Source organism: Ischnura elegans, chromosome 4 (genome assembly GCF_921293095.1).
Source record: "Ischnura elegans chromosome 4, ioIscEleg1.1, whole genome shotgun sequence".
NCBI classification, from domain to species: Eukaryota; Metazoa; Arthropoda; class Insecta; order Odonata; family Coenagrionidae; genus Ischnura; species Ischnura elegans.
Window position 1 is genome coordinate 47,409,094 of NC_060249.1, and position 144,179 is coordinate 47,553,272.

General features: G+C 38.6%; 1 non-coding gene across 1 annotated transcript; it reads right to left on the minus strand.

Moving 5' to 3' along the window:
- Window positions 1-9,413: 9,413 nt before the first annotated feature.
- On the minus strand, window positions 9,414-9,487 carry Trnat-agu. The gene has a single exon. It is a non-coding gene; the product is annotated as a tRNA-Thr (tRNA).
- Window positions 9,488-144,179: the final 134,692 nt, after the last annotated feature.

The window sequence follows — 144,179 nt, forward strand, 5'->3', positions numbered from 1 at the left end:
CCTGCAGGGCTCCTAAACTTAGGCTGCGTAAATATAACACTGCATCAAAGTCCACTTTCTTTAAAAAGGCAGCGACCCTTTACAATCTGCTCCTCAGTGGTTGTATTGAAATATGAGTTTAAAAATAAAGGCAAACGAACTCGTAATAGCAGAAATTGAACACCTAACTAAATTTAATTAAACTGCCACATGTGGTAATTTTATTTTTTCCGCATAATACTCCTACATATTTTTAAAAACTACATATTGTTTCATACGCATAAGAGACGTTTCTAATCTGTTATAAAGCATGTATAAATACGAGAGGAATAAATTAGCGCCTCTTAATGCTTACCGCGTCCTAAGGCAACAAAGTCGTGCATTTTCAAACCCGCGAGCAAAGTCTGGATTCCATCTGATCAGTTAGCGGCTTTGAAGCAGTATAAAGTAATTAGCCCCTAAGGATAGTTATTGCTCCATTTTTTTATTGAAAAATAAAAATTTAATTTAAATTAGTCATTGTGTTGGAGTAATGTACAGGAACTTTGATAAAATAAGCGTCTAAGGTTTCCCATAAATGGAGTGACGCCTATTATCGACTCAAATGGAATTTTAATTTCTCCTTAATTGCATGTTATTCGTAGTCACGCCTTGAAAACCGAAATAATTTACAACACCTACTGTATTGATGCTATGACTCCGCTGGAAGCTTTTTTTCCTAGAATGTAAGAGAGGCAAAGAGAGAGATTAAAATCCCTTAGCTATAATACGTTTTCTTATGGCAACCAATGCGATCAAAAGTAAAGGCGTCGTCTACGAAGGTGGATTTTCCGAATAAAAAGTAAGCAAATGCATTTTTAATCATAATACCTCGATGCATATGAATAAGAGACATCAATGGAGGAAGTGAAATTTCTTCCAATAGAGTGACAGTGGCGCCTCTCCATTAGTTGCGAAACTTTTTTTTAGGCCCATAATGTCTAAAACTATCCTTCGTCTAATTTGCTTCGACTAATTTTAATGAGCTTACTTTAACTGGGAAAGAATGGAGTTAAACCGAGCCTAGGAACATAATACACGAAAAACAGGTCTAGGCAGCCTAGTAACCGATAAGAAATAAGGATTACCCGTCTCAAAATTGGGATTGCAAAGCGACACTATCGAAGATAGTACATATAAGAGAATTATCTGAATTAAATGCTCAAGTCAATGAGACCACCTCATTTAAGCATGACATGGTGATGTAAGAAAAAATCTTGGCCTTGTTCCACACCCTGAACATACCAAGGGCTTGGGTCGTTTCTGGTAGCAATGGCTGAAATAAAATAAACAATATTTCTCTTTTATCATCCCCTTCGAATACGGTAATTATGTTGAAAATATAGAGTGGAAAATATTTAATTGTAATTTTCATCACCAGGTAGGTTTATATTCTACTGGGTTTATATTCACTCAGTCATTCTGATTCAACATGACGATGGGTTTGAATGGGAGTAAGCCATTCGGTATTTCCTTCGTATCTCCAAACGCTGACTACTATTTTTGGGCTATAAAATACGAGTATTTTATAAGATAAGCACGAAAGAATGTCGGAATCTGAAAAATTCAGGAAAATATGTTAATCTTACGCATGAATTTATCGATTATTTGGAGAAAATCTTGTTTTTCTTAGTGGATGTAAGTCGTATGGTATCACAGGAGTTATGCAGGATCGACTCTATTTCAATGTATATTATTAATTGGTGATGTTGTAATAATGTGTTTTATCTCGACGTCCGAGATTTAAAATGATATCTTTTTACATATCTTCTTATTTATTTTAGCCATTGTTTCGGTTTTTATTCATACCATTTTCAAGGCTTCAGCATTTTTTTCGCCCCTTCGATAGAACTAGATTAACTTTTTTATTATTACAAATGTGCTGATGGAAGTGAAGTTAAGTGAAATTATTTTTTAATTGAATTCGCTCTATGGTGGTTAATGATTCATCTTTTGATTGAAAATTTCCACTACGTTCTGTTAAGTTCATTGGTGGTCTTGTCGCATTCAGCGCTTGTAACTTGTGACTTGATGTCACCAAAGGCTGCTTCCAATTAAGCTGTCGAGTGTTTAGTCACCCCCTTCTAGCCATCACCTCGGAGAGAATTTATATCGCTGTTCTTTGTGCTCGCCGCTGCTCGTTACGAGTTGCCGCAGTCTTACGTAAAGAGACACGCGGTTTCACATATAGTGGTGGGTTTACGACTAAAACTCGGTTCCAGCGCTGCTGCTTATATTCCTATCACGGCTGTAAAATCCCGTGAGACTTCTGAAGAGGAATTTTACGGCATTTTGCTTTTAACTCTCCGAAATGACCATGAAATATTCCCTTTTTTTCTTTATCTCTTGTTATTTTTTATGCCTTAAGCCTTTTTCACACGATACCTTCTCGATCGGGTTCCGGGATAAGGATGTTCGCTAGCGTGTTTTTTTTTCATAATCACGCTTTACTTAACCAGCATTCTTGTTTTCTAACTTAATAGTTGCAATGAAATCACTGCTTTTGGATGTCGTACTCGTCGTGCAATTACTACTTGACAACTTAATCGTCGAGCAATCATACTACCTCAGTGGTCACACGAGAGAGACTCATTTGCTTTAATGTGTGTCGCACTCCTAAAAGCGTTTAATTGTGATGAATTGTATTACTCTGATAATGACTATAGGGTAATCGAAACCGGGGAAGTTATCATAAATGGTCATAAATGTCTCACCCACGGGCGGATCTAGGGGGTGGGATCACAAGGGTCATGTCCTCCCTCAAAATTTACTAATTTTTTAAAATTTTTTGTTAGTTTTATTGTTTTCCTATCATTAAACGTCTAAAATTATTCAATTTCATCATTTCTTGAGAATGAATTTTGTATTTAAGGCACCAAAATGCGTAAAATAGGTATTTAAAATATTTTACATCGGAGAACTCCCTCTCTTCCGGGGGGGAGGGGGAGAGAGGGGGCGTACTTCCCGGACCCAGTTCATGTCATCTCTTACACAACCACCCCAAAGTTGATGCTAAATCATCACCTGGTATAACCATCATCTAATGTAGAATCTTAATCACTCATCGACTCTTAGAGGCACTGATCATGCCTCTAAGAGTCGATGGTAAATAAAACAGTTCAAAGTCAACTTTTTTTACGGAGAGATATAGTGGAAAAGTATATGAAAGGATGCACAAAGATATCGTACTCTCCAATTAATTTTAATTTCACAACTCTAATACGTGTATATCGATTGATTGATGGTTACCCCCATTTCATCTCCATCGGAAGAAAACGGGTATTGTTGGTGTGTTCTATGTGAGCCCTCCTACATCGAGCTACAGATTGTCTGCAATATTATTAATTAAAATGAAAGTATTTTAAATAGTACCTGTCGAAGGAAGTTGGCTAGGAGGAGGTTCGATTGAACGAAACAGTTTTTATGTTAATAATTATATACTTGAGAGGAACCACCAAGAGGATAAGGCAGGAAAGGAATGAGGAAGGTAAAACTAGAGGTCTTTATCTGGGTCAGGATGCAGGCCTCTGACTGCCGTGGCGTACCTGGAAGTAGCAAATACGGGCGGTAGTCACAAAATGCGATTTGTATCAATTGCAAGGATTGAGCGAACTGATCTAGACCTTTTTTATTGTATGTTATGAGCTAATATTAAAATTCTTAGCGTGGTCCTAGCAAATATTTACCAGCATACCGATCCAGGGTGGAGTAGATTAGCGGAGGTGGACTGATGAGAAAAGGAATAACGAAGTGCTAGACATGGATTGAGGTGAGGGAACTTCTACATGAGATACGGAGGAGATATGGAGTTTGGATGGAGCGAGTAGGTTTCTGTTAAACGGGGAAACGGTAATGAAAACCGTGTTCAAAGGAATGGTTACTAGGAAGCGGGGATGGTGTAGGAAGGGAATAGGATGTATAGACAGTTCGAAAGGGAACAGGCCATGTGGAATTGTGAAAGGAAGTTCAATTTGGGGCGGGAAAGTTGCTGGTTTATTCTTAAAATTCCTTATATAAGTCTAACTGAAGTCCAAATCGGTAGGGGAGATAGGCCGCAGTGTTTCACAGAATTTTCAATGTAAACCTATCGTAAGCCATATTACTTAAACAAATAGATCAGTTAATGTTATCCTTTCCCGATTGGTTTAATGTATTTAATTGTTTTCCTGTCCTGAACTGTGTCTGATGATAATTGCACGTCAATCAAAACACGTGTATTAGAGATGAGAAATTAAAATTAATTGGAGAGTACGATATCTTCGTGCATCCTTTATTATACTCTTCCTCGATATCTCTCCGGAAAAAAGTTGACTTTGAACTGTTTTATTTAATGGCACATTGATATTGAATCAGCCCTGATCAGTGGCTTAACTAGGCGTATGCTTTGGGGGTTGGGGGATGGGATGACTTGGAGTGGCGACTCCCCCTCCCCAGGTAACAGGGGATCCGGGAAATTGTTTTAAAAACGACATGCCTGGAAATACATTTACATCATTTTAGCGCTTAAAATTTAACTTTAGGCAGATTCAGTTATTACACGTCAAAACGAGACAATAGTTTCAAATTATTTTTTTATTTGTCTGAGGCTTTGAGAGAGATCTATCCCCTCACCCCCCCCCCCATAGTTACGCCACTTCCGCTGATATTACCTATTTTCTAGAATCCCGGATTGAAGTTGTGAAGTAAGACTGAAAGGTATACAGGAGGGATAGAATGTTTTGGGATGGAAGATGGAAGTCCCTGGGTAATGGGATAAAATTGTCTGCCGTAGTGTGAGGGGATAATTAATTTCCTCAACGCTCGGTTACTCTTGTCTTGATAAAGGGACGTCGTTTGCCTCGTGTTATGAGGCTTTTATCTTCCCTCGTTTCTTTTGACTACATTACAGCCCTCCTTTTCCTCGTCGAAGCGGGGAACTAAAACCTACCCCCTACCCCCACCTTCCACCCATTGTGATGATGTTGGTTTTTCGCCATTCTGTTTTTTTCGTCAAAATTGCTCCCTTTGCAATAAAATCCCCGCTATCTTGTGTTTTTCGTGTTTCGCTTGGTATTCTATTTATTTTTCGAGAAGCACTTACAAAAATAAAAAACCACCCTGTTTTTCGTACGAAGTTGCATTATTGAAGAATTATTATAACCAACGAATAATTACTTTTTTGTGAACCAAAAAAAACTTAAATTAATATCTAATGTAGTAACTTCATATTTTGTTTTATCATAAACTGCTACAAAATTCTTAAATTTACGTCGGAGCTTTTTGCTAGCAACACCAAATATCGGTGGCACTAAGGGGGTTAAGACAGGCTGGTGATAATGCCTTGCTTATTGCCTAAATTACATCGTATTCCATGTGTATGCATGACCTCATTTGAGTGAGGATGAGGGTATATATCGAATGCATTTATTTATGCTGTTTCCTGATCTCTTTCAGGTAAGTTCACCTTGAGCTGCTGTCATGATGTGGTGTGGTGGGAGTTGTCTCTCATCTTGATGCGGAGAGGTAAAGTAGCTTAATCAGTGGCGCTGCCAGGGGGGTCCAGGGGGTCCGGACTCCCCCGAAATTTAAAAACACTATTATTTTCCTTCATAAAAGAAAACAAAATATTAAAAAAATATGAATTTACAAAATATTTCCTTAACAAATGAAGTTTTTTCGATCATGGAAAGTGTTAAAATTAGTTTAAAACCCATTACTCACTACCCTGGTTTTGGACCCCCCCGAACGAAATTCCTGGCTACGCCACTCGTAGTTGGTTTAGATTTTATTTCTCAATTTTTCTTCACGTCTTCGAACTATCTAAGTTACTGCTCTTTGAAGTATTTCAATGACACACAGTTGAACTTGAAACTCCTGAAGCGCATTCACTTTCAGTGCAAGGAAGAGATATGCATAAGGTCTCATGTATTTATGGTTTCAACGTTGCCGTTTTATCTTTTAATTACATCCTATTAAGGCTGCGTACCGTATCTAATGAGATGGAGCACATGATCCCAATAGAGATGAAACTTGGCAATAATGAGCCTTAGAAGACGATGTTCACAAAACATGATTTGGAAAGTTAGTGGGGCCCGCTTTAACCCTCTTAGTGCTATCCTTCTTCCTGGGGTACTAGAGAGAAGTGCGGAGGGTGTTTTCATAAAATATAGCAACTAGGAAAAAAAACAGTAAAAAACTATTTTATTGCATATCCATGAGCGGTTTTTTATATATCGAGGTTAAAATGGTTAATATTGACAAAATGTTTTTACGTTTACCAGCATAAAATATATCACTATAATAATTTATAGCAAATTAAATAATGCTCTGCGTAAGAGCCGATATATCGGCCCGCCGCACTGGAAGGATTAAAGCTGTTGATTCCCCCCTAATGGACTTGGTGAGGGTTTTCTCAGCTCCTTATATCGGAGTGACAAATATTTTGAGGAAAAGTCATTGAGCATGTACCTTAAACATCCCATTTTGTTGAAGGATGTGGAGTGTGTAATCATGTGGCAAGTAATACTAACAGGGCGATCATCATAAAATGCCGCACTGTTGCTACCACGCCATTGCGAAGTCCTATGTTTTTAGGTGATTTCTTCTCGGGTCTTTCGCTGACGACGTTTCAATGGCTAACTCCGCCATCGTGCTCTGGGCGTCTTTATACAGGTTGGAGAATCATTGTGTCGGAAAATTTTAACCCGGAATAGCAGATGCCAGTAGGAACAAAAAATTACCAATGATGTTTAGGTCGAAAACACACAATTTTTAAACAACAGAAACTTTAAACCAATGCGCTCCGATTGGCCGCGAGTTAGCCCCGTTGCCGAATGCATCGCGATATCCGGCAGGAAAGGCATTCGGTGTCGTGAGTTGTCAAGATCATCCGAAAAACTCTCAAAACACATTTTTTGAAATGCAGAAAAAAATCCCCGAGGATGGATGCCGTTATCATAGTAGGCAGTGATGCTGATCCAAGATCGAAGTTGAAAAAAGGAGTTTGGATCGAAAATCGAATATCAAGGCTCGATGTCGATTTCCTCGATCTTCAGTATTCAAAACTCGATTTCTATCTGAACCGAAATCGATTATTCCATATAGGAGCTTAGCTCTACCTCTAGTCTTCTGGCTTCCCTTTCCTCCCCGTCCACTTCACCCTCTCATGTCTATCCCAAACCTACATTTATTTATACACACCTATATTTCCCCGAAAACGGCACACATTGGCCTTTTGCATCGGGGGTTTTCAACAATTCAACCATTATACCTGCACGAACAACCGTGCCCTGGGTAGAGACAACCTACCCATGCGGGACTCGAACCCGCGACCTCTTGTTTGACAGGTGAGGGCTTTATGTCGCCGCCACCGAGGCTGGCATCAGGGCGCTCCCAGTCTTTTCTCGTCCACTTTCCTCAGCGTCTAAATTTCCGCTCACACGCACTCTCTCTCTCCTAAATCTTTAATATTTCCTGAAAACTCTGCCTTAACGATCATTACATAAGCTCTCTCCTAAACATTAAAGCCTCTTCAGCTAACGCAATTCTCTTCCTGATATCCTAACCCCTGTATCCGTTTTCCTCTGATATTCTGAGAAAATAGTTCAACTGCGCTGCCGTAATCGCTTTAAATTTTCCCTACGATATTCTCTTGTGTTGGGTGAGTATGAATGGATATAACTACGGGAAGAAAATCTTTTTAAAATGGATTAAGCGAGGTGGTTGTTTTCGGGTACGGATTAGGGCGTTGACCCGAAATAGTGGCCGCTAGCGGCTGATTCGATTGGCTGCTGTTTTGCTGGCCATAGGAAAAAAGGAAATCCGATCGGGGTGGAAGGTGAGTGTGTATAGATGAGCTAATCCGTCGCCTGTTAAATTCAAGCGAACGAGAATTGAAGCCCCCTAGGGTACGAGGGATCAGTGGAGAGATATTCTGCTTCACCTATGGTCCCTTGAACCTGTAGAAAATCAATTAAACCCCAGAGGAAACTAATCGAATGAGATAATTGGGCGCGGATCTGTGAGATTTTTATTAATGATAGGCGATCTATCTATTGTCTACCCTAGATATGCATGTTTGTTTTTTCATTCCGTATACCAACTCGTAAATTAATTCTTTGCATGATCACGATTTTCTTCGGGAAAGGTTTTTTGTGTAAATGAATTGGCTATTACGTATTCATTTTTTTATTTTTACATCCATTTGAAAATTGTGATCCGCAAAAATCTCTAGTATCGAAATTGCATCAATAAAACCATGTTATTTTCTGTGGAATGAATATCGATTTGTTCCATACGCTTGGCACATACTTATGGCTTCAAGTCGAGGAAAATGTTTATGTCCCCAAAATATGTCCCGATTTCCGACCATTATGTAGTTGTAACTTTGCATTTATTCATGGTCTGTAATGGTAAAGGAATTTTTAGTTCCTTACAGGATGCCATTGAATACAAATATTGAGTGAGACAGAGATGAAAGATTTTTCGCGGGCAGAGGATTTTTTATCTAAAAAATTGTTAAATTATTATTGGAACTTGTAGTTGTAAGTAACTTGTGTAGCATCAAAAAACCATTCATAACTATTTTCACTAAAATGTGGGTATTACTTGTAGTGTATAGTTCATGGGAGTACGGAAGGATGAAGCTTGAATATTTCGTGGACTGAATGCGTTCCAGTCAATGCTATCATTCCAGTGGATCCCTGACGCGCTGTATCGTTTATTAGTCGAGTGGACTTGAATCTGAGGATGGTGCTGCTGTTGTCAGTGGTGGGAAAGCTCTTTGGTGACCCGTAACATTCGATATCGCCTGAGACTAGTTCGCGGTGGCAGTGACCTGAAGTCGAGGATGTGTCTAGACGGCGCTCTTGCCATGCCGTCACAGTCGGTGCTGAGGATACAGAGATGAACGACAATGATTTGTGGTTTGCAGCGTCATCATTGAGTTGCGAGTAGTACGGAGCGGTTTAGAGATTTTCAATGGCTTTAAAAATTATCGAATCACCATAGTTTATTCTCGAATCAGTTGGCGGTTGAGACGTACCTAATTAATAATGCTCCTCGGTTGAAAGATAGTTTTCGAGCATCATCAAGGTTTTGAAATACCTTTGTCCCAGTCAAGTGATCAAGAGTCGTATAAATTCTTTTTCAAATCAATTTTCGTTCAAAATGTTGAAGTTTTAATGTTTTCATGTAATTTAAGGCGAATGTCAAATGCAGTATAATAAGTATGATTGAAGATTGAAGTGCTGGAGCCTTCATATTTGAACATAGACTTATTTATCAAGAGATCATTCACGAAGGGTATTCAAACATTGTTATGATAAAAAAAATGAGATTTGGTGGTGTTATCGATTTTATCAGTAAATGAAAGAATTGGGGTTGCTTAACCGGCTAACTGTAAGAGAAAAAAACGTAGGCACCGGCGAGATTCGAACTCACGATCTCCTGTTTACTAGACAGGCGCTTTAACCAACTAAGCCACGGCGCCGTGTTCAGGCTTGGGAAGGAACGTGGAAATATTCCAACGACATTGGGGATGCACCAGCAGATGTTACGTTTGGCACTTCCCTCAAATGCTCTCCCTGAAGGAGCACATGCACCGGAACTCGAATGACGTCACGAACTGATGAAAAGTTGGCGGCAGCTTTCACTTTGTCTCACTTTAAATTTATGAGAGAATGGATGAGTGGAGAAAATATTAATTAATTATTTATATTAATTAAATAATAATAAAAATTGATTTTCCTCGAATATGATGTTTCCCGTAAAATGAAATGCGATTTTGGACCTCATTGAACATAACATAACGTTGAAAGTGAACGTAACGTTGTTGCTGTGTAGAAATGTGTGTTATGTGTAATGTGGAGCTGGGAAGTTGAGGTAATAAGGGGCTCCTTTTGTTTTAGTAGTTAAGAGAATTTTCCCCCGTGTTGGATCCGGGTTCAAATCCCGTCGATGTCGGAGATTTTTCAGAGGTTGCACGATTCCTGCTTGAGAGTTTTGTTGAGGACACTTCAAGTGCTGCACTCCATCCGTCCGATGAGACGTGGTTCTCCTGACGCCTGTCTTCAAGAGCAGGCTAATGCCTAACCAGGTAATGTGCAAGCCACCAAGCCATGGGTGTGCGGCACGGGGTGATTTCACTCCAAGTATTCAGTAGTCGTCCAAGCCTTATTCAGAAATGCGCTCATTTGTCGGGTACTAGCCAAGCACTCAGGACAACGACTCGTGGTCAGACCAAAAACTAGGAAAGAGCTAAGAACACGAACATACTAGCATGCAAAGAAAGCCATTACTTAGTTATAGAAAAACAAAATCAATCTGTATTCGGAAGCTGGGGATTTTTTGGGGTAGATGGATTTAAGATGACTTTCTATACCGCAACAAAGTAAATTAATTGACTACATCGGAGTTTTATGGAATCTAGCAAATGGTAGCGGTATTTTTTTTCTGACGACAGGTTGTGAATACGCTTTAGAAGAAAACCATGAGGATAAAAATATCGTCGGTCGTCTCCTCATAACATTATATCATAATAGGCAGAGTCGGAGTGTTCCTTTCTGTATATTTCAAAATATATTTGCGCTATATATTACTAGTCCCAATAGAAAATAAAGATATTTTTTTTTTGAAAAAAGGATACTTGTTTACAGGATACTTTCTGTTCATAAATTCCATCTAAATTATATGTTGAGGTTAGGATTTCACAGTTCTGCAGGGAGGGGATTTATACGACTCGGAAAAAAATTTCAAGGACTGGTAGTGAATACGCTATAAAAGAAGAAGTTGAGGATAAAGATATCGCCGGTCGTCTCCTCATAACATTATAACACACGAGGGAGAATCGGTGTGTTTTTTTCTGTATATTTCTCCCTCCCTCTCGCAAGAGGGCTGAGTTTCTCCCTTCCCCGGCCATCCTGCGGCCTCGATAACGAAGTTCATTACGGCGATGAGATGGGAGGTGTTGTGCTTGAAGAAGTTGCGTTCGTCTCTCTCTCTCTCTTTTTCCTCATAAGGGTGGAAGGAGGAGCAAGAGCATTTCGTAGGAACCCGAGGAGGATGATGGGCCTCAGGGCTCACTTCCTCCCATCTTCCTTCCGGTCCAAAGCGCCGACGACCCTTGCGACCGACGCACGGGCGAAGGCACTGCCCCACACCCCTCTCTCGTCAGTCCACAATCGGCCCTCGTCAATTTTCGCCTGGTCCGGATCCTCTTGCGCGATGGTTTTTATTTTTCGACCGATATTTCCGATCTGGGTGCGAGCCAATGCGAGTTTTTATTCATATCCTTTTTTTTGTAAATAACCTGACATTTATAAGTTTGCACACAGATTCGAGATATCACATTTAAATGGCACATGTGTCGAAAAAAAATTAAGAATAAAAGAGAACTATTTAATACCTAAATTGAGAAGCGCAGCAACTACCCCAGACTGTAACGAAGTCAAGGTTCAGCCATGTTGCGAATCGCCGTCTTGAAGTCATGAGGTTAAAAGGAAATTTTAAAGATATCGAGCAACAGCTATCCATCAAAAGCCAGCTATTTTTGGTTTTTATTATTATTCCAATATTTAGCTCTCCTATTTTTGTTCTCCCAAAGTTTCTCAAAATATTTAGTGTCACGTTATTGTTCTTGGATTTTTTTTATGAATTTGATGTTTTAAATCTAACATAAATGTTATGCTTGAAATATGCCACTTTGTAGTATAATTGGAACCTTCTTTAACAAGCCTCATGGCTTAGAAGGGCCGCGTTGCATATGCAAATAAAGGCAATTATTGTGAATTGTTATTATTTTTATTATTATTATTATTATTATTATCGGTCGATTTATGATTTGTGTGGCCATATAAATACGTTGAAATCCGCCTTAATCCAAAGATTTTCAATCGTGATACTGGTTTTCCTCAGACCAATACGTGAAAACCTATTACAATTTGCTAATAACACGTAGGATAAGACCTGAAAATAATTCAAAAGGAAATACGAACATCAGCTAATCAGACGACAATTGAATTAAATTCTTGAGCCCATCCAATGGTCAATTATATTTATTGTGAATTCTGACTCAGTGAGAAAAAACGCCTTTATAATGGGAAGCAAGTCGTTTTCCCCTAACCTTCGGCGGAATGGAACTGAAGCCACTAACGTGGTGCAGAGCCTGAGAAGAAATCCCCTATGCTTTGAAAATTTAAAATGAGTGGCATTTCATATCATTTAATGGAGGTTCTCTTACGCCTTATAGAGGCTCTCTGATAGCACTATATTAATAAGTTTAAATCCAACTCTCCTGTTATGCATTTTCCGTATCTGCACTTTAATATAACCATGTAAAAAAATATATTCAACGCACCTTTATATTCTATACTATTGAAAGAGATGGTTTCAGCAAAAATAAGGACAACTGGCTCCATACTGTTGATACTTTTACTTTAAGTTCCCATTTGTGACAATGATTTCAAATGGTAGTGTAGGGTTATGCGTACGCATCTCTCGTGTGTTTGCGAAAAAAGAAACAATCAAATTTCAAATATCAAAGGTTAATAAATGCAGGATAATATCAAAAGTTAAAATAACATAGATACTTATACTTTTCTATACTTCTTCCGTACCATTGGTTGCAGGAGAACTATTTACACAGGGAACGTCCTTATTTTATGTGCGTGGTAACTTGATCAAATTAAATTTAAGATGCGTACTTTGTAGATTTTAATGTATAAAATGAGATGTATTCAACCGTGTTTGGCGAGATGTTGTGGAAAATATTAATGATAATTGAAAATTAAAACTTTGTGTGTGTCCTCAGTATTTTTTATTGTACTGCGCGTTTCAGCGAATCATCATCGCCATCATCAGGTACAAATTTTTACCCCCGCTAAAACGCGCGGTACAATAATAAATACTGTGGACATACACAAAGTTTTACTTTTCAATTATCATTCTAAAATGAGATATTAAAAGAGTTCAAGTGCTTGAGGACTGACTATGATAGCAACATTCGATCAAGCAGTCACTAAAAGCAGTAAACTTGAGGAAAAGTTAAAATCGACCTCTAGCGACTCCATGGAGAATCATTTCGTTATTTCTCCTAACTTTGATCGCTATCGAACAATGGCGCGCTACTCCAACAAGTTAGCCCGCGGCTATGCTAGAGCGTGCAAATTCAGTTTACAAAGCCCCGATACTGTTTGTGTTCACCCATGATTAAAAGTCTCGGTGTTTTGGCGTGCGATAGCGATTCATTGAGTAAAGTCGGCTGCCTTATCCTTAGGGCTGAAATGCAACCCCTGATAAGCAATTTATTCCCTCGCCTGAGGTTGATGAAACGTCATTAATATCCTTTGACTTTTAGGTGCGAGTTAGGAGCTATAAAGTGATTAATCACTGACGGGCAACTTAGCCGCGAACGGTGTCTCATATGCCCTCTTAAACGCGTTATATTGCCTCCGGGTTGTCTTTTTAATCAGCTTACGTTACGTGCCATGTTTTGGTGCGAATAAGTCTATTGTCTGCAGCTGTTTCAATGTGTCTGTCTCATGTTATGAGTATTACATTTGTTTTTAAGTCTAATTAATTCGTCGTACATGCTAAAAAATGTGTTGATAAAATCTATATAGTGTAACTGTTAATAATTTTTATAGAGTGTCATCATCATTATCTCTTGTCAAGAATCTTATGATTGATTTCACTCAACTGCAGCTGTTTCACTGTGTCTGTCGCATGTATTGAGTACTAAATTTGTTGTTAAGTTTAATTAGTTCGTCGTACATGCTACACAATGTGTTGATAAAATGTATATAGTGTTACTGTTAATACTTTTTATAGAGTGTCATCACCATTATCTCTTGTCAAGAATCTTATGATTGATTTCACTCAACTGCAGCTGTTTCACTGTGTCTGTCGCATGTATTGAGTACTAAATTTGTTGTTAAGTTTAATTAGTTCGTCGTACATGCTACACAATGTGTTGATAAAATGTATATAGTGTTACTGTTAATACTTTTTATAGAGTGTCATCACCATTATCTCTTGTCAAGAATCTTATGATTGATTTCACTCAATCTTTCTCCGATCAGTTTATCTTTTCACACCTACGCATTTACTATCTTTCACATCCTTTATTACGTGTTCCATATCTTTTATCAGAGGTATCTTTTTCCGCGCTTGCCATCCACTTTTTCCTTCCTTTCAAGTTTGTCTTCATCAGGACGTCATGCCTCATATACCCGATTATGGTGTTCCGCCTTCTTATTAGGATTTTCATAAGGCTTCTCTTCAATCCTACTCTTCTTTGGAAATACCCTATGCTCACTCGTTCGATTCATTCGATTTTAATTATTCTTCTGTAGTGTCGCGTTTCGACTACCTCCACCCTCGATTTCTACGCTGCTGTTGTTCTCTATGCCTCAATGTCGTAGGGAAGCATAGCGTGTCAAATTACTTGGTCGGTATTACTTGATGGCGTGTCGGATGCCTGTACTCCGTCAACCCCCTAAGGGCGCCTAAGAAGCTTTTAAATGTGAATGGCTATATTTATGCAAAAATTGTTAGCATAATTGAAATAAATACGTTTATATATAGGAATAGTTCGACAAAATGTACGTTTGCTAACTTCCTCAAGCCTGTCGGCTGATCCCCTCCCCGCAGAAATGAGAAATCTAAACCTCAGCATTTAATTTAGATGGAATTTATACACAGAAAATATCCTGGAAACAAGTATCCTATTTTTCCATAAAAATATCTTTATTTTCTAGTGGGACTAGTAAGCTATCAGGCAAATATATTTTGACTAATTACCGTGATATTTCCAGGACATTACTAGCGGGTTTCTCTCTACGTCTTACTTCTCCGCTATTATATGCGTAGCTTCCATCGTGGCACCCTCCTTAAATATCTGATATTTTCGTTTCCAGAAGAGCAGTTTTCTCTAGCTCTACGTACTCTAGCTGACGAATCTTGCCGCATATGTTTCTTTATGAAAAGTCGGATTCTGTGTGTAAGGTGTTCAGAAGAAATGGGGTTCTGTTGTGTTCCGTCGGTGGTGATAGGATGCAGGCTGCTTTCCGGTGTCTGGGAGATAAGCCGGGAAGTGTTGGAGGAGAGGAAGGAGGATAATGTGCTTCTTGACTTATCTCTTCCATCCAAAGCATCCTCAAGATCATTGTTCGCCTCTTTTGCCTCTCGTGGGAGAGATCGAAAAGAAAGTATCCACTTGAGACCTATTCAGGATGTTTACCCAAAATAGTTGACTTTTGATGGATAGCTGTTGCTCGATATCTTTAAAATTTCCTTTTAACCTCATGACTTCAAGACGGCGATTCGCAACATGGCTGGACCTTGACTTCCGTTACAGTCTGGGGTAGTTGCTGCGCTTCTCAATTTAGGTATTAAATAGTTCTCTTTTATTCTTAATTTTTTTTCGGTACTTGTGCCATTTACGTGTGATATCTCGAGTGTGTGTGCAAACTTTCGCTGAATAGATGTCTGAGTGGATACTTGCGTTAAACCTATCTAAGGATTATTTGCGGTTGATAATGATATGTAGTTTACTTTATACTAATGGAAAAATTGTAATCGGGGATTTAATTGAATAAATAAAGAAATATACTTCAGAAACAAAATATTGTAAATCATTATAGAAAAGGCGTCAATCAGTCAAAACATTTGCAAGCCAATTTGTTGGCTGAGGCTGTATGGGGAACGCAGTAAATGTTATTTTCGTTTTTATTTCAAAATATGCCCTTATACTACGAACTATATCGTCTTTCTTGCCACCTAATCGGTCTCTACATGCAGTGTTTTTTTTTAGGCATAGCTATTTAGGGCCGTATTTATAGTCCGCTTCTGGGTGCCTTCTATCGATAGAACGCTTCCACATGTCTTCCAAGTACGAAATCGGTATTTATAGACGCATAGTAACCTTCTGGAATACACCCATTGTCACAACAAGCTGGGTGAGGATTCGAGCTTGCCCTGCGACATATTCGCGAAGCGGTGGAAGCGGTAACTATCCGATATTATTATGTTTTGATGGTTAGTGTTCGCAGTAGCGTCGACTCAGACATTTGAATTCTATTATTTCTGAAGTCCGTGGTGCTCTCGTGCTCTTTTCTTGTAATGTATGCCTCAGTTATACCTTTTTAACGTTATATTTTTGTTGTTTTTTTGTTATTAAAGTTTTGATGTTACTGTTACGCATTATTTTAATGACAGTTCTTTTCGTAGTCACTCTAGTTGTAATTATTTCCAAATGCTGAAATTTATCCTTGTGTGACTATTCCGTAATTAATTGATGCTTGATTTAACTAACTTGATACTCTAGTAACTCTTGTTACCCTTCATTGACATTTCTTATCGGGGATTCACATTTTGTGACAACTTTGTAGTGATATCTAGATATTACACAATAGCCACGAACACCACAATCGAGTATATCTGAAATACTTTACCACAATAGAAGAATACTTTCAATCATAGTGTCCTTTCATTACTGAAAGGAGTGGGGTTTAAGTATATGCAGCTATTACTGAACAGAAATCTCCAGTTGAATTTGTGAAGCGTGAGTTGTTTACATAATTGTGATGTGATTCATAATAAATACTTTCGGTGTAGCTCGTGTTATCCTTCGCAAGTTTAAGAAATCAACGAGATTATTTGCTGGTGTCGCCTATAGCCTAAAGAATTCAGCGTATTTTATTTATAAATGATGAATTTAGTCCGCGGTAGAATCAGTGGCGGATACAGAAAAAACTCAAGGGAGGTGGGGGGGGGGGGCGCAACATATCTTGAGTTGTCTTTAATTTTATCGTAATAAAAGATGATCAAGTCACAGGCAAAGTATATGAAAATTTCATTTAAAGTGATTATAAACATGTGAAAGACAATGCCATATTATGATGAAAAAAATTACAATTGTAGTTTCGCAATGTTCGGCAATACATGCGGATCCGCAATGGGGGGGGGGGGGGGCGCGCCCCCATCTGTATCCGCCACTGGGTAGAATCTACTGTTTTAATAGAATAATTTCCTTTATCAAAGAAAGCGAAGGGCATTGATTGAGGTTCGTTTATCACTATTATAATCATTGACCCGTAATAATCTTGAAATACGTGGGTACTCCAGGAGTATTAATCTTTCGATCTAGGCAATAAAAAAAGAGGAAATCACCCTATTTTTATCTCTCTTTAGTTGGAAAAACTTGCTACTAGATGGACAATTTTGAGGCATTTGTTCGCCGTGCTGAGAGAAGGGCAAACCAAAATGAAAGAGTACAGAAAAGGTACATTCGAGATGCCCAAAACCCCTTGGAATTTTACAGGAACAAAGAATTTTTAAAAAGATATAGATTTCCCAAGGAAATAGTAAGTGGACCTTTGCTGGACATTGTGCGCCCACACTTTATTAACGATTCAAATAGAGGGTTACCTATCCCACCAATTTTGAAGCTGCTTACAGCATTAAGATTTTATGCTACTAGCTGCTATCAGGTAAATATTTTTGGTACCTTTGACTACACTACTCAATGAAATATTTTTAGACTTCCAGGCAACTATTCACTTGAAGATCCTTTCCCTATGAATATTATTCTGCCATTATTTTAAGGTCGTTGGTGGTGATTTGCATGGGATTAGTCAGGCAAGTGTCTCAGTGATAGTAAGAGATGTATCACGACTACTTGCCGAAAGATTACCTGATTACGTAAAGGTACCAACTACAGAGGCTGAAATGGCTCATAATTCGAGACAATTTTATGACGTGGCAGGATTCCCAGGCCTACTAGGTGCTGTTGATGGGACGCATGTTATGATAAAAAATCCTGGCGGTGACCATGCTGAGGTATACCGTAATAGGAAAGGATATTTTTCGATTAATGTGCAGGTACATATGTTATTGTTTGCCAGTTAATAATAGTTCATTTTGTTACATAATTATAATCATTTACCCATAATCCTGAGATGGTGGCAATTTCAAGGTCCTGATATTACATTCATTATGCCCTCAATTTTGGCCTCTTTTGATCTAATCTTGGTGCACTTTACCATGTATTCTCAATTACCTTTCAATATTCATTTGATGCACAAAAAATATAGCATAGATATTTTGGATTGTTGGTATTGCTTCCAAATTTTTAAAGGAATATTAGTAAATAGAAGATGATAGATAAAAAAAGATATTATCTGCCTGGTCGATGAAGGGATTATTTCTCTACAGTGGCTTCCAATCTCAATCCAAAAACCACTTCCAATGTTAAGCATAACTTTTTAACTCCCTTGTTTCAAAGTGTACAGGAGATATTAATACCTTAAAATGTCATAGTTTATTAGTGATGAACTATAGGTGAACAAAACTCTTAAGTCATCAGTGAAATCCTTCCCAATATACGGTACTTTGGGGTAAAATACATTTTTTCCCAAGTATAATTGGTAATTACTTGAAAATATATTCATTTATACATAATAATATGAGTCATATATAAATTTAATTTTTTTAAATCCATAAGATATCTAAGGACATTTTTTCTACTGCCACATCCTGGCAACATCTATAAAATTTAGGAAGTGGGAAATATCCATCTATGGTTGCAACCTTATTTGGGTATTGACTAAATATGCGTGCTATTTGGGTAGTTTCCTGTATATTTATAATCGCAACCACTCAGTTTTATATGCATTATTTTCCCTATCATTTTCAGGTCGTAGTAAATCATTCCATGCAATTTATAGATTTAGTTGTACGAAGACCTGGATCCTGCCATGATGCAAGAGTCTTTGATAATTCAAGTTTAAGAGCTAGATTAGAAGAAGGTTTAGTTAAAGGAATTATAATAGGAGACTCTGGCTATCCATGTCGTGAGTATCTCCTGACACCAATTTTACGACCAGCAAATGTAGCCGAAGAAAGGTATAACCGAAGCCATATAAGAACCAGAAACATTGTGGAAAGGGCCATCGGTGTTTGGAAGCAACGTTTCCCCTGCCTAAGGAGAGGTCTAGGAAATTCCCTAGAAAATGTGTGTGCCATTATTTGTGCAGTAGGTGTTCTCCACAATATAGCCATTCAATTAAGGCTGCCATTTGAAGAGGATATAGAATTAGAGGAGGATGAGTTTGGCAATGGTTTTCCTCATGCTCCTAATGCCAATGGGCTAAATGCTAGGAGATTATTTATAGCACGGCATTTTTCTTAAAGGTTATTTAATATTTGGGTCTTTCCATGTTAGTTCATCCAGGCATGACACCCATTGACTCTGATTTTTATGAAAGTTGGCAATTTTCATCCTTCCATGTAATGAAAGAGTTTATAATATTTTTTGTCTATCTCCACAATTTTTTTTAACTACCATACAAAAATTTAATTGGTGTGAACATCAAGGTTTTTTTCCAACTATTTTTCAGTTTCCAGTTTCATTCCTACATGGAAAGATGAAAATTGCCAACTTTCATCAAAATCAGATATTAAAATAGTTCTCGGAGTTTCGGTTAATGTATGTTATGCAAAAAGGTTTAAGCCAACGTTTCCGTTTATTTTAAACCATCATCAGGGCTTAGCTTTGGACATATATATATCAAAATTAGAGTTGGTGGGTGTCATGCCTGGATGAACTGACATGGAATGACGCATTTACTCATTACTATAAAACAATGTTTGTTGATAATTGCTTTATGGGTTGATGCCATGTAACTTAATCACAATGAAAGAGTTCCGTTTCATATGAAACATAGAAATTATTTGGAGAACTGACAACAAAATTACCATAAAAATTAATACCTACATGTCTAGCATTCAATCAATGAATATCAAGTATCCTTCAATTGAACCCTACCATAATGTAAAGGTCAAGTACCTATTTTGCAACAGTTAAAAACCAAGATATTGAATGCAATATATAATTTATTCAATAAAAACTTTAATGAAATGACCTAAAAAATGTTATTAACAATAAAAAAAATTTATATGAAAAATTATTTTTCTTTCCCATTTTCTTCTTCAAATTTTTTTAATTGGGCTTCAGACAGCTTACGGGCAGCTCTTGCCTGTTTAAGGTTTTCTTCCGTTATTTTATCTTTTTCGTGAGATCTACGGATCTTCATCTTAAGAATAGTCCTGATATACCCCATTTCCTCCTCCATCATTGCCAGCCTGGCCTTCAACTCCTTTCCTGTTTGTTGCAGATGACTTTTCACTGTAAATAAATGGACAATCATTTTAAATTAATTACAATCCCAAAATTTTCCACAATAGTCTGCTCCTAATATTATTTGTTACCAAATTTCAGAAAGTGACAATATCTAATCAATTTGTTTCATCCTCGCCTCTACCATAGGAGTATATTCATCACATTCAAGCCTAACAATGTATCAATTCTTTGAGATGGGAATACTATAGGCTTCATATTCCAATATGAAAGGTCATTCACACATACTACCCAAACATCGGACTATTCAATTCACAATGAATGTTACATATAACCTTGCCAATAAGTGGTTAAAAGTACATTGAACAAACTCATCATGCACCAATGAGAGTATCCCTACTGAGCTGTTTTCTTGAATATTAAGTACTATAAGCTCAGCTTTTGAGAGCCCACCTTTTTTGCCAGGTCGGCGCACCTTGTAGGAGGGGGGGGTATCAGGAGAAGGTCGCTTATCATTGCTTTTCAATGTAGAGCAGGGTTGATCTGCAGGCACAGGACTGGAGAGGAAGTAGGACCGTGAAGGTGATAGGCTGCCGTCGGAAGAGGGATATACTAGGTTCAATTCCTGATTATGAGGAGCTTCGAATGATGACAATGTGGTTTGGAAACAGCTAGAGGTGGAGGGTAATGTTATGGCTATTTCACCAGTGCTACAGGAAGGAATTGCTTGAGATGAATTGATTGGAGGGGAGGTGAGTGAGGGTTCAGGGGGGTTATTAAAGGCATTCCTGGAATTTGAGGTGAAGGTAGAGGTGGATGCAGTGTTATTAGTACTAGGTGTTTGAATTAAATTTGGGGATGGCAAGGGTTCCTTTGATTGCGAAGGCTTGTTCAGGTGGTGGAAATCGCTGTCATAAGTTTCAGTGATTGTGATGTCCAAGTGGGGTACTATGGCCTCCACTTGGTCAATGATCGGGTCATAATCTACGTTAAGTGGTGGTCCACCTCCAGTCCCCATCCTGTACCGCATCTCATCTGTCTTCCTTTTCTTGGCCATCCACTTCATTTTTTCCCAGCATCTGGTACCAAGAAAATAATACATACAGGTAATACTTGTTGCCATAAATTATTTCACTTTTCCACTATGTAAAAGGCTATGTATGTAAGTTCCTCAAATACATTCCCATGCACTTAATTAGTCAGAAAGCAAAGCATTTTTGTGCCATGTACTATTTTAATAATAAATGCATAACATCTCACTAGAATGTTTTACTTATATTTCTTACTCAGAAAAATAATCAAAAGTGAATCTACAATGAAGATTTAATAGTGAAAAAGTCATATGTCATAACAGTGTCAATCACATTTTTGGCAAATTTAAATCCTGAATAAAATGTAGCGATTAAATCAAAAATAAAAAATAATGCAGATTTCCATTTTACATGATAGTACCTGACACCAAAATTTGATTAACATACAAGAACTGCTGCCACCTGTGAGACTTGCTTCATCAGTCTTTTGGAATAATAGTGGAATAACATTCAAGAGAAGTTCATCACCATATCATAATACTTACAAGTTACTGATTTGTGAATGAAAAACTTTGCTGTTTCATTCACAAATCAGTAAGATGGATTTCTACAACGTGAAGGCCTCTACTATTCAGTGCATCACTTACAAGTTACTTCTCAGCTTGAACCAAATTTATATATACCACCTTGTTACCTAGTGCCCATATTTCTCAAGGTATCGTTTACACATTCATGCACAACATTCACTGAATGAACATAACAAATGTAAGCTTCCAACTGTTACATCTGTTAATATCATTAAAAATGGATTAACACATATTATCCTCCCTACTGAAATTGAGCAAGCATTGATTTTGTTAATATCGATATATTCATAATGATACTTAATAATAATCTCTTTCCTTATTTGTACCAATTGTAAGTGTGCATAATAAGTAACTCAAGATACCTTGAGATATGTGGGCACTATGTAAAACGACAGCAGATTGCAATTAGTTTAAACTAAGTATTATGACGTGGTGAATTTCTTTTGAATGTTATTCCAATAAGTTATTAACAGAGTGCAGAGATCAACAGAAATAATTTTCCATTGATTAATGCCATGCATCGTGAACCACCACCACAGGTCTTGCCACCCAACATTAACAGTGCTAAAGTACCCACACAAAGGCAAAGACAAGCATTACAAAAGGAAACGGCACTAAAGCAAACGCAGCTGCTCCAACAGAAAGAAAAGGCGCAAAGTTGTGCTTAATTTATTAGATGAAAAACACCATATAGCATTAAAAAACCGTTCCCCGTGCTTTACAGACAAATAAGAACAAGCCAGAATGTAAATTTCCAAATCGAAAGCCGACCCTGATCACATACCGTATACTGAATATGCTTTAACATTAGCATATAATTTCTTCCTGTTGAACTTCAGTATTCAGCCCCACATGGCGTTGACTCTTCACATTATCACTCCGTACAGAATATATATTCCAATGTTGTTGTTTTCCCTTGTACTTTCATGTTATTTAACTCAAATTCTTAATTAAATCGAAGTAAATATAAACTTATACCAATACATTTTACCTACCTTTGGATCATAGTGAATTTACCTTTTCAACTGCTTCTCGTCTCTTCTCACAACATCCCTGTGACTGTTATACAAGTCCCTTATCTCAATCCATTTTCTTTTTTTCGCGTCGCATGACGTCGCGTCGGTTTTCTTGTTCTCTATTACTTTGCGGTTGCTTCCAATAAGCTCGCAAAGTATGCGCTTTTCTTCAAAACTAAACGATGCCGTTTTATTTCTGGCAGTCATCTTCCAATATACGCTTCCAATTCCGCTTCAATTCACGTATGATGCTGTGATGTCCTCTTGTATGTGCGAGTTATGTAAACAAACAACCGTAACACCGTAACTAGGTAAACAATTGACAAACGAAAAACAAATCTCAAGACGTGGTTGCCAAGTCTAATACCAACAAGCCACCCGGTGGGAAGTCTTCCAAAAGAGGTTTATAAATACCGATGTCGAGAAGTCGTCTGGAAGCCATCCGGATGGAAGACTTGTGGAAGTCTTCCATGGAAACGACTATAAATACGGCCCTAAGAATCCGCATTTTAGAATGCCCAACTATGAATTTCCATCGCTTTGCACGGAAGAATGTCGGCAGGTAGAATGTTTAGTTTTTTGTTGGTAAAAAGTCTGAGAAATATTTAAATTTTTATTCATTCATCATTTTTCTTGCGAAGTAAATTGTTACTCTACGCTTCTATTTTCATTTTTCGTGCGTTGTAAGTTTTTCATTCGCGACTGAATACCTTTCTTTTTTCACGTGGAGCGTATTTCTGTGGCGATTTTCTACGACTTCTTTTTTGCTGCTTTAACGACCTCCTAAAATATTTCATGGCCCAGCATACATACGTATTCATACGCTCTAAACCACGTGGCTTTTTATGGGCACGCCTAAGCAAAAAGGAAAGCAACGTAACAGGGTCCAATTAAGCCAGACCTTTTTCTTTGTTTTTTGGATTTTAGTGGTGGCGTAATTTTTTCATTCGGGGGGAATCAGTCCTTATTCAGAAATCAGTGATGACAGCTTAATTAAATTGAATGGGCTTTTCGACGGGCTATCGTCAGTATAAATGGAGACGGCTGAAATGAACAATAAAAATGAACATTTTCGAAATACACGCTATCAATTGACCCTAGGGTCCCTTTTGAATCTCCCTATTGAATTGGTTCTGCTCAGTCGTATAGCACTCGTATGATTGAAACAAATAATAATATCACTCAGTCATTGCTTTGCATATATTCATGTGGGATGTTAATTGTTAAAATTGCTCGTCAAAAGAGACTAATTGATGAAAGACTTTTATTATTATACTTCGAAAATCCCCTCCAGTGAAACAATTTTTAAACCGTAATAAGTTTTGTTAGAACATAGGTTTCCGCGGCGATGGTTTGATCTCTGCATTTCTTCAGGGTTTCCTTCCGCGTCAGCTTCGTCATTCCTCAAGAACTGTACGAGGTGCCTTGCTCCTGCGGGAAATCCTACATAGGGGAAACTTGCCGCTCCATGCATGTGAGGATCAAAGAACATCAATGGGCGACCAAGAACAAACAATTTCAGCTCTCTGCCATCGCCGAACATGCATGGTCGGAACCTGGCCACGACATCAAATTTGAAGAAAAGAAACTTTTAGCTAAGGAGTGCCGATACTTCCCAAGACAAATCAGGGAAGCAATAGAAATTCAAAAAACACCATTGAATTTCAATAGAGAAGACGGATACTTCCTTCACAGCGCGTGGAAAAGAGTAATCAAAGAGAGAGCCAATCAGAGAGAAGCGCCCAGTCAAACAGCCAATCACAGTGCAGCTCCCATCCAGCCTACGATATATAAGCGAGGCAGAAACCGACAGCCGACACCTTCGACCTGAAGACGCTGGCAGGATAGCCAGCGAAAGTGTTGTCCACAAACAAGCTGACGTGGAAGGAAACCCTGAAGAAATGCAGAGATCGTAATAAGTTTTGACGTTGATAACAGAAACTGTTAATTGAAGCTGCCTGTCTACCTATTCATAAGTTTTTTAATTTTGTTGTATTTTAACGGGTTTTAGATAGTAAGATTAACCTCAAGCGTCTCGCGGTCTGGTGATGTATTCTTATACCTATTCCTATGTTTGTTTCATCTGAATTCCGATTCACTATCACTCTACCTCTAAATGAAATAATACAATTTGGGAAAAAATCAATGAATGATCAATGAGAGAATAATAAAAATCATCTTAGAGGGAAGAGTATTAGTTCAATGGGATTTGGGAAGAAAGATGAAAGGATTAATTGGTCTAATGAAAGGGAATAAGCCGTACTGAGCATTAAAGACATAAGGTTTTTATGACGAAGAGAGACAAGGGGGATTGTTCATAAAATCCTCCGTGTTAACCTTCTTATACGATAGAATCTACCGTAAAATACCTATGATTAACTGTTCTTTGCTATTTTCATCGTATGAATTGTTATTGTTATGGAATTTGAAGGAGGCGACCGACAGCTGAGGTCATTTGCACCATGAGGAAAGGGTATGGAAGGAAGGGTTGAGAGAAACCCGGCGTCGGTATTGGCCTGCTCTCAACGAAAGGCGCCAAGGGGACCACGGCTTAACGTCCCATCCGACGGACGGAGTGTTGACCTTGAAATTTCCTCCACACTATATTCAAGCAAAGTCTCTGAAAATTCTCTGCCACCACCGGGATTTGAACCCGGGCCCACGGGGTGGGAAGCAAACACTCTAGCCTCCACACCAACCCGATCCCCATGCATATATTATTCCTAAGAAAGTTTTTATGGTATGGTATGTGGAGGTAGCTACCGGCAGCCGAGGTGAAATGCGGCATGACGAAATAGTGAAGAAAAACCCGGTGCCGAGATTATGCTGTTCTTAACGAAAGGCGCCAAGAGGAACACGCATTAACGTCTTATCCGGCGACGGAGTGCTTTACTAGAAGTTCCTTCCACGGAGAACTCAAGCAGGGATCTACCACTGCTGGGATTTGAACTTAGACTCTTTTGGGCGAGAGGCCAACGCTCTAGTTATCTCACCAACCCGATCTCCAGAAAGACTCCACGAGGCTACTATTAGCCTCTAGTCGTATCCTTGGGAGAATAGCTCTGGATTTCTCAAGGTTCATTCTGTAAAGAAAACTAATCTGTGCGGTACCCGAAATGAACTCTCCTTGAATTGGTATTGAGGGACACAGCCTATTCTTAGACCCTATGTCATCATCACTTGTTGGAATTCCGGAAATGAGTTCGGCGTTTCCTTTGAGCTTTGTTCTTTTTTTGTGTTCTTCCGGTTTTAAAAAGGGCGTTTCACTGAAAAAAAAACGATGCAAATATCACCCCCATAGCAAGTTTAAAATACGCTCTCGAGTACAAACCTACTATAGACTTCGGTAAACACTTGGCATGTTATGCTCCAGCATTATGTGGTATATTTATTCACTTGGAACTTTTCCTCTCTTAAGTTTTATTCAATCTCTAAAACCGGTCTGAACATGTAAGTTGCGGTCTGTCTTGCTTCAGTTAATATTCGAATTCACATGCAAAAATGTTTATTCACAAAGTATCATGTGGCGATGATTTTTATACGTATAAAAATAACCTCCAGAAATGAATGTGGGGTTAGAAGTGACCTGGCGTTGAGGATAAAGATATCTTTTGGAGATGTCTGCAAATTAATATCGAAACTCTTGTAAAATAAGTCAGGACAATTTAGCATTAAATTATCCAAACAATGGTTATTTAACTGCCGTAAAAAGGTGTTGATTGAAATTTAAATTCACTAACTAATCTGTTTGCAATTCATTTTAAATTTTAATCGTTGAGTGAAGGATGTTGTCAAAGTAAGATTTTTGTTTTGAGGAATACTTGAGAAGAGCTGAACTTAAGTGTTTGTTTTGAACTTTGTAGTTGCAGCGGAACTTCTTTAAGAAGCATTGTACCTGGTTGTCGTAGATGCAGTCGTGGTAGTGAATACGTACCATTACCACTGCGTTCGACGCGTCTCGTAGACTTCCGGCGTGAAGGAATAAGGAGTGCTAACCTGAAGGGCCCTTTGAATAGGAATTCTGGGGAGTGGAGGGGATAGAATCATCTTCCAACATGTCGGAATTTTTTCTTCCCTTTCTGATGATTTCCTTTCGCGTCGAGAAGTAATATAGACTCGATTGACGCAGCTTTTGCGAATGGCGCTTTGCTGTTTTTTTGTACAACCTGTGTGACCTCCCTTGTCGTTTTTGAAACTGCAAAGCCTTCCGGATTCGCGCGAACTCGTCGTCGTCGTCGCTGGCTTTTTCGTGCCTCCATTCCTTTTTTCCTTTCCCTCATCTCGCTTTTCTATTCCGGCCGCCATGCCTCGTCCTTTCTCATCATCCCTGATTACTTTTTTTCGGCACCTGAGTCTTCTCTTTTTTTTACCATTCTCGACCGCTTTGTGGGACATTTTTGGAGGAACCTCGCCCGCGGGCACTTGACCTTTGACCTCGCTGCTTTCGTTGAACCCGACGCTCTCTGCGAGGTCAAGTGGAAAAGTGTCGAATGATTCTTTTGCTCAAAATTTAAAAAAATGTATCGGTATAGATTTAGTTATCTATCAGGTATTTCCTGTTGATTTTTTTTGTGGATATCAAAAGAAATTTTGATGATGAGTGCAATTATATTTTAACTCTTAGGCCCTTCATTGATTTTGTGTCTGTTTCTATAGTTCTGGTACTACTAGTGATTTAGCTTTAGGCGCAGCATTGTCATAAAACCTTTGTCGTGTTATTATTTTTCTCTTCCTTACTTACCTAGTTTATAATGCCATGAATGCGCTGCAAATAAAACATTGACGCTGGTTTATTTTGGTGCCAAAGCTGCGAAATTTCTAGCAATTAACAGTTAACTCATTCTATCAATTTACAAGCAGTGCTACTACGTGTTCAGTACTATGGGTACTATTGAAAATTAGATGCTCATTTAAAAAAAAGCTCTTCTATGACCGCTAGATGTCTCGTCCGTCGGAGGTAGTTCGTAAATTGTCGCATGATATCGATGTCCTACGTGATCAATTGAACTCGGATGCAAGTTAACTTGGGTATTGGGGCTTACGAAAACGCGCTTTAGGGTGTAGCATCAATAAGTCGGTGCAAATACAATCTTACGATCCTCAAATGCATGCGTAATTTACCCTCTTTTCGAATCCATCGTACATACGCCTCTCAATGCATTGTGGGGATATCGTTGTCCCATTAGATCCGTACACATTCGTAACCGAGATGAGATCCATTTCTAGCCTAATGCACTCTTAACTCCATGTTATCAAACATCCAGCGGTAGCTAATGATACCTACTTAGTAAGAGACACGTAATTAGCAATGAAATGCGGTCTCTCCATTGCTAAATTAAATGAATTTCACATGGTTTCCTCCGAGGTACGAACTACTTGTATACCTGGTTAAAAAATGGGACATTTCAATACAATTTTATCGCACCGTCTGGGCATTTTCAGTATTAATTTCTCGTTTTCTACTTTTCGATATACAGGCAACAAGTTTTTGATGTTGCAATCTCTTTCAATCCTTTAAACTTCACATCATTGGCCGTGTGATACTCTTAGAGCAAATGTGTACAAGATTATGCTTAGAAAAATATTCGTCGTACTTTTCCAAAATAAATTTTATTTTCCCGAACGGTTCTAGCACTTCTGCGCCATTTTCTAGGATATCAAGGACATTTATCTCTGATAAAACCGTGCATGATGTCTACACAGTTAACAAATTTCGGGGACAATATTGAAACTCCAACTTTCATATTATTATTATTTATATATTTTATTTATTTATTTATTTATATATTTAATATTCAAGGTATTGTACCGATCAAGGTAGGTTTTCCTGGAGTATTTACGAAGTGTTCTGGAAGTTCGCCTGCCTTCATGGACTTCCTCTTCAATTCATATTAAGGCTTATTCCTTTCATCCTATCTAAAAATCCTATTCTCTTCCTTCTCCTCCATGGCTTACTCAACATTCTTCCCTCTAACATTGTTTCCAACATCCCCTTCCCGCTAATTCCCGCTAATTACTAGCTCCACCTAAACCCCCTGTCTCCTTCGTATCTCATCAAGGGGCTCTCTCTCCTCACCCACCATGTCCTGCACTTCGTTGTTTCTCCTCCTCACCGTCCACCTCACCTTCTCCATTCTACTTCTTAGCTACATCTCGAACGCCTCCAGTTTTTTCTCGTGCTCCTTCTAAAATGTCCATGTTTCCGCACCGTAAAGAACTATACTCCAGATCAGACACTTCGGGAAACGGAAAAAGAGAGAAAAGTTAATACTTCAAGTACAGCGATTCGCAATGTGAATGTCCTCACAACTATCATCAATTATAGATGTATAAGAGAGGAGGAAAGACGGAGCCTCTTATAGAATAAAAACCGCTCTACGATGTGTTCGACTTTTGATGGATTCGGCATACAATTCTAGCTTATTTTTCGCATGCTTTTAAAAATTTCGAATTTCTCCGATTTTGTTTCCAATTGACGATTTCATCAGATATGAAATTCTACGCCTACTTTGTTAACGAAACAAGTTTGACGACTTATCGACATTCACATACGCCGATGATCTTTATGGCGATCCGTCATCCGGAAATAATCGCGATTAAACATGCGATGAAATTCGCTTTATGATCGTTGTTCCAGAAGGGATAATTTATCTTAAAGCGATGGTCTACTGTACCGTTCTTTTCTACTTCGTTAGTCGTGGGAGAAAATCACTGGTACGACCCTCACAGTCGCCGGAAACTCTATATGTCGCCGTGCGACGCAGGAACAGTTAAATCCGGACGCCTTGTGATCCGGATTCTAGCTCCGTCGCAGGCCCTCAGAACCCCTCGGTTACCGAGTGCTACTTATGGGAGGACACTTAAGCTTAGGACTGAGGTCAAGCGTTGTTAAGTCGGACGGGAGCTCCCAAATTACGCGACTAGTGGAGGTAATCTTCCCATCCTGTGCGTAGCGCCCGCTAATGTCGACTGTTTCTCTCCTTCTCGCTATTCCAAAAGCACGACGACCTCCTTGTCCTTCCACCGGCGAGTCCTAATTACCAGCCCAATCTCCGCGAATTATCCCCGAGTCCTTAGGCATTACCTGGTCCCAAAACGAAAAGTAGGTTTCCTGAACTTGATGGGAGACAGCCATGGGGACGAAAACCCGTCTCATTTTAGAAATGGTGATGAGGATTGCATCAAAAGGGATTGAACTACATTTCAGTGTCAATGAACCGATGTGATGTCATCGTTTCCATTAAGGATAATAAATAATAAATTTTTCTAAAATAAAATAAAAAAGTTCATTAATATATTTGAAAAAGCATGACCCGGATTTCATGATGTAGTTATATAGTCAGGAATATGTTATGATGCTTTTCCAAATATATTAGTGAACCTAAAAAAGTTAGTTCTTTCATTTTTCATAATGGAAAGGTTTCACACAATTAAGCCTGAAATCATCGATTACATAATTTCTTTGTTCGTTATTCTCTGTATCACTATGTTATTCGATACACTTATTATTTTTGATTGTATTTAAATTTTTACATGTATAATTAGCATTGACGATTTCTAGGTATTTAGTATTCGTTCAGCGGTGAGGTATTAAGTGACGTGAATAAGGGAATTTTTAATATAAATGTCTCCCTATTTATGGTCATTGCTGTTATTATTAATATCATCATCATCATTGCTGTTATTATTAATATCATCATAATGTTTTCTTTGGGTTTTTTAGTTTTATTAATGTAAAGAGTACGAGTTTGCTCCGAAGTAACACTTTGGTGTTCACCATCATGTGGTGTTCATCGCTCGTTGTGTTATTTGCGTAAGATTGATAGAAAGACTTTCCTTAAGCAAACATTGCTAAGGTTTGATCAGATGAAAGCTTAGGCTTTTTGTTTTGTCTCCCCTACGGCATATGCAGCTAAGCATATTGGCCGTATATCAACAAGACTCACTTTCTTCCGACGTGTTTCTCGAGCCTCTCCTTGTGTCTCCTATTTTACTTTCGTTCAGGTGACGGGCCAATGCGGGTCTTTCGCATTTCGACTCAGACAAGTCAGTTCAGGAGATATCGCCCGCATCCTGTGAAACAGGTCATCCTCGATGCGTGTCTACTCTTTGCTCGCACCTAACGTGGGCTTGTACCTCTTTTTGAACGGAATTAAATGGGACTAATGGAGACTTAAACATGTCAGTCATTGTTGGTGATACCGATGTAGGCCGGGATGGGAAATCCATGACAAGCATCCCTAAAGTAGAAATTGGAGCAATAATTTCGGCACGCAGGGTCAGAATATCAGATCATATAAATAAAAGAAGAGAGATAGACTGTAGAACAGACAGATTCAGAATGTCATATTTTTCCACGATCAACAAGAGATTATAAGGGCAGCGTTAGAACTCACAAATGAATTAGATGACTTGTAGTGTAGCCTACTAACTTATATATAACTTAATGCAAGTTTCTGCATTTTAATATTATTCTAACAGCATGTGGTAGTATAATTTGTTAGTATGCGTGACATTTTTTGAACCGTGTGGTGTGCAGTCCAATTTCATGCTGCATGCTGGTGATTGATCACCCCCTGCTAAACACCTTAGAGATAGCTCGCAGTGTATTATGTAGATGTAGATGTTTCGTAGAGTATTAAGATTTCAAGGACGAAATAGCAGCTAAAATTCATTCGAATTTCAGTTTAAATGAATAAATTATAGTGTGGTGGTCAAGGAGTTTCCCACGTAATTAAGTCACCTCTGACGTCATCATAATTGCTAAAGTAATTTACCGGTTAAGGTAGATATGCAGGGAGTATTTTACAGAGAACCTTGGAATTTCTAATTCCCTCAACTTGAAATCTCCTCTTCAATTCACAATAAGGTCTACTCCCTTTCGTATTCTATAGTCTTATTCTCTTCCTACCCCTCATTCGCTTACATAGCCTTCTTCCTTCCCGCATTGTTTATCGCATCTCAAGCCTGCTCGGTACTTTGTCCATCTAAACTCTCTCTGTATCTCATCTTGAATCTTCATCTCCTCACCCAACATTTCCATCACTTCTTAGTTCATCTCCGTTCTCTACACCTCATTCACTCTTTTCCTCTCCAGAAATTCGTACGCCTCCAGTATTTTCTCTATCTCTTTCTCTCTTTAATGTTTCGGCGCAATAATCTGCCGTCATTTTTACCTGAAATTTAAGTTGGAGTCACTAAAACACTAGAAAAAAATGGATCGCATTGCACTCGTCACCGCGCCGCGGACATTTTTGAAAACCGATTAAAATGGCGAAGTGGCGACAGAAATCAGACTTGTATGGGATGAAATGGGGTCTCCTCTATGCAGTCTCCTTGATTGGAACCGTCAAAAACGCTCTACCCATAATATAAATCTTATGCCTCTGTTTTCAGTATCCAAGATCGATATTTTTACTTCACGTAAGCTTTTAGATTAGCCTTTTCATTTTCACTTTTTCCTTAGATTTTAAACGGGGGAAAAATCGTAGCTCTCTGTAGTTGATATTGGAAACGCGTACCCACCCTACCGGGAAATGTGTGCACATCAGGGCAACTTCTGGAAAAAAACGTCTTCACAATGTCCGTTTTCTTGTGGCTGCTTCAATTTTTTTGAGGTTTCTCCGCACACATCAGCGCTGCATGTGGCAGAGTAGCCCCGAAGGCTTCCGCTCCTTTTGAAGCAAGGTACATAAAGGAAGGCAGTTGATACGAGGTGGGTGTTGGGTTAGGGGGTGGAGAAACTGTTGAAATATATCGGATCACCCGGTAAAGGGATGTTACCTCTGTGGATGTCCGTCATTGACAGGGCGCAGAATCATCCACCTGTGCGTAAATCGTATCACCATTGACATCCTAGGAGACGATAGCGGTTTCCAGTCATGCGGCAAATCTCGATTCTTACCTGTCATCGCCGCATTTGCGGCAGGTATACCGTTACGAGGACTTTATATCTTAGACCAACCATTCTCCACTGCTAGGCGATTCAAAAAGATTTAAAGAGGTTTGCGGTTATCGGTTATACTGAGATAATGTCCAGAAGACGGCGGTTTTCTTTTGAAATACATCTTATCTTGACCACACACTTCTGTTCTCATTTAAAAAAGAACTGCTTGCATGAAAATGAGGAAGTAAGTTGGGTGAAGTTAAAGTTGACGGTGGTGCTAAATATTCTACTGTCCTAGGAATGCCCAGTGTAGGTATTCTCATGTACCAATCGACTCAGAAAAGGGGTTAATGATGCTTAGCTCAGATGTTCGGGGTCTTCATATCTCAGAGGCAGTCACAGCAACGAAGTACACACCCATTCTTTAGTAAAATCCATTTAATTCATATAAGTGAAATACATATTAAAGATTTTTGGCTTACTCGTTGAGAGCGACTGACTGTTGGAAAAAGAATATTGTATTTGGTTAACTAGTCGGATCACGACAATATCTCTAGTTCAGGGTATTCGGTTTGGGGTATTTTCTATTAATCCATCTTAAGGTATTCTGTTATATTTCTTTCTTTCTGGATGGCCTTAGCAATTACTTGTCTTTTCATTGAAGTGGGAGAATTTTAAGGTGACCCGGTCACCAGCATTCAAGAGGATTTCTACATGCACACCACTCGGTCTTTAAAAATGTTACGTTTACTAACAAATTATTGCTAACAAATGCTTCCACATTCAAGCAAAGGAAAAACTTGCCAACTTCTTATGAAGACAATCTGCCTATGAAGATGGAACATGCAAAACATGCTGTAAAAGCCGTTTTACACGGGATAATCTGATATGTGTACGAAGGCGAAGTCAAAATTGCATCGCGTAAAGCGGTGAATTGCTAGAACGCCTGTGGGAATGCATGGACGAGAGATGAAAAAATAGCCCCTGTTCTAACGCCGTTCGTGCATTCGCGTAATTGCGCGCAATAATGAGGATTGAATGAAGTTCTAACCTTCGCAATAACGTGCCACGTGTAAAACGGCCTTTAGAAATACTAAAAATATTTAGAAACATGCATTAAGAATTACATAAGTTAGTCTAACATATATGAAAGCACTAACGCTGCAGTTATAGTCTCTTATCGATCGCTGGAAAAATCGGAAATCTCTAAAATCTGAAATAAAAAATAATTGAATCTCTCCGTCTCTCTCTCTTATTTTATTTTTATGATCTGATATACCGTAATTGGGCATTCGTAAGATATGGCCGCTACATCGCAGCAGAAGGAACTTCGTACACGGTTCAACGTGATGGGTCTAATTCTCTGACTTCTTTGAGTTTCTTTCTTCACTCTAATTATGTTTCGATTTGAAATTTTTCCCATTAAAATTAATGCTAGAGGGAAAGTAAAAATATCAGAAATTTAACGGAATCAATTTTTAATTATTTAACGTACTCTATCCATTACCCATGGTAATGCTAAACTTAGAAGAAGTTCAAATGCTGAGTTCAGCTGTTGGCTGCTGTGCTGCCACCTTGGGTGTTCTTTCATATATTTACCCTGACAATGAGAGATGGGCCAACAGGGTTGTCCGGGAAACAAAAAATGCCGACCTTGTGAGTAAGCATTGGAGGAACACTCAGTCAATTGGTCGATTTAAGGACCGCACAATTGATTGGCTGTACAGATGAGTAAAAAACATGAAAAATTGTTGATGAATCACCTTGGGATAAAATTAGTAGATGCACGGACTATTTTTTTCCTGTTTGTAAAAGTAATAGTTTCCTTTGGAAGCATGTTTCTAGCAAGACTGGCAATTATTTGGACGGCGTATTTAGTTTTTTCTTATCGCTAATCAAATTATTGATTGATATAGGGTTTTAATTAGTAGATAGACTATTATGTTCTCTGCATAAAAGTGGATAATTTCTTTAGGATACATGTGCCTAGAAGGATTGTTTCCGAGGGGGATCGGGTTGGTGTGGTGGTTAGAGTGTTGGCTTCCCATCCGTTGGGCCCGGGTTCAAATCCCGGCAGCGGCAGAGAATTTTCAGAGACTGTCCGATCCCTGCTTGAATGTTGCGTGGAGGACATTTCAAGCGCAAACCTTCGTCCGTGGGATGGGACGTTAAGCCGTGGTCACCTTGGCGCCTTTCGTTAAGAGCAGGCTAATGCCGACGCCGGGTTTCTCTCCACCCTTCCTTACCTACCCTTCCCTACCTACCCTTCCCTCATAGCTCAAATGACCTCAGCTGTCCTGTCAACTCCTCCAAATACAATACCATACCACCGGGATTGTTTCCGCTGACTGGGATTTGAACGACGTATTCTGTTTTTTTTCTCATCAGGAATCAAATGATTGATTGATAATATATTTGTTACTATCAATAGTCCTCTCTCAGTCACCTCTCTGACTTTGGGATCGGACGTCGCTTATATATATATATTTTAGACGCTTCATTGTGGCCTAAACTGACATGTAGGCAAACTTTTCAAACCGAGCTGGAATCCCGAGACGACCGTTGCGTAGGCCGGGTTTTCTTTTAATTTTTTTCGTCTTCCCACGCGTTGAATTCTCCCAGCCTCCTTCCCGACGTCCGAAGCAGGTAGTTTCCGCCAAAGGTCTCCTCCCTCAATCGCTCGAAAATGTTTTGTTCGTCTCGTTGGGTCCATCGACTCCCCCACTTCGCTTTTCCACACTTTTTTTTTTACGCGGCTTCTTTTTTTCTTCTCTTCAGCTCTGCGATCATCCAAGGCTGGATCCGTTACTGGGCGAAATTCCCAGTCACACTGTCACACCCATTTCACGGGGTAGTCGGCAGCTCATGCCACTCATATTCTTGTCTACTTATACATGTTGGAATTTGAGTGTTGATTGTTTGATCATATTTGAGTGTTGAAGGCTACCAAAGCTCAATAATCATCGTTTCTTAAAGGGAAAGTAGGGTAAAAGAAAACTCAGCCGCGAAGGATAAATATTTTTACATGTCCTCTGATTTGGAGTAAAATGAACTCGCTCATAAATTTTTACTGATATATTTTTTGTTGATCTGCCATAGCTCCTTTTGAAACATATATTCCTGCACAAGTTTATTTAAAAACGTCTTACAGTTATCTTTGTTTGCCGCTTGCGATGCATCCGTAGTCACTAACTCCTGCTGAGTTCAAATTTGAAAAAATAGAAATATTTAGGCTTACATTTCGAATTTCTTTGAGACGATGTGCGTGGTCGAGGAGCAGTGGAGAAGCGGTGACCCGCTCGGTTAGAGTTCGTGTCGTCATCAACTAATCTGAGAACGGGTTTAGGAGGTCCGTCGATTTTTCGCCGCGCATAGCTCGCGACTTAGGTGGTAGTTGGAGAAACGGAAAAAGTGAGTCTATTTATGTATAAACCCTATCATAATTACTTCGACGTTTTCGGGTTTCCAGACATTACTCCCTCATTAACGTCTGGAAACCCGTATTGCATAGAATCCGATTGGCTAATACCAAGGACCAATCAGAGGGAACCTGATAACCCGGCACCGCTATATAAGACGAACAATTTCCGAGAAACGACATTCAGCCCTGAAGATGGAGTACGACTCGTACCCCGAAACGTCGGCAGCCATGAAGGAGATTACCCGGTGGAGCATCCTTCAACAGCCTTCACTACCTATCATAATTAGTATGTGAACGAGCCATTTATTCCCCGAAGGCTAATCACTATACCATAATTTTACTAATTATTACTAGCCTTTGGGCAATAATAATTAGTAAATTATTATTGCCCAAACCCGAACCCGATTTTTCGAAAAATTGAAATTATATGTATTTTAGTGCAAAACTTGTATTAATATTTTTATTTTATTTTCAAAACTTATTATTTTATATCGAGAATAAAAAATTCTCATCTCGATCTTCGTGTCCCCAAAGAGCAGGTGCAGCAAGGCGGTTTAATTCGACTTCTTAGAATGCGTCTGACGCAGACACTCTAAAGTCCTTAAAGGAAGAGCCGTGGACTATGGCTTGCGTGCACACGCACGCAATTACTTGTCACTCTGTATGCTCCGTGACAACATCCACTTTCCTCAAGGCCTCACTTTTGACTCGCTGCTGTAGCAGGCGGAGGGGTATCTTAATTGGTCAAAGCACTCAAGAGCGAAGTCGGAAGACTCTATGAAATCGTCATTTACTGTCATACTACTACTTTCTACACCGCAAGCATGGCTGGAACGGAATCTTCATAACCGGGAGTCTCTGAAGGAAGCCGCAAAAAAGCTTCGCAAAAATGCACATCACTTGGGGTAACGAGGCAGGCTTAGAGAGTAAACTGTAGAGCACTTCGTTGGACTTATTCGTTAAATGAGCCACTGAACGATAGGCTTATATTATGTTGAAATGAGACGAAAATACCTAATAATCGTTGACAAAAAACTAGGAATTCCCTATTATTATTATTGTTATTACTATAGTCCTTAGGTTAATGAGAACGTATTTTAAGATTTCACCCTTATTAATGTACATAAATTTCATATTGAGGAAGCATTTTTAACCCCCAAAATTAAGAGCAGTGTTTTCGCATCAATGGAAATAAACAGTGGAGTAGATTTATTAGTTTTCACAATAATTAGTTTAGAATTTTATATGCACAGTGATTGCAAAAACTAGAAAAACGATATTTTTGGGCAAAAATCAACGAAAATTTGCCTAAAATTAAAGGTAAAGAAGAGGCTTGCTGGTCAGGATTCCTCTCTATGGCATCTGGTTAGAAGAGACAGCTTGTATCTCGTACCAAAGACAGCTTGTATCGCATATCAAACTGTCTGGTATTAATTGTGTACAGTGCTCAATTCATGAAATTTAAGTATCGGAACGCGTACCTTCATATTTTATTCACACATGATTTTCAAATGTTAAACGATAAACCCTCTTAAAACATCCTATGTTTTTTAACTTGTAATAATAGTTGAAATGAGGAATTATGTTTCCCCAAGTGTAAAAAAAGAATGACGTCTTCAAAACTTTTTATTTATTTACGTTACTCACAAATAACTATTATTGATAGTGCCCAAATTTCTCTGAGAGGTGCCGATACGCTGTTAATTATGCGCTGATTTTATCCAACATAAAAAATTAATATGGCTTCTTTACCGAGATTAATTGAAACCAAATTATTCTGCAGAGTAGAAGAGTTGCAAGATCCTCCTCACCATTCCTACCATGATTGCCAATGATTCTTCCTCCCCACTCCAACATCACTTCGAGCCGGGACGAAAAGATACGGCGATGGGGAGGCTATGGTGTTGGTGGTGCATCCATGGCAGTGACTTTCTCGTCGACGACGCAAATCGCCCACGGATCCGTCGCACCCTTTAAGGCGAGAGGGAAAAACCGCGGGAATTTTATCGAACCGGAGGGAGGAAAGACCTTCGCAGCCCCAGACGACGAAGTCTTCCCGGCGGGAAAAAACAGACACACACCTGCTGTGGCGCGGGAGGGCGTTCTAACAAGGTCCGGAAGAGAGGTAGCGTCGTGCAGGAGGAGAAGAGACAAGGAGCTCCTCATTTGGCGCGAGCGAATTTGCGGCAAGAGTGGGTTGGGAAAAAACTTAAACGGGAATATGTGAGACCCTTGTGGTACACCAGGAAAAATTATATAACTAACGAATGCCATTAATTATAATAATTAGAATAATAATAATTATTATTATACATGGTGTGTCAGGAGGAATCTGCAATGGGTACTGCAGGAAGTGGTCGGGGAGACAATTTTAAGCATGTTTTGTCCTAAAAATCAGTGGCGGATACATAAGGGGCATAGGCGGATTTAAGGAGGGGGCACAAAATATATTTTGAGCTTCATATACTTTTATCGTATTGAAAAGTAATCAGGTCACATGCAGTGTTTTAGATAGTTTTATTTAAACTTATTGTACGCATATAAAAGACAATGCTATCTTATGATAAAAAGTTAGAATTGTGGTTTTGCAATGTAAAGCAATGCGGGCAGGCCCACGTACCCCCCCTCAGGCCCAGCCCCCCCCCTCAGACTCTTTAGAAATAGACAGCATTTTTTATACGTTTGAAATTACGTTCGTTTTGTTTTGTTTATTGCGGAGCCTCAATCGTTAAATTTCATATCATTAACTTTCATATTAAAATAAAGAGAATATTTCGTTAAGCAATGGTTGTATCTTGTTTTTAATCTCAAGTATCAGAAGATTGTTTGCCTGTCAGACCCTTGTGCCCTCTCACCCCCAGAATAAATCCTGGATCCGCTCATGTATGGGGGGGGGGGGGGGGTCGCCCTCCAATTGCGGGGCTGCCCACATTGGCACACATTGCAGAACCACAATTCTAACTTTTTATATCATAAGATAGCATTGTCTTGTACATGCATATAATCAGTTTAAAAAAAAATAAAAATAAATAATCTTAAACCTTACGTGTAACTTGATTATTTTTCATTACGGTAAAAGTATTGGTAGCTCAAAATATCTTTTGCGCCCCTCCTCGAGTTTTTCCTGTATCCTTTACTGCTATAAACATGGGGTTGCACCTCCTTTCTTATTGAGCTATGACAACACAAACATATAGCTGAGTAAATAGCGCAGTAACTAAGGAGTTGCCACCCCATGTTTATGGGGCAATAATTGCTTCAATTTCTTCAAATAATTGCTCCCACCACATCATGAAGTATTGCAGATTCTTCCCGAAACACCAAGTATGAGCCAAATTGTTACAATACGACCTCATCGACACCAACAATTTTTCGATTTCTTTTATATCAATGGTTTTTGGTGTTACCCGCGTCAAGACTAAATAATAGCACATGTTTCCTCACATATGCCGTAGGCATTCAGGGATAACAACCGCCTTTAAAACGGACAGAAGGTTATCGAAGCATGGCTTCCAGTCATTTCTAGATATAAGGACGTTCAGAAAACAGTTTGCCTGCAATCATAAATTGATGCTCAATAACACGATCATTTGTCCTCTCTCCGGCATGGGAGAGGGAACGTTGGCTTTTTGTAAGCCTGTTGGGGGTCACCCCAAAATCTATGATATTGACGAGAACGGACCGCGAAAGTATTAGGAATTTTCATACTTAATTAGTGATTAATTCATTTCGTCATACGCCAATTGAGCTATTTTTTCTTACCCATATTATTACGCCTTTTATTGTTTCAATTTTTTATTGATTCAGAACGCTCCATTGTTGTTACATTTATTGAAAAAACGGCATTAATTACTTGTGTAAAAAACTACAATCCGTTCCTGACTATGTCGCAAGACGTTGAAAGGTGTGGCGCAAATGTGAAATATTAATTAAGGTGGTGATAAGCCAAGGGGTACAAGTGATTTTTTTCTCAACAGAGTTAGGTAAAGTTAATTGTTAGAAAAAATACACAAAAACTTGGTTGCCAAGGGATACTAGCGAATCTCCGGTCTGCGTTTCAATTGCGTGTAAAAATAAGTGTACTTAAAAATATCTAATTGATCTCGTTTTTTTCTATGCCTAATTTCTGTACCTAACTCTGTAAAGAAAAAAGTAATCACTTGTACCCCTTGGCTTCTCACCCATTCAATTGAAAGCATTGGGTGTACCATATCGATGGCTAAGATCTAACAAGACGCATCTTAAAAATAGCAACCTTGCAGGAGAGCAAAAGAAACGATTAATTTTTTTTACTTGTACACTGAAATTAAACACTAAAAGTTCATAGAACTGAAAAAGAAGCATTCATTTGCAAGCAAAGAGTTGTTTTTTGCTTGTATTTTATTTTTTACATGTTATTACACTTTGTTTAAGATACATGTCTCAGACCGGCCGAATTTGAGACACGTGTTGTTAGATCTTAGCCATCGATATATATTCTAGAAAGGTCGTAAAATCTCTCTCTCGTTACTGGTATATATTTCAAAGAGCATAGAACAGGAGAGAAGTACGGGGAATGCGGATAATGAACAGAGAGTACTCCCAAATGTACTGAGTTTCTACACGCTTTCCCACTTTGGTATTCCTCCGACGACCTTCACCACAACGCGGCAGGGACGATCTTTTCTTTGTGATTGTAGGAGGTGGGTGGTTCAGAAGAGCTCTTGGAATGGCTTGATGGGGACGAGAGCAATAAGAAGAATGCGATGAGGAAACCCTTTCGAAAGAGATGTGGATTGGGGGAGTAGGTGAAAAAAAAGAAGGGCAGCACTGCATTGGGGACTCGAGGAGAGGGTGGAAGGACCTCGGGAGAGGCACTCCTTCAAGGTCGTCGACGGCAGGAGACGCCACAGGCGGGTGAGCTGAGTCGGTCTTTTCGGTGATGTCGATCTCAGTTCACCATTCAATTGAGTGAGTCAATCGCGATTGTTCGATCGTCGGTTATAACAATGTCAATCTAGATCACAAATGAAAAAACGACTTCGTTTTCTTCCACTAATTTATTTTGACGGTACGACATGTTTCGACCTTGAGCGGTCATTTACGAGTACAAAATTTTGTCAAAAGTCGGGTAAATTTATACCAGGAAGGCACTTGATAAGGTTGGAGGGGGAAGTGGGTGTTAGCAGGGGGGGGGGAGGGTAATGGGTGGCGGTTATGGTGAGGGATGGGAAAATTAAACCGCCACCCATTACCTTCTAACACCCACTTCCCCCTCCAACCTTCGCAATTCCCTTCCTGGTATAAATTTACCCGACTTTTGGCAAAATTTTGTGCTCGTAAATGACCGCTCAAGGTCGAAACATGTCGTACCGTCAAAATAAATTAGTGGAGGAAAACGAAGTCGTTTTTTCATTTGTGAACTTCAACTTCCACAAAGTTGAGCCTGACACCATTGAACGTCAATCTAGGTCTATATCGGTCACTACCTATTTATGTATGTATTTCCATTTACGTGGGCTGAATAGAACTTATAATTAGCCGCTAAATTCCATACTTAAAAAATTCATGATTATCCAAGGCTTCGCATTGGTTGGAAAATTACACTCGTGAGCGACCGTTTCATTCTTTCTAAAAATCATATTTTCTTCCTTCCTATTCCTCATTTTCTAAACATTCTCCCCTCTAAAACAGGTTAGAATGATGGGGAACAAATGGATCAACCGAGTTCGTAGTGAGGAAATCCTGATAAGAGTGGGAGAGAATAGAAGCCTCATGACAACCTAAATAAGAAGACAACAAACTTAAAGGCCACATCTTGAGACATGATGCAGGGATGAAGACAATCGTAGCGGGACTATTGGATGGCAAGAACGGAAAGGGAAGAATATGAATAAAATATATTGAATATTTAAAGAAGAATGTGAAAGAGAAGAAATACGTAGGTGTAAAAGATAAGCTAATGAATGATTAGAGAAATGAGTGGAGAGCTGCGTCAAACCAATCTTAGGATTGTTGACCAGTAACGATGAACACTGTTTTTAACATCCCCTTCCCGCTCAAAATACGTTCCACCCAAGCCCTGTATCTCCTCCGTATCTCATCTAAAAGCTGCATCTCATCACCCACCATGTCCTGCCCTTCGTCGTTCCTCCTTCTCTCCGTCCACTTCACCTTCTCCATTCTTTTCCACAACCACATCTCGAATGCCTCCAGCCTCCTCTCGTCTTCCTTCCAAAGTGTCCACGTTTCTGCACCGTTAAGCGCTACTCTCCAGATCAGCCTTTTCACTAGCCGTTTCTTTAAACTGTTACACGACGATCCAATGCGATTTGAAAAATTTTCCTCAGTATTTTCTCGAAATGAGAATTTTTCTATTCGATATACAGGAAAATAATTCAACTACTCGGGCAGATTATTATGGGTAAACGTATGCAGAGGTAAGGAAATAAGTAAAACAATTGCGTTAGCAAAGGAGGCGTTCATAAACAGGAAGGAGCATATGAGAGGGTCGTTATGTAAGAGTTTAAAGGAAAGGTTATTGAAAAGTGCATGAAGCGATGGGGGACTTCCAGATTAATTCTTAAATAATCCTTGTAAACCTACCTTAATCGGTATAATACTTTAATAATAATAATGCAGGAAAATGTTGACGATGCCCCGCCTTACATACTTCGAAAATGTGTATTGTAACAGTGTAAGTTTTTAAAAAGTATGCGTCGCGAAAAAAGGCAAATTAATGGACGACCAAGTTTCAAGAGGGACTCTAAAGGCCGCTATACACGGTGGATGATCATGCGAATGATCATGCTGAATGATCACGTGATAATTCACAGGATCATGCGAGCAAAATAGAACATGTTCTAATTTTCACTGAATGATCATGCGCATGAAGGCTCATTCGCGAATTGTTCCGTCATACACGGTGAATGATCAATCGCATGATCATGCGCATGATCATGCTGAATGATCATACGAATGAAATCATTCGACGTGTATAGCGGCCTTTAAGCCTGATTCGAACCCGGGCGCTTTGAATGAGACATTAAGCTCACCGTCTCCCTATTATCATCTCAACGTGTCTATACGTAATAACTCTAAAGTAGCCATCTATTCTCATTCAGGCACCCGCCCCAGGGAAATACATTGGTGTCACGACATACCTCGATTTGTAAGCGACACATTTCCAGGAACTCCCTTTTGATTTTCCGTTTCGACTGCCCCTTTTCATTCGGAGAAAATCATACCCTACGCTCGAAAAACGTTAATTGGTCGTGTTATGGCCGAAGTGGAGGTATGGATACGTAAAGAGTGAGCTAAATACTTAAAATCGTTTCCCTCGGGCGAGCGTATTCTGTTAACCCGTGATATTTTGGACGATAAGGTCTCTCTATGTTATTAGCCGGCATTCGCGGCGTTTTTGGACTGTATTTGATTTTCTTATCCGTTCGCATCTTCAATTTGTGATTATTTTCTCGTCGGTGGGGGGTAAGCTTTTCTTATCCCCCTGTTTCCGTACTCCTTTTCTGAGTCGTAGAAATCATTAACCCTGCCAATTACAGCGGGATTTTTTATTACATTTTTCAGATTAGTGGTTTGATAACTTCTGATTTTTATATATATTTTTTTTTAGCAAAATGGGATTTTCACGCGTGTATATCGTGACAAATGCCAATGAAAGTCAATATGCGATTGAAGTAAGAAGCTCGGAGAAATTTTTTCTCACATCAAATTACGTTTGCTTGTGAGGGGGTCTAAATCACGTATAATATGCCCTATTTTTTTCCTCAACACCATGACCTTTTAACGAGAATTGATTTTTTTGTGCTTTGAAACCAAAAAAATGTTTTTAACTCCGAGTTACTCAACTATCGATTCCGGCTTCAGGCTTTTTAATATTCATCCTTTGTATTCGAGATAACGAAATGAATTTTTCTGATATAACTCTCCTTTGAAAATTTCTTCCTTTTACCTTATTCAATCTTGAATTGATTTTTTGAATCGCTTAAAAATATGGCTTAAGATCACGGAGCTCTCTTTCACCATTTTATTCAACTTCTATTTGCATATATATTGAATTGAAACTTGTAAAAATCTAATGTTTTATTTCCATTTTGAATTTCAGGTAAGCGAGTATACTAATCCAGACAGTATTTCCTGCATTGTTGCAGCTCGTCCATTTGCGGTTCGAGTGTATGTATGCCTTTAATACATTTGCAGCTTTCAAGTTTTAATTTTTTATTTAATTTCACTTTACCTTGTGCCCACTGTTTTTTCCATTATTCGGATAACACCAGGAGCGCATGTGCAAAATATTTATGACCGCCACATCTTTCTTTTATACTTATGTATTGCAATATAGGAAACTTAACAATGAACTACGAAGATTAACTGATAAGGCAAGAGAGGAGTGGATGGAGAGAGAATGCGAAAAGATGGAAGTCCTAGAAGAACAAGGGAGATTGGAAGAAATGTATAAAACAGCTAAAAAGTTCACAAAAAGAGAGCCAAAGAAAATAAGTAAACAAGGAATGTTAAATAAATACGGAAAGATAACAACAGGTGTTGAGGAAAACAAAAACATATGGAAAGAATATGTGAAAGAACTATATGATAGTAAAGACGATCATTCTGAGATGGAGCTGGAAGAGGAATGGGAATGTGAAGAGGTGAATAGAGGACCAAACATACTGAGAAGAGAAGTGGAAAAGGCAATCAAGGATCTCAAGGAAAGGAAAGCAATGGGATGCGATAGAATACCATCAGAAGCATTAAAGAACCTAGGTAACAATGCAATGAGTCGATTAACAAATTTAATCAATAGGATATATGATACCGGGAGCTGGCCTGATGATCTACTTAAAACTATTCTAATACCAATACCAAAGAAATGTAATGCCAAAGAATGTAAAGACTATAGGACAATTAGTCTTATATGCCATGTTACCAAAGTAATTACAAGGATTATATTAAAAAGAATCGAAGGAAGAATTAAAGAAAATATGGGAGAAGATCAATTTGGATTTAGAAAGGGTAAAGGGACTCGTGATGCAATAGGATGCTTGAGGATGATAGGAGAAAGAATGATGGAAGTGAATAGAGATTTGTACATTTGCTTTATTGATTGGGAAAAGGCATTTGATAAGGTTAATTGGAATGTGTTATTGAAAATTTTGAAAGACATTGGCATTGATTGGAAAGATAGGAGATTAATAAAGGAGATGTATTGTAGGCAGGTAGTAGTTATAAAAATTGGAGATGATGAAACAGAAGAAATTGGCATAGGAAGAGGAGTGAGGCAAGGGTGCTGCCTTTCTCCAGAGCTCTTCAATGTTTATGCAGAAAAAATGATGGAGAAAGCTTTAGAAAAAGCTAGAGGAGTTGTAATAGGAGGAGAAAGAATAAAAACAATTAAATATGCAGATTATCAGGCAGTGCTGGCAGAAAGTGAAGAAGATTTACAACAAGTGATGGATGATATAATGGATGTGGGGAGGGAATTTGGAATGAACTTAAACATAAATAAAACCAAGGTGATGAGAATCAGCAGAAAAGAAGGTTGTGTTTGTATATCCTTAGAAGGAAATATCATACAGCAAGTACAGACTTTCCAATATTTGGGAAGTCTGGTAAGATGGAATGGAAGTTGTACTGAGGAAATAAGAAGAAGGATATCAATAGGTAAAGGAGCGTATGGAAAGGTAAAAGCATTGTTAACAGCAAAAAGAATTCCAATAGAGATGAGGAAGAGGTTTATGAAATGTTTTGTGTGGAGTGTAGTGTTGTACGGATGTGAATCATGGACTGTTAAAAAGAAGGAGGAGAGATATTTAGAAAGTTTTGAAATGTGGGTATGGAGACGAATGTTGAAAGTGAAGTGGACTGACAGAGTGAAGAATGAGGAAGTTCTAAGAAGAATAGGCGAGGAAAGAAAATTAATACATATGATTCATAAGAGGAAGGCAAGTTGGTTAGGGCATATATTAAGAAGGAATTGTTTGGAACGGAGAATAATAGAAGGGAAGATAGAAGGAAAGAGAGGAAGAGGAAGAAGGAGGATGGGAATGTTGGATGATATAAGAAGAGGAAGAAAATACAAAGACCTAAAGGAGGATGCTCAGGATAGAGAAAGATGGAGAGAAGTCCAGTGGAAACCTGTCTAAGGACAGTAATCACTGATGATGATGATGATTGTAATATGTTAATAGTTTCTGTTTGTTCATCAAATACCAAAAAGCCTTGGTTTATTTATCTTTCTCGATCAGGTCGTCAGGCTTAATCTGTTTATTTCATTGTTCCTTCTTTTAGATATTTATTTCAACCCGGTAGTTTTATCCTATTTCAACTTGTTGTATTTAATAAACATGTTTAGAAATTTCTTGGAATGAAAATATCTTCCCGAGAGGCCTCACTTGTGATAATGAAAAATCAACATCGGCCCTGTTGTGGGTCATTACGTTGAAATGAAAATACCCAAAGGTCTCCTCCTTTGGGTAAACAATCCCATGGGATAGAACGCTTGTGCAATTTCGTTTTCATTTTTTGCATTTATCAAAAGTGGAATAAAAACACGAGGATATTAAATACTATTTCGTTTTGATGGTGATGGAGGATATTTAAATTAAATCGTGAAAATGTACGTTTAGAATTTCTCTATGATTCTTAATAACCTCGGCATTGGAATGTTTGTCAACCTTATAGCTTTTAATACTCCAAATCGATGTCGAACAACCTTCTACCCTTCGTGAAGTATTATCTTCTCTACTACTTTTACTAGTCGAGATATTTAAGATCTCTTCAAGTCTGTGGACCTTTGATTTTACCATGGTTTCCCCAAATGCGCGGATTATGTCCTTGTCGCCTAGATGAAGATTGAAGACGAGTCTTCTCCCCTGTTAGTGGTCATTAACTAAATTGACAATCGAGCAGCAGGAAGAATACTACGTTTATTATTTATTGATGGCATAACTGATACAAATACGGTAGTTAGCCTGTTATACAGAATCTTGTTTGTGGAGGGAACGTTTTATTATCTATAGTCCATCATTCTCTCCATATACAGATTGGTATGTGAAATCATCAATGTTATCATCAGATTCTTCATAAAAACAATGACGGAATCCGAAAACATTCAGATTGTTTAATTATGTAAAAGTCTTTAAAAGTATTAAAGTGTTTCCAAGTTTTTTGTCCCTAAGTTCCACACGTTCGTAATATACTTTAATGAGCAATTATGTCACAATCTGCATCATATTGAAATTTAAGGTCGTATAAAGTAAACCTTTTCAACTTTAATTTTATCTTTCTAACGATATCCAAAAGAACTATGTTCATGAAAATACTGAGCTGAAAATTTCATTTCAAAATAGTGGTACAGATACAGTGGTCTGCTTACTTTATTACTAAAGTATTCTACCACTAAGGTAAGTTTGCACTTCAACTCACAATGAGGCCTACTACCTTTAATGTTATCTAAATATAACATTCTCTTCCTTCCCCTCCCTCGTTTACCCAACATTCTACCCTATAACACCGTTTTCAACATCCCCTCCCCGCTGCGTACTCGCTCCATCCAAACCTTCTGTCTCCTCCGTATCTCATCTAAGAGTTGCCTCTCTTCACCCACCATGTACATCACTTCGTAATTTATCCTTCTCTCTGTCCATTTCACCTTTTCCATTCTTCATGTTGCAAAAAAAGATAGGTCGCATACTTAACCAATGGGACCGAGAGTGGAATCCCTTTTGCTGTGTTTCTCGAGGGTTTTGGGTGTGTGTGAGCAACTTCCCGTGAGATAAGCCTCCTGCGTGATCGCGTTCGATACTGAACCGCGAATGAGAACTGCAACCCGAGATCCTCATCTCAATTGACGCCAAAGCGGGAGGAGAAGGGGGTTGGCGCCGGCGTCTCCTTCTCACTCCCGCTAATCTTTTAAGTGCTCCTTAATAGCTCGACCTAACGCAGCGCCATCTCTGGCTTCGTCTTTTAGAAGCTGCAGTACGTGTGGGAGTTGAATTCAATGGAGGTAGTTGGGTTTAGTGGTTTGGCTCTCGTAAAGTACATGACACGCAAGTACAGTTCACAAGTTACATTTCCCTCTCCCAGGAATATTGCTAATGAAAATCGGTTTCGTTTTGTGTTACGCCTTGAAGTTTGGGTATTAATTATTAAATCGTGCGAGAAATGTTGAAGGTTTAATTCGATGTAGGTAGTGGGGTTATAGATCTTAGACTCTTCTGACATAAATACAGTTTTTTCTCTCAGAAATTCCGTTTTTGACTAAAAATTCCATTTCCATCAATATTTGAATCCGTGATTGAAATTTTGGAATTCGGTTTTAATATGGTCAATGAGATTTTAATGGTCTGTTTCCCCAAATGTAAATAAAATTACTTCCGCCGCACTGTGGTGTAAAATGCCTCCATCTGACCTGTAGGCCAATTTCTCATTTTTTTTTTAGAAATTCAAAAGTATTCGTATGCTACTTTAATCATTGATGCTGAATAATGCCAATAGACGAGTGGAAAGTGGAAAAAGCGATGAAGGAAACTATTTACAGTTGCTTGTTTCCAAGTTTTACTCCCAAATAGTCACTCACGGAGTTAAGTTTTGCAAAAGCGTTAAAAAAAGTCGGTATGATTTTCGATAAAAATAAGTTACCATATGTTACCAATTTATTTTGCTTCAATTCTGTTTTTTTTTTTAGGTTTGTTTATCTTAAAATCAAAGTTTGAGGGCAGCGCAGCTAATTTCGTGTCTTTGATCAGCGTCTCCGAGTGTAATATTTTTGGCCAGTTTGTGGAGCCTATATTACTTAAATTTGCCCCTTGCTGAGCCAACGTGATCCATCACGTGATCTCGGTTTTTGCCTCTTCATTCTTGGTCGTATACGGAGGAGGTTCTAATCTTTATTGTCGGTATTTTCCCTTAGTAGACTGGATTTTCGCTTGCATTTCTTTCTCGCATCCTAAGCTAGAACGTTTTGTTGTACTTATCTGTCCAGGATATCGTCGACTATCGCGGTTGAGTCATCTGGAATCTTGCGAACCTTCGTGTTTGGTTTGGGGTGGTCCGTCTGGTAGATAAGAAACAAAGAGCGCTTTCATAAAAGGAGTGTTTTGTCATTAGCGGGCAGACTTGTCTGTTGACGAGTGAGAAATGCATTCTCAAAAATTCAGTCGAGCATTGAAACTTGCGTCGCCATTTGTGGATTGGAATACTACTATCAAAAGCACTCCAATAATTTCTATTTCATTTATACAACTGATCTTGGCAATGGCAGAGTTTGTGTTTTCATCCAGACATTGGTCGGAAGAATTAATGAAGAGAGTTGTTCATATTCTTGTTATCTGGCAAAAAATTATACAAAATATCGCCTTATATTTAGATTAAGGATCTGACGCTTAAATAACTCGGAAAGAATGTATTTATGTATGTACATTGTGCATATTATGCGGTACTCTACCTTAATCACAGTTATATATATGTTTGTTCAGTTTGGTTTTTGACGGAAAAGAATTTTTTCCCATCCATTCCATTTCCCTTGGGTTAAAAATAATTTAAGAAATATTATCGCTGTAATTATGAGGAAGCAACGCGTCGTTGGATGGAAGATAAAATATTTTATTTTGCTACGAAGTATTTGAATTTTTCTTGTGTGTCTACTTATAACGAAGCACGTTGTGGAGTTAATATACCCTGTAAGAGTTGTCATCTATAATTGTTATTTTAGACTCAAGAGTTGATATTAGATTTAGGCTTCAATTTGGTGTTTATAATGATGTAGAATTTAACGTGTAGTTTTATGTGATGCTTAATGATTTTTGCTCTACAGATATTCGAAAGAAGGAAGACCTTAAGTAAAATAATTGGAATAGTAAATAAGGATGTGAAAGAGAAGAAATTTGTAGGTGTGAAAGGATTAGCTGATGGGAGAATTGAGTGTAGAGCTGCGTCAAACGAATATTAGGATTGCTGACCAATGATGACGATGATGACCTTCATGTAAGGTGAAAGGTGGGCTTGACGCCCGCTTATTATCCCCAGTGCGGGTAAATGCTTTATGAAATGGTCGCTTATACTCCTCTTCCGTTGCTTCAAGCTTCAATTTCACTAACATGCAGGACCGTTTAGCGCTTAAGTTGAGGTTTAATGACCTCTTTCGCTAAATTTCGTGTATTTCCAACTACTTAATAGAGAAGTATAAAGGAGAACTTTGTGATTTTGTTTCATTCAAAATTTTAATTGTGAACAAAACAAAATGAGAAAAGTTTTCTTTTTTCTATTTGGCATTCTCTTCCTCCATATCCCGTTAAATACAGTCGAATTCGTACGTAATATAGCTTGAGGCCCGTAATTATACTTTTTATTTTTCACGTCCTGCTTGTCTTCATTTTTACACCGTGATGCATGATATTTCATCGTTTTTATTGATAAAGTGACTTCTTGTATTTGAGTGGGTTGGAAGCCAAGGGGTACAAGTGATTTTTTTCTCAGCATAGTTAAAAGTTAATACATAGAATAAATACTCAAAAACCTGGTTGCCAAGGGAAAGGAGTGAGTTTCTGTTCTGTGCTGACATCGAGTAGAAAATAAAATGCACTACTAGCAATAAGTATCTAATTGATGTCGTTTGTTTTCTATGCCTAATTTCTGTGCCTAACTCTGTATAGAAAAGAGAAATCACTTGTACCCACTCATTTGAAAAATCAAGTAAAAATTATCTTTTCCTTTTACGATACGCAAAGAGTGTAAATAGCTTTGCATGGTCCCCTTTCTTTTGCGTGAATATAATGTCTCTTAGTTTTGCGGATAGGTATTCACAGTTAATATAATCCAGCGTGGGGAGCGTCATGTCTGTTTAGCAACTCTTAGGGTGCAAACGCTGTTTTAAGCACGTGACGCGGGAAGATATGAGAAATGAAAACTGCTTCCTCGTTTCCATTAGAGAAGTGGTTGCTAGGGCACAGAGAGAGAGAGAAGTAGAGGATAGGAAGGTAGTATGGGTGAGATACGGGTGGGATAAGAAGGGGAGATATGAGAGATAAAGCGGCGTGGGTTGAGGGAGGCGTAAAACGTCTCCGAGCAAGGCTCCCCTTTATCTATCTCCCGCGCAGATGTAGAAACGTAGAAGGCAGTGGCTTTGGCTTGATTGCCTCTTCTCCCCCCCCCCCCCCCCACACGGCCTAATGGAGGAACGGGAGATTTTACTATTGAGATAAGTGTGCGGTGGCCTAAGAGATGGAGGAGACTTGGAGATTGCGAGGGGATAATAAAGAGGATAGGGTAATAACATTGTGGATGTGAGGTGGGCTAGACGCCCGCTCATTATCCCGAGTGTGGGATAAATACTTTATGAAATGGTCACTTAAACTCTTCTTGCGTTGTTTCAAGCTTCATTTGCACTGTCGTGGAGGGCCGTTCAGCGTATAAAGCGAGGTGAAATGACCTCGTTCGCCAAATTTTTTTGAATTGGTAATTACGTGATAAAGCTGTATAAAGTAAAACTTTTTCAATTTTTGCACTGACCAAAATTTAAATTTTAAATTGAACAAGATCAGAAAGTCTTACTTTATCCAATTCGGCATGCTATTCCACCAAATCTCGCCAATTACAGTTCAGTAGCCAAATTGTGTGTACTTATCGCCAGTTACGTAATGGAGCAGAATGAAGTAAACACTTTTGCTTTTTGGACCGTCCAAAATTAAAGTCGTGAACAGAGCAAAATCAGAATGTTTTACTTTATTTTGTTCGGCATCTTATTCCACTATATCTCGACAGTTACTGTTAAATTCGTAAATGATAGAGTTTCAGACCCGTACTTAAAAATGTTTGCTTTCCAAGTCCTACTTCTCGTGTTTTTTTTCATAATAAAGTGTTTAGATTTTTAACATTACGTCTTATTTAGCTGCAGAAGCTACTTAGATAAAAAACAGATAAAAACTTTTGTTGCTCTTACGACACACGAAAATCTCGGCTTGTAGTAACTAGATTTTGCGATGTAGTTTTCTTTAATTAGACACCTTGTTTTTTTCATTTTGGAACACCAGGTTCTTCAATAATAACCTATGTCTGTGCTTCAGTTTAGTGCCTTCAAGTGTTCATTCTCGTGTTTTATGATTTATGCGTCGCAAACCTGAATTTAGTATGTGCTTTGTTTACCCGGTGAGTAATAAAGATGGCGATGATGGTATCTTCTCATACTTCGACCGCTATCCCCGCTAAGGAGCGAGCTGATGGCTGCGATAGAACGTGTGGTGCTTAGCGGCTAATTCTCATATTGCTGCGCCTTCGTCGAGGGTAAATATTTGCCCGCGCGATGGGTTTGTTCGACAAACTCTGTCGCGACGCGTTTTTGATGACCTCGTCGGTCATCATCGGCTGGAATGGCCGCAGAAGCGCTTCGTACTCACTGAAAGTGCTTGAATGTGGAACGACCGTGCGCCACCACGCAGTTGACGACGCTACAAGCGATTCATTCCGGAAGACACCGGGAGAAACCGAGTCTCGTATGGACTCTGGATTTTAATGTCTTCAATGCCCACACAAATCTGGAAAACGATCTTTTCTCTACTACAGTTTGTTCATACTATTTGCAAGTCGTATGATTGTTCAAATTTTGTAATCATGTGTGCGCATAACTGCACAAATTTTGAAATAATTTGAAAAAATTAAAATTAATGGCTATTATTCCAAAAATAGTTAAATCACACGATTCGTTTCAACACAATGTTCATTACTACATTCAGATCGTCTGAAGATGATTCGTAATTTCTTTGAGGCCGTCTTTGAGATAAAAATATTTGTAGAAAATTGACATTTCATTTTATTAATATGTTCGAGTTTTCGGGCTCCCCCCATGCGCTAAGTATATCGGTTATTGCCTGGCGTTTCGTGGCCGGTGCTAGTCACTTTTTTCTGAAAGAATTAGTCAATCTTCCAATGTGTATGTGTATTTATCACGATTCATTGAGGGGAAGAGGCTGGAAAGGAAGTTGTAGAAGGAGTTTTCATTTTACTACAACTCAAATCAGGATCCCATGTGCGACTGATTTTGAGGTTACGGTCCCTGTTGAAGTTGTCTTTGCATCTTCAATGCGTGGCGGATCATTCTGGAATTGAAGTTTTTTTCAGTTTTGCGATAACTTCATTATGCATTTGAGGATAGTTGTCCCTCTTCAGCCCTCGACTGTCTTGATTTCAACACAACACTCAACTTGACATTCTGCAAATCCTTTTGAATTTGGAAAATTTGACCAAAAGTTGTGAAAAGTACCAACTCATCAGAGTTTTACAAGAAAGAAGTTGATGCCTCAGATTGACGATGACGTTGAGCTGCCTCAGGGGATGAAACGTGCACAAATTGACCTGCGCCGGCAACGTAGCCTTTTCCTAGTTTTTTCCTACAATAGTTGCATGCTTGAATCATGTAGTTTCGACGATGTACCTTATTGGGGAAATTTTCTATATGAGAGTAACCCTTTTGTTTTGGAGGGATTTTTTCTGCATTCAAGGTTGCGCATCCATGCGGTCCGACCTCCTGAGAATAAGTTAATCCTCTTCATTTCTTTTCTCTAGTCGAATGTCAGCGGGAAAGCTTGTTTGCAACTTCAAGTTAGCGGAAGGTCGCGGGATGAACTTATATTCCCCCTGGAGCTCCAGTTTGGAGGACGACAAGGCGTGCATATGAGTTTCGTTGGAACACCACCTTGGCGTGCATGTAAAGTCTTCTCTCAAACTTTGTGAAATGCACGAGGGAGTTTTCTTAGAATTCACTGCGCAAGGAGAGTGAGAGATAGGAAGAGAATCCGAGGAGAGCACGCATATCTATTCTTCGGGAAATGAATAGTGCTGCTCCGAACAGGGATGGTCTTGTCAAAAGTTATGAACGCTGACAGCGCCAGGGCCTGGCCTGCCCGACTTCCTGAGATGAATTGTCCTGTAATCATGAAATTACCGTAATAAATTTCAATGTTTTTTTTGCATAATAATGTATCCTATCTCATGTAATATGTGATCCAGTATTTTTCCAGCAACAAGATTGTAATCCATATCGTCTGCGAACTTGTATTTGAACTAGATCTTTTTCAAAATTCCAATTACACATGATTGAAGCATGCTTTAAAAAAGTATTTTGCGTAATTTAGTTAATGAATTGAGGTAATTGTAAAAAAGAACGCCTCTTGTCTAAAATGTTTGCATTTGAGTCAGTATTAATTTCTTTGATTGGCTTATAAGTAATGCCGACTTTCAGTTATTTTAATTCCATATCGTGCCTCGTCCAACATTAAAATAATCCCGTACTGTTCTGACGGTCCCTAATATTATCCTCACGTTTGCTGGCTCTGCGTACAAAGCCCGGTCTATCAGAGTTAATGTCGCACCAACTCGATCTAGTATAAATTCATTTATTTTTGGGGAGAGACTATGATAAATATAAAAAAAGTTCGTTATCGGAGTCTGGGGTTTTCATTATTATGCTTTGAAACGTTTACCGAGTCGGTGAATATTACATCTATTTTTTTGTCGTAGAAAAATTTAAAAAAATTACGTTTAGAAGGTAAGAATATATTTTATTATAATTTGTAATTTGAGAAAAAATTGTATTGTTGTCGCCATATTTCCTGGACTACTTCCGTAGTAAAAAAAATGGTAGCTGAGGCAGGTGAAATGTCATGAAAGGGCATCCTGACTTAATTATAAATAGATGGGACTTGACCCCAAAATTATTCAATAACATAATGGTCGAAAAATATCGCACATTGCTCGCTAAATTTATGAAAATTCACCCTCTCTTCTTCTACAAAATTACTTCCGTAGTTATGACTACGGTACAATTTATTTCGGTGACTTTATAGTTGGTCTGGCCGTAGCTATCTAGACCGTCTCTTGATAACACATTTGATATGAGTTCAAGTTCAAAAATGTTTATTTCCGCGGATAACATTTACATAAAATACATAAAAATTTAAAGGAATAAATAATCACAAAAATGTATACATCCGCGGAGCTGTTTAGGTTGGCACCTCTTCAGCATTGATGGGGTTGAATACTGGTACGGGAGTGGTTTCGACCCAGCATTAGTCATAAGGATTGCGGAAAACCCATTCCCAAAACCCCGTCAGGCCACCATGGTACGATAAACTATATCGATATACCATGACTATAGTAACAACATGTAAAATTTGAATATATAACAAGAATAGTAGAATCTGCTGACGAGGGATACCGCGTACCTTGCTCCGCCTTTTTCAATGCCGTATTTTTTTATGGCATTAGGAATGGCGAACGCATCTCGGAACTGTAGTGGTTCCATAGAATGGGCTTTAAGTTGGCCGTAATTAATTAATGTTCATGCGGTACTTTTTACGCGCCATGTATAATATCCTAATAACTCTTTGTCATTCATATGGGTCAGTTGGTGTAGTGGTCAGCGTTGTTGACTCCCACCCTGGGGGTCAAGTTTCGCGGCTCAAGTATGGTGTTATATTTTACTATTTTACTGTTTTTTGCTTTCATTTTCACCGAACGGCGAAGAGTTAAAATCCAATATTAGTTGCAGCAAGCAGGAGAGGAATTTTCTTAACATCACAATGACGTTTAGCTATTTAAGTAGTGTCATTTCGAAAGTTATGATTATAAATACACAAACAAAATTATAAATTTGATATGAGCATCGCTCCTCCTTATAAAGGAATCCTTTTATTCTATGCTGGCCGTTTCAGAGCTTTCTATGCCCTTCGCAGGTAAAAACAGTCCGCCGATGCAAGTATGTCCTCCGGGCGCATCGAACTGGAATTTCTTCATTCGCAAAAAAAAAAGGATTCGTGTCCATCGGAGACATATTGTCCCGGGGTAAAAGCGGAGCTTTGCCTAATCCCCTCCAAATTTACGCAGCTTTGTATGTACTCGTTCGTCCTCCCCGTTTCATTTGAATCCTCGCTATTCCTCCTACCAAATTCCCCCTCTCACCGACCGCCTGCATATCTCCATGCGTATCAACAAAAGTGGTTACCAGGCGACCGCAAAAAGAGGCGATATATTTCCCTGAAGCATGCGTCCCGAGTTGTTCCGGCTCGTCGGGCACGAATGGAAACTTAGCGTCGAAAGGGAAGGGGGTGTCGCAGATATTCCTCCGGGGCTGCGATGCTGATAAAGAAAAAATGAAGTAAGTAAACTATATGAAGAAGACTTGGACACAGGGTGTCTTCGTGATCGAAATTCACGTTCAAGTTTCTATTTAGAAAATAGAGGTAGATGTCAAGATAATGAGAATAATATTTTCTCATAAACACCTAGACATGCGAAAGCAGATATTTTTTTGAACCCATTTCCTCTGATAATTTTAAATACTTTTGTTTGAACCTGCGTGAGGAGGTAAAAATACTGGGGTAAAACATTAAAGATTAGCTTCGTTGTCCATTCAGGGTAAAATATTCTATGAAGTGGTGTACTCTAGGGAAAATGGAGTTCAGTTCTCAATGGAATTTCCTAACGGAATCCTTTAATGGAAAAGCAATCCTGTGTATGCGTAAAGATCTTCATTGAAATGTTTGTGCAGCATTTTAGTTTAGTTGGTATCCAACAACCCGACTACGTTACTAGCTTAAAAATTTCCCAATAAACCCAAATTTCCAATTTGAGACTTATTTTTTTTTTACAACCAACCAAACCATATTTTATCGTCATTTTTTTTAAATTTCTTTGAAATCAAGTCGACAAACACATTCAACTCATATCAGTATGCGAGCCATAAAACATAAACGTTAATCTTAACGGACTGTCAACCCCAGGTTCCGTTTCGTTTTAAAACCTAAGTGGTGCTGTGGCTATGAGAAATCACCTCTTGTCAAGTGTCATATCGAATTTGGTCGTTTTCTTAAAAAAAATAAAAACAAACTAAGCAAGTTCCGTTGGGGGGGGGGCTGTAAATAAAGACTTTCGCCGCGGAGGAAGTCGCCTAACGCACGAAAGACGTGACTTACGGGAGTGTCGTGCGATCGTGACTAAGCATGACAGCGCGGAAGTGCCCGCCGGCCCCAAGCCCACACGAAAGCTCCGAAAATAGAGCGAAGTAAATTATTATCAGTGCTGCGTCTTATGCGGATTTTCTGTGAGGAATTCCTCGTGAGAGAGTCGAACAAAGGGTTTCACCCAGTGGAAACAACCCAACGCTTCGCGACGGTGCTAAATGCAGGTGACTTATTCCTCCTTTTCATGATAAATACAGTCGCAACTATAGTATTTTTATTGCCTCTTCGGGAGTCCATAATTATCTTTTTTCTGCATAGGTTATTGTGACTACGCACCAAGTTGTTCGATTTTTTGCGTGAATAGCTCACCAATGGGTAAGAGCACAGGAGCAGGGCGGCTAGATTCGTGATTTATTGCTGCGATAAAAATAGCACCGTTTCCAATATGTATGGCGAGTTATGATGGGAATATTTAAAGGAGCGTGGAGCAAAGTATAGGCGAAATTTACTTTGTATATTCGGAGTAGATTTTTTCTCAGACGACGTGAAACATAATGTCGCACATGAGACGAAACCGGGCGTGGAATATATTTTTTTTGGAAACAGCAACAAATACTTATACATGATCCGTGGCTTTAAGATACGAATAAGGCGTGATATATTGGAAATTAGACCTATTGAAATGAAAGGTGGTTGCACTTTCACGCAATTATTTAATCCGTACGACGCCTCTCGGTTCACATAACCATCGTCTAGTGGAAGACCAGTCTCTTGTGATAAGATAGAATACGTGCGTGTGAAAAGTTAATATTATTTTTGGGGTAGTTTTAATTTCTTCCTCTCTTAAAGTTATTCGTGTCCCTGAATCCGAACCTGAGGCTTTCAGCCAAATTTCTAGAGACAAGATTGCAAAAAAAAACGCTAAAAGGCAAATAATATTTTTTAAGACCATGTCTCTTGTACCAGATGCTCTCTGTGAGGTGAAACGGATCGTACGCATTGAAACTATTGCAAAAGTTCCACTACCTTTTCATTTCAATATGCGCATAATACTTCGCTGTCACTCTTGGATGGATAGCGCGACGAGGACCCGACGCCGGATTTGTCTTCTCGGGTGGGTTAGTACAACTTTCGTGCAGCAAAAGCTCGTCTTCCCCCACCCTGGTCGACCCACCCCCCTCTTTTCAACCACCTCCCCAACCATTCCGAACGCGATCATCGCGAACACAAATCAAGAGTGTCAACTCGATCGTGACGGGAAACCTACTCGAGACACTGCGTGTGCCTTAACACACGACAAAAGGCGGTATGACGGAAAATCGGACGGTTTTGCCCTAAAAGTGAGGAAAGGAAATATTTTACCTTTTTTGTTAGTTTCCACCGCGCGATAGCGTAATTCAGTACAAATTCGTCTTTCCACCTTTTCGAAAATACAGTGGAACTTGGTTATAACGTCATCAAAGGGACCAGAAGATTTTTAACGTTATATCCGAGAGACGTTATAAAAAAAGCAGCCTTAAATCTGAGTGAAAGGACAAAATAAACACTGCTATTTAACACTGTTTATTGAAATCTACTCGTAAATTGGAATATGTACAATAAAAAAAACGTTAATAAAAAATGATATTAAAAATTAAATATTTTATAGCCTAATAAAAATCTTACTTTACTGTCGAAAAAAATCTGTGATCTTCTTGTCAACGGTCCTTTCAGAAATAAAAATTCTCTCCGCTGTGCAACAAACGTCTTGAAGCGCGCTGAGTGCAATAGGAATGTTGGCGCTGCGGTATTACTCAAACCATTTAAGCAACACCTCATCCACATCACTATGTTCGCACCTTCTTATTTTTTTACGTTTTCTCCGTCTTCCTTAAACGCGGTTAAAATTTTGTCTTTATTCTTTAAAATTGAACCTACTGTAGAATTTGCCAGACCAAACTCACGACACACTTCAGTGATTTTTCTTCCACTTTCCACCGCTCTGATCACCCGCAGTTTTTCCTTGATAGGAAGTACCTTCCGTTTGACACCACAACTTTACATTTCACAAACAAGACACAACTAACGACGTATAAAACAACTGTCAACATACGCGATGCTCACCCGGAGGTAGGTATATATTTTATAGTGATGTGACTGATGATCTACCGTAACTAACGAAACAAACAATACTATACAGTGTGCCTGTGTCAGTGACCCTGTAGAATGTAGGGGTGGGAAGGAATAAGACCCAGGTATGCGGCACAGCCCCCGCTCCCTCCAGACACCAATTAAACAAAAGAGTTGCATCCCGTCACCAGCTCAACGTCCAGCTTGTGACCTGTTTTTGCTTTTGATGTTTCTACACATGGTTTCTATGAACTTTGGCACATAATACAATCACACTACCACTTTTGCAACCTAAGAATCGCAAAATGTTTGACGCTATACCCGAGCGTCGCAATATTTGTTGACGATATAAACGGGTTTTCCTACTACATAAAATGTTCAATTGTGGCCGGTCTGTATAAAATGTGACGTAAAACCCGAGTTGACGGTACAGCCGATGCCGTTATAACTAAGTTCCACTGTAATATATATTCGCAGTGACACTTTTGTTCACAAGCAGCACAGTCTACTGTCAAAGAAGGCCTCGACACAATATTTTAAGGATAGTTTTGACATCTTCCTCACTTCATGTTTTTCGGGTCACTGAAGGTAACAAATTTTAATTGTTTTAATTAATTATAAACTTACTTCTCAGTTCAAAATTTAAGCTCATAATTTCCTGCCGTTTTATCCCTTGGGCTTCTTCTATTGCGACGAGTCGTTTGAACCATAGTGCCATTCTTAAATTGGCGTCTTTCATCCTTCTCCGCAAAAAATCCTTTTTCTGTGTAATGAGTTAAATAACCTGCCATTGTTTTTTTGGTTACGGTTATTTATTCTCATATATAAAATAATTCCTTAATTTTGCGTTTGTAATTTAACAAGTCAGCTGTTGTATTTTTATTTTTGACAATTGATTCATATGTATATATTTAACAATTCCTGACTTAAACGAAGGTGGAAAACCTTTTCCTCTCCCCTTATTCCAAATACCTGGTTGCGGGAGTTGACGTGGGTATATGAATGCCTTTCTCGAGCTATCAGTCATTGGGGGCGGAAGGAGGACATATCGTCTGGGAGACAGCGTGCGTTCGAGGTCTCGTCGCGTGGTCTGCTTCAAGGACTTCCTTCCTTTCCCCTTCCCCAAGAGACGAAAGAGAGCGATCTTTCGAAGCGATAGCATCCCTTTGCTCCTTCCGCTCATCTAGTCCTACGTCGCCCCTCAAGTCGCCGACGCACAGTGGGCGGAAATCGGAAAAAGCCGGTCAAAATTACAAAATAGCTTTTTTTGAGTTATAAACTTGAAACTTTGCAATTATACTCAAAAATGATTGAAATTTATGGATATGTACTTTATTTGATATAGATCCCACCCGTTACTGAGATACAGAGGCTCAAACGTGAACAAATTTCCATAAAAACGCCCGTCTTCAATTTTCTCTGAAAATCTTCCAAAGTAAGTAGATGGTTAAGTTATGGGTGGATAACTTGCGGAATAAAAAACCACAATCTATTTGCATAGGATATTTTCTTTAATTTTCCGTAATCTTAAAGAACATCATTGACAAATTGTTTCCGTGCAGTTATAAAATGGCGGAAACTGTTTTTCGACAAAGTTTTACATTTAGGTAGAGTTTCAAATGGGTTTTCGGCAAAGTAACGCGGAGTAACTTATATGAAAGCATTCTTTGAAGATTTTTTGAGGTGCTTAGGCAGTTGTCTTTGAAATTAGTTTGCGTCCCCGGAAATTACATCGATTTTTCGATCGCGCGGCAGGGTTCGTCTCTGCGCGTCGGGAGTTGGATTACCGCGACGCGGTAAGGTTATTGAAGCTTTATGGGTTTTAACGCTCAGCATTCACCGTTTTTATGTTTTTCTTCAAGACACCGATTCTCAAATGGTCTATGGTGAAGACGTCGGAGGTTTTCAGCCGAGGTAAGTGCACGTTTCATTGAAGTTCATTTCGTTTTCCTTGGATACGATCGAAGACCATGCTTCTATTGAAAGCGTTCAAATCTCGAAAAAGTGAGTTGTTTTCCTGGGACTCTTACAAAAAGACCTACCAGAAAGACACCAGCTGAGACTCTTATGCCTTCTCTACTCTCCGATCCCTAACCCCCAGGATTCTACTGCGAAAACGGTCGTTTTATGGCACCGCGGAGCGGAGCCTTTGACCGTCTTAGCGGGGTATTTCTACGGGAACTTCTAGGTTTTTACGTTTACGTTTAATGTTACGACTTGAATCATGTTTTTGTAAATGCGATGGAAAATGCCAGAAAAATGATCTGAAAATAAAGATAGATACATTAAATGAAATTGTTACTTCGCGGTGTGGTTTAACTACCTAACTTAAGGAAATCCTAAGGAAATCCTAATTTTGTTTGTTTTTCTATAAGGCTTTAGTTCTTTCTTTAACAGTCATAAACGCCAAGTATAGCAATTCACTCTAATTAGTTTAAAATTTGTAATACTTTTTCTTAAGCATTTTTTTCTATGACCGATTTCGTCTCATGAGCGACAATGTCTGGTGTATTAACTTCGAATATTTCCTAATAAATACAATTTATTTCAACAATTGTTCGACGTAACTGGTCGTAATATGATATATCTTCGGAAGAAGTAGATACCATATATTCCGAAAGTACCAAATTATTTGTAAGTTTTTAACTTTTTCTATCTCCCGTACTTATACTAAAGCTTGGTTTTCATTGTTGGATTCGGGCTCTGATCTGGCCACCTGGAGGGATCTTGTAGTCACATACTCCGGGCTTTCAGTGCTGTTGTTTGTAGCTTGAAGAAAGCCCTAATGTTTTCCCGAGAGAGACACCGAGGTGTTCGGGCCACGGTGAGTAGTTCTAGTGGAGGCCGATAATCCTCGACTCCATTACCCTACATTTTAGGATGAGCGCAAAGTGGGTCACTCACTGGTGTCCCGACAAAGAGACTCACCGCTATTTGTCAATGTCACCGAAGACGCGTCCAACCTATGCCTAAATGACCACCGAAAAGGAATCCTGTTATACCGTAAGGGCCTCCGTGCTGTCCACTGTATACTTAAAGAGTCTGCGGTTCGCTGTGTAGACGTAGTAGAAATGAATGATTTGTTTTCCTTCATGGCTTGATAAATGTAGTAAATTGTTATAAATAAAACTCAGTAATTGCAAGAATCTTTGCTGAAAAATCTCTAATTTTTGTCTCTCGCCTACTCATAAGTGATTATCAGACCCAAAGGTTGGTTAGAGTAGGTGGAGGTAAAGCTCACCCAGACTAAGCTACATGCGTGTGACAGTGTGACTCTACTTATTTAGGTTTAGTAGGCCAGTTCTTTTCCATGGACCTCCTCGCATATCGATTGGTATTGTTTTGTGGTTTTCAAAAGCAAAGCCCAACCCACTTCAAATTTAAATGTTAGGCATTGTTTTAACTCTATTTCTAAAAAGACTAGAGCCTATAATAGTTCCCTTTTGCGTAAATAGACAACGTGTGGAATGAGATGGATATGGTACAGGCTGCTATTGGGAAGTATTGATTTGGTGAAGCGACCAGGTTAGAGTATAGCACAAAGGAGAGGAAGTTGGAGTAAATTCAGAAAACTGATCTAAATATTTCGAAAAAATCTTAATCGACTCGTTCTGCTGGCAGTAACGAGCTCTATGCTCAGATATCATGCTAACCTTGACGTGAGTGCATTGAATGAGGGTTTGCTCGTTTGACAGTCTTGCATTTTAAATCCTCCCTCTCGGCCTATTGTCACTTGGTGTTATAGCTGTAGAATGTTATACCTATATCCCCATATCTAAATATAATCCTTTATTTGTTTTATGAAACAACATTTCTATTTCCTGCGTTTCTGTACCTAAGGTATTTATACCTAAATTTTGTGAAATTCTCGTGAAGTTTACACATTTTTTGAGCAGTCTTCCATATGCGTTAGTAATTTTACTTGGTCAATTTAAAAACTTTTTTTTCTTAATTTACAGATAGATTAGTTGGCCATGAGAAAAATCAGTTTGTGGTTCGATACCAGCCCTGGACGGAATGCCTTTGCTTGTTTCTCGTTTGCCTTCAATGATTAGACTGTTTGGGCGACTATCTACCGATTCGATCGATGGATTTTTCTTTCTCATAGGAAAATCCACTATGATTGGTAGTATATTAATTGCGTTTCGCTTGGTTTCGCTGTTAGTAGGGCCCGCCCGCCTTGTGACGGTGAGGGATTCCTCGTCCCTTCCCTTCCTTCCCTGTCCCCTCCCCGGAGGCGTCTTCGGGCTCTCATCGCGGCGGCGCCTCCTTCCTTGCTCCTTCCCGTCCTTCCCCCTCTGGGTGCAGAGGAGAAAAGCTAGCGCTTACAGACCCTGCCCCAGGAGTGTATCCCCGCGAACCCGCCCTAGGGTTTTGTTTCCATCGTTTGGGCGACTTAATCTGGTGGGAAGCATGAACTCAGAGTATAATGTTTATGTTTTAATAGAATAACAGAGTATAATGTTTATTAAAAAAACTCAAAGAATGTCATGAAATGTTTGTTTTCGTAAATTTCCCAAAATCACCTTGCATCCAGATTTTTTAACGCGATTGAGTGGAATTTGGAGGCACTGGTCGCTTAGCTCTTGAGTAGCTTCGTTTAACCAAGCCATGGAAAACTACCCTCATCCGTTGGAAATGGCCGACTCGCGAGTGCTCATCGAAATGGGATGGATGGCTGTTAGGAAGTTCTAATGGATTCCAACTCGTGAAACCTGTGGAGGGTTGGAGGAAATTCGGATGTCCCCACAGATGAATGGAGTAGAGGAATATTCCTTCCTTCCATATGAAGTCAGTACAAATTTTTGACTCTAATTGGTCGGTGTGATGAAGTAGTTGGAATCGAGGAAAAGCGGTCATCCCTGCCTCCTTTGAATCGTTGCAAATCTTGTTTGATTGAGGTACTCGAGGATTGTGAACATATGCCTCCTTTCTTTTTCAGAAACACAATACCTTGAATCGATCGATCTCGTCAGTTTATTCAGGGAGTGTTTAAAAGAGTTCATTTACGGATTACGGTATGCTTTTCATCCCAACTTCGAAGAAAAACTGAAAAAAATGGAAATTTGCACATGCATATTAAAATCGTTAGAAGAATAACATTTGGGGACTAGACCATTAGGCTAAAAATGTGACTAATCTGTTTTTTACCACTCATTAGTGGCCGCTTTTTCTCCGGATGACAGCGACAGGAATATCTATCGTACAAAACACTCAGTGACGGATTTATTGGGGGTCACAGGAGTCATGACTCCCCCCAAATTTAGTTGAAAAGTTTTAATTTCTATTAGTTTAATAGTACTCTGGTAAAGGAGCAAAGGTAGTATAGATTCAAATGCGTGGCTACAATTCCCAAATGTCTGATAAGTTTGAATTGCATTTATCATAGGGCGTAGCTCTTTAAAACATTTTACAAGGGAAAACGTCCCTCTCTCCAGGGGGTATTCCATCCTTCCACCCTCAAAAAATTTGTTGCTGAATCCGCCCCTGAACACACTGTTCTTTGAGGGATCGATGTATTGGCTTTTGCTCATGTCTTAACGAGTGGAGGTTGTCCCGTAAAGGTCACCGTGCCCAAGGCTAGGTTGCCCCTGTCGCCGTAAAAAGTACAGCGAAAATATATCCCAGCATGCCCCATGTAGGGAGGCCGACTTCCGTCCCGTCCATTGTTTACCTCGCGAGCCGTAACAAAGAACAAGAGAAGAACGTCGAGCGGATCTGATCGAACCCTCCATTCACCCAACTTTGATTATGAAACTACCCTTCGCAGTGTGGGGGGGGTAAGTCCCCCCTCATTCCCCTTAGGGACTGACTGACAATCAGGGAGACCCATGACGTTTTACAGCTCCTCGTGGATTTATACGAAGCTTCCCATCGAACACTATTTCACCCTCTCCTTTCCCTTCGCCATTATGTATACCTTTTTAGGTAGTAAGCATTGGCCTTTCTAAGCTCCCTTTCTAATCTATAATCCTTATGTCGCTGCCACCCCTTCCGTGGTCTTCTTTATCCCTTCCCTGGGCCTTTGCACGTAATTCCACCTCCACACGAAGCGTTTATGTCGATGCGATGCAAAGACTCCAATTCATCGAATTGCAGGAAGTTCCCGGGTATACTCTGTATTAATGTTTCGCTGGGTTGTAAATGTCCGCTTCTAGCCAAACCCGATTGAGAATATATTTACAGAGAATAGGTCTTTATATTCATGTTGTAATTATAATATTATTTATTGTTATATAATATAGAATGTTTTGGAAAAACGAGATGCACGTAGCACGCAATATAAATAGTTTTAAGTCAATATCAATAAACATAGAAACACAAAAAAGAAACACTCACACGGGAAATTAACTTGGAAGCTTTCGAAGTACTACTGACTTCTTTCTCACTGACTTCTTTCATTCTTACTCAGGTTGAGGAAGAAGTCAGTAGTACTTCGAAAGCTTCCAAGTTAATTTCCCGTGTGAGTGTTTCTTTTTTGTGTTTCTATGTTTATTGATATTGAATTAAAACTAGTTATATAATACAGTATATTGATTTTTGCCCTGATGTCCTATTTACAAAGCCACTATCAATACTCCTCCTTGTCGCATTTGCGTTTAAAAATATAAGTTTTCTTTGATCAACTTCAGCGCCTTTCCTGGAGTTATTCTCTAAGCTTTCTTGGAACAGTGGCGTAACTAGGAATATGCTCTGGCGGGGGAGATGGGATGGCCTGGGGTGGCAATCCACCCTCCAGCCAACGTCCGGGAAAATGTTTGAAAAATTACATGCCTGCGAAAACATTGTGCATCATTTGGCAGCAAAAATTTTAAATTTAAGCAGTCGTAGATTTTAAATGTCAAAACGACTGGTTTCAAATAATTTTTTGATTTCTCTGAGGCTTTGGGGGGATCTATTCCTTCATCCCCACCCATAGTTACGCCGCTGACTTGAGATATTTTCCCTCGAAAAATTTCAAACTTAATTGACTAATGCTAAAAATTGTCGTACATTGTTTTATTGTTTTGTGCGCTCGTCTCTTGTTAAACGGCTACTTGAAACTTTCGTTATGGAGAAAATATGGAGACTTTTTTTCGGTTGTTCCTCGATTCTATGCGATAGATTCTGCTCTTCACCTTTTCTGTGCAATGGCACCTCCTGGCACTCGCCATTCTGGTGACTCTTTACGTATTATCTTGATGCAGATTTAAATTCCATTCCTGTTCGAGGCAAACATAAGGCTTTCGAGTCTATGGGAAGGGGTAGGAATCGTATGTCGTTGGGGTTGTTGAGCGATCCCTTGATTCGTATTTATGCGCTCTTCGGACGGTGCATGGACGATATGGGACGGTTGTTGTCTCTCAAGGGGGGAGAGGCAGGGAGGAAGGGAGAGGGGGGCAAGGATTTATTGGCCCTGTCGACGGGACGGGAGTATGGCAGGGGGGTGAGGGTATATCGTGTGGCACGAAATAAGATGGTAATGGGAAGGGGTGCGTTGTCGGGAGGAGAAGAACGGTCGGACTTTTGAATTTGCAATGACGGGGGCGGAATGTATACTGTACCCCCAACTTCCCCCCGTATCCGTGGTCTCCTGTCCATGATGCCCCCCTGAGTACGCTTCTAAATCTCCGAGAATCGTGGCGGCGCATGAATTCCTCGAGAATCTTTCGATGCTTATTCAGAGTTTTTTTTCACGTTTTTCACTCCATTATTTTGAATCTCCAGACACTCGCCCTCCGTTTTCTCTTTTCTGAAGTGCAAACTCGTTAGGTCGATTAAATTCCGTGCTTAAATAAAGAGTGAGTTTACCTCAGTAATGTTTTCTCCATTTTTAAATCAGCCTCTGAAATTGGTTAATCACCAATCTAAAAAAAAATAAAATTAGAGTAAAATGCACCAACGGATGAAGTTCGCCATGAAAACATATTTGACCTAGCCGGGATTCGAACCCGGATCTACCGATTGCCGGTCAGGTGCGTTAGTTACATCGCCAAGCCAATTTCTTAGAGCGAACTTCGGGAGATAGAGCGAATCGGGAGAACCGGGTTGGAATCCCGGCTAAGTCAAATATTTTTTCGCGAACTTCATCCTTTATGGCGAACTTCATCCTTTGATGTCTTTAACTTTGCACCCGTGCGCGTGACTGCGTACAAAGTCACTTGTTCCTGCAGTGCTTTAAAATAAGAGTAGTGAGCTTGGTGGTTAAAAATCTCACCCACCTAGCACCTACTGGCTTCCGCCATTTTGGTGACTGTATTTCGTCACCTCTTTTTGAATCCGGCAAAAGCAAATATTGGGCTAGGGAACGGGTAAGGTTGTACATGAAAGTTTTCATAATAACCACTCACTTGCAAGATACGAATCACTATCAAGTTACCCTAAAGCGCTCGTTAGGTGTTTAAAATAAAAGAAGATTATATCATTCGCTATGACCTAGACTTAGACCAGTGCCCCCTGATCTTTTACTAGGGGATTACACCCTATCATCAAATATATCTATGAAGATAAAGGGTAATACTCGAAAGTTGGCAGCATAGTCGTGATTGATATGGGTTCCTAACCGGAAATATTTCATCAGTGCGTCGCATTCTCAACGATTTGAACTCGCAAACTACCCTCGTTTTAACGTGTAAATATGTCACAGAATACCCGTTACGTATAATGCTCTACCCACTCTTTCCGTTTTGGTATTTAAATTGCGTTATCACCTTATCTGCCTGAATCCCTTCAAGTGCATAAAGCAAGCGAACGAGTTGTATAGATGTATTTCATGTGCCGTCATGCATATATTGTGTCTAATCAAAATATGTATTGAAGATTGGAAATAAAAGAATAAAAGTTTGTATGGTTCACTTGTGTATTTAAATAGGCACGATCCGGGTTTCATAGCGTTGTTACATCTTCAGGTACTTACACCTGAAGATTTAACTACGTTACGAAACCCTATTTAAATACACAAGTGAACCTTGGAAATTTTTATTCTTTTATTTCCAATGAGGGAGAAGTTTCACATAGTCAAGCCTGAAGTTATCAGTCATAATTATTGAAGAGTGCGTCGATTGCATCCCGCTTCATTTCGTAAAATCTCTACCATCTTCAACAATCTGGTGACATTATGAATAGCAAGTGGAATATTTCTGCTAGCTCTACCGGGCGTACTAAGAAGATATAAAAAAAAATATGGTGAAGTCTCATAGTGGAATCTGATAAGTATCTTTCATTCCTTTTAAGGTAGCCTAGGATGAGGGATAAAATTATTCGCTACGGTGTCTTTACTTACGATTGTCACTGGATCAATTAGTAAACCCGTGCTTCATTAGCGAGTAAAAATGAGCTGCTGTCAAATTAAAATTATTTATTTTAGGGTCGAGAAAAAGCCTGTGCCCAAAAACTTTAAATTCAAACTCCACCTCGAGAAAAACAAAATCTCAATTTTACATGCAGTACACGTAGTCATTCTTACTGTGGATGTATGGATGGAGCAGCCATTCTTACTATTTACCGCTGATTGGATGGAAATACCGAGAAAAAAGACAGAGCTGACAGAATAGAGATATTGTAAGAAGACACATAAGATCAATACACAAGACAAAGGAAAGAGAATTAGATGGTGAACGTTATAAATAAGGTCATGCCGATGATAACACTGATTGAACACAATATAGCACAAATTGAAAAATGAAGAAAGCGAGAATGAAGCACTGCTGTCATGAATTATAACGTCACATTTTGAAATGGGCGAAAAAGACTCTAGCATCTCCTTAGCTTATAAAACGACGGACGCAGTGGCTTCCTGACGTTAAAATATTTAGACTCTATAGGGAGAAAAAGACGATTCGAGTAGCGTCTCCTTAACCCCCTCTGTGCCGCGGGCCAATATATCGGCTTGTGCTTCTCTACTGAAAAGCGCCACGAGCCGAATGAGGTATGTAATCGTTCAAATTAATAATTATGCTGCGTCTTTACTATTGAATTGAACATCAAGAATGTTACAATATGATGAATGGTTGAAGGTGATACTTTGCGGAAGTCCATTTTAGGATGTGAAGTAATGATACTTTCCACATTCCAGCATTAATATTTCTTTGAAAATGGGTCAGCATGTTTCGCTGCACTGCAATTACGTGCAAATGTGCAAAAACAAAAAAAACAGCGTGTCCATACTCCAAAAAGTAACTAAAATAATTGTTTCTCGTTGGTTTTTCCATTTTATTTAAATGCCTGTGGTATTTCTCGCCAGTATCACTCCAAGCAGATGGTACTGATGGGATTAATACCTAGACCACCTGTGCTTAAACCAAATTTACTCCATTATTAACGCACCAGTACCTTTCATTCTTCGCCCACGAGCAGTAGGTTGCACAGAACGCCAGCGTGTTTGATTCTCCCCCGATCCATTCATTGTTGTTGAAGGATATCTCAATTACTCGGCGCCGAGCGGGATGGTTTTGTTTTTTGTTTGTGCGCTGGATTCGCGTTCGAGGGTGGAAAAAAAAGTTAAAACAAATAAACGGTTCCGTGCACTTAAACCCTGTGGATATCGTTGTCGGCCCTACTGAAAAAAAAACAGCACTAAAAAGCCTCACTTTTTCGGCCTTTTTCATTATGTGCACTCAAGTGCATTGAGACCACTATAATGTTGGCCCATCATCATCGTTCCTGCTTCTCCTCTACCCTCTCTCCCTCGGAAAGCCAGCCGTGCGCGCTTTGCTTCTTAATTGTTTCCGGATCGCGGGCCACATTGTTGCCGCTACCCCCTTCCCTCCGCCGCTTGCCGCCCAAGTGCCTTGTTCAAACGCAATCGGGGCTGCTTGTTGTTTCCGTCTGTGCTGCCCGATATGTTTAAGACGCGCTAGGCAGAATGAGGATATCGCGGGGTTTTAGCTTAATCATATTTTTTCTCCCAAAGATCTTTTTTTCCCTTAAAGAGATGATGCTAGTTAATTACTTGACACGCTTAATTAACTAGCAGTTACCAGTAATTGATTGCTATCTCAAATTAGTTCTAATATATCATTTTAATTTGCAATTTTAATGATTCAATGTAATCTTTAACCTCTAATCATTGACAATTTCATAATCAATTATGTTAATTTTCTATCTATTTTTCTCGTTTGTTCTGTGGTTAGGTTATTAATTTGTTTAGGACTATCCTTTTTTTCTCTTCTGTGAATTGTAATAAAATGAATAGTATTTTTATGTGTTGATATGTAGATAATTGAAAGTGAAATGTGACGTATGGTGTCTAACCTCACCTGTCTAACTTACGCTCGTGTTGAAACAGTCGATAGTTGATGAGTAGAGATTTATATCCATCCATAAAATATGCCTGAAAACGGAAGTGGACGTTTGCTCCTGTAGTACAACTCATTCTAATTTATTATGTGTTGAAATTATTTTCGCGCCCCTAGCATCGAATTCATGTGCGATTTTAGGAAAAAACTGCGATGGTGAATTTAAGAAATTAACTACAGCTTATCGTTATGCCCCAGCTTCCTAAAAAGTGGACCGAGGAGAATGTAAAATTTTATCCTACAGTTCTTAAGTGACTGACTTTTTCAATTTTACCCATTGCGATAGTCTTTTTGCTCGTGCTGATTAAATTCTAGCCGTCCTTTCGTCACACAGATCACATAATTCCCTCTCAATGCAGGTGTATCATCATTCCTTCTTCCCTTCGCGTGTGAAAAACCGAGAAAATTGTAGTTTTCTTTGGTAAAATTGAGGCTTACTGGCATTAATGGGTTTATCCAGGATAGAGGAAAGGGAGGGCTGTGTAGGGATTCGTGGGGATAACCTCCCAGCAGTACTGTAGATCCGTTTTAAGAATTTCAAGACTTGTAACAACTTTTTTAAGGTTATTTCATTACTAATTTTCCATAGAATTAAGTGAACTTTTAACAAGAATCCGTGAAAATTTCGGTTTTTTGGGGCTCTCCTCCGTTATATATATTCTACAACTGAACAAAGTTACTATTTTATCTTGTGTCAATTGGATACCTCACCCGTCTGAGTGAATTATTAATATAGTTTTCTTATTTTTCAGGTAACGTTGAACTGGCCTTATTCCTGATCTCATATGATTAGTGGTAACAAATTTCTGCATATCTGGGGTAAGGTAAGAATTGAAATATACCTGTTGGTGATATTACCTTATCGTTAAATTAAATGTCTGTTAGTGCTTGACCATCTGAAGTCATATTTATGACGAACAAGAAGTACCATTTTTTGTTTCAGTGTATGATACGTAAGGAAATGATTCTGACTGGTTATACTGAGTGATGGCTTAAATCAATTTCCGGGATTTCGATCTATCTGGGCAATTGGAATATTGTTCATAATTGGAAGTTAGCGTTTTTATGTCACTTGTGAATCGATCATTTTTATCCATGACTTGTGTACCTACTAATATTGTTATAAAATTAACGCATAATTGTAAACAATTGATAACGTACGCACAAAGATGAGGAAGATCAGCGTATGACAACAGTGTCAGAATTCACCTCGTAAGGGCAACCATTGCTTAGAAAATACTGTTTCATAAAGAAGAAAATAACAATTTTTCTAATTGCGAGAGACGTATGCAACCTTACGTTAATGCTGAAAGAACCTTACTTGGTGCTATAAATGTAAATTTGATAAAGTGCGATTAACGTTGGCTAATGTTTAAAGCTGAAGGTATTTAGAAATGCTTTGAAAGCCGGTGCTTTTTTTAGTTTGTGCGCTAATATTTATATTTGATTAGTAGGGTAGAAAACGTTCAACCGTATTAATGAACGTGTAATTTTAACAAGAAATGTAATGGTACAGGTTTAGTCAAAGGAGCTTAAACGGTATTGTTTTTTATAATCGTTCAAACTCGAGTCCCTTTACTTTTGCTACGAGATGTATGTCATGGTCAACCTTTCATGTTGTGTGCGTGATTAAATGTTCGAGATGAATAGGATTTTGAGATGTTTCAATAACATTTCCTTCATGATAACTGTTATTTTCGTGTGCTCGAGTAATGACTTTAATGGTGACCCTGTATTTAAGGAAATGTTTTCTCGTAATCAGCCGACATTCCGACGGCAGTTGTCGCTTTCGTTTTGTTTTCATTTTTAACAGATTTTGAATAAGCTAAATAATGTTTACGTAACTTTTATGGCATATCATTTAAAAGATTAGGAATCTGTTAGTCTTGTTTCCCTTCAAATGCTTTATAATCGTGTTTTCCCTTAAAAATCCTCTTCCTATTTAATCATTATTTTTTAAAACGAGGGTTTTTCTCGACTGTGGCGCATTTTAGCTCAGCTGAGAACATATTTTCCCTCGTGTGTGGACTGTTTTCCAAAATTATTTGCTCTTCTTTTCTCGCTTCTGGTTTTTACCGCTGAATGTGATGTATTTTTTTCCTTTCGTTATTTTTCTTCCTAAAATGCTCCGGGGAGCAAAAGCAGAGGGGGGAGTTTTGTGTTGGCAGAGAGCGGAAACAACTTTTGAACGTATGTTGGTGCATGCATTCGCGTACAGCTACAAAGTAAGGGAATTTTTTTTTTAAATATACAATTTCGGGAAAGAAAAAAAAAGAATGTGTGTATGCGCGCGACTAAATCAAAGTATGTTTTACGTGGGGGCGCTTTCGCTGTGACGTGAACTTTTCCGTCTATCGTTTCGTCATCGCAACTTGTCGACAGATATTACGCGCGGCCTCTCTCCGTCGTTCGTGAGGGGAAAAATTGAGCTTCAAACGAAATCATCAAAAAACGTTTCGTATTTGCGGACCGGAAATGAGTGAGGAAGGGAAGAGGCAGCGTGTTTTTTTAAGTTAAAAAAATAACGGAATGAGAAGCAACGTAACAACGAGAGTAAATGGAGGTAACTATTTAAAATAAATACTCGCCCGTTTTATTTTTTCACCATTTTTTTTTCGCCCAAATATCATCAAGGTGGAATCTCACTCCCGTCTAATATTTAGAAACTCCTTGCATCACTAACGACTTGATGAAACAAAGTGTAATTATTGTAACTTTTTAAATTCTTCGCTGCTTTATAAACAAATAATTCCAACACAATTCGAAACAAACTCTATATTTTGAAACTTAGAGCATAACACCAACATCAAAAGCCACCATGATATCACAATTCAATTTATATCTACCACCACCACTCACTGAACCACCGCCATGAACTGCACCCGCGTGGATCCTGAGTTCCGCCGTATTCCCCTCCTCCCGCTCTCTTCTCCTCTCGTAGGCGCCTCCCCTTCTCTGCTTTCTCTTCCTTTCTCTGCTACACCGCCACCTTTCTTAGTCCCTCTCCCGATCCTTCCTTTAAACACGTCTGCCTCCTTCGACTCTCCATACACAACTCCCCGTTTTCCTTCACAACAATCCCCCCGTCCCTCACTACCATTGTCAGTTTTAAATTATATAAAAACAATATGGTGGCTTGTTTATGTTATGTTACATTATCCTCACCAAAATACTATGAAATTATTTTTAATAGCGAGTCTTGAGTTAAATTGGTTTAGGTGAAGTCGGATTCCAGTTGGTAGAGTGATTAATTGAGATAGTGTTTGTGAGTGTTTGATATGCGCTCTAAACATTTCTTATTCAAGGTCAACGGAACATCTCATAAAAGTAGTCTGGAACCTTGTATGGCATTATTTTCTTTTTAATTTTTCGAGGTCCAAAAATGAAAAACTTCTTGTGATTTGATTTCTTAAATTTCATGTCCCTTCGATCTTAAATTTCTTGCAATAATTTATGTCATGCAATTAATATGGTGGATTGCTGTATTTAATTGAGTATTTAGTAGCATTTGGTGTAATGTGATGGAGATTTTAGCTCATTGAAATTACAAAATCGGCGTGCCAGTGATAGGCCTAATGGTAACGCTGGCCGACTACGGTGATAACCTTTGTTTTCCTGTTGTTTACTATTGGGCATTTTTTCCGCATTAAATTTATTTTTCGTGAAGGAGGAGAAGTATCTTAAACTTAATTTAACGTAATCTTTTGATAAGTATTTCTTTTGCTAACTTTTGCATTTACTACCAAGCCACCTTTAACTGTATAAATTAACCTTGAGAGTGAAACTATTTTTGGATAGCACTTAATCGCCAATGACTGTGATAGCTGGCATACAATGTCGCCGGAAATCACCGTACCTATCTTAACTCAATGATTAACCCACGAATATTACAAAAGATGATCCTCAAGTCGGCCTCTAACTGTGTTATCAGCCACCGCGCATTTTTTAATGGGTTTCTATAAGTCGCCACTCGCGTCGCTGACGGACAAATAGATCCGAGTTTCACGGGGAAATACGGTATAATTAGCGGTTTGACCGAAAATTATATACATGATAATGTGATCTATCATATTCCGTGGCGCAGCGAGGGGGGGGTCTTTAAGGGATAACCCCCCCCCCCCCCGGGGCCCAGAGAAATTTTTAGGTTTAATCCATTTTACTTAATTGGATTGATATTACTAATATAATAGTGTAAGGATTAATAAAATGTCCCTCAGAAAGCCGTAAAAATAACTATTTTTAACCATTTATCTTTAAAATTCCGCAGTTGTCGCACCTACCGCTTATCCTGGTAGGTATTCCATACCCGCACACACCCCGGTATTAATTGCACCTGAAACCCCTCCCCCCAGCCTTAATTCCCAGCTGCGCCCCTGATATTCATTATTTTTCAAAGCTATTCCTAGCAATTAAAAACACCATACTGCAAAATATTTTATAAAAGTGGATCGCATTGCACCCATGACCGCCCCGCGGACATTTTTGAAAGCCGATTAAAACACGACCTAAGTGGCAAGAGAAATCAGCATTATATGGGATGGAATTGGGCCTCCTCTTTGCAGTCCCCTTGGATTAACCCAAACTAGAAAGGCTCTCTGGTGGGTGTCGTATCATCATGGCGCGTTTTCAGTGTATGACCGTTTGATAAGGGGTCCCGAATGGGGGGGAGGGATAAAATAGGGAACTCGGATGTTTCGGAGCGAAGTTTGGACTCGTATTTTGGAGTTCATCTTTTGGTTTGGTTGGCTTCGGTGCGTACATGTTTACAGCGGTGGGCAATTGTGTGTTGTTGGGATTGGTTGTATTCGGCGACGAGAGAGGGGCTGCCTGGATGGCTATCATCCGCCCCGCGCCACATGCGGGCGAGGGTGGCTTTTCCCCGAGTCGCCGTATCACGCATCGGTTGGCCAGGGCAATCAGTTCGTCGCCAGATCCAAGGGGAGGATAAGGGGTGGCAGCCGTCGTGTACTACTGATGTTTCCACGGACAGGGCCGGCTCGCAGCACCGGCAACTGGGGCAGTCGCTCGCGGTACTCCGTGTGCTCGCATTGATCAAAACATTCCTCATTACAGTCGATTGGCTCTTGTGTTGATTGGGACGCACCTCTTCTATCGAGCCTATTTTAGGCTATTGTCTTTTTGCTGCGACTTGGCAGCTAAGATTAAAAAGCACTCGTTGATTGTATTGCATGGATCGAAATTCGTGGCTTTGGCCAAGTAATAACAGGAAATTATCAGGTGATAATTATTTTTCGAAGTCAGTGTTACTGCGTACCCTGTGTGTTCATTGTGTGAATTTATTACGAAATTATAAGGTCAAGGCAGTTAGTGGCGAATGGTAGGCATAATACTCTAATGATTCCTTCTCCCCTGCTTATTTCCCGGAAAAGAATAACTGTTGAGGCGTATATCAATGACATAAAAGCAGCTGTTTCATGGATAGAAATGCTATTAAATTATGATAATATTTATTCTACTTATTCATAAATTGCAAAATACATGTATACAATAAATAAAGCGGTAAAGTAGAGTATATGTATCCCTTAAGTATATATGAGTAGGGGTTACCGTCATTTCTTAAAACAGCGGCTGGTGCTGATTTATAAGCACTTAAAAAAATCATAATAGGAGAAGAACAATTTTGATGATCAAATATATTTGTGCTGTACAAGATCGGAATAGAGAAAATAAAATTCAAGAATAATAAAAGTAACAATGTAAGTACAAAATAAACCATGAATTTAAGGAAGAATAGAGAATATATTTTAGAACAACTTGTAGGAATGATAACTGTTTACAGTGAAAATACAAAAGAAATAACAAATTAAAATTATCAATATTATACAGCAACCTTGGAAAATTTTTCAATATCTTCACTCTCTTGGGATCTTAGCCTATGTTTTAGTTATATCTTGCAAGTATTTATTAGTTAACTTTATTTGTACATTTAATAAATTTAATCGTAATGGACGTGGTGGGTTAAAAGAGGCAGCCTCTAGATGAGATACGGAGGAGGCATCAGGTATGAATGCAGTTTTTTTTTTAGTGGGGATGTTGAAAACAATGCTAGAGGTAAGAATCTTCAGTAAACGCGGGAGGGGTAAGAAGAGGAGGGATATTTTTTTTAGATAGAATGAAAGGGGTGGACTTTATTTTGAATTGAAGAGAGATTGTCAAGTTAGGAGGGTAGAAAGGCCGGGATAATCGGCAAAATGTTCCATGTGAACCTACCTTTACCGGTAGAATACATTGATAAATAAAAATAATGCTGAAAATGCGCATGTAATGCATTTAATATTTTTATTTCATTCAAATCAAATATGAATAATACGCTTTTTTAATTATTAGAAAATTTTGGAAGGTGGTGTGAACCCTGCGTTCGCACCATAGGGGTTGTTTACCCTCTTTCATTCAGGCGTGACTGCGAGGCGTGTGGGTGGGTGGTCAAAACGCACGAGGGGAGGCGATATCGTGTCATCTGCGCGAGGGGACTGGTCCGAAAAACTGCAGGCCTCCATCAGACGGACAGTCATTGGAAAGGCTCCCTCTGCCGCAAACAGAAATAATGAATGAGAGCCGACGAACCAACCAAGAGCCTTCTATGTGTGCAGGGAATGAGTAGGTACTCCTGGTTCACGGTAACTCAAAGCAACGTAACAAAACTTAGCGAAGGCATAAGTCGAGCCAAGTTTAACTTCGTTTTATTATAGCCATTGCCAATGGAAATAAGGTCTATCTGTTGTCGCTTGTGGATATGTATGGTGTCCTTCGTCGACTATTTTTTTATCGTTGGTCTTTCTGCCCCATGGGAAATTTCACTTGGTTAATGTAATGGTGAGATGAGTAATAAATAATGCATTAAGAATAAAAACATTTCGAGCATCGGGAATTGGGAATTATCTTATGGAATATTTCTATCATGATGGTGGAAGGAAAAAACTTCTAATCGTAAGTAAATATGCACACTTTTATGAAACATTAGGATCGTACTATATTTCCGGGTCCGACTGAAACGATAAATTTTGAGAGATATTCTACCCAATGGATAGGCATGGGAATATGTTTTTACCCCGAAAAATAAAGGAACTATATAAATGCCAGCCGTAATTTCGTTTGAGAATTCCCTTTTTTGTGAACGACCGGTGTCGGGACACCCAGGCGCTTGTCGAGGCGGCTTGGTACCTAAAGGAGCAATTATAAAGAATGAGGCCTAAAATGCAATAATTGTCTTTCAATTTCTCACGTTCTTGGTTCGGTATACGAAAAATAGCTTGTTTAGGTAACTTAAAGAAATATTTTCAGCAGGAGTGGTTGCTAATGGCTAAAAAGAAGGCAATTGTTACTTAATTACGATTTATTATTGAGATGTTCTTTGTAAAAGGAAGATTGAAATATTGTAATACTAAGTATTGATGATGCATTGTCATTATTGGGTCCAGCTTCTTAAAAATATCGAATGGAAGTTTTGAACCTACGTTGACATCTAAATATTAATCGTTATTCTTCATGTAAATCATTAAGCATCTAATTGTGTTCTCACCTAATTTTTCATGCAAGTATTGGCCCCATTTTATCGTTTCGGCAATTCTCGTTTTCATCGTGGGAGGAGGAAGGTTCGCTTTTTGCGCTGGTTATGCAGAGTTCGTCCGTTTCCGGATATTTCCGCCAAGTGTTGCTGTAGGAATGTGATCCGAGCTATGAAGATAGGCCAAGCTCTCTGAAAAGCATTTTAGTTCATATTTCAGTGCAAGGGGAGATGTTTTTAGTTTTGTGGATCAAAGAAATATTTATACTGATTGGAGTGGCCATTCCGGTGTAGCAGTGGATGAAAAAAAACATAGGCAAGCATATTTCCGGATCTATTGAAAAATTAACGAATCCATTAGTAGCACAAGTGCTTTCGACGAGATCATCCGTACATGTTTGGTGTCGCCTTCATGAAGATCAATCCATCGGCTTGGTAGAGGCAAAAAATCTCTGTGCATATTCCAAGGACATTCGGGCCATTAGTTATGGACATATTTAAACGTGGTCGATGAAGAAAACCTTCATTAGCCAATGTTACAGAGTAGCGAGTGATACCCTATTCAGGACATAGAATAAAAAAATATTGACGAATTTTAGCACCGAATTTTCGAACAGTTTTAGCCGTTTGAGTAAATGGGGTGGTTTCCTATTATTTTTTACTTCCTAAATCGAAAGATACTCCTGGAGTACATATTTCACGCTTTTAGATTTTTAAATGACGATGTCTATTTTTTGCGATTAAATGAAAAGTGAAAATTTTGAAGCGCGCGAAAACGCGACGGCTAAGTATGAATGCTGGGAAAAGCCCGTGTGACGTCAATCTGGTTCCGGCTGCCGCTGTGTGAGGCCACCTGTGTACGAGGCTATGAACGCCGACACGATGCAGACTGCTAGCAGGTAGCAGAGTACCCTGAAAGCAGGTAGCGCTTGGCTTAAATAAGGATTATTAATACCCTATCAAACAAAGAAAACTTTCCGACCATAGGCCATTTTAATAGGTGATTATTAGATGATGTTTGCATACCATATGCATGCATTGGTAATCTCAGACGATGTAAAACTCCTGACTACTCGTATAGCATCTGGGCCCCTGTGACGTCACGTGGAGTGGCATCGCATGGGCGCCAGTCTGGCCTTTTTCAAATGAGGTTAAAATTTACCATTAACATTCGTCTAGACTGGGATTTCTAAAACGAAAGAATTTGTACATTATGAATACTCTAATGTTAGGTAACGAATCGCAATCAGTACCTTTCGTTTTATTTGATGAAGGAAACCACCCTTTTGAGAAAGGCTCTAAGTTCGGAATGAAGGAATCCGTGAAATGGTAGGTTCATTGAGTATTTTTTCTTGTAATCCATAATCGTATGATGCAATCATTAGATCCATGAAAGCAGTGAATTCAATTTCAAACGAGGCCCATATTTTCAGTGGTTAAAGTAGCATTTTTTCATGTAATCATTAAATTTGATCGATGCTTTGAGAAAAGTTAGCTATCCATACTTAATTTCTGAAACCAAGGCTTTTAAATAATATATCTACGAGCCTGTAATTTTGGAATGGCCCTTAATAATAATTTCAGGGGGAATGAAATTAATACGTTGAGTATAGTGTTCCATGTTCCAAAATTACTCCATGCATTCTGGAAACAAGAGTCGCGACCCCGGAATTAATCTAAGGAAAAACGATTTTCGATTACTGTGGATGTGACTAAGATAGATTAGGCAAAATAAGAGATCACGTGACGGGTCTGATTGGCAGACGTTGACCATAGTGTTTGTTGTGAAGTTTTGTCAAGAGAAGCCTTCCTTTATGATGCCTGTTCAATGGTATTAGGCTCAACTATGCGGAAGTTAATATTCGAAAATGAAAAGGAGACTTCTTTGTCTTCTACTGATTTATTTCGTCCAAAATAAATTAGGCACTTGATAAGGACCTCTATAGTTCGAAACATGTCGTGCGGACGAATAATATAATAATAAATAAATCAGTGGAAGTCAACGAAGTCTCCTTTTTATTTTCGGATGAAGCCTGTTTACTATAATTTCAAGGTCAACGCAAATTCCAAACGATATTTCTTATATTTTTAGATGAATTGGATTTAAAAATAAGTACAAAAAAAACATCGCCTTGATGGCTATTTGAAATATTTTCTTTGAATTAGAAATATATTATTTCTGCGATCGTGTGCGATAGGAATGAGCCCCTATGCATTTTCTGAATGGAATGAAATTATTGCGTGGGCCTCCGGGCATTCGGGGAAACTGGCAGACGCGGTGTTAGGCGATGTGAAGGTTCCAGCTGGTGTATGTGAGTGGCGTCCATGGAGGGAGTGTTGAGATGCCGCCGCTGAGATAAAGCCTGACGATCTCCCGCTCGGATCCACCCATCCGGAGGAGGGCAAGGCTTTTCCGGTGATTCATTCTGGGTCGTGCACATGTAGAAAGGGAAGGTGCGGGTCCCTGCACGCTTTTTGGAAGTCTTCTGGTGTAAATTAGTGCGTCGCGTATTTTCACACCTCGCTATGGGTACTCAGAATAGCATTCCTATTTAAAGTTTGTCGTTGGACACTTTTTTTGTCATTACTCGATTGTTGAAATTTGATAGATGAAGTCATCATTCTATAGTTTTGAATTTAGTCATTGTAATAGACAATCGTCATCTGTCATTGATCGTCGATTGCCCTCAATTTTTCATTTTGTCGATTATCGAAAGCTGTCAATCATCGATACACGAAGTTTTTATCGATTGTCGGTTACTGAAATTTGATAGATAAAGTCATAATTCCATTCTTTTGAGTTCAGTGATTGTATTAAAATGCTCGAAAATCGTCATCTGTTTATGGTCTTCGATAGCCGTCATTTTTTCATTTCTGTCTACTATCGAAAGTAGTCAATCATTGGTACACGAAGATCTTCAGTTGTGGGTTTTCTCTTCTCTAGTTCTAAATTTTACCGAATTATAGTGCGTTGGGTACATCAGAGGCAAATCTTGTTCCCTCCTGATGAAAGGCATTTCGTTCACTTTTTTTGACTTAAAATAATTAATCCGTATCGGAGGTAATTAAGATCGTTTTAATTTGACGCTATCATGCACTGATAATCATAGAAGCGTAGAACTGTAGCCATGCGATTAGAAATTATATTTTATTATTTATTTTTCATCGCCCCGAAAACTGCTCATTCAAGGCCTTTTACATCGGAGGAAATAACATGACACAACGACTATCGCACATAACCATTCCCTGGGTAGGGGCAACCTACCCAGGCGGGACTCGAATCCGCGACATTCGGTTTGGCAGGCGAGGACTTAACTCCGCCGCCACCGTGGCCGGCAAAAATGTTTAAAAATAGTGATAGCATTGACATTTTCTTTGCGTAAAATCATGATAGTGGTCGCCAACAGGCGCCATCATTGAAAGGGAATAGAGGACATTGGGATGAGACAAAGGAGTCTCTGGGGAGACTTCTTTCTCTTGATTTGTTTGCCTGCTCGGATATCACCTCGGTGCCTTTCCCGAGAGTGATGGCTGCAAAAGATATCGCTGCGCATTGCTGCTCTGTTTGCGTGTTCGCTGATGAAAGGAAATCGCGGGAAGCTCACAACTCACGTAACTCCCGTAACTCCCGTAGTACATCGGAAATGCGTTCGGTCGGTATATGCTCTTTGTGTCGCTGCTTTCTACAGCTTGCGCTACAACTACATCCGTCGTGATCAAAAGACCCGCCGGTATTCGCAGTTTTGCGATTTTTTTAATCATTCAGACGACGTGAATGAAGAAATGAAGGGGATCGTGCGTGAATGAGTGTTGGGGATATATTTGAATTTCGCATGGGTTTTGGAAAGAGAGAGATGGGATTGGAGTATAAAATTGATCCGCTCTAATGCAATGGGGTCGTTTACTTAGTCCCGAAATCGCAAATTATTAAAAGAATTCGACCGATGGGCCGGTTATAGATAAAATGTAGGGAAAAATTGTTTACTCAGGTATTCTAATAAGGGTTTTTATAATATAAAAATGCAAAAGTTAATGCCCCTTTTTCATGAGTAGGTGACGTCATTGGAATTTTGGATTATAAACTTTCTCATAATGAAACGCTGCTGAAGGAAAAGAATTTTTTAGTAGAGTTTAAATTACATTAAAAAATCCAGAAACCGATGGGAGAGGTTGAGCAGTAGCAGAGAAGCTGTACGTCTCTCGTCTCCGTCAACTTATCTGCAAAAATGGTTGAACCCATCGATTTTTCGAAGCCCATACCTGGAAAATATGTGAAAAAGTCCCTGTTATAGCTGAGAAGCTGTTAAACGCTCGGCGTGAGTTTATAACATCATCAAATCAACAACGTTTGCGTGAAGGTCATCGTTTTTTTGTTACTAATACCTCAAGAGTTTGGGGACGGATCAGAAAATGGGTCTCTTGATTTGTCAAACTCAATCACAATCGGCAATAATAAAAAGTTGGTGAACAAGCCCATTGCATACTATCCCGAAGTGGCTTCAATAAACGTATGGCGGGAGGAACAAGGACAAGGCAGTTCACCTGTAACTTTCATCAAACATTTAGCTGTGTTCAATTCAATTTGATAACGTTTTTCTGTGGATTAAATGTATTTAAAGCCGAAAACTATTTTCCCGTACGAAATTACTGGTTTATATTTTGTCCATGCCATAGTTTAGGGCGTTGATTTTCTGGTGGGAGGAACACGCTCAGCTTAAGTTCATGACGTCATAAACTCAACCACTTGAGTGTGAAGGCCATTGTTTCTTGTCACTAATATCTCGAGAGTTCGACGAATCAAAAAACTAAAAAAAAAAAAAATATTTCACTCTGGATTTCTCAAACTCTATCACAATCGCTAACAATAAAAAGTTGGCGATCGAGCCTATTGCACACTCCTCCGGAAGCGGTTTCAATAGACGTATGGCAGGAGATGCTAGGACACCGGCTGTTAACCTATAACTTGCAAAAAGTATTTAGGTGCGTAAATTAAATTTGATATTTGATAACTCCTTGCAATGGACTAAAAAAATTTAACATCGAGAAACATTTTTCCCCAGCAAAATTACTGGTTTATGTTTTGTCCATGGTGTGGTTTAGGGCGTTGATTTTCTGGTGGTAGGCTTTCAAGAACCGGTAGGGACGAGAGCTTCTGTTGTCTGTTTTGACGAGATGAGAATGGTTTTGCTCTTTACCGCCGGAAATGGCGAGATTGCGAGACTAATTGCATCAAGAGCACTTTCTGGGGGGTCGGAAATTAATGGTGTCGCGGTGAAATGAATTCAATATACTCTCGACGCTATCCGGGGCGTTATTACTATTTGTCTGGGTCAGCAGAGTCGTGAGCGTAGCTTCCTGGGCAACGGTCTATTCCCTTCATTGGGTGGAGTTTCTCCTTGTCGGGTTCGTAGAAAACCATAATAACATGACGTATGTTCATGTATCACAATTCCAGGGAGAGTTGGTTTTCTGTAGCCCCCAATTTTTCCATATCCCTTAGCAGTTTCTTTAATTTCTATTAGCTTTTTATTCTGGGAACCTTTGTTAATATGTCCCAAGTACTTATCTGATTGTATTAATAGTGAGACTAATTTTTTCAATCGTGGAAGGTTGTTCAGGCTTTTCCGCTAATTTTATAAAATAACTGGTCGCTAATTTTAGTAAATAATAATTTAAAAAATCACTCCTTTGTTTTTTATTTTAAATTCCCTACGCTTTGCCTATTGTTATGTGCGCAATTCCTTCACTATATTACCTACTTATTTCACTGCGGGAGTTGGAAACTCGGGCACTCAACTTAGACATTTACTCGGATCGTAAATATGTCAACTATAGGACGCGTAGTTTATTTTTTTTAAGTGCTTAAAACTTTGCTCTCGCTAGAGACCCGTGCCCATATGGAAGAAACAATCATGATATGAGTCTCGTACGTGCTGGAATAGCTTTCGGTCGTTTAGTTCTTTTTATATCTTTTTAGTTACCGTGCGAGCGCTCGTGGCTCGGGTAAGTGACTTCGCCTAGGGTTTTACACCCTGCGAAAAATTAATGAATCCACGTTTTCCCGGCAGGAGAGAGATGCCGGGACCCTTTTTCCCGCCCTGAGGTCTCTCCTTGCGGATCCGCGCCCTCTCTTCCACATGCAGCCCACGGTTCCATTTTCGTCTCCATAAAATAGTCATCTCCGGGTTTACCGTCACTTGGGTCCTTCACGCACGAGCGTTTTCTCCACTCCGCGACTTCCTTCTCTTCCTCCTCATCCACTCACGTGGTCCGTCCACATCATACTCATTTCTCCCTTTACGCGGGAAGCCGACGATAGAAATTTCTCTCTCATCATCCGGTTTTAAAGAGGTTTCATCTAAAAAAAAAATAATGTCGTGTTTAGTAATTTCATTGATAAACGCTCTAAATTTAAATGCGCTCAAAAAAACCTTCTGTCCAATGGAAATAATGTGACCATTCTTTCAAAAAATTGAAGAACCTGGCGTTTTAATGTGGAAGATACAGTCTAGATAAGAAGAGACATATAGATACGAATACAAACGATAAAAAAATAGAATTCATGCAAATTCTTATGATAACTCTTGGAAGAATTGTTAAACTAAGGAGCTGACTTTTTGGTTTGGTTAATTACCTTAACATTTCGAGGAGAGATATTCCGACCAGGCAATAATTTAATAATATTTGAAAAATACGTGGCATTCGATATCTATTGAAATTCGTATGTATTAATACTTTTACTTTCCGTAATTCCTGCTTATTTCTGAAAAAATCCTTGCACATCGTTCCAGCAATGGATAACATTTTAGAACACGTGCAAATTATAATGATAAATGTTTGAAGAAAAGTGAATGAAACAAGAAGATTTTTTTTGTAATTCAAGTGTGTCCTTTCATGTTATTTATAAAATAAAGGTTCGTGCCTTTTCTATGGCTATTCCTATGTTTTCGGATAAGTATTTTGCCAATTTTAGACCATTTTAATTTTGAAGTGAACCATTATATTCCTGTAATTGCTCATGAAATCCATGCGGTGGAATGAAATCGAACTATGTGTAATGAATGACTAAAAATTGTATTTTACTGAACCCCATCAGTGTCGAAGCCATCATTAGTGTTACATGACTCTGTAAACTTATCGTTTGACTCATTTGAGGGTAGAATTTTTCTTTTGGAAAATTATATATGAAGAGTTAACGTATTCTTCATTCATACATAAGTTTCCCACTCGCACCTCAGCTTATGACCATGGACGGTGTCTTTCAATTCTCGAAAGAGCTGGTAAACGGTTAAAAAACAGTGAGCTGCTTATAGATCACAATATGTTTGTTCATGGGCGATTGAATTGGGACATTTCAACGCCGCGCGCAACGAAAGGCGGCGATGTAAATCGCTAATGGCGGCGACGACGCACGCGTCGGCCCGTGTTTGTTTGTGCGTTACCATGGGGACCGCGAGGAAGGGAATACAAAAATGGCGGGCGCCCGCGGATGGCGAAAGAATCCTTTGCGGAGAGAGACAAACGGAGTGAGGCTTGGGAATGATGAGAAGGACGACGACGCCCGTCGAACGGAATGAAAAGGACACACTGGCCGCCTCCTCCTTCCTCTCCCACTCACACGCATGTATATAATCCCACCTCAAACGTAAAATTGCGCCCTCCGTGCCTCCCGCGTCAGCAATCTGCATGGCGCGTTTTCATCCACCTCCTTTATTTCTTCTCGCACGCGCGCGGCCGAAGAATTTTCGCTACACAAAAAAGCATGGTACACACACACACACACATACCTAAACGGCCACAAAAGAGCAAAGGATCTGAAAAAGCGGGAGTCTGGGGGAGGCTGGGAGATGAACGCGGAGGGATATAAGCGCGACACCAAAATAAAAGAAGAAGAACTGCCGGCGCACGTGCAGTCACACGCGGAAATAGCATCGAGAACAAAATTAATGAGACGCGAAATTTTTAGTTTTCACGAGGAGACACGATAGGTTCGGTGGTTCTTTCTTCGATCCTTGGGAGACAGAATGAAACTACAAACTTTTACACTACCACGAAAAGTGTTATCCCCCTATTTTTAATTCATCTCAGCTTCTGGTTCCATAGATAAGTCTTTAAAAAAAATAAATTCTGATCTGAAAGATAATTTTTGACCACTCACAATCTTCTTCGATCATGTTATTGCATTTTTGTATTTGATCGTGGGTAAAAATCATAAAATAGTGCATGAATTCCAATCCAATACACTAGTGCGTGGGGATATGACCAGTGGTGGATCCAGAAAGGGGCTGGGGAGATGCTATAGGCCACCCCTTGGGTATTTAATTTACATTGAATAAAATGGTAGTTTTGTTCAGTCGTTTGTCCCGACACTGTATTCCCTGCTGGATATAATGGATGGATGATTTTAGTGACGCAGACAATAATTATTTCCTGTGTTGCGGTAGACATTGATAGATATTTGAGAGTTCATATTTGTAGTGGAAACGGAAGATTGAATTTTAATCACCACCTGAAATTCGATGGTTGGCCTGGCATGGTTGGGCTCTCTAGCGGTGGCTTAATCTCTGACCCGTTTTGCCTGTTTGGACAGACTATGAACCTTCTTCCCTTTCACAACCTCCCCTTCCTCTTGGGTTGACTTTATATATTATTAATTTTTCTTGAATCATTGCTTTAACGATGTTCCTCTGCAACGATAACATGCTCGGAGGAAATGAAAACTCATGTTGAAATAGAAAGTTACAATTTCTTCAACTTCTATTGGCCCAGAATTTTAAATATTGCACAGAATTTTACACATTCACGTGTAAAAAAACACAACAAAGCCGTTAATATGTAAACAAAGTCTTAAAAATCTCCAATATTTTCAGCTCCAACATTTACCGATGCAAGATATCGTAATGTATTTATTGAATAGGTCACAACCTTTTAAATTGTACAAAAATATTTTACGGAACGGCAGTACACATTGCAATGGCAAAGTAAGAGCGTGTTTCATAAATGAGTTTTCAGTATGGTCGTGGCTGGCGTGATATAGGGAATGGCATTGGTTTTTAAAGCGATAATAACACTCCTACTGGCTTGTTCCCCAGAGAGTGAGTCATACATTATTTACGCTGTCTTCCAAGTCTCGCCGTGTGTGCAGAGGTACTCATTAACCATTCATCCGTGCTCAAGTGTCTCGGCCGGCCAGGGTTTATTTTTCATTCACGCTTAACTTGGTTATGATCCAAGATGAATGGCCGCGAGGAACACAAATCTCATGCAGTACCACTCACGCGGGCAATCAACCGCTCTCGGAAGGTTAAGGCGGTCTGACACTATGCAGTAAAGTCAAGGAGGCTGCGTGGCTAATTGGAATTTGTGATTGATTGGAGGTATCTTAACGACTTATGGCTACCCTGGGGAGGGAAATAAAAACGTCATATGACGATTCCAAATTATTTTGGAAGAGGGGATAAGTCTTCTCCTTCTATATCGAAGGTCGCGGGTCCGAATCCCGCGTGGATAGGTTGCTTCATTCTAGGGTATGGATGGGTTTGTGTTATCGTCTATTGTTAATTGTTGAGATCCTGATGTAAAGGACTCAATGTGGTGTTTTCGAAGGCGATTGAGATAAATAATAATGAACAAATTTTATTAGTTGGGTATCGAATTTTATCTCGAAAAAAAAAGGATTTAATCTAATTTACTGTGTCAGCTGATGCTATGGGGAATAGTTTAGTTTTATTGACCTCTTCCTTGTACATATTCCTTTTGTGAAGTTCTTGAGGGTTTGGTTTGAATTAGAAAAAAATCAGTGACCGAAGTTTCGATCTAATGCAATGTTTCATCTTGGAAAAGGCTCAGTATTGAGGTAACTAATGGAGCGAACTATTTTGTATATAAATTTCCAGCGGCAACTAAAAATGTATATGGCCTATTCTTCAGGTCCTCCTTTGGCGTATTGTGTCCGGTATATAGCTTGCAAAAGAGGACTTAGTAGAATAAATTTCACCGATTCAGGCGTGATAAAGTGGAAGGTCGACGTATTGAAATAAAAGGTTGTTGAACTTTTCTACGATTATTTTAACGCGTCTTACGCATTAAAAAAGCTGTGGAAAAGTGCCACTACCTTATATTTCAATAGATGACTTTAGCTCTGACTCAGCAGTAAGTCCAGAGACATGGGAAGATGAAAATACAAAATTATTTAACCCTCTGAGATATGATTACTTCTAAACGAAAGCGATGCGAGAGATTCGGGACTTAATGCACTTGAGGTCTGCAAGCGAACATAAAACCAGAGTTGGTTTATGAAACGAAACGAAAATGTTTCGTTTCGACCCAGAGCGAAACGAAAATACGAGGTCTGGGTTTAGTTTCGTTCCCGCACGAAATTAAAATCACCGAGGAGTTTAGTTTCGACCCGGGACGAAACTTTTCTCCCGGGAACGAAACTAAATTAATCGAAACTCCGCTGCTCATAGTTAAGTTTCGATCCGAGATGTTGAGTGGAGGGAGAAAATTGGGAATAGTTTCGACCCATTAAATGATAGACCCTTGCCTATGATTTTGCGTTCACCGTTCTCCTGTTAGTGGTCAAAATATGAACTCCCCATGCATCTAGTGACAGTAGGCCGAACCTCCACTCCATTCAACCATACTTCGTACTCGGTGTGCGGGTCGAAACTAAATTGTTCGAAGGTGAAGCACGTGGTCTCTCCGGTGCGAAAAATTATCTGTGTTTCGTTTCGTCAGAGAGGTTTAGTTTAGTTTCGACCCGAAGTAGTTTTGTCTCCGATTTTGTGTCGTCCCTGATTTTAGCTCCCAGGTTTTAAATCCATTTCGTTTCTAGATTTGGCTAGCGAGAACGAAACTAATGATATTTTACTTGTTTTTACTTTCGTTTAGTTTCGATTATCGAAACTATTATTGACTTCTAGGGGGTACGCGGCTGGCCGCCTCAGTTCCCCGGCATTGGGCAGTCGGTGACCTTCGGAAATATTCGTGAAATACAGTAGGGAGCATTCGAAATATACCCCATCTTCCTCACACTCTCAGAGTCGCCGGAGAGAGTTCGTTCTCGCGACTGCTTGCGGATCTCTTATCATGAACCCGAATTGCTAGACTCAGGGCTTAAATGCTTCCGAGGTCGATGACGAACGACATCTCAAAGCGAAGCAGTTTCAGTTTAATTGGAAGAGAAGGGAGGAGGCGATTGCAATGTCAGAAATAAATGCTGACTCGCTCGTGCACAGGGGTCTACATTCAGTGAGCTCCCCCTCCCCCATCCCCGCTTGCCTCCCGTGAGTGAAGGGAGGTCGCTAATCAAACCGGACCTTCAAAACAGAGTCGCCAGTAAGTCGGGCAGCTGCGACGGATGATAGCCCCTCAGCATCCTCAAACGAATCAAGTCGTAAGGGAATGACTCGTCATGTGGCGGAGAAGTATTCCGGCAGTCTTAAGATGAAGATGGAAGAACAAAACTTGTCAAAGATCATAGTCAAGTTCAGGAAATGCCTTCAAAATTCTAGCAAAGTCAATATCGCCATGGTATCTAACGTTTCGCCTTCCGACTTGGGTACTGTCATCAGGGAAATGAAACGAAGAAAAGAGCTTGAGAAACATAGTAGGAAGTTACTCGTACCTGCGCATTAAAGGGAGAAGCGGTTAATTCCGCCAGCAGAAGGAAATCTTAATCCGAAAGGGTGCTCAAAAACTTTTGAAATCCAATTTTCTTAACGTTTTAAATATTAGGTTGTTTATATAATTATGTTCTACATGTTTGTGGAAAACTATCCGGATATACAATCTGAGGATTTTACCATTTTGTTCCGGCAAGTACACAATGAGACGTTTTGGGGTTTAAAAATCGTAAACATATTGTCCTTCGAATTTTATTAAATGTTTCCTCAGTTTTAGTATTCATTTCAACGCTGGAACGTGAGACTTTTCTGTGTCTGTTTTTTTAACTAATACATGAATAAAAAATTATGGGTATTGTTTAGGATGTAAACATTACACTGTCTTTTTGCAATTTTGAATTGAATTTTATTTTTTTCTACCTTTTAAAATTTTCTTTTATTTCATGCTATTATCAATTTAAACGAAAATAGGTTATTGACCAGCCATCCAGCTAATTGAATTCGTATATTCGTATATTTTACTCATTTTGGTAGTATTATTATTAAATGAGGAGGTATGAAGTATTAAATACCTCTTTTTCCGCATAGTGACTGTAATCGCGGATTCATGTGTTTATGTTGGAAATTCACTGAGGGAGAAGGGGGTATGGTTATTATCGGGATATTGTCCATCATGATTGAGAGTACTGAAGGAGAAAATGAGTTTTAGATCCATTAATATGATTGTTGTCTTTTCATTACATGGCGTTTGTGTACCTTGTCATGCGACGTAGGATTCAATAAGTTATCGCGAACGTGGTGCCTGTTCGCAATCGACATCAAATGAACCCGTGTGACCATTTATCCTTATTCATCGGGATGAATGAACTCGATCGGCTTCCGCCATCTTCGTATACCCAGGCTTGGAAATTTATTTGTTCTCTCTAAGTAACGAGCCGTGCTGTTTCGCTTTCTGTACATCTTTGAAATTGTTACGGTTCATTTGGATAATTTACGGCACTGAAGGCCAATTAGTACGGAAGTTTTAGCTGGACTATATGAACTTTTATTGTCAATATTTAAATCATATTCTTCACGTGTTGAGTGGCATAACTTCCCTAAATCCATATCTGGTATTAAGGAAAACATTAAACCGACATATGTTAGTAATATTAATTATTATATCCTCGTCACCTCGTCAGTATTTTCGTAGCAGTTCCCAAAGGATGCGCTCAAAATCTCTTTACCTTTTCCTTACTCTATCAGTAACGTTTTACATGCGCATCGTATCCAGATCAATCTATTACAAGGCTGGAATAGGATAATTTTGCTTCATATGCACATAGTCCAAGCCCGTCAGGCTGTACGTCAGTGCTCGCGTCACTTTTTTGAAACAATGGTATTTCGTATCCCAACCTAAATGAAGTAAGAATGAAATATGTAATCAGGCATGAATGCAGAAAAGTTTCTCGGGTTTTCAACCGATTGATGTCGTCCATGTCTCCCGACGTTTCGATCCGCGACTTGCTGATCATCCTCAGGGGATCTTCCGAAGATCCCCCTTCCTTCCTTCATTCGGAAGATCCCCTGAGGATGATCAGCAAGTCGCGGATCGAAACGTCGGGAGACATGCACGAAATCAACCGGTGGAAAACCCGAGAAACTTTTCTGCAACTGATACGCCGGGAAAACCTAAGATCAGGCATGAATGGTTTTCATTTTAATCAAATGGATCTTTTAAGTATTTTTAGTTTTATTTCAGGAAGCAAACGAAGAAAAATTATTGACTTTCATCGGCTGAGACAAAAAAATAGAGCCGATCAGGCTCAGCGCGAGTACTGGCGTTCCGAAAACTGCAGGTTTAATAAGCTTATCACAATGATGTGAAATAGTTTATCTCAGGGATATTTTACCTAGTGGATAATAAATATAGCTATAAAATAGCAGGGTTCCCACTCAACCGTGAAAACCTTAATACCGTGAAATAGCCGTGAATTTCGTCTACCGTGAAAAAACCTGGAAATAGCCGTGAATTTCGCCATAAAACCTTAGAACTCTCAAACTTGATTGTATAACTGCGATAGACAGATTAAAAGAAAAATCGATGTTTCGATAATGTTTAAAGGCCGAGTCACGTACAGATACTGTCCACGCATTTTTCTGCACGCGTGCATTCGAAGCGCAATTATTAATTGGTCCATGTGCCATGACAGCACATTGACCTTAAGCCTGCGATTGGAAGAAATTAACCCTGGAAAAAAATCAGGCACTTCTTCACTTCCATGCCACCCTGCTCTCTCCATTTTCCCACTCACGCCCTTTAGCCGGACCCGAATTTTACTAACTATAGGTGACGTCATGAGAGATAGCACTTTCATTGCTGCGTTTACATTTACAAGGCATCTTTTGCGTTTGTTATATTAACGTCCCTATAATAGCTGCAAACTAATTCACTGATTGGGTGATTGATACAAATTAGCAGCCCAAACTGTGATAGGTGTGGGTATATGGAATATTGGACGTAAAAGTAAAAAAAAATTCATCGGGAGGAAAAATCTGAAAAGTTGAAAAAGTCGATTACTTTTCGAGATATATCGACTTGAATTAACATGGGAGCCTTATGGGACTAAAATGTTCTAGGTTTTTTTCGGTATTTATAAATGCGTCAGGAACATGAGATTCCCTGGACGAAAACTAGATTTTTTGGTTGATTTTTCAGTGTGGTTGTCATTTCGATAAAATGATATTTAGTATTTTTTATGATTTTTTGAAAGTGCCCCATGCTTTTCTTATGGCACTACGTAAAGAATTTTTTTGACCAACTTGCAATCATCACAGGACAAATTCCTTGAAACGCAAGAAACTAGATTTTTTGGTTGATTTTTTGGCTATCTCGAAATTTTCATATGTCGAAACAATTCCGAGGAATAAACGATTTCGATTTTCCATTGTAGAGGTGGTCGAATTTTCAATCTTGGATTTCGGCGTTGAGACATGTGCCATATGAAAATTTGGAATCTCCAAGAAAAACCGTTAGAGGGTTCTCCGAACCCTCACGTTTGAGCTTACTTTCGCCGTATCCCTCTTGGTTAATTAATAATTAAATTCCGAAAAATGTCCTGCAAGCGAAAAATCATTGTCGCCATTTTTTTGTGGAGCATGCAATCTTGAATATCTTAGCAACCGTTTAAGCTAGAGGAATGAAATTTTCAGATAAATAATATTATTAAAATGGTCAACTTTTGCAATGATGACCATTCCGCTCGCTCGATTCATGTGCGAGTTATATCGATACGAATCTCCTTGGATACGCTTTAATCGCTAATAACTTTTTTATTAATCAAGTTTTGAACATGAGTGTCATACAAAATACGCCTGAAAATGTCATTCATCCGACAAAAGTTAAATCAGGCGAATCGATTGATTAGACTCGAAGTTATGATCGATACAAGGTTGTATTCGATTGAGCCATTTTTTGGGCTTATTTACATAGTTACGGAAATAAAAATTTTAACAATATGTAGGGAAAAAAATGAATTATGCGCAAACATAAATTATTTAGATGAATTATGTTTCCTAATGAAGATACATCGATTTGAATTTATATCTTTTTGTATTAGGCCCCCGTAAGAAATACACGCATCCCGTCCAATTACGTCACCAATATAAGAACATAGGCTAAATTTTGAAAGCGGGGATATTAGAGAAGGCAGGGATAAGGGAGTGACCATAGAAGGGATATCAATAGGATTGCGGATTTTACAGTACAGATGTCAGCAGTGTCTAAAGTACGATTCGATTAGTATAGCAAATACGCAAATTGGCATAACTTGATAAGTGTGTACGTTGGACCAATGAAACTTGGTAAACAGGTACATCTTGGTATTCCTCACGATACTCTATGGTAGTATGTTTTGTACGTAGTCTCATATTCGATATATATCGAATCTACTTTTTCTTAAAATGTATCAAATTGCTATAACATGTAGGATTTTACATTCAAGGACATAGTTTACTAGGGATTAAATAGTAGATACCCATTGACTGCATTTTAAACCAATAGCCTTGCGGATTTTACAGTACAGATGTCAGTATGATCGAAAAATCGATTCGATTATTATAGCTAATACGTAAATGGGCATAACTTCCATAGATTTACCGTTGGATCAATGAAATTTGGTGATTGGGTACATATTGGTATTCCTCACGATGCCCAATGAAAATTTGTTTTGTACATAGTCTCACATTCGATATATATCGAATCTACTATTCCTTAAAATGTATCGAATTGCTATAACATGTAGGATTTTACATCCAAGGACATAGTTGACTAAGGATTAAATAGTAGATACCCATAGACTGGGTTTTAAACCTATAGGATTGCGGACTTTACCGTAAAGATGTAAGTATGATCGAAAAATCGATTCGATTATTATAGCAAATACGTAAATATGCATTACTTCAATAGATTTACCGTTGGATCAATGAAATTTGGTGATTGGGTACATATTGGTATTCCTCACGATGCCCAATGAAAATTTGTTTTGTACATAGTCTCACATTCGATATATATCGAATCTACTATTCCTTAAAATGTATCGAATTGCTATAACATGTAGGATTTTACATCCAAGGACATAGTTGACTAAGGATTAAATAGTAGATACCCATAGACTGGGTTTTAAACCTATAGGATTGCGGACTTTACCGTACAGATGTAAGTATGATAGAAAAATCGATTCGATTATTATAGCAAATACGTAAATATGCATAACTTCAATAGATTTACCGTTGGATCAATGAAATTTGGTGAATGGGTACATATTGGTATTCCTCACAATGCCCAATAAAAATTTGTTTTGTACGTAGTCTCACATTCGATATATATCGAATCTACTTTTTCTTAAAGTATATCGAATTGCTAATACATGTAGGATTTTACATCCACAGGCATAGTTGACCAGGTATTAAATAGTAGATACCCATAGACTGAAAATTAAACCAATGGGATTGCGGACTTTACCGTACAGATGTCAGTATGATCGAAAAATCGGTTCGATTATTATAGCATATACACAAATTGGTATAACTTGAAAAGTATACCCGTTGGACCAATGAAATTTGGCGAATGTGCACATCTTGGTAATCCTCACACTGCCCAACAGAAATATGCTTTGTATGTTGTCTAACGTGCGATATATATCGAATATGCTTTTTCTTCAAATATATCGAACTGCTATAACATATAGGATTTTACATCCAAGGGCATAGTTGGCCAGGTATTGTATAGTAGATACACAGACTGAAAATTAAACCAATAGCATTGCGGATTTTACAGTACAGATGGCAGTGTAATCGCAAGATCGATTCGATTATTCTATCAAATACGCAAATTTGCAAAACTTGATTAGTTTATACGTTGGACCAATGAAATTTGTCAAATGGGTACATCTTGGTATTCCTCACAATGCCCAAATTAAACATATTTTGTGTATAGTCTCACGTTCGGTATTAATCGAATCTACTTTTTCTTAAAATATATCGAATTGCTATAACATATAGGATTTTACATCCAAGGACATAGTTGACCAATATAATTATGTGGAAGATAGCCATAGACTGTAAGTTAAATGAATAGCATTGCGGATTCAACAATACAAATGCCAGTATAATCGAAGAATGGATTCGATTATTATAACAAATTCATAACATTGGCACAAGTTGAATAGTGTATCCGTTGGACCAATTAAATTTGGTACATCTTGGTATTCCTCACAATTCCCAAAGGTAATATGTTTTGCATGTAGTCTCACGATTGATGCATATCGAATATGCTTTTTCTTAAAATATATCGAATCGTTATAACATAGGATTTTGCATGCACGTACATAGTCGACCAGGAATTTTAATGTTGATGATCAAAGATTGGAAGGTAAATCAATCGGATTGCGTATTTTCAATGCACGTGTCAGTATACTTGATAATTCGATACGATTATGATAGCAAATATGCCAAATCTTTTTTGCAAATTGGAATAACTATTTTTTAAGACCAAAGAAATTAGAGGAATCGTTACAATTCAGTATATTACAAACTGCATTATGGACATTCGTTTTGCAAGTGGAATATCTTTATATATTTTTCTAAAGAATCTGCGTTGTATTTTCAAGAGTGGCTTATCACAATGCTTATGGACTTTAACAGTTGAAAAATAACCACATAATCAACACTCTCTTGAAATTTTTAAAACCTTATTCCGATTATGTGTCAATGGTTAACTTAATGGATCAAAGAATCAATTATCCGTCAAATAAAATCATAATGAAAATAACAAATATTTCTAACAGTGAAAAATTTAGTTCCTTACCCTTTCAAAAAACGGCGGGGAAATTTTTGAATATTATACCACTTATGGGCACATGACTCGAAAATATGTGACACATCTATGTTTCCATCCCCCCTAATTACCCGCTTGATGAATTCAAGCGCCCAATCGACTCGTTAACGTCCCTATAATAGCTGCAAACTAATTCACTGATTGTGTGATTGATACAAATTAGCAGCCCAAACTGTGATAGGTGTGGGTATATGGAATATTGGACGTAAAAGTAAAAAAAAATTCATCGGGAGGAAAAATCTGAAATCTTTAAAAAGTCGATAACTTTTCGAGATATATCGACTTGAATTAACATGGAAGCCTTATGGGACTAAAACTTTTTCACTTTTTTTATGTATTTCTAAATATGTGAGGAACATGACATTCCCTTGACATAAACTAGATTTTTAGGTTGATTTTTTGGTGTGGTTGTCATTGCGATAAATTGATATTTAGTATTTTTTATGATTTTTTGAAAGTGCCCCATGCTTTTCTTATGGCACTACGTTAGGATTTTTTTTGACCAACTTGCAATCATCACAGGACAAATTCCTTGAAACGCAAGATACTATATTTTTTGGTTGATTTTTTGGCTATCTCGAAATTTTCATATGTCGAAACAATTCCGAGGAATAAACGATTTCGACTTTCCATTGTAGAGGTGGTCGAATTTTCAATCTTGGATTTCGGCGTTGAGACATGTGCCATATGAAAATTTGGAATCTTTAAGAAAAACCGTTAGAGGGTTCTCCGAACCCTCACGTTTGAGCTTACTTTCGCCGTAACCCTCTTGGTTAATTCATAATAAAATTCCGAAAAATGTCCTGCAAGCGAAAAATCATTGTCGCCATTTTTTTGTGGAGCAGGCAATCTTGAATATCTTAGCAACCGTTTAAGCTAGAGGAATGAAATTTTCAGAGTAATAATATTATTAAAATGGTCAACTTTTGCAATGATGACCATTCCGCTCGATCGATTCATGTGCGAGTTATATCGATACGAATCTCCTTGGATACGCTTTAATCGCTAATAACTTTTTTATTAATCAAGTTTTGAACATGAATGTCATACAAAATACGACTGAAAATGTCATTCATCCGACAAAAGTTAAATCAGGCGAATCGATTGATTAGACTCGAAGTTATGATTGATACAAGGTTGTATTCGATTGAGCCATTTTTTGGGCTTATTTACATAGTTACGGAAATAAACATTTTAACAATATGTAAGGAAAAGAATGAATTATGCGCACACATAAATTATTTAGATGAATTATGTTTCCTAATGAAGATACATCGATTTGAATTTATATCTTTTTGTATTAGGCCCCCGTAAGAAATACACGCATCCCGTCCAATTACGTCACCAATATAAGAACATAGGCTAAATTTTGAAAGCGGGGATATTAGAGAAGGCAGGGATAAGGGAGTGACCATAGAAGGGATATCAATAGGATTGCGAATTTTACAGTACAGATGTCAGCAGTGTCTAAAGTACGATTCGATTAGTATAGCAAATACGCAAATTGGCATAACTTGATAAGTGTGTACGTTGGACCAATGAAACTTGGTAAACAGGTACATCTTGGTATTCCTCACGATACTCTATGGTAGTATGTTTTGTATTCAGTCTCACGTTCGATATATATCGAATCTACTTTTTCTTAAAATATATCGAATTGCTATAACATGTAGGATTTAACATTCAAGGACATAGTTTACTAGGGATTAAATAGTAGATACCCATAGACTGGATTTAAAACCAATAGCATTGCGGATTTTACAGTACAGATGTCAGTATGATCGAAAAATCGATTCGATTATTATAGCAAAAACGTAAATGGGCATAACTTCCATAGATTTACCGTTGGATCAATGAAATTTGGTGAATGGGTACATATTGGTATTCCTCACGATGCCCAATGAAAATTTGTTTTGTACGTAGTCTCACATTCGATATATATCGAATTTACTTTTTCTTCAAATGTATCGAATTGCTATAACATGTAGGATTTTACATCCAAGGACATAGTTTACTAGGGATTAAATAGTAGATACCCATTGACTGGATTTTAAACCAATAGCCGTGCGGATTTCACAGTACAGATGTCAGTATGATCGAAAAATCGAATCGATTATTATAGCAAATACGTAAATGGGCATAACTACAATAGATTTACCGTTCGATCAATGAAATTTGGTGAATGGGTACATATTGGTATTCCTCACGATGCCCAATGAAAATTTGTTTTGTACGTAGTCTCACATTCGATATATATCGAATCTACTTTTTCTTAAAATGTATCGAATTGCTATAACATGTAGGATTTTACATCCAAGGACATAGTTTACTAGGGATTAAATAGTAGACACCCATTGACTGGATTTTAAACCAATAGCCTTGCGGATTTTACAGTACAGATGTCAGTATGATCGAAAATTCGATTCGATTATTATACCAAATACGTAAATGGGCATAACTTCCATAGATTTACCGTTGGATCAATGAAATTTGGTGATTGGGTACATATTGGTATTCCTCACGATGCCCAATGAAAATTTGTTTTGTACGTAGTCTCACATTCGATATATATCGAATCTACGTTTTCTTAAAATATATCGAATTGCTATAACATGTAGGATTTTACATCCAAGGACAAAGTTAACTAAGGATTAAATAGTAGATACCCATAGACTGGATTTTAAACCTATAGGATTGCGGACTTTACAGTACAGATGTCAGTATGATCGAAAAATCGATTCGATTATTATAGCAAATACGTTAATGGGCATAACTTCAATAGATTTACCGTTGGATCAATGAAATTTGGTGAATGGGTACATATTGGTATTCCTCACAATGCCCAATGAAAATTTGTTCTGTACGTAGTCTCACATTCGATATATATCGAATCTACTTTTTCTTAAAATGTATCGAATTGCTATAACATGTAGGATTTTACATCCAAAGGCATAGTTGGCCAGGTATTGTATAGTAGACACACAGACTGAAAATTAAACCAATAGCATTGCGGATTTTACAGTACAGATGGCAGTGTAATAGCAAGATCGATTCGATTATTCTATCAAATACGCAAATTTGCAAAACTTGATTAGTTTATACGTTGGACCAATGAAATTTGGCAAATGGGTACATCTTGGTATTCCTCACAATGCCCAAATGAAACATATTTTGTGTATAGTCTCACGTTTGGTATTAATCGAATCTACTTTTTCTTAAAATATATCGTATTGCTATAACATATAGGATTTTACATCCAAGGACATAGTTGACCAATATAATTATGTGGAAGATAGCCATAGACTGTAAGTTAAATCAATTGCATTGCGGATTCAACAATACAAATGCCAGTATAATCGAAGAATGGATTCGATAATTATAACAAATAAATAACATTGGCACAAGTTGAATAGTGTATCCGTTGGACCAATTAAATTTGGTGCTTGGTACATCTTGGTATTCCTCACAATTCCCAAAGGTAATATGTTTTGCATGTAGTCTCACGATTGATGCATATCGAATATGCTTTTTCTTAAAATATATCGAATCGTTATAACATAGGATTTTGCATGCACGTACATAGTCGACCAGGAATTTTAGTATTGATGATCAAAGATTGGAAGGTAAATCAATCGGATTGCGTATTTTCAATGCACGTGTCAGTATACATGATAATTCGATACGATTATGATAGCAAATATGCCAAATCTTTTTTGCAAATTGGAATATCTTGAGAATAACTATTTTTTAAGACCAAAGAAATTAGAGGAATCATTACAATTCAGTATTTTACAAACTGCATTATGGACATTCGTTTTGCAAGTCGTTTTTAAAGAATCTGCGTTGTATTTTCAAGAGTGGCTTATCACAATGCTTATGAACTTTAACAGTTGAAAAATAATCTCATAATCAACACTCTCTTGAAATTTTTAAAACCTTATTCCGATTATGTGTCAATGGTTAACTTAATGGATCAAAGAATCAATTATCCGTCAAATAAAATCACATTGAAAATAACAAATATTTCAAACAGTGAAAAATTTAGTTCCTTACCCTTTCAAAAAACGGCGGGGAAATTTTTGAATATTAAACCACTTATTTGCACATGACTCGAAAATATGTGACACAACTATGTTTCCACTCCCCCTAATTACCCGCTTGATGAATTCAAGCGCCCAATCGACTCGTTAACGTCCCTATAATAGCTGCAAACTAATTCACTGATTGGGTGATTGATACAAATTAGCAGCCCAAACTGTGATAGGTGTGGATATATGGAATATTGGACGTGAAAGTAAAAAAATATTCATCGGGAGGAAAAATCTGAAAAGTTGAAAAAGTCGATTAGTTTTCGAGATATATCGACTTGAATTAACATGGGAGCCTTATGGGACTAAAACTTTTTCACTTTTATTATGTATTTTTAAATATGTGAGGAACATGACATTCCCTTGACATAAACTAGATTTTTTGGTTGATTTTTTGGTGTGGTTGTCATTGCGATAAATTGATATTTAGTATTTTTTATGATTTTTTGAAAGTGCCCCATGCTTTTCTTACGGCACTACGTTAGGATTTTTTTTGACCAACTTGCAATCATCACAGGACAAATTCCTTGAAACGCAAGATACTAGATTTTTTGGTTGATTTTTTGGCTATCTCGAAATTTTCATATGTCGAAACAATTCCGAGGAATAAACGATTTCGACTTTCCATTGTAGAGGTGGTCGAATTTTCAATCTTGGATTTCGGCGTTGAGACATGTGCCATATGAAAATTTGGAATCTTTAAGAAAAACCGTTAGAGGGTTCTCCGAACCCTCACGTTTGAGCTTACTTTCGCCGTAACCCTCTTGGGTTATTCATAATTAAATTCCGAAAAATGTCCTGCAAGCGAAAAATCATTGTCGCCATTTTTTTGTGGAGCATGCAATCTTGAATATCTTAGCAACCGTTTAAGCTAGAGGAATGAAATTTTCAGAGTAATAATATTATTAAAATGGTCAACTTTTGCAATGATGACCATTCCGCTCGATCGATTCATGTGCGAGTTATATCGATACGAATCTCCTTGGATACGCTTTAATCGCTAATAACTTTTTTATTAATAAAGTTTTGAACATGAATGTCATACAAAATACGACTGAAAATGTCATTCATCCGACAAAAGTTAAATCAGGCGAATCGATTGATTAAACTCGAAGTTATGATCGATACAAGGTTGTATTCGATTGAGCCATTTTTTGGGCTTATTTACATAGTTACGGAAATAAAAATTTTAACAATATGTAAGGAAAAATATGAATTATGCGCACCCATAAATAATTTAGATGAATTATGTTTCCTACTGAAGATACATCGATTTGAATTTATATCTTTTTGTATTAGGCCCCCGTAAGAAATACACGCATCCCGTCCAATTACGTCACCAATATAAGAACATAGGCTAAATTTTGAAAGCGGGAATATTAGAGAAGGCAGGGATAAGGGAGTGACCATAGAAGGGATATCAATAGGATTGCGGATTTTACAGTACAGATGTCAGCAGTGTCTAAAGTACGATTCGATTATTATAGCAAATACGCAAATTGGCATAACTTGATAAGTGTGTACGTTGGACCAATGAAACTTGGTAAACAGGTACATCTTGGTATTCCTCACGATACTCTATGGTAGTATGTTTTGTATTCAGTCTCACGTTCGATATATATCGAATCTACTTTTTCTTAAAATATATCGAATTGCTATAACATGTAGGATTTAACATTCAAGGACATAGTTTACTAGGGATTAAATAGTAGATACCCATAGACTGGATTTAAAACCAATAGCATTGCGGATTTTACAGTACAGATGTCAGTATGATCGAAAAATCGATTCGATTATTATAGCAAATACGTAAATGGGCATAACTTCCATAGATTTACCGTTGGATCAATGAAAATTGGTGTTAGGGTACATATTGGTATTCCTCACGATGCCCAATGAAAATTTGTTTTGTACGTAGTCTCACATTCGATATATATCGAATCTACTTTTTCTTCAAATGTATCGAATTGCTATAACATGTAGGATTTTACATCCAAGGACATAATTTACTAGGGATTAAATAGTAGATACCCATTGACTGGATTTTAAACCAATAGCTTTGCGGATTTTACAGTACAGATGTCAGTATGATCGAAAAATCGATTCGTTTATTAGAGCAAATACGTAAATGAGCATAACTTCCATAGATTTACCGTTGGATCAATGAAATTTGGTGATTGGGTACATATTGGTATTCCTCACGATGCCCAATGAAAATTTGTTTTGTACGTAGTCTCACATTCGATATATATCGAATCTACTTTTTCTTCAAATGTATCGAATTGCTATAACATGTAGGATTTTACATCCAAGGACATAGTTTACTAGGGATTAAATAGTAGATACCCATTGACTGGATTTTAAACCAATAGCCTTGCGGATTTTACAGTACAGATGTCAGTATGATCGAAAAATCGATTCGATTATTATAGCAAATACGTAAATGGGCATAACTTCAACAGATTTAACGTTGGATCAATGAAATTTGGTGAATGGGTACATATTGGTATTCCTCACAATGCTCAATGAAAATTTGTTCTGTACGTAGTCTCACATTCGATATATATCGAATCTACTTTTTCTTAAAGTATATCGAATTGCTATAACATGTAGGATTTTACATCCATTGGCATAGTTGACCAGGTATTAAATAGTAGATACCCATAGACTGAAAATTAAACCAATGGGATTGCGGACTTTACCGTACAGATGTCAGTGTGATCGAAAAGTCGATTCGATTATTATAGCATATACACAAATTGGTATAACTTGAAAAGTATACCCGTTGGACCAATGAAATTTGGCGAATGTGCACATCTTGGTAATCCTCACACTGCCCAACAGAAATATGCTTTGTATGTTTCTAACGTGCGATATATATCGAATAAGCTTTTTCTTCAAATATATCGAACCGCTATAACATATAAGATTTTACATCCAAGGGCATAGTTGGCCAATATAATTATGTGGAAGATAGCCATAGACTGTAAGTTAAATTAATAGCATTGCGGATTCAACAATACAAATGCCAGTATAATCGAAGAATGGATTCGATTATTATAACAAATACATAACATTGGCACAAGTTGAATAGTGTATCCGTTGGACCAATTACATTTGGTTCTTGGTACATCTTGGTATTCCTCACAATTCCCAAAGGTAATATGTTTTGCATGTAGTCTCACGATTGATGCATATCGAATATGCTTTTTCTTAAAATATATCGAATCGTTATAACATAGGATTTTGCATGCACGTACATAGTCGACCAGGAATTTTAGTGTTGATGATCAAAGATTGGAAGGTAAATCAATCGGATTGCGTATTTTCAATGCACGTGTCAGTATACTTGATAACTCGATACGATTATGATAGCAAATATGCCAAATCTTTTTTGCAAATTGGAATAACTATTTTTTAAGACCAAAGAAATTAGAGGAATCGTTACAATTCAGTATTTTACAAACTGCATTATGGACATTCGTTTTGCAAGTGGAATATCTTTATATATTTATCTAAAGAATCTGCGTTGTATTTTCAAGAGTGGCTTATCACAATGCTTATGGACTTTAACAGTTGAAAAATAACCACATAATCAACACTCTCTTGAAATTTTTAAAACCTTATTCCGATTATGTGTCAATGGTTAACTTAATGGATCAAAGAATCAATTATCCGTCAAATAAAATCACATTGAAAATAACAAATATTTCTAACAGTGAAAAATTTAGTTCCTTACCCTTTCAAAAAACGGCGGGGAAATTTTTGAATATTAAACCACTTATGGGCACATGACTCGGAAACATGTGACACAACTATGTTTCCACCCCCCCCAATTACCCGCTTGATGAATTCAAGCGCCCAATCGACTCGTTACATATTTAAAGCTGGAAAGTAATTCATTGATTGGGTGATTGACACAAATTAGTAGCCCAAACTGTGATAGGTGTGGGTATTTGGAATATTGGACGTAAAAGTAAAAAAATATTCATCGGGAGGAAAAATCTGAAAAGTTGAAAAAGTCGATTAGTTTTCGAGATATATGGACTTGAATTAACATGGGAGCCTTATGGGACTACAACTTTTTCGATTTAATTTTGTACTTTTAAACGTCCGACGAACATGATATTCAATGGACATGGACTAGATTTTTTGGTCGATTTTTTGGTGTGGTTGTCATAGCGACGAATTGATATTTAGTATTTTTTATTACTGTTTGAATGCTCTCAATGCTTTTCTTATGGGAAAACTTTGGGAATTTTTTTGACCAACTTGCAATAATCGCACGACAAATTCCTTTTCCAAAAAGTTAGATAATTCTTTGGTTAATGTTTTGGCTATCTTAAAATTTTCGTACGTCGAAACAATTCCGAGGAATAAACGATTTCGATTTAACATTGTCGTGATGGGCGAATTTTCAAACTCGGATTTCAGCCTTGAGACATGTGCCATATGAAAATTTGGACTCTTTAGGAAAAACCGTTAGAGGGTTCTCCGAACCCTCACGTTTGAGCTCACTTTCTCCGTATCCCTCTTGGGTTATTCATAATTAAATTCCGAAAAATGTCCTGCACGCGAAAAATCATTGTCGCCATTTTTTTGTGGAGCATGCAATCTTGAATATCTTAGCAACCGTAAAAGCTGGAGAAATGAAATTTTCAGAGTAATACTTTTATCACAATGGTCAACTTTTGCAATGATGACCATTTCGCTCGATCGATTCATGTGCGAGTTATATCGATACCAATCTCCTTGGTTACGCTTAAATCGCTAATAACTTTTTTCTAAATCCAGGCATGAATGTGAAAGTCATATATAATACTACTGTTAATGTCTTTTCTTCGACAAAAGTTAAATCAAGCGAATCGAGCGATAACAGTCGAAGTTATGATCGATAAAAGGTTGCATTCGATTGAGCCATTTTTCAGACCTATTTACATAGTTACGGGGATAAAAATTATAAAAATATGTAAGGGAAGAAATGAATTATGCGTACACATTAATTATTTAGATGAGTATTGTTTCCTAACGAAGATATATCAATATGAATTTATATCTTTTTGAATTAGGTCCCCATAAGAAATACACGCATCGCCCTATATACGTCACCAATATAAGAACATAGGCGAAATTTTGAAAGCGGGGATAGTAGAGAAGAGAGGGATAAGGGTATGGCCATCGCATGGATGGGTTATCAATGGGATGCGAATTTTTCAATACAGGTGGCAGTATAGTCGAATGTACGATTCGATTTTTATAGCAAATACGGAAATTGGCATAAAATGATGAGTGTATACGTTGGACCAATGAAATTTAGTGAATTGGTACATCATGGTATTCCTCACAATGCGCAATGGAAACATGTTTTGAATATAGTCTCACGCTCGATATATATCGAATCTACTTTTTCTTAAAATATATCAAATTGCTATAGCATATAGGATTTTACATCTAAGGACATAGTAGACAAGGAAATACATAGTAGATACCCATATCCCCGAAATTAAACCAAAAACATTGCGAATTTCAAAGTACAGATGTCAGTATGATCGAAAAAGCGATTCGATTATTATAGCAAATACGTTAATTGGCATAACTTCAATTGTGTTTCCGTTGGACCAATGAAATTTGGTGAATGGGTACATCTTTGTATTCCTCACCATGCCCAATGGAAATTTGTTTTGTATGTAGTCTCACGCTCGATATATATCGAATATAATTTTTATTAAAATATATCGAATTGCTATAACACATAGGATTTTACACCCATGGGCATTCTTGACCAGGAATTATATAGTAGATGACCATAGACTGGATATTAAAAAAATGTCATTGCGGATTTTACATTACAGATGTCAGTATAATCGAAAGATCGAATCGATTATTGTAGCAAATACGCAAATTGGCATAACTGGATTAGTATATACGTTGGACCAATGAAAATTGGTGAATGGGTACATCTTGGTATTCCTCACATTGCCCAATGGAAATATGTTTTGCATGTAGTCTCACATTCGATACATATCGAATCTGCTTTTTCACAAATTATATCGATTAGCTATAAAATTTAGGATTTTACACTCACGGGCATTGTTGACCAGCAATTATATAGAAGATGACCATAGCGTGGAAATAAAATCAATATCGTTGCGGTTTTTACAGTGCAGATGTCAGTATAATCGAAAGATCGATTCGATAGTTATAGCAAATGCTGAAATTAGCATATTTTGATTAGTATATACGTTGCACCAATGAAAATTGCTGAATGGGTACATCTTGGTATTCCTCACATTGCCCAATGGAAATATGTTTTGCATGTAGTCTCACATTCGATACATATCGAATCTGCTTTTTCACAAATTATATCGAATAGCTATAACATTTAGGATTTTACACCCACGGGCATTGTTGACCAGCAATTATATAGAAGATGACCATAGCGTGGAAATAAAATCAATATCGTTGCGGTTTTTACTGTGCAGATGTCAGTATAATCGTAAGATCGATTCGATAGTTATAGCAAATACTGAAATTAGCATATTTTGATTAGTATATACGTTGCACCAATGACATTTTGTGAATGGGTACATCTTGGGATTCCTCACAATGCCCAATTGAAATATTGTTTGCGTTTAGTCTCACGTTCGATATATATCGAATCTACTTTTTCTTAAAATATGTCAAATTTCTATAACATATAGGATTTTACATCCAAGGACATAGTTGACCAGGAAAAATAGAGAAGATTTCTATTAACTGGAATTAAAATCTACGGCATTGCGGATATTACAGTGCAGATAGCAGTTTTATCGAAAGATCGATTCGATAATTGTAGCAAATACGCGAATTGGCATAACATGATTAGTATTTACGTTGGACCAATGACACTTGGTAAATGGGTACATCTTGGTATTCCTCACAATGCCCAATTGAAATATTTTTTGTTTATAGTCTCACGTTCGATATAAATCGAATTTACTTTTTCTTAAAATATATCGAATTGCTATTACATGTAGGATTTTACATCCGAGGACATAGTTGACCAGGAATTATGTAGTAGATACCCATACACTGGAAGTTAAACCAATAGCATCGCGGATTTAACAGTACAGATGTCAGTATAATTGAAAAATCGATTTGATTATTTTAGCAAATATTTAAATTGGCATAACTTGATTAGTGTATCCGTTTGACCAATGAAATTTGGTGAATGGGTACATCTTGGTCTTCCTCACAATGCCCAATGGAAATATGCTTTGCGTGTAGTCTCACGATCTATATATATTGAATATGCTTTTTCTTAAAATATATCGAATCGTTATTACATACAGGATTTTCTATCCACGTACATAGTTGACCAGGAATTTTAGGGTTGATGATCGAAGACTGGAACAGGATTACGAATTTTCAATACACGTGTCAGTATACTTGATAATTCGATACGATAATGATATCAAATATCCCAAAGCTATTTTTTTCAAATTGGAATATCTTGAGAATAACTATTTTTTAGTACCAAATAAATTTGGGGAATCGTTACAATTTAGTATTTTACACACTGCATTATGGACATATGTTTTGCGAGTGGTACATCTTTATATATTTATCTAAGGAATCTGCGTTTCATTTTCAAGTTTCGCTTATCACAACGCTTTTGGACTTTAAGAGTTGAAAAATAACCACAAAATCATCACTGTCTTGAACTTTTAAAAACCTTATTCCAATAATGTCTCAGTGCTAAACTTAGCCTATTCAAATAATGAACTATCCGTCAAATGAAATCATATTGAAAATAACAAATAATTTTAAAAGTAAACAATTAAGTTCCTTACCCTTTCAAAAACCGGCAGGGAAATTTTTGAATATTTTTAACACTTATGGACACAATGCTCGACAACACGTGACACAACAATGTTCCCACCCTCCTAATTACCCGCTTGAAGAATTCAAGCACCCAATCGACTCGTTTTCAATTAACGTGCGGCCGATGATTGTTGCGTGATCAATATTTCTGCCTTAAATGCCTTATCTACAAACCGTAAATTTGATGAGATTTAGACCGTGAAAACCTGGAAAATACCGTGAATTTCATAATCCAGTTAGAGTGGGAACCCTGAATAGTAAAATTTTCCACCTTTGTTATTTTTCACTTTCATTTGACTGCACTGTAGGGTGAGAAACAATCGTATTGGCTGATACGCATTCCGGCTTTCACCCGAGTCGTCTGGTCACGTATTTCTTCCGATTTTCTCCTCATTTATCCTTTTCCTCCACTCCGGCCGTAGGTAATGGAATTTTCGTCTGCTGCACTTCTCCGTGAAGCGTCTCTCGCGTAGAGAATGATTGATGCAGCTCTTAACATTTTGCTCACGTCTGAGGAATCTCACGGGTTTACTGCCGTAACTTTGTTGCGTCCTTTGTTCACACGGGTCGACAAACCGCGATTTTCTGCTTCAGCCAGGCATCAAAACTGCGTAATGAAGTGGTAGTTAGAAATACTCTCGATTCGTCAGTTCTTTAGCGCAAAAAATCTCTCAGTGTACCCATTATGAGCGTGGAAAATGTTTTCTTCGGTAAAACGTAAACCTGGCTTTTTTACAATTAAGTCTTAATTTTCTAAACATGCGCTATAAAAAGATCATAGTAATTACTTAAATTAGCAAGTTCCTCGTGTAGAATGTAAAGGAAAAAAGCTGGACTTTTTGGAACAATGTGAAATTGTCCATTCCTTCGAGAGTGACCTTTTAACTGAATATGTGATCCCGTCCTATTTCATGTTCTTGATCTTACCGTTTATTTAATTTCCGTTTTTTCTTCATTTTTTCAGCCTGTTTACCTGCCCCTCATTGCAATGTATATATGTAACTGCCTCTATACCCCTTTTCCCTGCCTCTATCTTTCTTAAATCTCTTACACGAAACAACGTGTCCTGATTGACTGATTCAATCACACATCTAAGCAAGACTCAAGCTGCTGGGGAAAGAGGCATTAAATATTCAAGATATATTTTTCGTGAAATGTATAGGCGAACTAAGAAGTGATTACAAAAAAACAATTATTGGGGTAGTTCTCTCCCCATTTATTTGTGACTTTTCCTGTGACTCCCTTAGGGAGGCATTGAATTTCGTTCATATCTTTTTTATTTTGCTTTTATATGTTACTTACCCAATTATACTGATGGAAAAATTGCATCATAGAGCGGAAAAGGAATGCTTAATGATTTAATTCGTTCAATTTTTTAATCCGCTAATTTTTATCTGATTGTATTATTTTAAAACCTAGTTCATCCTTTTTCATCCGTTTCTACACTATAAATGTATCGTACAAAACAGGCGTAAGTATGCATTAAAAACACACGAGAGCTAAAATGCTTTTGCCAAGACCTAAGTTAGACCTAAAATCACTACTTGAAGAATTTCAAAACCACATTGTTTTCCTCTGCGAAAGCATAAAGATTGTTAACAAACTGTTTTTTTCGCTAGTAATATATAAGTAGCTCACAGGACTACCCTGAGAACATGGTAATGACTGATATAAGTTGAAATCATTGTCGGTATTCAATACACAAAGTGAAAATTTGCAAAGTATATAGTTTATTGATGTCAAGTATTTCGTTTCATAATTTGGTAATAAATAAATAAGCTATTATTTTTATTATCATCTTCTTTCTCTCTCTTGCTATCTTGCTAGGTTTCTTCAAAGTAAACGGATCAGGTCAAGTTCAACTGTTCTTTGTCCAATTATTCTGTGGAATATTCCAGGAACAGGCAATATTAAAGGTGTCTTGGATGACTGATTTTCGTAGTTGCTTGTATACTTCCCAGGTTTAGTTTTATTTATTTATTATTGCGGTACTTTAGTAGTCTTGGTGTAATTCCTGTAGTTGTTATTACTTTTGGGCATCCACCCACTCCACTTACATCCACTGGCTGCATTTTCAACATAGCCTCAATCTAAGTTCCTCATATTTATTAATTTTGGAGTAGTATGCTTTTTGTAGATTATCGTTCAAAGATATTGTTTTATTAATAATATTATTAATATTCGCTGTTTTTATTCAACGTGTCTTGTCCTCCTCTCGTGTCTTCATAATGTGCTTCTTCGGTGTGGGACCTCCATTTAAAAATGAATCTTTATAGTGCGAAAAATAATTGCGTTGTGCATTGCGGGTGACTCCGTAAAAAGTTATCACGTGGCTAGTCCCGGTATACTTAAATAAGTCCAGAGCGAACACCTCTAGTGTTCAAAGTTCGGGCTTTGCTCTCCGGCTGTGGCGCCATGCGCACGACCTGGACTGCTAGTCGCATCATATGCTCAGCAGTCCCTACCACCTTGTCCGGTATAGTCCACAAATTTCCACAGGGGAGAATGACGCCTCGGTAGCTTAACTGGCTAAAGCACTCGGCCGGAAATCGAGGAATCCGGGTTCGAATCCCGGTCGGGGCAAATGATTTTTCCTCTGTGGATTATTCGCACTATTTGTGCATTGCGGGTGACTCCGTAAAAAGTTATCACCGTGGCTAGTCCCGGTATACTTAAATGAATCTTTATAGCTTGAAAAAGTTCAGTGAAAGGCAGCCAGGTATAATCTAGGGAAACAAATAAGGGGAAAAGTCTTACATCTATGCTAAAGTGTATAGGTTGGAAACCTCTAAACGTTAGAGGAACTATAAATAGGTTATGCGGGGTGTACAAAGCCTTTACTAAAGTACGGAGTTGGAAGAAAATAGGTCTAAAGATGGACTCACCCTATTACATAGGAAAGAAAGATCATAAATTCACAATTAAGTTTTAAAAATCAGAAAACAGACATTTTGAAAAAAATCCTTTCTGCATAGAGGAATAAAGGAGTGGAACGACCTACCTGAAGTTATTTTTAACATCTTCCCCACGAATGCGAAACTTTTTAGGAATAAGTGTTCATCATTTATTGGTTAATTAGGGAGTGTTTGAAATTGGGTTAATTGGGTCAATGTTCATTTGTTAGTTGTATGATATTAGGATTAATGTATTATTTTTACTATAGGTGTCCTTTTTGTTTCTTACTTTGTTATTAGATCGATAGATTTGTTATTCATGTGTGTAAATCTAGTGCTTCCACCAGGCAATAACCTACTTTCAGCAATATGTCATAATAATATTAAACTTCCTACTCGCTCATCTCTCGTCGTGGACAAGGCCGTAGCCAGGGGAGGGATCAAGGGGGAATGATCACCCCCCCCCCCCCCGAAATGAAAAAAAATAGATACTTTATGCTCGCTTGGAGCTCACACGACGATATTATATAGCGGCGCAGGGACATCTAGTAGTCCAATGCGACTTAAGTCAATAATTATCTATGCGAATTTGTAGGTGCAGTGTGTGTAGTTGTAGTGCAGTGCGTGAAATAATAGTGCTGTGAATTAGTGATTCATTTGGTCGATGCAAAAAAAAAGCTAGAGGGCTAAATTCAATTTTATAATAATATTTCTATATTTTCCTTTAAGGTTTTATAATAAATATGTATATTTAACCGTATACGCTATTCTATTTATCTTATAAAAATAATTTTATGCTTGTCTACTATTCCATAAACCCCCGCCCCCCCCCCCCGAAAATATTTTCTGGCTACGGCCTTGGTCGTGGATATGGAGTCCTAACTGGATAATGCACGGCACTCAAGGATAAAATGAAAGAAGAAAAAAATAACTGGAAAGTCTTCTCTGTGGACATTAAACCGTAGGTGACCCATCCCTCGCTGCATTCACGCCCGGGTGAGCTAATGCCCACGTATGCCCTGACCCACGGCACTTCACCGTCGTCCTACGCTCGACCTGGAAACGCATCTCGCCTTATAAGGCGGGAGGAGCAAGCCGGAAAACAAACCGCTCCAACCCCTAAAAGTAAAGGAACGAGAATTTGGGGAAGAATCTTTTATGTAAAATTTGATCAAAGATGAAGAGGCCTGGCGAGACGAAACGCTTTTAACGTAAAAAAAAGGAACGGCAAAAAGAATTCTTTCGTCTCACTCCTACGTTAAAGGGTTCTCTAAATTGTAGAATAAGAAGGTAACATTCTGCTACGCAAATGTACAGTACAGCGAGAGTCAACTCCTTAGAGACCAGCGAGAATCTGTAGACAAATTCTTTATGTCAAATTTGACCGAAGATGAATAGAACTTCCGTGGCCAAGTCCTTTTGATGTAAAGAAAGAAACTGAAAAGTAGAATCCGTGCGTCTGGTTCCGCCTTTACAGATTTTCAAACTGTGGAACAAGAAGCCTTATTGAAAGCCTTTGTTATTTGTTGCCCAATTTATTGCCCGCAACGTACGTTTGTCCTAGTATCCTGTTTCTAAAATCCGAACGCTCATATTGCTCATTTCTGCGTTCATCCACCTTTAAATCTGGAATCCTTTGCTTGCAGTTCATCTTTTTTCCCACCTTGCATTGAAAACTTAAAAGAAATCGTCGATCAGATGTGTTCACGCTTCTCTCAATTTGCAAACAAATCGCTCCCTTAGTGTCGTTATCGACCGGAAGTTTATAGTTGAGGGTAAAGGTCACCGCAAACTAAACATTTTGGCTGTGGAATTTCAAGCATTTAGACATTAGGGCTAGTGCTCTTCTTTAGGAATTTTCCTTACATGCCTTGAACAGCCCCGTGATGGACCCCTTTTGAGGGCGGTGGATGGCCAGAGGGCGCCAGCACTATACAGGGGGAGGACTACCGGGGATTCTGGTGGTGTGGTATATAATTAAATAAATTTTGAAATTTTAATTGTTACCCTCTTGAGATTGAATTGAATCTTACCAGATTGAAATGTCATAATTAAATTTATGATTTTGTTTACTCAAGGCGGTGTTAATTATGCTGTGAAATGAGACATAGTTTTAACCAAGTTAACTACTCTATGTTGGTATTCTAACTGTAAAATTTGTCAGCTTCGGAACATGAGTGCGCCATAGATATCCAGTCGGGAGGGCGTACCGGGATACGTCCCGGTGTTCCGGCGACCCAGCTCGGGCCTGGTCTTGATTCCATATTGTGAATAAAATGGTTGTGGATGAGATATAACTTTTTGGGCGTTTGATGTATTTGCCTTTAAGCCTTATGTAGTATACCAGTTAGAAGGTAATTATGTAGAATTTTAAGTTGCATATAGGCTTATTATGGTTTTTAACCTCATACTATTTACATTTAACCATATGTGGCATATTTTCAGAACTCATTATGCGATATTTTATCCGAAAATACCACCAACCCTTTAGTTGTTGCGCACGAATTTTAGATTCGATTTCGAATATATGCCTTATGAAATAAGATCTATTTCTTAGGATGTAAGCGAGACGTTTTTTGTTGGATGAAGTTACAACTAATCCCCGGCTAATCCTTGGCGAGTATTGAATATATCTCTTTCAGGGAAGTGAATCCGGCTTTCCCCCTGAGAACTTTGAAAAATTATTTGTAATCTGGTAATGAGGAAAAAGGAAATATTTTTTCCCCCCGAGTCATTGCAGTTTATATCAATCAGTGAATAACGTGAATGGCCTGTCAATCATAATGATGGCTTCTGATCATTTTTTTTATGTATCGGCTGATATGGTGATTTTGACCCCGTATTGCTCACGTTTACCTTTATTACAGATCATATTTTTTTCACCCCTCGTGCTTGACATTCAATTTCATTTCCAATTACCCATCAGCCCTTTGATTGTTCCATTTTAACTCGGCACAATCCCTGCGCAAATGCCGTTTTAGCCCGCGAGCTAACAAGATCCATTCAGGAGCACCTTTTTGGTCACCACTCATGATGTCCAACGCTCTCGAGACTTCTTTTTTTTACTCTTCTTCCTCCTCCCCCCCTCTCCAGTTTTTGCGGGAGAAAATCCTCTTTTTTTTCGGCGCATTATTGCGTCACGCACAGTGACCGTTGTGTCTCCCTGCCATTTCCGCAGTAATTGAAATGAGGCTGGCGTTTGTAGCCGCCGGTTCTCTCTCTCTCTATCTATGCTACGTAGCCGGGAAAAATCACTTGGCTTTGATTGTAGGGGAAAGGGTTTTCAATCAAAAGGCTCGGGTGTCGCCAAAGTTGACCGTGAGCGGCGTGATTGGAGTGACCGCATAGGTTATTTCGCCAGTGTTACCTGGATATTACCTTGCTCTCGTATTGAGGGCTTCATCTGGTGTATGGTGCTAGAGCGTGTGTGTCCTTTTATTAGCTTCTATAGCGTGTGTCAAAAATGAATCTTGTGCTGCAGAGATAAAATGAATCCGTGGAAAATCTATTTGGATAAACCTAGCGTTACTAGAGTCTGAATTGATTTGGGGTGGGATTCAATGCCTCATTTAGCACAAGATAAACTCGGTGTGTGTATTGCGTAATTTGTCTTTCGAATATTCCTTATATCTGCGGATAGTCAGGTGAAGCAATAACATTTATTGTATGTAAAAAAACAGTCTAGGGAAAATTGTGGTCTGAATGTAATTTTCTTCTTAAAATTTTAATAGGATTTTTTTTACTGTACTGCGTCTTTACGCAAATACAGTAATGCCATAATTTCAACGACTTGCTTCATCGTGTGGCATTATTAAATATGCCAAAATAAAAATAAGCCAATACCCTGAATTAGGTCGTGGTGGTGAAAACTAGCATAAAATAGACTGATAACAAGAATCCTTAATATCATTTTTAAATTGCAGTGTCAGACAGCGACGGATCTATGTTTCGAAAAGATTCTGTGGAAAGCGATATCAGGTCGTAACAAAGGAGTTTTTTAAAGGACGTTTGGTGTTTTTGTATCTATCCGAGGGAAGCCTTTTGTGAATGCACGTTATCTTTACGACCATAAATGATTGAAAATTGTTTTAGTGTTGTAAAACTATAGACGCTATATTCTTGAAATTGAGTGTTGTCCATATGTCAACCATTTCTCGATTCGTTCCAATGAAGTGACCATCTCAAGATCTTTTCAGGGGAACGGGAAGAAATTATTTTTTTTGTCTTGCAATGCGGAACCTATATTTCCTATCACGAATTGCAAGCCTTGATTCAGTGCTTTTTGGCGCCTCTTAACGTAATATATACAGTGGCGTAGACGAAAAACGTAATTTCCTTTCTATCAGGCAGATGATGATGTTAATTGGTATTTTTTCAACAGAAATCGTGAAATTGAAGACTTTTGAATAGAAATTTTCATCACTATACACTCTCTTGAAATATTTCCGTTAGTTGAAGAGGCATTCGACATCAGGGAAGTAATAGACGTCTGTATTTTTGTACATATTTATCAGGTTTTGTCTTATTTAGATTTATTTGAATGTAATTGCCTTTAAATGATACAGTGGTTTTAATCATTTTGTGGGTGATGAATCCCTCCACTTTCAGGTTCAAAATATTTTTTTAAAATTGCAATCGTAAAATAATGACGTGATCTAGAAAAGCATTGAGGAATTTAACCAAAATGTTTATTCTAATTAGGGTTAGTCCTGCTTATTGACTTTACTTAATTTTGGTCACACAGCAGAAGAATAAAACTGTTCGTTTTGGAATAAATTATTCAATTATCCTGAAAAAAATCCCTCACGGCCTTTTTCTGGCTTTGCCCGTGATAGGTATATAAACGTTCTCTCAATACTCTTTGTTTTGGAGCGGTTTAGAATCGTTCGCATTATCTTCATGTCGCATTGCAGCGATCATTTCCTCTGTGGAAGGGTGGTAGAGAGCGTAGGAAGCAAGAGAGGGAAATCTAAAGAGCTATCAGTGGTGACACACCCTTGGTTCTCTATTTCTGGCGAGCAAATTGCGAGAAGAAGGTGACGCTTCAGGTTCCTACCTGGACAAACAACCGACTTTTTTTGAGTGGTGAGGGAGAGGGATCCTGTCTTTCTCTGACAACTTAATTGCTGCACTTAGTACCCAGATACTAGAGTATGAACGCCCAAGTGGGTTCTATTTTTGCAGTTACCATTAAAGTGCTCAATACGCACGAACGATATGGCGTCCGGGGTATCGTAGGTCGTATTTCAAGTCGTAAGGTAAGGCACTTGGATGCTGGCGTTCCCCTTTCTTTGGGATGTGAAATTAAAACAGCTCCAGTAAACATCATGGGAGACAGTGAATAGTTTTTTAGCACTGAAGTACTTTTTTAATGAAGTTGATGGTGGGTGAATTAACTTTGTGGAAGTTATGCATGATATAATAAAGTAAAATCACTTTGTACTTCCCACAAAATTTTAATATTTTGCAACCGGTTTTGGCGTGTTCTACGTCACTTTCAAGCTAGACTGCCTGTCAGTCTATCTTGTACGCTAAAGTGTAATTCATTGGCAGGGCAGTCTAGCTTAAAATGACGTAGAACACGTCGAAACCGGTTGAAAAATATTCAAATTGTGTGAAAGTGATTTCAAAATTGTTGAATGTAAAAGTAAGGGTGACCAACTAAGATGATTATACTTTTGCTAGGAAATTGTGTACATAATAAAATAATATTTTTTTAAATACTGACAATCTCTTTTCCTTCAATTTGCGTTTTGGAACGTCTGGTCGGTGTTTTTCTGCACCGAGCTAGAATAAGTAGGACATTTCATAGCAGGCGAAAATATTAAAATTCAGTTGAAATGACCACACCGTTAGGGAATTTTGCTACTTCATTTTTTTTGAGCGAATACTAATTTCTTATCACATAATCTCGGTGAACAAAATCCTATCCCAGTATATGAAGAAGACAATCAAATTGGGAGTTCATTATTATCGCACGATATGTCAAGCTAATTCTTTTAGCAGCAAAAATGATTATAAGTAGCAATTTTTGCGCATCGGAAAAGGTCCAAAAATAGCTACTGATAACCATTTGATGGGAATATGTCGTAATTTGGACGCAAAAGTATGATTCATTTGTTAGACTTAGATATCAGCGGACAAAACGACTTCGGATATTTCCCCATTTGTAGACCGGTGTAATCAATGAGGAAGGTTATAAAAAATGAGTAAGGTACTCAAAGAAAACTTATATTTGAAATTGAGATCTAATACGGCCAGTGGTATAGCAAAGGGGAAGGCCCGGGAGGTCCTCCCCCCCGAAATATATGAACACTATTATTACTTTCCTTCATAAAAGAAAACAAAATATTGAAAAATCTTGAATTGTCAAAAGGTTTTTTTTTTACAAATGTAGTTTTTTCTATAGTGAAAAGTGTTAAAAAATATCTAAATATATCAAAAGCTCTACTTAGTACCATGTTTAAAACAAAATTTTCTCCCCTGGTTTTGGACCCCTCCCCCCGAAATAAATTCCTGGCTACCCCACTGGTCACAACATTTGAACTTTTACCGGAAAATAATTAATGTAGCCTCCTTTTTTATACTTCTAGTTTCATCAGTTTTTTCGTCCTTACTCGACTTCACTCCGTCCTTCCGTTTTCCCAGAGCGGAGTGGAAATTTTCCCTTGCACAACTCCGCCTCTTTGTGCCGAGAATTAAACGTTTGACATTCGCTCCGGAAATTTGCCCTACTCCCACACCAAATTTTCTGTCAGCCAGGGTTCCTCGCCCTTAATTTTTCGTGCTCTCCGAACGACGTGTGCCAGGGGCCAGGACACGACCGCCAGACCCCTTTTCTACCACCCCCTCAAGGGTGAACGACCCTTCGTGTTTGTGCTCCGGCGTCTTCTACTTCTCCGCTTACCCTATTTCTTTTTCTTTGAAAAATAAAAAAATTAAGGTCGTGTAACCAGGAGGAGACGATGTTGGCCCTGGCGGGGGTGGTGACATGTGATCTTTTTTTTTTTTTTTTTTTTAATTTTATCTCCCTCCTACGTAGCCGGACGTAGCAGCCGTATCCTCGCCACCAACCAACCCTGTCCTGCTCCATTGCAGCCTTCTTCAACCCTTCTGCTGCAAGCCAGTGCATCACCACCGTGCTTGCGGGGCATATATGTGTATTTTTTAGTTTATTTTTTCGTCATCTGGTCCTCTTGTTCCCTTTACCCGTCTACCTCATAGTTTTTTCTCCATCTTTTCCTCATCAGCTCTTTCCCAGCCTCGTCCTCTCTGAAGCATATCAAGAGGGTGGGAAGTTTTGATTTTTTTCCGTCGGATTCGGGGGTGTCATTTTTTTGCTGGGGCAAGGAAATGGTTGTTCTCCTGATGTGATGTTGGAATTACAGAAAAAGAGGGAAAAGAATTGGAGTGGTATCATATGACAAGATAGGTCTATTTCCCATTCATTTTCTTGGATCTAGCTTAATTTTATTAACTATCAGCTGAAGTTTCTCTACAAATATTTTCATTTTTTATTTATTGAAATTAATTATCCAAGCTTCTAATAAAGTCTTTATATGAAGTTGGAATGATTTTATTCTCATCGTCCAGTGTAATTTTATCTTTATTTATCTCGAATTACAGGTGAAGTTACAACTTTGGTCTATTTGTATGGTTGAGAATTATTTTCCGATGTAGAGATCTTGCCAAATTTTAAAGGCCTTTAAACCTTCCTCTTACCGCCAAATAAAGTCTGCTTGAGGGAATCACTGAGTGTATGCTTCTGAATTAATGCCACTAAATGTGCTGTCACCCGACGCGCATTTATATGAGTTTACAAAAATCGTCCCTCGCGAAGCTATCGGCTGAACGATCTGAATTTCAGGTGAAAATAAACTAAGAGAACGGCTATTAACCGAAATTGTATCCGAAATGATATGTTCTATAGAATTTATAAAAATTAAATCTAAACCGCTCGAGTGAAAATATATTATGTTAAATATTGAGAGTTAATGTATCGCTTTGAACACATGGCATATTGGCGCTGCGAACATGTTAAGTGAGCGATTAGAATGTGCGATAAGGGGCAGGAGATGTATAATTTTTTTACGGGATGAACTGGAACCTTCTCTGTGTGGTGTACACATTTAATTTGTTACTTAAATTGAGGACCCTAGAAGCCAAGGGGTACTAGTGCATTTTTATAATTTTGGAGATAAGTGCAGATAATGGTGGTGTACACAATATTGCTGTGGTTTAGGCTGGCTGTAGGATATAGGATATATGTGAATCACTGATAAGTATAAAATATGTATAAAGATTCAGTGATTCACCTTAATCCCTCTGTAATATTGTGTACCCCACCAACCAATTTGTTCACTCATCTCCAAAATGATAAAAATAGCAGTTGTATCCCTTGGCTTCTAGGGTACTCAATTGAGGTTTAGGTTATAGTGGTTGATGCTTTTGTCTCCGCTTGCACCGGGTTTTCGTCCGCTGTGTGTGGAAACCTCCTTTCGAAGGCAGCCGCTTCATGCTGCATCACCTATCCCACTTCCGCGTTTCGTTGCGTTCTTGTTTTTTATGTCAAGCGTTTATTTTTTTTCTTCGAGCGTCCTTGTCTCCTTGGCACCATTTGTTATATACCTGCTTCCCTCCGACAAAAACAAGCACCCGGCTCCTCCCACGCCTCCATGCCGGCTGCTGCCTCTCCATATTTCACGGTGCATATGTGGAACAATAGGGCGGGGTTGTCGCCCGGAGTCTGTGCGCCCCGTGCTTTCGTTTTGTTTTTTTTATTATTCCGTCGTTGTTACACTCTCGTTTTTTTTAGTTTTATTTTTTTATATAATTTTGGAGTGCTCCTCGTATGTTGGTTAGGAAAAAAAACATTTAAGTGAGCGAGAGATAAAGAGAGGCCTTACGTGAGTGAAGTTAAAGCATCTGGGTCGCACGTTTGTTTTTTTTTTGTTTCGTGTGTGTTTTGTTTTTGCCACGTGTGTCGTCCTTGTTCGTCCCGAATCTTTCCAATGTTCGGTCCTCTCTCGTTCGTATGTCCATCTCGCCTGGTCCGTTTGTCGGTCCGAAGCGAGCAAGCAGGCGGGTGGCTCGCACGTTTGTGGAACACCCGAGGTCTTTTAAGCGAAGGCGCCGCCATACCCAAGTGCACGTCTGTTTGTCCGCGTGTGAGAGAGAGAGAAGCGTGCGGACATGCATTTTATATAGTGGCCGTGGTCGTCATGTTTGTGAGTTCTTTTTTTTTAATCCCTTTATTTCCTCTCACCCTCGCCGTTGCGATGTTGCCCGCTACGCGTGACCCGCCGTTCCGAACGCCCGGAAAGTGGTGCCCTCGGAACTTTTCAACATTTAGGCCATTGCGGCGTGGGTGATGTTTTTGTAGAGTTACATCCGTGGGAACACTTATCGCTAAAAGTTTCGCTGCTACGTTGTTACTCACTTTTCGTTTTGGGCTTACCGACTCGTTCTTACATGTAAAATACTTGAGAGGTGTTGAAATTAGATATAAATTAGGGCTTGTAGAGTTACATGATATACATTATCCTCAGATATTTAATAACATTTATATTGAGAGAAAGAAAGCATGAATTATGATACTTGTCAGTGCTCTGAGCTACAACATTTTACGCATTATTAAAATGAAGATGATTTAGCATCAAAATTAGCTTGAATGAGACTGCACTTAAAAAAGAGAATATAATATATTCTATTAAATTAACTTTTAGATTATATATTTATCTCCATGGCCCGAAAACAGTTCTTTGTGGCCTTTACGTCGGTTTTATGTGCGACTATAGCAATGAACTATCGCAAAAATATATGACGTGGATATGAAGCAGCAACCTACCCTGGCGGGACTCGATCCAGCGACCCTTCGGTTTATCTGGTATGGAGTTAGCCCCAGTTCCATCTAACCCTGCTGAAATTATTTTTTAACATTATTCTAAAATAAATAATTATTTTCCTACTAAAATTATTTATTTTTATCTTAAAATCGCCGAAAGATATTCAAATTTTATATTTTTTCTTGTTTTGTTGTTGTATATTAATTAAGTGTAGGATTGTCAGAAAGTGGATATGTTTATGAGTTTTCATTCACGTTTTCGTTAATTATGAGATTAGATAGATCTTTCGCATGCAACTTTAGTCTTTTCCTTCTTTGGAATTTCGTTGGAAGAATACGGTGATCTGCTGCTCCTGTGCGCGTGTCTGCTTTTCCTTTTATTTAATCTCGGAAGTTCGTTTGAGAAATGAGAATGTTTTGGTGGAAGACGATCCTTATCTCTAGGAACGCCGACTGTAACGTGAACTCTAAGTCATCTTGAATGACATTCTCAATTTACATAAACGACTCGGGATTCGTTGGAGAAGAAATGATTTCACGCTTCTCAGCTGATGTCGGCCATTTGGCGCAACGAAATGAATATGGTGTCGTTTCCCGTTGGTTAGATGTGATGTTGTCCGACTCGCAGCTTGGGATTTCGAGTTAACGCGGTGTGACCTGGGCTTGCTGGACGGAGTGAAGGTCGCAATCAGAATGAAAATCGCTTATATTTCATGACGCATGCGAAGGGAATAGTACGGGGAGTGTTGTATGGCCTTCTGTTCTCGTTTAGCGTCCGTCTCCAATTGATGTTGACTTGTGCTCTGGGCCGGTTGAATTTGAATTGCAAATATCAAATGTGGGGTATTTTTGAATGAGTGATTCTCCATGGGGCCAGGTTTAATACCTAATACTTGAGTATTTATGATTTTATGACCAGTGTGGGTTTGCTTAATCTTGTCTACTTTGCCTTATCTGGCGCTTTCCCTGAGAAAATAGAGCTATTCTGGCGTGGGTAATACTCAATTGCTTGTGTAAAGGGTACCAATGTCAAATAGGTTTAAGGGTTTGAGTCCGTTGAATGGTATTTCTCTTTCTTCCCAGATAGTTAGTCCTCTAATAGCTTTCACGGAATGAAAAATGTTAATAACAAACATGGTAAGCACTACCACTTATCTCATTCCTGTAAAAATGGAATACGAACTTTGTATAATAACACAACGTGGTTATTTTTTCCTTAGTGTATGTATAGATTTATCTAAACTAATATGTAGTATAGTTGTTGACTGTCGTCTTCGTATAGGGTTACTTTTTATTTCTTTTAATTGAAAAATATGCTAATGAATGTCATCGCCTTTTCTATTGAGAAAAGTTATCATAATTGTCAGTTTTCGAGTATTTTTGAAAATATATTTTTTTATCCCTTCCTCATTAGGTTGTTTTTACTTTATTTGAAACGCTGATTTATTTTCTTCTATCTTTCCAGGTGAGTGGAAATAACTGACCGCTTTAGTATCCAGGTAGTGAGTGGTAAGTCGTCAACTTTGGCCATTGTATAAATACCTCTCACCATTATGTAAGATATAATAAGTCTCACCAGAAAAAACCCAAGTATTCCTATTTATGAACCGTGAAAATATGGTTATAACTTTGAAATGTTGGCGAAATTCGGAATATATTGGTAATCATCGCGTTCGTCGTTTTGATCTCCATTGCGCACCAAGGTTATTCAGGAGTATGCTGTACAGCTTAGGCTTTGTAGTAATATAGCGAAAAATAATCAACTATGGAGCAACGCGGTCAGTCATTTTTTTTCCTGAGGAATAGTCTTTAATTTGCGTTTCGAGTAAAAAGTTTCTCGTGAGAAGAATAGCATGAGGGAAAGACATGGATGAGTTAATCAAGGAGATGCACACGACACCACAGGAGTGCAGCTAGGAACTAAGGCTAGGGGTTTTAGGCGCAACTTATGCTAGGTGTCGTGGGGGTATGGAATACCCGCCAAGGTGGAGGTGAGGGAGCCCTCATTTCAGAATATTTTTTGGGTAAATGGTTCAAAATGGTGAGTTACACGGCTTTCTGAGGGATATATTTATTAATCTCTACTAAATTCCAGAAGTAGTATTAATCCAATTAATTGAAATGGATTAAACAAAGTATTATATAATAATAATAATGGACAGAAAGTTGAAAGAGCTTTCGTTCTGTGAATAGTTAGGTGTGTTCTTTGTGAGTTATCCGTCCCCCTAATATTAATTACAAAGTTTTCCACACTAATATATTTTTATTAAAAAAATACTCAGAGCTCTGTAGGGGGTTTTATCCCCCAAACTTAAAATTTTAAGTAAGTATAAAGAAAATGGTATGCTGTTCCTATTTTTTTAGTTTTATTTAGTAGTTACTTCAGGAATAGGGTTCATTTGGACTTAAAATGTCCTTATGGACTATCTCAATGCTGATTTAAGTTAGGCAACGGACCACTCATGTCTATTGTTTTAGGTATTTCTTGATGTTGAGGCTTATGTGTAAAGAGTGACATAATTTTAAAACATTTAATACCGTACTTTTTTATATAAAAACTTGATGGTGTGGTCAACTTTTTATCGTGACGATGAAAAAAATAATCCGTATGAAATATGAGCTAAAGTTTATTTCGTATGCCAACGTCAGTGGGACGCGAGGGATTCTTCAAAATTCGATGCGGCTGTCCGACCCCATTTTGGGGAGGCGTTGTGGAGATCACTTGACGGCGCCCGAATGGGTTTGGTGGGTGAAGTGTGGCGCGTTGTAGCTGACTGGAGCCATTGAATGCAGGCACCTTGGACTGAGCCCACGATTGCGGACGCATGATCCCAGCCGCGCCGTCCAGCCGCTCCTGCAAAATTTTCACCGGATAAATATGGATCTAGGTCCGAAGGATGAAGATCTTACTGACACATCGATTTTGAAGCCTTGAAAATAGTAAAAATAGATAAACTCTTAAAAAATTCTTTTTTCTCTTGAGAAGGAGGTTATACTTGGTGCTTGTATGCGGAATAATTCTTTCTTCAATAATCTGTTTAGCGTGAGGTCATTCGATGATGGAGTCATTCTGGATGTTAGGAGATCGCAGTCGTGTGCGATAAATGATGCTAGAAGGGATCGGCGTTGTCGAAAGAAGCATTTAAATAGTATTTTACAATCTCTTGCTGTGGTATCAGGGATTTACGTGTCAACCTTATAGAAAATTTTCTCAATCATAATAAATAATCAGCTTTCTTGTCATATCACATATGTGGGATGGCTGATTAAATAATATTTTGTTTGCAGACTGGTTTTCGTTCTAAAATGATGGGTATGCTCATTGCTACTCCGTCAAAAAAAAAACAAGCCAGTGACAATGGTTGCGAGAAACTAGTGGGGACGCTGGTTAATTATAACAGTCATATGGCCGCAGCATGGTTCAACAATAATTGTATTAAATAGTAATAAAAGTTATTTTTTAGCCGTTATACTGTACGATTTGTTTTAACTTTCGACCATTTCGTTATTTATGATCGGAACACTTCGTGTTTTGTATCATTCTTCTTAGCTTTTTTAGTACTTGCGAATATGCTATTTAGATTGAGATATTATGAGAAAGTAAAAAAAGTTGATAATTCTATTAGAGGTGCTAGTTGCCTTCGTCGGGGGGAGGAAAGGGACGGGCGAACGGACCCGCCAGCTACCTGTGTCGGTCCCATACAGTTTTTTTGTCGGTCCTTTCCTCCCCCCCTTTACTCGCGGCTCAGGTACTTCTCGGGCCCGTGCGCCAACTTACTGTATACTATACACACTATAACTGTTGTGAACGAGACTTTTCAACATGGTTTCACGCGAAAATTTTGCCCAACGCGGGTTCAATCAACTAAAGCCGTTGCATAAACGTATCTATGCTTGCTCACGGCTTTCCTTAAGGTCAAGAGCGGTAGGAGATTCCCTATACCTTTTCTTCTCACTCCCGTGCGATCATCCCGGAAAGTTTAAGGTTCCCAAAGGAACGTGAGGGCGAAGAGGGAGACTGGAAAGAGATGTTGTAGGGGGTGATCCGGGAAAAGGACCCTTTTTTATTTCGCCAATGCCGTTCGAAAAGCAGCCTGGGAGGAAGGGAGGGGTGGAGAATTTTTTTCTTTCGATGGGAATAGTTCTGTGGATGGTGAGCAGAAGGGCAAGAAGAGGTTTGGACCATTCCAGTATTTTTTTATCCGATGCTCTTTTTTATTATATATATATTCGTGAGCTCCCTAGTGTATGGACTGACCCCATGGAGGAGTACCTAGTGACACGACCGTCTTTGTGGTGGTTGTGGGTGATGAAAGAAATGAACCCTGGGAAGCAGAGGCGGGGATGGCTGTCGGTTGTATGGACCAGAACGGATGACCGTCCTATCCTCTCTTTATCCCTGCGAATAAAACTGGAAAGAATGGTTCTGAGGAATACCCTGGAGGGTTCGAGGATTTTGGAACAAGGACAGCCTATAACGTATTTAAGGGCTCGGATGGTATTGCTGGTGGGCTTGTTATCAATGAGCGATTTTATCCATAAAAATTTGGTGTCAAGGTAAAATAAGGTGTTCATTGATTGTTCGGGGTCTTCGTTAACAATGAGGTGATGAGAAGCCTAGTGGTACAAGTGATTTTCTTCTCAACAGATTTAGGTAAAGATAATTGTTAGAATAAATACACAAAAAATTGGTGCCATGGGATATGAGTGAGTCTCTGTTCTGTGCTGACATCGAATGGAAAATCAAATGCATTAATAAATATTTAATTGATCTCGTTTGTTTTCTTTAGCTAATTTCTGTACCTAGCTCTATATAGAAAAAAAGAAATCACTTGTACCCGTTGGCTTCTTACACACTCAATTATTTTCGTCCATAGCGGGCTATTTTTAAATTTTATTTGCTTGGAAAGTGGCATTTTACTGGCGAAATCGCAGGATTTTCGACTCCAATCACGGTGTTTATGTCAACGTGCCAGTTAGTTGTCAGGTAATTAGCCTCTTTGCAGTTATCTACTCGCAGACTAATCCGTGCCAGAAGCCATGTGATACAAATATACAGATTCAAATGTGCTTGAATGCCCCGTACGGGAACGTCGCATATTGCCTTGCTCTTAGGTCACTCATGGGATAATAGAGTGCACAATGTTTGTATTTTTCTGGGGAATGGGATTACGTTCTGAAAAATGTGTAAAATGTTTTGTTGGATGTTCAGTAACCAAAAACGGCCATTTTCAAAACCAAAAATTCATTATTACAATGGGGAACTCAAAAAGGTAGCAAGTGACATAATTATAAATTTATTTTATTAAATTCCTGATACATTTCCTTCTAAATAATTTGTAAGTTTTACAGAAATTAAATTTTCGGTGGAAATAAAACTCATGACAACAAGCTATCTCGTAATAGCTCGTCAATCAGAACAATTAAGTTATCTCGAATTCAAAAGATGCGTTTCCGCCGTCATTCGGTGGAAATCTTTGATATATATTTAGCGTTTTGAAATCACTAATAGGATAACTATGCTTTTATCTAAAGCCTCTGGAAACTGTAAACTTATTTGAAAATGGAATAATGTGTCAAAACCTGGATGGGTAGAAATTGAGAAGTGTGGATATAGTGTATTAGGGTATGCTCTCATTGAGTTAAGTATCTCGAATTTCATCGTTTCAATTTCGCTTTCATTTGTGGAAGTAGATTCTCTCTTTTGTTCATATTTATTGTCTGAGCCGTTACGTCATGACGTCATCCCATCTTATCGAGTCCAGTGGTGTATTCGAGACTTGGATGCGGTTATTATTACCCGTGTAATCGATAGCGGCCGGAGGCAGGGGAGGATACGATGGCGGCGATAGGGTTTTCTCCCCCTCCAAAAAAAAAGAGCAAGGGGGTTGATAGGGTCTGAATTCTCCCCCAGCTCATCCTCGGTATCCTCCGTCAGCTGATTCCATGGTATTGTGCACTTCTTTGTTTTTGCCTTATCCATCCCGTGTGGTGCTGACGCGGTCAGGAACCCTTTCAGGACATCCGGAAGCAAGTCTGGAGTATTGTTGGGTCCCTTTCCCTCTGTTAAATCTCCCCTTAGGCTTTTGCTTCCTAGTGCTGTAACAGTTCCCTTATTTCGCGTGACCCCTTATCCATGTCCACACGGTATCCTGCACCAAAACCACCTAGTTAAGAAATTTACTTCTGTATTATATCGTCAGAGTTCCAATTCAAAAGTTATTTTATGAGTCCATATTATTCACCCATTTGTAATGCCTCTTGGAAATGAAATTGTTTGGGTTGAAACCAGATGATGTTAATAAATATTTGAATTTCTACCAGGAAAGAATAAAACTTTGCTAGTTTCACAATAATTGATTCACTCGCGATCGGTGTCGATACAGTGTATCATCCTCTGGCCTGTATCGAAATCCTATATCGGCTACATCGACCTGGCCTTTACCGACTGTATCGAAACCGGTCGCTAGTGAGTAAATTGTTGTGGAACCAGCAAAGTTTTATTCTTTCCTGATTGTCACGAAGGAGTTCCATCAACTAACGCCTCAAACTATTGAAAATGTGTATTCAAATTGTGTATGGATCCCTGTTGAAAGAAAAATGCTTACCATTAAGAAATTGATTTAATTCCATGCTGTCTGTTATATTCAATTCAATTCAATAAATTTATTATCGTGGGCCATTTTGTCTCATAAGATATTTTACAAGAGCACAACTATTCAGTAAAGCGCATTTGACAGAGGAAAAAAGAAAAAAAAAACACGACAGCAAGGCTCAGTAAATACAAAAAAATGAAAAAAAACAAAGGTGGGAAAAAACAAAATATAAACCTATACAAGCATATACATAAAATTCCATCCCAAATGCGGATATCCGGGTATCTAGCCGCAAAAAATTTCCAGCCATTTAAATACATTGGAAACAATATCATTATTTATTCAGAGGAAAACGTTCAGGTCTAACATAACAACGTAGCACAAATAGAAAATTTTTTCATGAATGCAAAATAGGTATATTCTTCCCTCATCACATCAGTAATCAATCACGTCAGCATGGCTAGTTTCACTGGGAATTACCATTAACTATCATGAAACACTTTAGTCTTAAATACATGTATTGATGGCAAATTTCTTAGTTCTATCGATAGTGAGTTCCGCATTATAGCAGCGCCTTATATTAATGAATTAAGAGCGAAATTTGTTCGCCCGAGATATTAGGAAAAAATTTAAAATCGCAAACATATTTCCATGGCTGCAAATAATTCAGACTAAAATGCAGCATAAATTCTCTATCGTTTAATTCAAAGACCGGTATAAAAGTTATTACTGATATATGTTAGTGCGACCGTATGGGTACCCCCGCGAGGTGTTCACAATTCAAGTAATAAGGCGCACATTGTCTTTCTCATGCTGGACATTCTCATTCACAATTCACGCCGGGCCGTCTTCGTGGTCCAGGTGGTCATTGGCTGACAGTTGTAAGGACGGGTCATTCTGGTGCTATCATCCTATCATCTGATCGTTCCTCCATTCGCTGACAGCTGCGAACGTTATGCCTATCATTTGCCTAAGGCTAGTGCCTCATCCCTGGGGTCTATCCCTCCGCTCTTTTCAAACTGACTCTAATGATTCCTTCGAGAATTCACCTCGATGATAACTCAATCCATTACTCTTCCGTCTATTCCCAAGCCTGAGGATTTAACTACTTCTATCAATCCTTATGACGTGAATTGTTTACCGCGTTCTCGCGTTCTTTTATTTGGAACAAGATTGGCACTGGTTTCAAAGTCATTTTCATATTATTTACTGAAAATTATTTGTATTATATGGTTTATCTCTGGGAATTGATAACCGTCATTACATTTGGCTTAAATTTCGTGTCAGACCGTTAAGTAGGTGCCACAGCTCCCATTGAATCGTTCCAATGCATCAACAAACAGTAGTAGTTGAACTGATACAATTAGATATTACTTCGACCGTCTGTATTTGCGTGAGACCAAGTTGGTTAACCAAGGGGGTGATCGATAGTTAGTTATTTTGGTTGTTAAGAATGAGTTAATGAATCGAGGTCGAAATAATTTTTTTCAGAACTTTATTGTGGATGTTTGTACTTGAAATATTAAAGGGATGAATCCCACTATAGAAATTAACAGATTTCGTAATTATCTAACAGTATGTTTGCATATATTCATATAACCTCCATACTGTATATTAAAGGTTAATTAATCCGATATCTACATGAGATTTTAAAAATGTTCACTTTAAATTAATTGATATGCAAGCTTTCACCTAAAATCTGTTAATTTTTGAATGATTGACGCATTAGTGCTTTATTTGGAAAAGCTACATATAATGCGGTAGTTCGCTAGGGCACAACAAGGTAATTGCACGCATGCACGTGGTTGAAAATTGCAATAGACTTGCCAAATCCTAGATCGGATAAATTTAAGATAGTAGAGATCCACAAAATTCTTTTCGTGTTACAATGAACAGCCTGAAGTTCCTCAAGCTATTGCCTGTCATTTAGAAATTTGATGGTTCGGAGATTGTAATGACTGCCTTAAGAGTTAATGAGGTTTAGGAGGGTTAAAATAGAGCCTGTAATGAAGGGAGAATGTGTGTTACGAAACATTGTAAATGAGAGCATGTTGTGTTAGCGAGGAAGGAAGAAGGAAAGAGCATGATTCACGCATATAATGAAGAGTATTAGGCCTTCTGCCGAGCTTTAGAAAGCGATTCACTGTGGCGATGGGGGCAAGCCTTAGTGAAATCAGTGCAGTGCATGAACTGGCTACTATATAAGCCTAACTTAACCGGAAAATCTCTTAACCTCATATGAATCACTTAAAAATTAACAGATTTCTATGCTATATCTACAAGGGATATTTCTCCGATATCCACGAGAGACTTTAAAACTTTTCGCTCTAAATTAATTGATTTACAAGCTTTCACCTGAAATATGTTAATTTTTGAATGATCTCTGATGTGAGGTTTTAACCTATATTTAACCTATCACCTGAAGGTAATAGGTTAAATAATGCTTTCTCATTAATTCTTCAAAAGAACGATAGATGGCGTGCAGCCCACGATAATATTTGTTCTATAAACGCCTCAAAGCTGTGAAGCTAATTTATCGTCGATTATTTCGTATACACCGGCAGTCGTGTGTAATTTTCAACTTCTGGGACCGGGGCGAGGATTTTCGGCAGCCCCTCCCCTCTGACCGACCTCGCATGCATAAACATCGCTATTCCCTGTGGGCTAGAAGCGGGAGAGTTCTGAACCCTGTGTTGGAGGTGGAGTTTGTACCCCTCGGGAATCGTCCCCACCACTGGGGGCACCTCATTCTACTTTTCCCTCGCAGATCCCTGGATAACATTTTCTTTTTACACTCTCATCCTCTCTTTTTTCCCCCCCCCCTCTTTTTCGTTCCCACTTCACTGTGGTTTCATCTCGCCTCGTTCTCATCTTCATTCTCTCCTATTCTCTCCCTATTCATTCCGCTTTCCCTCCTCTCCCGCCCTCTACGAATGTCCTCTCCTCTGGGAACTCGTACTAAAATCTCTTTTTGTCCCTTCTCCCTTGCCTTCTCTGTCTATGTGGAACAGACGAACAAGCTTAGTGGTCCGTAGACTTAAAGGTGTGCGGTAAACAAAAATATACAGCTGCTTCCTCGCCATTTTTGTGGTTATTAGTTGTAATAAAAGAAAACTTTGTATCGTGCACTGTTGTTTCGTGCATAGCACCGTTGTAATCGTTACCTCATGAGGATATACTGTAGTGCTCGAAAAGTCTCATTCCTCTGCTTTTCACTTTCATTTCCACAATAAATTGAGTGGAACAGCGTGCAAGGATCATGGCATTATCTTCATAGGCTCAAGCTTGTGGTGCTTAATGAAAATATTCAGATATGTACGAGGTGAACACTTTCATAACATCGATTTGTCGATTATTATATCGCTGCAAATGCAGTGGCGTAGCCAGGGGTGGGGTTTGGGGGGTCCGGGGGATCGACCCCCCCATAGTTCGAGTTGCCGGTCTCGGTGGCGGTGGGTTAAAGTCCTCGCCTGCCAGTCCGTAGGTCGCGGGTTTGAATCCCGCCTGGGTAGGTGATCCCTAACCAGGGCATGGATGTTTGTGTTGTAAGTTGCTGATGCTGAAAGACCCGTTATAAAGGCCGCAAAGTCGAAATGGGAAATAAATAAATAAAATTTTTGAAAAATGACATCCCTGGAAATACATTTTACACCATCTTGGCTCGTAAAATTTAACTTTAAGCAGATGTAGTTATTATATGCCAAAACTAGACAAAAGTTTAAAATATTTTTTAAATTTCTCTGAGGCTTTTGGGGGGATCCATCCCCCTCATCTCCCCCTTAGTTACGCCACTCCCCTCGATCATTATCATGGGATGTAATATATGTGAAAAAGGTTTTTACTGGGAACCCTGATGATACTCTTGTTATTATGGTCTGTAGGTGTTGCTGTTAATGCTCCAGGTGTTTTTGGTCGTCCTCAGAGTGGGCGCTTACCGAGCAAAACACGAGGAGGGCGCCTTCCCTTTCGTTATCTCCCTGGGGGTGGTAAACATTGAACACCATTGAATCCTTGGTGTGCTTATGTTACGGGAGGGTGAAAGTATTTTTTCAGGAGTGTTGAAGGGACCTTAAGGGTTTTGAAGACTCAAGGGACTGGGGAACATGTTTTGCGGGTCATGTTAGGAACTTTTATTCACGTTTTCCATTGCTATTAATCTGTTGCTCTTGACTCATCCTCTTCTTTCTGAAGAGGGAGCATGGGGAAAAAAATGCAAATAATTTTAATTTGTTGCGAGGGATGCCATTATCTTGAAATAAAAACGACATTTATTTTAAACATATCAAAAGGAACATCATTTATTCGTCTTCAGCAAGGATACTTGCGTATTGAATCCATACAATCCTGGGATGGGCCCAGTCTTGGGATTTGGAGTGAACAGTTTTTTTGCATATCGTTTGGACTATTTTACTACTCCAAAGAGAAAAAGTACATACTTCCGCCGACTTTCGCCAAGTGGCTTATACCACGTCGTTCTATGAAGCTTTCACATTGTGAATCTAAAGTAAAATCCTGCACCAGCTTGCGACCCCGAATTTTACTTACCCCGTACATCGTTTTTTCGAGCGTGCGGTTAACTCTGGTTCTGGCCGGCGGGGCGCAGAGAGTACGGCGACTCGGCAAGCGTGTGGATACGTTGCGTGGTGGGCGTTCAAGGGGTCCATTTTTTAACCCGCTCATTTCGTGGCTGCGTCATCCATTCCCTTCCCTTTCTTCGCCTTTCTCTTTTAATTCGCTTTCCCCGTTTTTCTGCGTGTCCTTCTCCCTGTCCCTCTCTCTCTCTCCACCCCTCTCTCCCCTACGCCTGATCTGGAAGGGACTTACGGTTTTGAAATTTTGATGGCCGCGCTGTTGCGGGAGTAGTTTTTCTCGAGGGTGGAGAGTGTTGGCGTGTCATTGTCTCGTTCTGTTCGTTTGTGGTGACATATATTCCAGCGTTCGTGTTTTGAATTATAGCGCTCCGGTTAAATGCCATTTATCTGTTGGTAACAACGGTAAAAACAGAGAAAAGTGGCTAAATAAACGCGAAGATATTGTAAGGTGGGTGAAAAACGATTTGATGCTATCCCGGCGAATTGTTCGGGTAAACTTCTCTCGGGAATAGAAACTCCATTTCTGTCGACGTTTCGAACTCACGACTCATCCGACTCCGTTTCGGACACGACGCGACGTTTCGAAGCTCATCCGCAGGGCTGCTGGATGTTACGAGCCCGAGTCGAAGCTTGATACGTCGGCATAAATGCAGTGTCTAACCCGGTGGGAATCCCGTGAGAATTTTACCACATTTTAAGGTATGATTTAATATCAGCAAACTAAATTGTTATCTTTTCCAGTTTTCGAAATATGCTTTTGATCCGCGACTGTGCGATTTTTTGATTTTTACTATGACGTTAATGTATTTCACTTATGTTCAAATTATCAATTCCATTTTTAAATTTGAATATGGATGGTTATTCCTTTAAAAACTAGTTACAAAAAGTCACTATACCCAGTAAAATGAACTTAAAACGGTATTTTATTATCCGCCTAAGTTCCCTGAATGTTGGATGCTATGGTAATGTTACTAAATTTTATGGCTCTCTCTATCCAAGATTTAACTTTGCTTCATAATATGACAGTGCATGGCATATTCTCGCAACTACAACCCGTCTAATGTCTGTATGACTCTTCGGCTAAGGTTTCCAGGATGGATTTAGGACTTTCTTATGTCCTGAGAAAGAGGAAATGTCTGATTTACTTTTTGCTATCCTTTCTAGATAACCAGTTTTAACCTTTGCAATTATTTTTTTTTAGAAAAAATCATTTCATGCATGGCTTAGTTTTTTGTACGGCGGTAACTGTTACTTATATGGATTAAATAAATAAAATAGAGGTGATTCGTTCGCGTTTCTCTTGACGCACCGTCTTTATATTTTTAAATGCTCATTCCATCCTCATGAATCTGTGAGGTTGTTAAACAGTCGTTTTCTCTCATCAAGCGCGGCCAAATTAACTGCGGAACTTAATCCTTTCCAATGTTTTTCTGTTTAGGAAAACATTTTCCGTGTAATGGACGAAATTAAGTTTTTACGTCTCTTTTTTTTTAAATCCAATGAAACGTCGGTGCCCGCGAGGTGTTCATTCAGTGCGAGTCCATTAGACGAATTGAAAGAGATGGAAAATGGTAGTTGTCAGTTTTAGCTAGTCTCCGTTTTTTTTCCTTTTCCTAGCTCTTTTTTTTGCTCTGTGGGTCTTTCCATACCGTATTGTATATTCCCCCAGAGTTCTTGCATACTCTTGTCACGATTGCTTTTATTTTTATGTTTATATGCCTTTCGAAACTCAAAATCGTGGTACGAATGGATGTGGGTTTTCCTCCAAACTTCTCATTTTTTTTTTAATCGTCAAAATGGAATATCTCGTGTGCTTAACAGTTGCTAATGGGAAAGCAGTAATTAAATGAGTGGATATGCGCATCCCTCGGAAAGAGAGCGCCACAGGTTTCGGGATTCGTTCGGAATCCAAGCAGTTTAGTTTGTTTCACGATGTAGTGTCCTTTGTGAACTCCCTGGGAATACCGGAAAAATCGGAAAAGTGTCAACCGTTGTGAACGCTGATGTAGTCTCACCGTTTCTGTATCGACAATTGTCATTTGTTTTTTTTTGTCATGCGGTTTTATTTACTGTTTTTTTCGTCATTACAAATCAGGCATCTATTCTTATCCTTGAAAATTCTAGAATTTTTTCTAAGTCCGATTAAATTTACAGAAAGTTGGGAGATATTATGAACTGGATTAATTGAAAAATATTTTTATGGTATTCATATTTCAAATCTTTTATTCTAATAACTTCAAAAATTCCGCTGAAATTTGCGCCTAAGGGCCGATTTTTACGAGACGCGCAGGTTAGAACTGTATTAATTCGTTATTATGGCGTCCAGCTGCGCGAATTGTACTAACGGAATTAGAACAGTGGCTGTTTTACTTAAATTTAAATTTTAAGCTCTATTCATGATTAAGATGACGCGTCATTAGAATATAGGATTCTACAGTCGTCTGCTAAATGTGCTATTACCCAATTAAAGTCATCACTCACTTCGCTGATGGCAAGGCGATTCGAAATACGCGAAAAAATAAAATAAAATTAGGCATGTTATTTGAAATGTATAGTCGTGATGACGTAATCTATTAGATTCATGATATCGTCCATGAAGTACTAACATTTAATCGTTGTAAATATAAATTGACTCTTATAGACATGTTCATTCCCGTAGAAAAAACAACAATTTTGGGGATTGCATAGGGTAGTGTAGTTTGACTGGATTTTGTGAGACTCCTCAATTTTCTTATTACAAACAATTCCTTATTATATTTCCTAATAAATATCCTTATTATTATAGAAATGTTTTACGTATTTAGGCATTAAAACATAGAAACTGATCGTTCTCGTTATAAAACTACGTAATCCTCCGGTCAATACCACTCCCCAGGGACCTTGTGTGATAGTTAGAAAAACCTTCAAAAAATTCGCATTTTTATATTCATCTTGTGCCAATACTCTATTATAAATATTGAGAATAAATGGACCGCTCGGGGGAATTTTTGGAAACATTTAAATGCGCCCTTAGTCACAACATAAATCAAGTTTGTACGGAATGGACTCGGGCTTCCTCCATGCAGTCACCACGCTCCTAATACTTTTTATGTATATTCGTTCTTCATTTGTCTGTGTTGGCGCGCGCGTCGCCAAGGGCTCCCCCAGGGCGTGGCGACCGAGAGTGAAATTGAAGAGGGACGACCGGGAATCGTGAACCATCGTGGTGCTGCACCGTAGAGAGAACGATGGAAAGAAAAGAGACTTGGCCGTGTGCCGCGTCACGCAGACGTCGTAACTGTCGCTTGAAATGCCTTTTTGGTCGTGATCGACGGCACTTTATATTCCCCGAAGAGAGACGGTGCGCTTCACGTGTGTCTTTTTTTTCCTTCAATCTTTCTCTCCATCCCACCGTCTCCCTGTCCTCCCACTGCATAGTACTATAGCCAAGCCCTTCCTTCGGTCGTTGGGATAATGGGCGCCGCCCTGGCGAAGCCTACAATAGTCTCATTTCTCGCATTTAGTCCGAACGAGAATTGACTACGCGCTGGAGTTGAAGTCGTTGAGGTGTTACTTTACGATGCATGCGTACCGTGGGAGTGTGATTATCAACAGTTTATATGCTATGGATAGGTTGGTGAATCTGATTACAATATGTGTGAAAATGGATGTAAATATTAATCTAAATCTACGCATTACATTGCGAGCCGCCGACAGAGGTGTTTGGCATGGGGTGAATCATCACCAACATGCATCATAGGATTAAAATTTACTTCCTCCAACGTGCTCTTCGCGTCACGTACGCTACTCATGACACAAAATATACTACTATATCCTACTCCTGAAGGCAATCTGCCTATGAAGCTTGACTTTGCAAAACTTAGAGTTAGAAATACCAGGAAAATTCAGAACCATGCATTAAGGAATGCATAAGTTAGTAAGCTACGCCAACAGTCATAGGCGGATTTCGGGGGCGGCAAAGGGGCCCCCCTTCGGATGCTTTAAAAAATAAGCAAAATTTTGAATACGGTTATCATTACGTTCGTTTTGTCTTGTGCATTACGGAGCCTTAATCAATTAATTTCTTATTAATAACTTTCATATTACAATAAAGAGAATATGTCATATAGTAATTGTTGTATCATGTTTTTGATAGTATGAGAAGTATGAGAGTACCGCTTGCCTGTCAGACACTTGTGTCCCCCTCACCCCCCAGAAAATAATTCTGGATCCGCTCGTGCTAACAGTCAACTAACCTATGTCTAAAATCTTCCAAATTCATCCATTCTCGCGTGAGTTTGAAGTAAGAAAATGCAAAAGTTTTCGCAAACTTTTCATGGGTAGAAGACGTCGTTGGAGTTCTAGTTCATTCACTCGTTCTGGGAGAACCTTATGTTGAGTGATGTCATCGCTTACAATAGTGTTAACAATAATGGGCCACACGAGGCCCGTGCGCATGTCAAAAGAGTAGCGGAGAATCGGCGACCTGTTCGGTATAAGTTTGTGACGCCATCAACTTTGTAAAAGGGTTACGCCCATTAATATTACATTAATGGAATCCCATTGGTTAAGGCCATCTCGTTTTGTTCGTGAATAGCTCGACAAATGGGCGACAGATGGAGAAACGCAAAGATATGGGTGTCTTTATTTTTCGAACTATCACTAGCCTTTGTAATGTAATGAAATTGTAATGAAATAAAATGTAATGTAATAAAATTAGCTAACTAGCCTATTAACTCCCCCATCACCAGAATTTAATTTCTGGCTATGTCCCTGATGTGAGTTGTTCTAATTGATGGGGTGAGAAGCCAAGGGGCAAAAATGATTTTTTATCCTAAACCGGGTTAGGTACAGAATTAGATAAACAAAACAAACAACTATAAAATTAGTAGTGCATTTGATTTTCAACTCAATGTCAGCACAGAATAGAGACTTACTCGCTATCCATTTTTACATATTTCTTCTATCAATTTCTGTACTTTACTCTGCATTGAAAAAAATCTCTTGTACTCCTTGGCTTATGACCCCCTGAATTTATCTTGATTATCTGCTCTTTGGCAGTGTCTGTCTTTGATGAGTCGTTCCGAATGGAGAAAGAGAACCGTCCGGTATACCCGACAGCAGCGCCAAAACGAATAATTAAAGAACTACGTGCAAATACGCAGGCACATCACACAAACAATGATAAAGCAATGGCGGGGAATGGACGAAAGATTTTAGAGGAATAAGAAACCATTTCATTGAAATAAACATGTTAATGAAGATATTGTATGTAGGTATATGAAGTAAATTTCTATTACAATCTGAGTGAAAGAGATAAATTTTTAGATTCGCTCAACTATAAACAAATAGGTAACTCCTCTTTAATGCAATGAAGATAAATCGACAGAAAGAGTCAACATATTCGATAGACTCATAGATTTTATCAATTCCTCAGTGTGTAATCAAAAGAAATCCACAGAAAGAGTCAACCTTTTTGGTAGACTACTATATTTTATCAAATACGTCTTATGTGATCAAAAAAACTCCACAAAAAGAGTAAACCTTTTTGGTAGACTACTAGATTTCAACAATTACTTCTTAATCTAATAAAAACAAATCCACAGAAAGAGTCAACCGTTTTGGTAGACTACCATATTTTATCAAATACGTCTCCTGTGATCAAAACAAATCGACAGAAAGAGTCAACCTTTTTGGTAGACTACTAGATCTCATCAATTAATTGGGAGAAAACGGCAATTAGAAGGTGGAAGCAGTACCAATATTAGCCGTACGTGGCGCTGCCGTCGGGTATACCTTGGGGTTGACTCTTTCTCCATTCTCTAAGACTCGTCTTTTTGATGCCTTGTATGTCCATCTGCGTAGGTGTTTGGCAGTCTTCTGTGCATTTGCCCTCTCCTTCTTCCACGTGTAGCCCCGTCTCTTTTAGGGCCGTGTCCTTTCTCATTCCCTTATCCCTCCCAAAGGGCGCCTCATGTCTCTTCCACACTTCTCCCGCGGAACCATTCTTTCCGTTCAAATTGCCTCTATCCCCTTTTATCTCACCCAATCCTTTCCTAAGCCCACTCTATATCTTCCAGTAACGCCTTTTTTCCTCTAAAATATTGCTTATATCGATGTTTTTGTGAATGTATGGGTTTATACGAGCGTGTGGCATTTTTCTTCTTCGAGAACAACCTTTTCCGCCGCTGTATTTTTATACAATGGGCAGACGTAGGATTCCTCCAAGAAAGAAAGTCCTGATGGAAAGCGTAGATTTTCGTTTAGTACTTTCCATGTGTTTCTTATTTTTTCGAACTCTATCGACCTTTTTATAGTCTACATATTTTTGAATTTGAGTCCGACTGCAGCGACTGATCTACCACCGTAGTTGAGACCACGAAATTACTAGTGAGGTCAAAGAAATATTTGCCTCCTGGTAGCGTCCACAGGAATCTTACCAGTCAGGGGAAATAGGACAACGTCAGCTAATGTTTAACTCATGAATTGGTCTGTCTTTAGCGAACCTCGAATCTCGAAAAGATATACGAGGCATATTTATAAAATAAGGGCCGTTTGGTCACAGGAAGAAATATACTCGTATGAAACACATTTTATTGGCACTTTTAGTTGGCTACAAACCTAATTCACTTCTCTACACGATTTCCGTTCACTTTTAAGCATTTTTCGTACCGCTGCGCTGGCTTCTTTAACCCCTTTGCATAGAAGCTCGCCCCCGTTAAGCTCGCCCAACAGATTTGAACCAATTGACAACGCCGTTCTTGAGTTTCGATCAACTTTTTTTCTCTTTTTTGCTGTGCAATGTTTGTAATTCCGAGATATAACATTGGCCTTTTATGAATTTGATAGATCACACATATCATGCACATAAATTACGGTTAAAACCGCTGATTACGCCTTATTTCCCCGTGAAACTCGGATCACTTAATCCGTCAGCGACGCGAGTGGCGACTTTTGTAAACCAATTTAAATGCGCGGTAAGTGACGACACTTTTAGAGGCCTACTTGAGGATACTCTTTTGTAATATTCGTGATTCGCAATCTGAGTTAGCAAAACGCGAAAGAAAAACGCACGAAACAAGTGAAGACTACAGTGCGCGCTCAAAAAATGTTTACGCTAACTCTAAATCGGCCAAATCCAACGCTAAGCCTCCCGTTAATTTAATCGATTTCCGCCCTATTATTATGTTACAAACCCGGCATTGGCCCACGCATTTAAATGCGCGGTGAGTGACGACACATTTAGAGGCTGACTTGAGGATACTCTTTAGTAATATTCTTGCTTGCAGGGTTTAAACTTTTGCAGGGTTTTATTTGCCTGTTTATTTATAGGTGATTTCGTCATCAGTATCGTTTTTAGTTTATATTAAGGTTTGGTGAATAAAATAAAAAATGAAATCATTTACTTTTTGATGCTATTTTTCCGTGAAATCCAGATCACTTTGTTCGTCAGCGACGCGAGTGGCGACTTTTGTAAACCCAATTAAATTCGCGGTCGGTGACAACACATTTACTGGTAGACTTGAGGATCCTATTTTGTAAAATTCATGCCTTCAACCCTCAGGATTCGTTCGGCGTATTTTCTTTCTTTATCACCCACTACGCACCGCTCAGCTCTCGCTATCTGTATGCCCGCTTCAATCCGTCTTCGCGAGTCCGTTCTCTTGTGGGATGCGTGGAATATGATTGAGTGCGTCGACTAAAGCAGCGATCCCTCAGCGCCCTCAGGTTACTCCGCTCTCTCCAGAGGATTTTTCGGCACTCTCACGTTTTCTTTCCCGCGGAGAAAAATATCCAAGGTTGATATACTTCTCCGGATTGTATATTTATGTGCCGTGCGGTGAAGTGGCTTCGGCAATGGTCTGAGAATGTCACGCCGACTCTGGGATTCCCAAATGGCTGTTCGTTTTGTGTCGCATGAATTCAGTGGAAGCAGTGGGCGGTTTATGTGTCCCTCCGGAGGTTTGAGTAGTTCCTCCAAGCCCTACGAATCTCTAGTTCAGAAAGATTTGGATTTAGGTAAATATATACTATTTGTGCTTTATAGTTTGTTTTGACTTATTACTTTCTCCTGGCGTGATATTGCTATGGTGATATGTTGATAATAGCGAGTTTATTTAAAGGTCATGAATTTCCATATCATCATCACTGGTCAACAATCCTAGCATTGGTTTGACGCAGCTCTCCACTCAGTTCTCATATCAGCTAATCTTTTCACACCTACGTATTTCTTCTCTTTCACATCCTTATTTACTTGTTCCATATATTTTGTTTGAGGTCTTCTTTTTCCGTTCTTGCCTTCCACTTGTTCCTCGACGATTGTCTTCATCAGGTCATCATATCTCAAGATGTGGCCTATAAGGTTATTCCGTCTTCTTATTTAGGTTTCCAGAGGCTTCTCTTCTCTCCTTCTCTTCTTAGGACTAACTCGGTCGGTCCATTTGATCTTCATCATTCTTCTATAGCTCCACATTTCGAAGGTTTCTATCCTTGCTTTCTTCGCTGCGGTCATTGTCCATGCCTCACTTCCATATAGGAGCATACTCCAAATGTAGGTTCTTATAAATTGTTTCTGTACTTCCACATTCAAGTTTCCCGCTATAAGCAGGTCTTTCTTTTGATGGAATGCTCTCTTCGCCTGTGCTATTCTGCTGATAATTTCTTTCTTGTTTCTCCCGTCACTAGTGAACTTGCTTTCCAAATAACGAAAAAACGAAAACTTTAAGAAAAAAATTAATCGTGGACATGAGGGAGTAGCACAGTGGGCTGGTAGTGGACAAAATTTTTAAAAGACGTATTTCGAGGTAGAAACCTGACATTTACATCAAAATTAAAATGTGGCTGGTAATGACAGAATAAGATGTTAATTGCTATTTTCATTCGCTATCATCTAGACTGGCAAGCAAGCTTGATAAAAACATAACATGTATAACACTTTTCGTGTTAAAAATGAAATTCAGGTGTTGAACCTGAAAGACCTAGATTAGACGCTTTGGAACAAATTGAAATTGTGCAGCATGTACGGTCCAATGACAACATTGTTGTTTTTGTATGACTCCCACTCCCTTCTTTTAAACCTCCCACTCCTGAATTCCTGGGCGAACGACGTGAAGAACCCTTTGGCCTCACTCTCACCCAAACCCCCCCTCCACCTGCCATACCCTCCCTAAGGTAGCCTCCTCCCACTAACTTCTTACAAACCGTATGACAAGTTCTTTCCCCCTCCCTTATCTCTGTTGACCAATCCGTTCAACCTACTTACCTTCTTCCCTCCCCCTCCAAGCCTGGTATGAAATGATGCGAGTGTTCTCTGTAGAGTTCACCTGATGATGACGTCTTACGTTGAAACCATGGTCGTGTAAATGTGTGAATAAATATTTCATGTGAAAGCACTAAGTTTCATCTTTTTCATGTAAAATTTTGGAATTCAATTTTCAATTCTGATATGACTCCAAAATTAATATGCATTCATCCCATTTCGTCGTAGGAAAAGACCATTTTCTCTAAGATTTGTACACGTGACTGATTTTGTCGGAAGTGTTTCTAATTCCACGTATGATTTACGATCAGCTTAATATACAGATACTGACAGATTTTTTTCAGCCGTGAACCGCACAAAACACCGCTGTCCAAAGTAGGAGTCATAGTATTTCACAAAAAGGTTTCGCCTGCATAGCAGTGCCATTACACTCTTTGTGTCCCATTTCCCCGCTGGAAAGTTTGATTTTCCTCGGCTTCAAGCACGTGAGTGATTTTGATGGAATAATTCAATACGCGATTTAGGCTTAAAGCTCAGCGTTGCACAGTAGTGATAGGAATGATCTTTCAGACGTGAACCGGGCTCGCAGCTTGCCTCGCTGCGTTCCCAGGCATTCGAAAAGTTGATCTAAGTTCGAGAGGAGAAATCACAAACCCACGCTAGGATCACGAGTTGTTACCACCCGCTCTCCCCACACAGACTGAGTTGTCGGCCGTGTGTGTTACACGCCCTATATTTTCCTGCCACGGAAAAAGTTCCGCCAGATTCTGTTCAAACGGACCCCTTAAGATGAATAAAAGATATGACATTGCGCCTGAGAAGGGTGGAGAGAACCCGGAATATTTTTCTCTCTTCTTTCGGAGGAAGCTGAGAGATTGCGCCTGGCTGAGTAGTGTACGTATGACTCCGTCGTGGAAGGACAAGGTTTAGGACAGGAAGTGTCCCCATCGTAAAACTTGCATACGAAGTGGGCGTAAAAAAATGTCGGTCATAGGTAATATATCAAGTCTTTTGGGTGCATGATGAGAAATGAAACAGTGGAGTTTCCGCATCGCATTGAATTTACGGGCTTTAGGAACTTTCGAAGTCTGTGTAACGAGCGATAAATCCGTTCGAAACTGTTTGGTTTTAGGGGAATAGAGTCTCCAGGTATTTGCTTCTCACCGATAATATACGTGGTAAATACCCGGATAAATACTTGTTGGAACGTACATTTTTAGGTAGAGTGAAACCACGCAACTGTAGATCAGTATTTTTTACTACGCGGATGTGAGACATCACATCTGTTATCATAATTATGAGTTTTACTACAGCCAAGCCGTTTGAATATGGTTATGTTTTTATTATCGGGAGAATAGACAATGTTCATTGCATGCTGGCAGCATGGGATGGGAATAGTCTGATATGGAGATTTTTAAATTAAATGGAACGAGGCATATTTTTAGGGAAATTGTAAATGTCATTAGATTAAGTTCAATTAAGTGTTTAAATTAGCTATGCGTTGCCTTAAAATCGTTATTATTACTTTTACTATCGATAAAATTATGACTATATTGAAATTGTATTTATCACAAATGTGTATTTGATTAAAATGTATATATGTTAGAATATTCAGTCGTTCATTTTATTCCTAACAATGATAAATTAAATCGAGTAATATGAGATACAAATTTCATTGGATCACACCTTTTAATGAAATGAAATACATAGAAATTACCATGTTTATTTATTTGAAGAGCATTGAAGAGCCATTTTGGGGCGGTTTTATTCATTAATGGGATGTTAAGGTTGGCAGTTTGACCAAAATCTCGTAAGTCGAAATTCTTGGATCTCGGGACTATAATCCGCAGTTGGTTTCTTACTTGACGCCAGATTTTGGAATCATGTTTTTTTTTTATTACAAAAGTCCTCCAGAGATACCTTACGTAATTCCTGGAAACATGGAGAATCCCGGTATAAAGACGCCGATGAGATTTTGGGCCAGCCCTGCAGAAATAGGTGATGAGTCTTCGACCTTTTACTTAAGTTTTTATACGATGCCCTTATGGCGAGAGAATCCGCATTATAAAACGCAGACTTTAGGAATTTTTAGCCAAAAATTAACTTGGATTGAAAGAATTAAAATAATATACATTATTGTGATTAAGTGTATAATTTCGGTGCCCGTAATGCCATTTTAAACTAATTCCTATTAAGCCTGATCAGTACTCACGCCTTATTCTCTGAATAATGGAAAGCTTAATTTGTTTATTTTAGTGTGTTTTATACTGGAAGTAGCGTGTTTTTAATATCTTTTATTTTATTATTATTTCCTAATTATTAGTGGTGAATCATGTAATCGAGTAACTCATGAGTGCAGTATGAACTGAGATGAAATACGGCAAATATTGGAAAAATGTAATGCGCGAAAACCGTAACAATGTCAGATGTTTTTTTTTTTCAATTTTATTCCACGTACCTGCCAAAACATTATGAGAGTGAATCTTCCGTACACCGAAAAAAAATTGCTCTATTCGGCATTTTACATCGGGGTTATTAACATGTTGAGAGATTAACGTACACAAACGAACATGCCTTGGATGGAGGTAACTTACCCAGGCGGTTCTCGAACCCTCGACCTCCTGTTTGCAGGCGAGGACTTCACCCAGCCGCCACCGAGGCCGGCAATTGTAGAAAAAAATCAGCTTACCTTTCTACGATTGTGAAAACCTCCGTTTACTCTGTCCTCCAAAGAAACCCCCTCGGCTAACTCGTAAGGAATCAAGTGAATATATATTAAGAAGTATACGGGGTACAAAAACAACTTGAGTGGATGGTCAAGGAAGTCCCGGCACAAGGAGAATGAAAGAGAATGTGAGGGAAGAAAATTTCATTAGAGGATAGGAAGGAATGCATTCAACAGGAGGGAATCAGCAAAAGAAATATATGATTGCTGAACAAGACGTGTGGAATGTAGTGAAGACCGGCGGCGCAAGAAGTAGTTAACTGAAGAAGGGATAAAACAAAAAAAAGCAGTACAACCAGAGAGAGCAATGAATTGGAGATGCAAAGAGTAAAATTAGAATTTCTAGAGAACATAATCCACGGTAGGATTCTAAGTAAAGCAGTTTCACGCCTCTAAGCAA